Here is a 144,179-nt window from a genome sequence, read left to right on the forward strand (position 1 = left end):
TGAGGAGGAATTGGTCCCCTAAAATAATGCTTGCCTGTTTCAAAGGAGCCACGTTGCTGAAAAATCCATTGAGACTGTTGTGTCACTGGCTTTTCATAATAAGCTGTCAGGTTGGCCAAATACAAAGGTTTGTGTGTATGTTAATGAGGTTTCTGTCCTTAGTTGATAAGGTAAAAATCCTTGATTGTGTACTTCAAATAAGGAGGTAGACTTCAAAGTATTTAAGTATTTAAATATCCTGCTATTTTGCCTTCACAAGCATCCAAAGTCGTTGCATCCTGAATAATACATCTTTAGAGCTTGAAAGTGAAAATCTTCCATTTATTACCAGTTCATCTGTACATCAGTTATTGCCCTATCCAACAAAAAGCTGAGTGCCTGGTATTTTCAGTGATTGTTTAGAAAATCCTGTTGTGACAAATGATAAATGCACAGCATACTTGCTAGTTTAAGTGTCACTGTAGATGATAAAAGCAGATAATAAACATTCCCTTTGCTTTTTCTCCTCTGCTGTAAATTGTTTATCCCTGAATAGAAATACAAAAAACTTGACTGTTTGCCCAGATTTGCAGCTGGTATCTAAAGAGAGAAACCCTGTTAAGTTCAGCAGTGAATTTGGAAGTTGGTCTATTGGCACCATCTGTCTGATGGTGCAGTACAGTGTTCTGCAGTGCAGTAGTTCAGCTGTGGCTTCAGTGAACTGGGATCCCAGTAGAGGAATATTTTTTTTTCTTACTTGACTTGGAGCAAAAGCACATATTGATAGTGACTTGCTACCTGTGAAGTTAATTCCCTCTGTGGAACTGCAAGTGGTATTGTGAGTCAGGGAGAAGTAGGAGAGAAATAAGAATTGCTGAAGGAGGTAATAGGGGCAAGATGCTTGCTTGAGATGATCCTAAGGCTGGACCTGGGGCTGCCAAACAGTGTTTAGGACTATTCTGAAAGGGTAGCTGGTGGTGAATGTTGTAAGCATTCTATAGGCTAGAAAACTTGTGGCTGTGGACACAGCCTATGTACCACCAGGAAGCTCTTCTTGGAGGAACAATATTGACTGTTGAGACCTGAATACCAACCCCATTTTTCATCACCAGTGAAAATCAGCCAAAATAAGATCAAGGAGCCATGAAGAAATGATGGACATTGGCTAGCTAAGGAAAACACGGTGGGTGAGGTCTGACAGTGAGAAGACTTGTGTATCCAGCTAGATCAATGCTCTAGACAGAGCCAGCAGAATTTGACTTATTAAAACTTTGATTTACCAGATGCTGTAAAGACTATTTAAAAAATAAACTGTAGAAAAAAATCCTTTGAACTCCTGGTTCTCTCTTCCAATGATGTGGAGACTTTGGGTGTCTCTCTTTTCTGAACTTGAGATAGGAAGGGCTACAGAGTCTTGTGTGTCTGGGATGGGAAACACTAACTTCATCTGGAGTTTACTTGTACTGTAAAGCTTGTGAGGTTAGGAAATGAGAATAACTGATGTGCTGCCTTTCCCTTTGGTTGTCATTTCAGCCTTTACCGGGTGGCTGTGGATAGACAAGCTGACCTAATGCAAAACTTCTCTTGATGATCCGCTTGGTACCTGCCAAGTGTTCTGAGACCTTAATGCTGCTAGGATACGAAGAGAAAGGTTCTGATGTTCTTGCTTTCTCATTGTTCAATGGAATATTGGATTCTTACACTTGAATGCTGTTTCAATTTTTGTGTTTCTGCAGTGCACCAACGATTGCAGCTTGTTACCAGAGTATAATGATTGACCCATGTTTTTCAATTTTTTAAGGTTGCCTTGCACAGTTAGGATGAGTGTTGCTCAGTCTACCTAAGTATCCAATCTACTTAGGTGTTTAACACAAGGTAAGTAAGGAGAAGCTTTGGTGACAAAAAAAGTATCTATTGTGGATTTTTCTTTATTCCTCAGCATGCACAAGGTGTTGAGCTATGTAGGCGCTCTTATTGCTTGTGATAGTTAAGGGCTTCTTTGTTGTGCCTTCTTTGTTGTGCTGCACTTTGGCCACAACAACCCCATGCAGAGATACAAGCTGGGGTCGGAGTGGCTGGAGAGCAGCCAAACAGAGAGGGATCTGGGGGTGCTGATTGATACCTGCCTGAACATGAGCCAGCAGTGTGCCCAGGTGGCCAAGAGAGCCAGTGGCATACTGGCCTGCATCAGGAATGGTGTGGTCAGCAGGAGCAGGGAGGTCATTCTGCCCCTGTGCTCTGCACTGGTTAGACCACACCTTGAGTACTGTGTTCAGTTCTGGGCCCCCCAGTTTAGGAGGGACATTGAGATGCTTGAGCGTGTCCAGAGAAGGGCGACGAGGCTGGTGAGAGGCCTTGAGCACAGCCCTACGAGGAGAGGCTGAGGGAGCTGGGATTGTTTAGCCTGGAGAAGAGGAGGCTCAGGGGTGACCTTATTGCTGTCTACAACTACCTGAAGGGTGGTTGTGGCCAGGAGGAGGTTGCTCTCTTCTCTTGGGTGGCCAGCGCCAGAACGAGAGGACACAGCCTCAGGCTGCGCCAGGGGAGATTTAGGCTGGAGGTGAGGAGAAAGTTCTTCACTGAGAGAGTCATTGGACACTGGAATGGGCTGCCTGGGGAGGTGGTGGAGTCGCCGTCCCTGGAGCTGTTCAAGGCAAGATTGGACGTGGCACTTGGTGCCATGGTCTAGCCTTGAGCTCTGTGGTAAAGGGTTGGACTTGATGATCTGTGAGGTCTCTTCCAACCCTGATGATACTGTGATACTGTGAAAAGAGCAATCTGTCCTTCATCAGTGCAGACAGTACTTTTAAATGATATCTGGTCAGTCTTTTAAAAAAATGTTTTCATATTTGGTACTGGGTGCTCTACGTTGTAGCCTCTACCAGAGCACTAATATGGGTGTTAGGAAACTGAATTTGACATGGGAGTTATCAGTTAAACAAGCCCTGATGTTGGTAAACTGTCACGGGGTGTGGAGGCAGAATGAGAATGTCTATACAGGGAACGCTACTGTTATAAAACATGACCTAAGTGAACTAAAGAGGACTGGTATGTCCCTGTAGGCTAAATGTCCCAGTGGAAGGCCAGACATCATAGAACATACATAACACAGTCATCTATTGAGTACTTGGGATTTCTGCTGTGTTGCCAGGGGCCCAAAAAGAGATGTGCAGGAGCTGTGCTGTGACAGCAGGGACAGCATTCTTTGTGCATAATTTTCATATTTTATTTAAAACAGAAAACAGGAGAATCCACCTTGTCATAGGGAGGCAACACTTAAACACTGAATTACAAGTAAATATGTCTCTCTGTGGTTTCTCTGGGTACTGTATTTGTGTTCTAACTTTCCATTTGTGGCTTGAGCTGCATTCCAGCCCATGCTATTGTTCTAAGCTGTTTGGAGGGTGCCTATGCTGGCTTTACTGCCAGCTTTACTGCAGTGGACATTCTGTAACCATGGGTAGTGAGCTCATGGCAATGCATGATGGACATGCTAGTCAGTCTAAGCTTCTGCACCATTTCTTTCGGTCATCATTTGAGAAGGCCTTGGGTGCAAACCTAATGTGATTAGGACTGCTCAAGATTTGTTCTTGGATTTCAGGTGATGTTTTAAAGGGCAAAGAGTGTTTAAGATCATTGTGGGTATAAATGAAAGACTGACATTCATATCCAGTAATGGTACTGTCTAGTATCTCTAGTAGTCTCACTCTGCTGTACAATGCTGCACTGCAGCTGGTTTTTTTTTTATACACTGATTTTGATAGTACTACGTTAGCACTGCATCTTATTTACTTTCATGTATATAATAATTTTACAAATCGAGTGAGGAAGAGGATAGTAATAAGGAAAATAGATTTAAATGCCAAATGTTTATTCAATTCTATGGAGCGATAAGTAACTCGCTGTGCTTGTAAAATAGCCAAGTATTTTCATCTGGCCTGGTTTTTAGTCCCTTCTGTATAGGAAGTGTTAATAAAAATGTTCTACAGTATTATCTTTGTTAATACCTCAATTCATGTACTTCTGGAGAAAGAAAGAAAGAAAGAGAGAGAGAGAGAGAGAGAGAGAGAGAGAGAGAGAGAAAGAGAGAGAGAGAGAGAGAGAAAGAGAGAGAGGGATATGTCACCAACATGGTAGTGTAAGCAGTTTGAAACATAGCAACCAAGGGGCACTGCTTTCTAAAGGTTTGATGTCTGAGCTGCACTGTTAAGAGAATCCTTACCATGGGGAATATCCACTTTAAACAAAATAACCCTCTTGGTGTGGGGTAAGACGAATAAATGTCACTTAATAGATTTTTGCATGCTTCCCGATAAAAGCCTCAGCACTTGGCAAATCCTAATGTGACTATTTACCTCTCTGGCCATGTATCAGCATACTTAAGCACACAGCATAGCATGGATCCAAATCCCAGAGTAACCAAGGGAGTGATGCTTTATCTTCCTAACACTGAATAAGACTCATAACCCAAAAATAACTTTTAAATCAAAATTCAAGGATGTCCTTTATATATATTTTATATATTCACAGATTTATTAATAGATTTGTGTGCATATAAAATATACATGAAAATGGAGCAGCCTTTGCTTCTGAGGTTAACATGAATTCAAACATTGCAACTGTGAGTGTTTGCATTGATTGCTGGGAAGCTACCATTACTGTCTGGTGTTGATCAAAGTGTTCTTTGGATTTAGAAAAACACAAAGCTAAGACAAACTAAATAATGGACAGGTAGAGAGGATACAGCACCAAGGTTACTGTAAGCTGCTTAGTTCTGTTCCCTTAGATGTACAGTTTTTATCCTTTCAGTTAACTGTATTTTCCTTCTGGAAAATGTGAAGATTTTAGAAAAAAAGAGCACTTAACACTTTATTTATTTTGTATTTAATAAACTTAATACAGCAAGGTAACTGCACCGTAAGTGCTTTAAGATAGAATGTTAGGAATTTAGGAATATTCAAATATTTCTAACCTTTAAGTGTTCATGAATCATAAATACTTTAACTTGAGTGATTTAGGGTTGGGTTATATGACCTGTAAAGGTCCTTTCCAATCCAAACCATTCTATGATTATGTGTTGACAATTCCCTTAGAACCTTTTTTTAAAATTATTTCTATTGCTTTAACCAAGGAATGTTTTGAATAAGAAAATCAGCCAGTAGGATTATGACATAAACCATTTAGTGTAGGTGCACATCACTAATCGAAAGTAGCGAGGAGTTGAACATTAATTTTAAAGTAAATATGGAATTAGATTGCATAAAATTTCTGATTTCTGAGTGCAGTTAATAAATGCACTTGTAAAAGTAAAAAGATAGCAAAGCAAGGAGGCAGTCCAGATTACAAAAAAATAAGTCAGTGAGGTTTGACTGGTTCGTGTATATATAATCAAAGGAACAGAATGTCATTTTTAAGTAGAGATTCTGCCAAATCATGTATCATTTATATAACTGAATGCTAATAAGATGTGCATGGATTATGCAGACGCTTTATGCTTTCAGCACTGGTAGAATGTTTTAAAAATAGCACTTGCATTATTAGTATGCCACGTACTTGTTATTAATGTCTGACAGTAATCCAAACCATTTTTTCACTAGAAAATATCCCAAGCACTTCAAAGACTGTTCAACTTTTGATTTATTAAAAAAAAAAACCAAATCTAAGAAACCAATATAATATCAGTATCTTCTGTACAGCCATTCAATTTCTCTTTTTCATTAACTTAATACTGCAGTTAGGGCTGAGCACTCTGAAAAGATAACTAACTTACACTCTGCAGGTTACAGTAGCCATGCTGTGAAAGAGCATGTAATAAAACATCTTTAAAAAGTGTGTATGCATGTTACTGTGCCTATGCATGTACAAATTCTCCAGTTCTATGTGTGTTTGTTTTTTTTTTTAAACAAACAAGTAGATGTTGTTTTTCTCCACTGTCACAAAGGCAACAAGTGCCAGAAACTGAGCACTATAGCATGACTATAACTACCCTTAGAATAAATGTGCTGTTATCAATATATTACTATATAAACTGTAACTCTACAGAAGTCTGTTAGTAAAAAATATTTTGTGAATTAAAAACTTCAAAAGTGTCTTCACATGTAAGCTGCAAAAATTGTTGAATAGAATATACAAATCAGCAGGCTGAGTGACTAACAGGTCAAATTGCTCCTTTCTCTTCAAGAAATGTCTCACAGATGATATATACAAAACTATGGAAATGATTATTTTGAAGAAAAATGATTGGCTGTGCTTGACTAAGATGTATTATGTGTATTCTGGAAATTGAGGGCCAACAAAGGGAACTTGTTTATTTATTAGGTGACCATAAGATTCACTTGTGAATATGATGAAAATAAGGCAGTTGTGTAAAGGACTACAAGAGGAAAGAAAGAAGTAATGCTTGAAAGACTGCCAGAACATTTTACTAGAGGGATATCATAAAACAAAATAATAGATTTCTTTCAGTTGGAAAAAGACCTTTAAGGTCAAGTTCAGCCATTTTCTGACTGCCAAGTCTGGTGCTAAACCATGCCCTGTGGCATCACATCTGTGCATCTTTTAAACATCTCCAGGGACGAGGATTCAACCACTTCCCTGGGGAGATGATTCACCTTTCAGTGAATGATTTTCTTCTAATATTCAATATAATCCTTCACTGGTGCAATTGGAGGCTGTTTCCTCATGTCCTGTCACTTGTTACTATGGGGATGAGACCAACACCCACCCCAGTACAACCTCCTTTCAAATAGTTGTAGGGAGCAATAAGGTCTCCCTGTAGCCTCTTTTTAGTCCAGACTAAGAAGTCCAGTCCCTTCACTTGTTTCTCATGAGACCTGTTCTCCAGACCCTTCACCAGTTTCACTGACCTTCTCTGGACCCAATCCAGGACCTCTTTAGTAATGAGAGCCCCAACACTAAACACAGTACTCGAGTGTAATGTCACTAATTCTGAGGGCACGAGAGCAATCCGTTTCCTGGTCCTTCCTGTTGCACTGTTCCTGATACAGGCCAGGATGCTGTTGGCCTTCTTGGCCACCTGAGTACACTGCTGGCTTGTATTCAGCTGGCTGCCAATCAAAATCGCCAGGTTGTTCTCTACTGGGCAGCTTTTCAGCCACTCTTCACAAAGACTGTAATGTTTTGTGGTGCTGTTGTGACCAAAATGCGAGACCCAGCACTTGGCATTGCTGGATGTCATACAGCTGGCCTCAGCCTATGGATCCAGCCTGTCCAGGTCCCTCTGTGGAGCCCTCCTATCCACAAGCTGATCCACAGTCCCTCCCAACTTAGTGTCATCTGCAAAGTTACCAAGGGTGCACTCGATCCCCTCATCCAGATCATTGATAAAGATATTAAGGAGAACTGACTCCAAATGGAGCCCTGGTGAATACCACTTGTGACTGGCCACCTACTAGATTTAACTCCATTCACCACCACTCTGTGTGTTCAGCCATCCATCCAGTTTTTCATCCAGCAAAGCATTCACCCATCTAAGCCATGAGCAGCCTATTTCACCAGGAGAATTCAAACCATAAAACAAGACTACATTTTGTGATGTTTGCTATAGAAAGTATGTTCTGCAAAGTGGTGTAACTACTCTATTGTTTAGATTAACTTATAAGCTAAGAACTACTTATACAAGAAAGAGATATATGCTTCTCAGAACATTAAAAAAATAGAGTAATTTAGCATTTGACAGTGACTGTCATTAATGAGCTCCTGGTAAACTTTTCCAATGTGATAAGCTTCTTTTAATTCTTTACAGTTCATGGATGATTGCTTTTATAAAAGTTCCTGCCCTTTGAACACAGGCTAGATTCAGGGATCTGTGGATAAAAAATGGATTATTTTGCAAGAGATTTTAGCAGTGTCGTAGTAAAGTCCATGTGTTGCTTGGCTCCAACTGGGTGGGCCCAGAAAATGAAAAGCTAAAATAATGAGTACCTTAGGAAAATGCTTATAAATATATTTTGACAGCTTGTCTGGATTTACCTGGGCTATGCAAATATCCATTCTGTAGACGATTCAAGCTGAGGCAAAAGAAATGTGAAATATCTGCCTCTTTTGAAATTTACCCCATCTGTAAATCTAATGTCTGAGCCAAGCTTTGGCATACAGATAGGGTTACCAATAAGCTTTACATACAGTTTGTTGGTTTTGAGGGTTGGCTGGGATTTCTTTTCTTGCTTTTTGGTAAGAAAACCAAGTTTATGTTATACATCTGGACATTGGGTGGCACCATTGCCTCATGTAAGCCACCATATAAATGCCTTCTAGTTTATTTTACAATGTTGACTCAGCTCCCTTTTTTCTTTTATCATAACTATATAAGGCAAGTCAAAAAGCAGAACTTGTACCCTTTTTTTTTTTTTACACTTAAAATTAAGTAATCATCTATTCTGAATGTCTCCAGGAAAGGCATGGAGATTCTTCAGCCTCTCAGGGCAAACTTGTCTCAGAGTGTAACTTCTGTAACTTTTTTTAAAAATATTTGTTTAGAATTTCCCTTACTGCAACCTGTGAATGCTTATTGTCTTGCTGTTAGCTTACTAAGGAGAAGCTCTAGCTTTCCCTTTCTAGGTACTATCTGGCAGCATTTAAGTTCCATGTTGGTCTCTTTTTTTCCATCTATCTTGAGCAATTTATTACCATAAATCTGACTGGTACACCAGTCCTTAACCAACTTGGTGCTGTCCAGTGGATTTTCTCTCTTGTGCTGGTGGGCCCTGAATTGTAGAATAGTCCAGGTGATGCCTCCAAATAACAAGTAGAGGGTATTAATAGCTTCTTTTGACTGTGCTGTTACTAATGAAGTCTGTTGTATAGCTGGCATTATCACAAAAGGGCCCTGTTTTATCACATGTATCTTGACCAGACCTCTTCCAGCAAATCTGCTTCCTAGGCATAGCCTGTTAGTGTTATATGAGGTCATTCTGAGCCAGGTGTAGAATTTTACATTTGTTTTTGTTGATCAATGTAAGGTTTTTATCAGCCCATTTTAAAAGCTTATTAAGGGTGTTTTTAACTCTGTCCTCCAGGGTTTTGATTGTTGCACCATAACTTGGTGGCATTTGAAAACATGTTGAAGGTGCACCACCAGGAACTGTTCAGGCCAGCAATAAATAAAAGCCAGCAGCTTCCTGCGTAATCAAGCCCTGTTGGTCTGAAGGCACTTGCTGTATCTTGTCACTCTGCATCAGGTAGCCCCATATATCGAGGCAGAATGTAACACTATGACACCACTGTCAGAGGCTTTTCTGGTGTCTGTGAGGTTTATTTTCCTATTCTATACCAGAAAATGCTCCTGGCTGATGATGGTCATGAGACAATGATTTACCAACATACTGGCCTTGTGTTAATCAGTCCAGGCAACTTACTGGCTTTTGGTACCCTGCACACTACATAGCTACAAAGGTTTATGGAGGCACAGATGACAAAGTGAGAAAACTCTGTCTCATCAATCTAGTTACAGTGAAATAAAATACAGAGACTACCAGCCAGGGAGAGTTTTCCAGCCACACTTGTTCAGGGGTGTGATTATTGTACACACCCAAGTTGGTTCACAAGAGACCTACTTCAGCTAGAGAAACTTCCTGCTATTGCTTAGAGTGTTCTTAAATAAGTGTAACCCCCCCCCATGCACTTATTGAGATTGCTGTCATTAAAAGCTGTAAAAGAGACATACCCCAAAGTCTGTAGTATCACCATCTTACAGGATGGATTCTTCCACAGTTTAAAACCCAGTAGAGATGCTGCACACTGAACATCTCTAGACGTTACCATGACTCTCTGTGACTATGTGTTTTCTACTCTCAAGGAATTTTAAATGTATTTTAACTTTTTTTCCTGCCAAATTGGGATGTCTTAACAACTTTTGAATTGCTTCCTGAACTGTCATAGTTTACAGTGCAGTGGTAATAAGGTAAAACAAAATATATGGCAGCCAGTCATGAGATATGGGACATCTGGAGGTAATAATCGTGACAATTAATGCAGGTTAGCCAGTGATTGAGTGATCATGTTATTTATGGCACATCCACTCCAGTGTTCCTTGAGCAGTGGAGGAGGGTAGGTGATCCTTTCGACCAATATTTCTTTTCTTGTAGGAATAAAAGCAGGGGAAACTTGTCAATATAGACAATAAGCTCTTCAAAATACAGGGAAGCATTCTCTTCCTGTGTGGCTTTGCTTAGTTAATCCTTTTGACATCCCATCTATACTTTGACTCTCAGCAGGCAAGATAATATTTTCATATATTGGTAAAGGACACTATTAGGCAGTTTAGGAATAATGTTTTGTATATTCAAATAGCTGCAATTCGACAGGAAGGGTGTAAAGAGCTCAGTTACACTTGGTAGAGGCAATTCTGTATCAGATGGAGGCAACGGGAGGCAAACCAGAAAAAAGTACCAAGTCTGACAGTTCTTTTAGGCAAGCTGTTCGTTTGACCAAAGGAGTGGGCAATAGGCCCATGCCTTATAATCCAGATTGAAAAGCTTCAGTCTTCTACATCTTATCTGTAGAGGTATTACTCTTGCTTCTCCTTGACTGTGTGCAGTACAAAGACAAGAGCATAAATCATCCTCCTCTCATCACTCAACAGTTACAAGAAATCAAAATAAAGCATTTTCCCACCAGCTTTAACCTGGCAGCTGTTTGTCTGCAGACGCTGAGTCTGAAAAGAGTTTATACTGTCATTTTTCAGGAATGTTGCACTAAACATAACACATAGCTAAATCCTCCTGTCGATAGCATATATGAGATCGAATAATTTCAGTCAGTTTTGAACCTCTTAAAACTGGAGACAACACTGAGATTCTAAAAGGAAGAAAGGAAAACTGTAATTGCAAATAGCTGAATGTTAAAAAAGATTAATACTAATTTAGGGATAATTCCTAAGTCCTTTCCAGAGGAGTCTGAATTCCTTTTCTGTTATGATAGGTTAGTACAGTAATTTTCAGTCAGACTGGAAAATGTTGACATTTTTTTATCAGATTAGATATTCTATAGTTAGAACAAAGCCAAAGTTTAGGAGAGCAGAATGACTAAAGCAAACATGGTGACTTTGCAGAGTGAATAAAGAACTATAGAGAACACGTGAGGATGTTCTAAGGTCTCATCAGTGAAATCTGACATCTGAACCAATATGGCAAGAAAGCAGAAGAATCAGATTCTGCAACTAAACTATGATGCTAAGTGAAGGAGGATAGTCAAATTATTCACTGAAGTGGAGGAAGAGGAGTGGGAAAGGTTTCAAGTAGGGTAGCCAGGAGGGGAGGGTGCAAGAAAATTTAGTTCTAGGTTCACCTTCCAAAGGATTCAAGCTTGTATTCCTCCCACAGACCTGATGAAAAACTGCTGCTGTGTGTTCAATGCCACAAATTTAAGAAATATGACCTTGATAAATCTGCATCTCTAAGTTGTATTCATTATGCTACCTGAATAATAAGCATATCCATTTTAGGTTTCCTTTGCAGTTTCTGTGAGATGATGAACTTCAGAAGGTGAGCGACACCTGAAATCTAGCAGCCCAGAGGCAACAGATTTTTAGTAATGCCTGTAAGTAAGATCTGATCAGAAATTTCAAGGTGTGATCTATAAGGGAGATTGAAGCACTGACATCTGAGTGCCTGTTTTAATGCACTCTGGGGATCCATGTCAAGTTCCACAGTTTGGTAGATCTCTTTTTTTCTCATCTGTGGCTTAGGCTGCAATAGTTCAAAGATCCTGTCCTTCTCGCTCCCCCAAGTGCCTCTTGGACAATCCTGTCATGAGCTCCAGAAAATATGCTACAGTAGGGATTTTCCGTGTTTCTGTGCCAGCTACCACAGAGGAGGTGTTAAGCAAACATAATTTTCTCTATAGGAGAGGAGCTGGTTTTGATCCATGTTTATAATCTTCTAAGTATCTTTGATCACTTCACGCCCAGTGGTTTTCCAGATTCTAAAGAGTGTGTAATCTAATAAGAGCAGGCCAAGTGCCACTGATGAAGTCACTCAGGGCTTTCCCTGCTCTTGCAGATTTCTCCTGGAGAATACTATTTAAAGGGGTCCAAATGGAACAAGGGAGTATAGTTAAGAGCTCTCTCCCATGCTCAACCTTGCTGCCTAGCATTTGAAAAAAGCAGATGTACTCCTAGGGCATTAGCTGGACATTATGATTTTGATGGAATGACCTATCATTGAATTAGTGTCTTCAGTAGTTGAAAGATGAGAAACTCTGCTTCCACATGTATGTTATGTTTTAAAAAGTACTCATGATTCTGAGCTAATTTGGATTGCTTTTGCTGACTCCTGCAGATTTAGTCATAGCTTAAGATTGTGCCCCTGCTTACCTAACTTGCTGAGTAGGAAAGACAGATCAAACTGCAGCAGTCTGAAGAAGAGCTAGAACAGAACTCATGTGATTAACAGACCTGTCTCTGCTTGAAAGTCTTTTCCACCCCATCCATTGCAAGAAATTGTCATTCCTAGATTAAACTAAGTATGCGTGTGTACATATATAATGAAGTCATTCCAGTCAGGTTCTCTAACTCAGTAACAACCATTGTGTCTGGATGTAGAAAAGTATTAATATTAATAACCAGATGAAAATATTAATAAAACAATGGGAAATATTTATTAATATTACATCTCACCAGAAAACTTATTTGTAATGCATGGTTGTGGGTATTTACACAGGGAACAGGCAAATTAAACAGTTAAGCAAAACCAGAAATGCAAACATTAATTTGAGCTTTTGGGAAGAGATTCTTGCAGTGCTCTCCAGTTAGGAGCAGCTTATCACTTTCAATTCACACTGAGGCTGGCCATAGGTTTCAGGCAGCTTTCAGCAATGACTCTTGCCTACAGCGTAAAGACACTTAATGCCTTTCCCTGGTAAACTGAGGCACAGCAAAGTTTCTAGGTAGACAAGCTTGAAGCATCAAAGCTTGTTACACAGCAAAGCTGTTTTTAAGCATGGCAGCATGGCAAGGCAGAGCAAGGCAAAATGGGGTGTTGGTGGGTTTGGCAAATAGGGTGTTGGTGGGTTTGGCTTTTTTCCCCCTGTCTTTATGAGGAGGAAGACATTTGAACATGAATTTATCTTAATGATTTGAAAGTGAAAAGTCTTATATATATCCAGCTGTTACAGACATGAATACTTATGAAAACCAGCACAAAACACAGAAATAGGAGAAAGGGCAGGAAACACTGCTGAAACTTGCAAGGAAAATTAAGAACATCCATATATATATATTCCTTAAGCAGAAAGCTTCACACCTTCTACATTGTAAGTGTAGAAACAGAGTGATAAAACTTCCTCCCTCAACCCCCACCCTGCATGCACATATAATCAGTGAGAGAAATGTAATATGAAAGTTTCTGTTTGATTTGCCTCAGTTATTATTCTTGAGGCCAGTAACTTAGTGAACCAGAATGTCAGCCACAAGCAGTCGTTCTGTAAGGCAAATAACAAGCTGTGGCTAATCATACTTAGGTTCCATTTTCCCTCTTCTCAAACCACTGTAGTATAAGGGGGAGTGGGTAACAAATAACCCAAGTAAATCTAGCTAACGTATTTATTTTGAGATAGTTTTAAAGGAAAGCATGAAGTCTACTACCAACTTGCAATGATACAGATGTGCTTGCCTGAACTTGCAGTGAGCGTGTTCTATCATTGTGAAAAGATTTCATCTTTAAAATGAGCTCCTTGTCATACTTAAGGTACTCTATTGTAACCACTTCATCTGTCCGTAAAAGAATGCAGCAAATCTAAAAGCTGCAGAGTTTTGAGGAAAGGTCCACCATGAATCACATGTTGTTGGACTCAGTGGATTAAAAAATCCAAGTCTATGGCTGATGTAGACATTGCACCATTTGTCTCTAGTGAGGTCAAAGCATAGTGAATGGCTGGGCTGGTAGAAGAGGTCTGTGTGGGAAGTACTTGCTGGGGAAATTTGTACATAGAAATCTGGCTGGAATTCACATCTACACATACGCAGCATGTAAAGAATTGTTACCTAGAGGTAACAGATATTATACTTAAAATTGTGTTCAAGAGAGAAAAGGAAGCACACCTTATTTGCAAACAAAGCCCAGAATTTCTTGTTAATATAGTTAAAATGTGAAGAATCTAATAATTATTAATACAGATCTAACTGCCATGAAAAAGCAATGATAGCACAGTCAAAATTTTATACACGCTACTGGATTTCTGCTCCCTTTCCTGCTCATCCCGGATAGGAAGGTTGGCGGCATCACTCTGGTGTTTTTGAGGAGTGCCGTAGCAAACTGTCAGCATGTGGAGAGCTTCCATGGAGCAAATCGGATAGTGGCGTGGCTGGTTTCTTCTTCCTTGCTCCAGGATCCACATGGGGCCTTTTTTTGTTTGTTTGTTTGTTAACAAGGTGTGATGGTTTGGGCTCTTACCTGCCCCCCCCCCCCCCCCCCCACTTTTGGAATTGCCCCAGCTAACTCAGAAGGCCTCCAGGAATATAAATGAAGCTATTTATTTTACAGCAGCAAATATACAAGCAGATATATACAGTATATACAGTTATATATAGAAATATACAAAGGATAAACAATACAGAAGCACAACTCCCCTCCCAGAAACCTGAGTCCCCAGGAGGGGCTCTCAAACCACCCCAACACCTTCCCCGGCCCCTCTCAACCTTACCCCAGTTCCCAGGAAGAAGAGAGGTGCAGCCAAGAGGTTAAGAAGGAAGGTTAGTGGCAGTGGGGTTAAGGAGATGTGGCTAGGTCTGAAGCTCAAAGCAGAGTGAGAGACAAAATGGAGAATATTAACAAATGTTTTCCTTCTTCTTCCCAGAACTCTCAGCGAGACTGATGAGGGAAGGAGACACAACCATGTTTACCTTCCATAGCCAATTATCTAGTTCTTTTACCAAAACATTCCAGATTGCTTCAAACTAGCACACAAGGTTTTACATTAATGTTTCTTCACTGGTCTGCAACTCTTACGTCCGAATTTATTGTCTATATTGTGACATTTCTTTATGTTAGATATGACTTTTTTCTCTGTGTTTTCCCTAAGCCCAGTTTTGTGCAGCTCCAGGTCTGCCTTTCTTTGATTGTAGGCAAGTTGTTCATAGCTGTGGAGTCTCAAGTGCCAAGATTGCACCATGTTTGTGTTGCATGCCTGTACTCTTGTGCTGTATCCCATGTCTCTGCTCCAAGTTGCACAGTTGGTTATGAAATGGCTGTCTGGAGTAATGCTCTTATGGAGTAATGGTTTGTGAGGGTCATTTTAGAGATGAACTAGGCCACTTGTTATTACAGGACTGGTTTCTGTCAGTGGTGGATGTTATTTGACTGACAATACTTGTTTGTGAGAGGAGAAAGATTAAGTTAATAACCAAACAACTCTCTTTTGTCTAAAATGAACAACATGGAAGCCTCATGTGAAGACCTTCCATGGTGTTAATAATTTAGTGGTAAGACTTAATGCCATTATTGGTTTTGGTAACATGATGGATTATCAACCATGACTACAAAGAGCTGTGCTTACTTGGATTTTCTTAGGTTGGCCATTTAGATTATAGAATCACTTCAGCTGGAAAGCATCTTTATTGAGTCCAACCATTATCCATCAAGTTTGGTGCTAAAACCATGTCCTTTAGCACCACATCTATGCATCTTTTAAACACCTTTAGGGATGATGATTCCATCACTTCCCTGAGGAGCAAATTCTAGTGTTTGATAACCCTTTGAAAGAGGAAGTTTCTTCTGATATCCAGTCTAAACCTCCCCTGGTGCAACGTCCTCAAGTTTCACTTGTTACTAGGAAGAAGAGACCAACACCCACTTCAACACAACCTCCTTCCAGGTAGTTGTAGAGAGCAAGAAGGTGTCTCCACAGCCTCCTTTTCTCCAGGCTAAATTCCCTCAGCCACTTCTCATAAGATCTGTTCTCCAGAACCCTCACCTGCTTTGCTGCCCTTCTCTGCCTCCAGCACCTCAATGTCTTGTAGTGAGGGCGCCAAAACTGAACATGAACGTTATGTAAGGCTGTAGGCATTCCAGAAACGCCTGAGGAGCCGAGTGCCTGAGGCTGGCGTGAGACTGCTGGCAGCCCGCGGAGCGGCTGCCGGCTGCCACCTCCAGGCCGCAGCGGCCGCGGGAGGCCGGAGCCTGCTGAAGACGCGGGGCTGCAGGGCGCAGTCTTTCCCGGTGCTTCCCGCCAGAGGGCGCCGCGGGCCCCGCGCCGCCACCTCCTCCCGGCGCTAGCGTCCGGTCTTGACGGGCCCGGGGAAGGGGAGGAGGAGAGGAGAGGGGAGGAGAAGAGAGGAGGGCGGGCTGGCGGCCGCTCGGCCGTGCTTCTGCGGCAGAAGCGGACAGTTGGGCGTACCGTGCCTGTGTCCTCGTTTTCCTGCCGTACGGCTCGGCGGCCCTTGCCAAGATGTCTCGGGATCCCGGCTGCAGTCGCTGTCTCCTTTTCGCTACGTGCGCCCACCTTTTCTTCCTTCTCCCGCCGCTCCGCACCCCGGGTGAGTGGCCGGCAGCCGGGCCGGGCCGCCATGGCGAAGTGAAGGGAGGAAACCCGGGACGTTCGGCCCCTCCGCGGAGGTGATGAGAGGGAGGAGGGCACGGGACAAAGCTGGAGAGCATGGGGTGGCAGCAGCCGCCACTGGCGTTTCCTCCCCCGCCTGTTCTGTCCCGGGAGAGGAAGCGTACGCGGAGGTGCCCCTTCCCCTGAAGTTTGTAACTGAGCGGGGCTGGAGCGGACTGGGCAGCCACGGGCTCCCCTCGGCGGCCCCGGCGTCGTTCGCCCCTGGCGCTCTCTGCTCCGCGGCGGTCTGTGGGGTCCAGAGGCCAGCCCTTTTCCTCGGGCCGCTGCCAGGCGGGGGAAGCTCTGGCCATGGAAACTGGTCATCTCGGGGCTAGCCGCCCAGCCCAAGAAAACCTTCATTAAACTAGCTAAAACCCACCAGGAAGCCACTTGTGCTCTTGTTCGAAATAGTTAGTGCCTTACCGGGTGATGCCGAAGGGAGATAGAAAGGTAAAACCGCCTAATTAAAATGTCACCGTAGAGTAAAACAAAACTATATTTTAGACATGTTTTTAATGTCTCTTAGTCAGATGGGAGCAGTTGAGAAGCTACAGGCTCTTGGAGTTAGGAGCCGTTGCTCTGAGTTTGAGAGAAGAAAATAAATGTTTAGACCTATTTCTCTTAATGTTGTGCCTGAATGCTTCCGCCTTTGTAGGATAAGCTTGTCAGTGTGTTCCGAAGCTTTGGATTTCATTGCCTTCCGTCACTATGGCTTGTGGAAAAAAATCCTGCAAGGGAAACGTGGTACAAATAAATCCTGTTTTCAGCAAACTAGAACTGTGATATTTTGATTTTTCTGTTGTAGAACACTTTTCACCTATGCATTTGGGTTTTGAAGGAGTCCTATTACTTTACTGCTCCTCCTAATTTCATTCTTTCCACAGCAAGTGGTTTGGCTCCAGTGCTTCTGCAATGTACTGTAGCACTTCTCAAACAGATTGTAATCACAAAGAATAGCAACTTCATTTTTGTTTTGCTTATTTGTACATATGTGTGGGTAGAAGGCAGAAATGGAGAGACTTGAGTTCTTGCTTCTTGCAATTCCATCTTGTTCAGTAAGTCTCAGTGAATGCTTGCATAGAAATTGTTTCTCTGAAGCTTACTGCAGTGTCATGGCTTTCTTAGAGTTTTTAAAATATCCCTTTGTAGTAAAGCTCATTTTTTTGTGAAATACCACATGCTTTTGAGATAGCCGGGGTAGTAAGTTTGCAAATCAGCTTTGCTCTTGCAGAGCAGAAATAATTTGGATTGCATTTCACAAAAAAACCCCAGCTTGTCTGTTGGTAGTTAAGCCATTTCATAAATTGCAGCTTGCAGGTGGCAACTTGCAGAATGGGGGAATTTATTCAGATGATTTTGTTTGGACAATCAGAGGAAATAATGATGATGCTTTTTCTTCTACTGCTTGATTGCCTTTTATAAAGACACTGGTGCACACAACACTCATTTAGACATTGCAGTGGTTCACAGTGGTGGTTTCAGCTGCCTTGTTCCCCTATGTGCAATTAGCTTAAAGAAATGTAGTGAAGAAATTAAATTAGTTACTGTCATGAAAAGCTTCTGCCACTGGAAATCTGCTTGCATCACTCCCTCCTCCTTCCGTTCCCCCAGCTCTCTTCCCATTTTGGGTTGATAAATCTGTAAGTCTCTATTCTTACCTGGCTAGACCAGGGGTTGTGACGCTGATGGAATAGCGACAATAAAAGCTTTCACACAAATACATGAAAGTAGTTTATTTTGCTTACTACGGCTCCAAGGCTGTCTCATGAAAGGCTCTGTTACTCAGACTGACAGCATCAGTGCAGATTTCCTTTGGAATCACGTCAATCCATGTAATTTTACGTTCTTTGAAAAAGTTGCAAGAGGGAGGAAGCCCAGCCAAACCGCAAGTAAACCAAAAATAGTCCTTTTGTTATAATTAGAAGTACAAAGAAATGGCATTTTAAATGTTTTGCTTACTGCATACCACATAATCAGTAGCTTTCATTACTCAAAGTGGTTATTTTTAGTCTTGGTTTTGCCATATGTAAGTCATAGAATCATAACTTCTTTTGTAGCTCAGTTAAACTGACCCACAGCCAGGTGAGGTGATTGAAATGACTCTGGGGTCAGACAGCCTTGGATCAGACCACAAGAGGAAGATAGCAGCAGTGTTGCCTTCCTGCCCCAAATGGATTTTGTCTACGAAAGCAATAGAATTAACTCCTCAGTTTTTAACGTTCTTGAAACTTAAAGGACATAAAATTGTAAACACTTGGAAATTCCATGCACTCAAAAGGGTAGTACTGAACCAAAAATAATGTCTGTATTTATATTGTGGTATATATGTGTTTATAGAGTATATTGTATTTTAATACTAGAGTAGTTCCATCAATTTTCCTAATAATTTGTTTGCATATGTTCCTGCAGTTCAGCTGCTTAACAATAAATTACCGAGGTTTACTTTCTAGCGTTTCAAGCAAAATTATTTACCCACTTAAATTGTAGTGAAAATAAAGGAGCACTTGAGAAAAAAAAAAATGTTCTTTGGTTAAAATTCAGGGTTTGAATAGATCTAAAATTTCATTTAGCTTGTTTTAGTGGATTTTAGTTCAAAGTAATAAAAATAAAGTACTCTGAAGTATTTCTTAACTGTCTTTCCTTTTCTTACTTATTCTCAGTTCTTGAGGATTTAGCAAAAGGAGGAGAGGACTTGCAATTGATCCTTCCACTACTGTCTGCTTGTGCCAGTTATGCAAATAGCTACGTGACTTAACAAACTTCAAAGCACACAAAACCTTAAATAATGAAATGACAAACAGAAAATGAGGTGGTGCACTTAAGACAGTGCCTTGCTGGTTTTGTCTGCCTTAAGTAGCTTTGTTTGCAAGAAATCATGCAGTTAATTGCCCTAGCCTTTTTGCTTACTGTGGTGCCTACACACTTTGTATTTTTATCAACTAATCTCTTTCTTCTTGCAACATATTTTCTCTCTGCTTTTTATGGTAAGTCAGTGGTCTACCTGAGGCATACTTGGATCAAAAATCTCAAAGGGGCTAGAGGAAATTCTGGATTTAGTAAAGGTACCTCTAACTCCAGGGATTGAGTGTGTCTTAGGCAGTTCTATACTGAAATAAATATGTTGGCAGTTTTCTGAATTAATAATAGTGTTTGAACATGAGAAGTTTACTTCTGTGTTACAGTAGAATTATCAAATGCTAGTGGTTGGAAGGGACCTCCAGAGATCATCAAGTTCAGCTGCCCTACAAAGCAGGACCACTTAGGGCAGGTCACACAGTAAGGCGTTCAGGGCAGATTTTGAAAATCTCAAAGGGAAGGAGACTCCATAACCTCTTCTGGGCAGCCTGTTCCACTGCTCTGTCACCCTTGCAGTAAAAAAGTGTTTTTTCATGTTGAGATGGGATTTCATGTGATTGAGATAGTAGCATCTGTGCTAGTTCTCAAAAACACAAGTTCTCCTACTTTGCGCATGTGTAACTTAGACACAACAGAAAAATATCCTTGCCACAGTTTACAGTTTCTACCTGCATTGTACAACTGATCTGGTCGTGAGTTGCATGTGTAGTTAGAATTTTTCTACCTGCAGTTCAGTCCTGGGCATACCTTTTTCAGAAACTTCTTGATAATAAATTGTTGGATCAGTGAATCTTAGAGATGTCCACTTGCACCCAGGCACTGTATTTTCTACCTACCCTGTGGCCCCTTTGTTGGTAGGTCTATGCCAGCTAGATTTTCCATGTTCTCATGCTGCCCTTTTCACAGTAAATCCTCGGAAGAAGATGCTTGTTTTCGGGCAGGGAGACCAGGTTGCTGAGCCAGAACACCCTTGGCTATATGTTAGGTAGATTTGAATTTACCCCACAAGTGCATTGCAGTTCACCTCTGAATACTGCTTTGTTTGTGTCAAATTATGTGTGCATAATAGATTTGTTAATGAGGGGCTAGAGGGGCCATGGCATATTTGTTGATTGAATAAATTTCACGTGACTCTGAGTGAAAAGCATTGGGTGAAAACTCTTGAGGCTTTTTTGAGATGTGATCGAGGGTCTGCTAGTCTGTTTAGTCAGTGGTCCTTCAGTAGTTTAAAAATAGCCTGAACAGTTCTTGTCTCATTAAAATGTATTAGCTGGAAAGTTTTCCTGGAATATTTAATGCAAAAGATCCTGATTCATTTTAGTACACATACTTATTGGAAAAGGAAGCTGCATGTCTGAAATCAGTGGGAATAAGAATAATGGTATATAGAGAGTCTTTAGTGTTCTTCACAGATACTAGTTTGCTTCATAAATGGTCTGTATGAATGTTAAAGTTGCACTGTGAGAGGGCAGTTACAGCAAAATGAACTGTTAGCCAAGCATGTTCAATCCACCACTGCCCTCAACAATATGGAAAGATCAATAAAAGAGGCAGTCATTTTCAAGGTTCACCTCTTAGAAGCTTGAGTGGTCCATCCCCGCATGCAGGAAGGCAAGCAGAGGTCACAGGAGACCCACATACATTAGCAAGTTGCTCCTGGTAAAACAGACATAAAAAGGAAGCACTCGGGAGATGGAAAGAGGTCAGGTCACTGCAAGAGTTATATGGAGACACTAAGAGAGCAGATACGCTATTAGGGGGGACCTACCTACAATTATCTCAGGCCCCTGAATAGTAAAAGCCTGGAGCAAAGAAGAATGGCTCTCACTGGAGGAGGACCAGTTTAGGCCCTAGACAAAGAGAAGCCCAATGGACCTGATAGGAGGCACCCACAAGTGCTCAGGGGCTTAATTATGTCAGTCCTACTGTTGGTAATCTTCAAAGCATCATGCTGACTGGGGGAGATTCCTGAAGACTAGGAAAGAGCAAATGTCACCTTGTGTCATCAGGGAGGGCAAGGAAGAGATTCTGGGGAGGCTATGGGTTAGTCAGTGTCATCATAGTCCCTGGAAAGGTGGTAGAGCAGTCTGGAACACTGTTGCCAAACAAGGAAGGACAAGAAGGTAAGCAGGAAAAGTCATGCCTGGCAAACCTAAAAGACTTCTGTGATGAGGTGAGAGCCTTTGTGAGTGTGGGGAAAACAGTGGATGTTATCTCCACTTCAGCAAGGAGGTCAGTGCTGTTTCCTGTAGTGTCATACACAAATGTGATGGAGTGTGGGTTAGATGTGTGGACAGTGAGGTGGATAGAAAACTGATTTGTTGGATTCACAGTGTCGTGGAGCACACCAGGCATTGATAATGGCTCAAGTTGTGTTTAGCCTCTTTATTGATGACCTAGACAGTGGGATAAACTGTGCCCTCAGCAAGTTTGCAGAGGATACAAGATGGGCAGGAGAGGTTAATGCATCAGCTGGTTGTGCTGCCATTCAGAGGAACTTCAGCAGGCTGAACAAAATGGCAATCCACAAACTTGGAAAACTAAGTTCAATGAAATAAAATGCCAAGTCCAGCCTCTGGTGAGGCATCACCTTGTACAGCAGTGCACATTAGGAGCACATTGCAAAGCAAGTTTGTAGACAGTATCCTGGTGGGCAACAAACTGTCCATGAACCAGCAGTAGACTGATATGGCAAAGATTGCCAGCTGCCTCTGGGGCTGCGTTAGGAGGAGTGTTTGCAACAGTTAGTGGGAGGTGGTCTTATGCTCTTTGCTCAGCTCTCGTGAGACACACCTGCTGTACTGGGTCTGGGCACCTCAGTAGAAGAGAAACACAGCTATATTGGAGAGAGTACAGCAAAGGACCATGAAGATTGTTACTTGATTGGAGCTGAATGAGCTGGAGCCACGCAGCTTGGAGATGATGCTATTCAGGGAGGATCTTACCAACGTGTAAATACCTGATGAGGGGCAGTGAAGAAGACTGAGCCAGATGCTGTGGTGCCTAGCAGGATGTGAAGTAGCTGGCACAAAATGAAATACAGGACATTTAGGCATAAGAATATTGTGTTTTTTTTACTCTAAGAGTGATTGGAAAGTAGCAGAGGTTGCTTGGAAAATTTGTTGAGTCTCTGTCCTAGGAAATACTCAGAACTTGACTGGTCCTGAGCATCCTGCTCTAAGGGGGGCTGAACTAGGTGATTTTCAGTGATCCTTTTCAACCTCAACAATTCCATAGTACAAAGATGAAGGAGATCATTAAAATAATTTCCAAAGCACCTTTCTGTGCTATCAGAGACATAGTATGGAACAGTGTGTTTGTTTTTTTCCCCAGGTTATCTGTGCACTTCAAGGATCATGTGCATTAACATTTCATAAATGTTAGAAACAGTGTGTCAGGGGTTATTCAATGTTATGCTGAGAGAGGCAGCATCTCTTGTCAATCATGACTGTTTCAGGTCTCATGTTGCTCAGCTGCATATTAAAAACTGAAAGTCATGAAAATTTTAATTGTATTCCATTGTGCAAATAAGCTGAATTTATTAAGTTCAGGGTAATATTTTGTAATCAATAAATTTCCTGGAGTAAGAGTGTTTTGTGTTGATATTGTAGAGTTGTGCAAGTAGAAGATGTGGATCAGATTTGTATAGGAGAAGATACTCCTTATTTGGAGCTCTGAGTGTTGGAAGAGGAGGAAAATGATCAAAACATACTGTTGACAAGCAATACAATTGCAAATTGAAGTATTCTCTGCATTTTGGAACTAGAAGCACAGAACGTTTCCTTGACAGCAGTGATGAGGGGCACATGCTCCTAGTTGTACAGTTCTCTTCATCCTGTTTAAAGGCCATATTGAAGTGTGACTGTAGTCAACGTGAGTCAAGTGCTTTAGAATGATTTTAGAATACCTGGATCTTAGTGCTGAGATTTGAGATTAAAGTTCACAGGACCTGAGACGTTATTGTGAAAGTCCTAAACATTTAATGAAATTTCATCTCCACTTGAAAGAGCATAGGGATATAGGAAATAAGAGGTGGAGCACCACATGCTTTACACAGCCTTGTCTCCCTACTTTCCTATATTCCAGGTTTCTAGTGCGTCAGAGGAGTTGACAGTTATTTGCAATTCAGTTTGAAATGAATTTCAAGCAGTAAATAATTTAAGCTTGCAATAAGACACTCCACATGAATCTCTATTTTTTTTCCTGCCCTGGTTTAGAAAACACACATTTGTTTGACCATGATGAGTGGTATCTTGAGTTCCTCCAACTTAACCAAATTTACTTTCATTTCCATCTTAATACCTGTACGAAAAAGGCTTCTTACGAAGAGGAGTGTATGCGTAGGGTGCTGTCAGTGTAAAAGGTTTAAGATACCAATAGGCCTGTGCAACTTAGCTCTTTAGCATCTCTGTCCTTTTTCTGAATGTTTGGGTCTTTTATACATAAACAAGTTTAAGTGTTGTTCAGAGATGGCATCCAATGTATGTGACAGCCATCTTCAAGTTTGGTAGAAATTTCCATCAGCTGCTGTCAGTTCTGTTGTTCCAAGTGAAGCTTTGCTAATCCTTATTTTAATGCAAGGAGTGGAGTGCAAGTCTCCCACATGATAGCACATTATGCTGCTGCCAAGTGAGCCACTGGACTCTTTTTAAAATACAGGATTTATTTACCTTGAAGCCAAGATAAATAAGCTTCACATCAAGGCGTGATCTTGTCAGTGATACATGAGAGTAGAATTGTCAGGCAGCAAATGTATTAGCTCTGTAAGAACAGACTGTTCTATGCTCATAAAGATGATTAATAACAGAGTATCATTTAATGTGAAAATCTGCCTAAATGAGTGGGTTTTTTGTCTTTTGCTGTAGAACTTTGTCAGGTGTGAAAATTAGCACCTATAATATGAAAAAAATTCTGCTTTTTCTTGCAGCTTTTGCTGTAAGTGTAGTTCCTGAAAGTGCAGAAGATGAGACTGAACTACCTATGCTGCAGGTAATAAATTTTAATTGTCAGAGCAGGAACATTTTAGAGACCTGATAAAATCATCCAGAAGATTAACAGAGCAGAAAGCTTGACATCTGTGACATGGATTATTTTGATCATTGACTTTAATGATACTAAATGTCACATGATGCATCTTTCTGTTCCATGTGGCATATGAGAGACCTTTAATGGGACATAAGTTGTGTGTAGCACTACCCTTGTAGTGTTACTGAGATCTCAACTGGATCTATGGATTCTTAGAATAATCAGAATAACCATAATTTTTATTTCTTTCTTAACACTGGGTTTTCTGACTTATGTTGGCATTATTATTAAAAGAATTAGAGTTTCAGGGTCCTGTTGTGGAACAAAATTATAATTTGAAAAACAATTTATTTTCTTTTTTTCCAAGGTCAGCTGAAGAGTACATGAGAAGCAGTTAAAAAAAAGGGGCAATTTTACTTAGCTCCCACAAGCTGATATTGTTACTGCTCTTGAGAACAGTTTCTAAGTACATAACTTTCATTAGCTCAGGGACAGACTTTTCTTTTTTTCTTGGCTTTGTTAAATGTATAATATCTTGAGAGGGAAATGGCTACTAATGTCTGCTAAATTAGCATAATGGTTAAGTGTGGATATACACAGACTTCTGTCTACCAATTTATTTGCATCTACATATTTGTAGCAGATATTTGTGTATGTATAAAAGAGATTAAAGGAAGGAAAATCAAAAGTACTACACTGAATCAGGAGTTAGAATCTATAATGCCATTTGGATCTAGTGATCTCATGTCAAGTGCAGTGGAAGTATGGTCAGAGATACATATTTTTTGGGGGGGTTGATGATGATTGCTATGTCTACAGTAATTTTCATAAATAAAGATCTCTGCAAAATGGTCACCTGTGGAGTGTGTCTGGGAGACTACATAATGCCATTCTGTTTTCATTAGTTTTAAGTTGCTATTAGTCAAATTCTACTATTGTCTCCAATTCCATTATTGTCTCAATCCATCTGTTAAATGTTATCATTCTTATTTGAGAGGTATCCTTGCCCATGGCAGAGAGGTTGGAGTAGACAGTCTCTAACATCCCTTTCAGCCTAAGCCATTCTATGATAATTTAGTAGGAAAGCCTCATATTTTAAAGTTTCAAAACTTTCACTCACATTAAGTCAGATGTGCCTCCTAGAACTCTTTAGGCCAAAATACTATTTATTTTTCTTTTGTATTAATAGGAATGTGAGAGGCAACAATTGTTCTGTATTTTAATAAAGGTAATTGTAAAACTTGATAAAACACATACTTTTTTGTTTGCCTAGAAATTAATCTTCCTATATTGTTTATGATACAGATTAATTTATAATGTGCTGACTTTAATTCTCTAAGGAGTCTGTACTGTGTATAGTCATCCAAATGGCTGAGATTTATATAATTTTTAAAGTTTTATTCACCCAGTCAGCAAGAAAATTTCATAAACATGGATGCAACACAGTCATTCCTGAAAAGGTTTTACAGATGGCTACCAAAAATGTTGCAGCTTGTGCATTTCAGTGTAGAAGTCAGGCCCAGACAGCAAGAGAGATCATCTGATGCTAGTAGGACTAAAAAAGATTACATGAAAATTATATTTATTTATATATATATATATATATATATATATATATATATATATATATATATATATATTCATATATTCTAATGGGAGAAAAAAAACCCAAAACTGTTTATAGATAGGAATTAAGTCACAAAGGCACAGAAAACCCAAAACTGTTTATAGATAGGAATTAAGTCACAAAGGCACAGAAACTGTATACAAAATGAGTGCCTTATATGGCATTTCTGTCCGAAGGTCTTAAAACATTGGTACGAAGATAAATCCTACAACAGCTTTTTGCAATTAGTAAAGATGATTTTACTTGATTTTATATGCGAGAAACCAAAGCAATGAGGTGCTATTCCCAGGAAGAAATTGTGCAATAAGTTAAGGCTCCCTTTTCCTTCACTACCATTTTTGTGGGAAGCATGGTATTATTTCTCTAGCCCTATTTCTCTGAAAGTCAGCACTCCTTGAAACACCTTTCCGCCCAGCCCCTATTATTTACAAGCAATTGAGTATGCTCCTAAGATACTTTTGTTTCTCTTGGTCTCTGATTAATGATGCAGATGCAATGTCACTATTGTCTGTTCCTCAGCACTGTTAAAATTCTATTGCAAGTGTCTGTGTTACATATATCCCAGAGAAGTCGTGTTATGTATGACAACCTGTTCAATTTTACCTGTCTTCATATAAATTAGCTTTGAGTCTTTCTTCAATAGATAGTTGACAGTGGATCAAATGAGTAAGAGTGTGCTGGGATTTTTCTCCATGCTCAGCAGGTGTGTTTGTATTGTAGATTTCCATATTCCATTTATAAAAAGAAAAAAGACAAAAAACAGTAGTTAAAGATCTCTGCTATAAACTGAGTCATGGAAAAGCATTGTCTCTTTGTTTGTTTTAATTTTTATACTTTTACAGTATTGCCCAGTTAATAGTATACACACATGTAGATTATGTTTCAATTCTTGATGATGGAAACCTGTTTACTTTGGTTTTCTTATTAGTGCTCAAGTAAAAACCTTTATGTATGCACTTAGAGTCTGTCTGATGAATGTTTAACATCCTGTGTTTCATTACAGAAGTATTTGAGTTTTCATGTGTATGCTTATTTTGTTTTTTCTCCTTTTTTCTAGAAGTCTAAAAAAAGTGGAACAATTAGTAAAATGAGTGGAGGTGAGTGCTATGTAGTCTCTTTTTGTTTTCATTTTGACTGCCTTTCTAGTAAAGGCAAATAAATAAGTAAAATACAGTTAGGCTTCGCAAAGTGACCGAACAGTGCTGAAGTGCTCAACAACGTTATTAGTTAATTGCTAATTCTGTAATAGCTTGTCTAACCAAACAGAAGCTTCTTGATCTTTGTATTTGCAGTTCTTGCAGCTAAGCATTTTTCCAAAAATGTGCACTTGCTCTATGAAACGAATGCATCAGTTTCTGTAATACACTATGAAAGCAAATTTCATAACACTTTGTAGTTGTTACAGTAAAAATTTAGCATGAAACTGAATTTTTCCACTTTGCCAGGCTCTCATGGTATTCTTAATAAATTATTATTATATTTGTTATTATAAATTACCTGTAACAGCTTGTAGTAACTTTGTAATATCTAGAAGCAAACATTTAAGAAAGATGTCACACATTAATAGGGTACTAAAATAATTTTTTACTGGACACAAGAGATAAGTTAAGAGAATAAAATTCTGCAGGCCACTGACTTTTCTGCAAACAAGTCTGGTGTTTTTCCAGCAAATAGTTCACAGGCCTCAGATTAGGACTTGCAATCTCTGCTCTGTAACCTAGCACTGCCTCTGCTATTCGACAGCAATTTAATTCTTAAAGTAACTGAGACTGTTATGGTGCATTTCACTCTTCTAAACCTTGTGCACTTACGTCTGCTTGTTCTGCAAAGAGCCAGCCTGATCTTGTCTCTGTTGTGCCTGTTTCTGGGTAGTTATGAGTTCATTCTGATATCAAAGGTCAACACTGGGAGAACCTAGCATGCTTTTAATGGAGTTGCTGACAGAACTTAGAATAGTGTTGAGAAGGTATGGGTTTTGTTTGCTGGTTGGCTTTTTTTTCGGATGTGATTGCAGACTGTGTCCCTGAAACAGATAACTGCTTTTGTGGAGAATAATTAAGTCCTTTAGCCCATCATCTCCCATTGTCCCATTGAAAGGTTTGAACTTTTCCGTAGAAGCTGTTTCCCTGGTCCCTCTTCCTTATCTGGTGTCAAACAAAGTCCATTTCCTCTTTGTGTCCTTTCATCTCTTCCCGTGGAATATCATAGCACAGCCAGGTGCTGGTTGCTGCTTTTATCACTCCCAGCAGACCTGCTGTGTTTCACTTCATAAAACACCCAGGGAGGTATTGACAGTACTTTTTTTCTCCTTTTGACAGTGTTCAGTTTTCACAAGTTTGAATATAATCTTAGTACTTAGGAAAGTTACGTTAAGGAATGCTACAGTGACATAACTGCCATCTGTCATCTATTGTTTCAAGCAAACAAAAGTATTTTTTGCAGCAGATAGCAAAATTTAGAAACTTGCTGCCAAAGGAGGCTGTAGAAGCAGACTATACCAACAGTTTCAAGTGGGGACAAGTCCTTAAATGTATGGGCTGGAGATTGCAACGTGTCTTCTGGCACTTCCTAATACAATAGTTGTCGCTGCTGTTAAGAGTGTGAAGAGCACTGGAGAAAGTGGTATTGTGTTGTCTCTAGTGTTTCCTATTGCTGCTGTTAAAGACAGTATGCTAGACTAGATGGATGAGGGGTCTTGGTCTCAGGTAATACGTATTCTTTTTTTTTATTACATTCTGTCTCTCATAGAATCATAGAGTCAACCAGGTTGGAAGAGACCTCCAAGATCATCCAGTCCAACCTAGCACCCAGCCCTATCCAATCAACTAGACCATGGCACTAAGTGCCTCATCCAGCCTTTTCTTGAAGACCCCCAGGGACGGTGCCTCCACCACCTCCCTGGGCAGCCCATTCCAATGGGAAATCACTGTCTCTGTGAAGAACTTCTTCCTAATATCCAGCCTATACCTCCCCTGGCACAACTTGAGACTGTGTCCCCTTGTTCTGTTGCTGGTTGTCTGGGAGAAGAGACCAACCCCCACCTGGCTACAACCTCCCTTCAGGTAGTTGTAGACAGCAATGAGGTCCCCCCTGAGCCTCCTCTTCTCCAGGCTAAACAGCCCCAGCTCCCTCAACCTCTCCTCATAGGATTTGTGCTCCAGGCCCCTCACCAGCTTTGTTGCCCTTCTCTGGACATGTTCCAGCACCTCAACATCCTTCTTGAATTGAGGGGCCCAGAACTGGACACAGTACTCAAGGTGTGGTCTGACCAGTGCTGAGTACAGGGCAAGAATAACCTCCCTTGTCCTACTGGCCACACTGTTCCTGATGCAGGCCTGGATGGCATTGGCTCTCTTGGCCACCTGGGCACACTGCTGGCTCATCTTCAGCTTACTGTCTATCAGTACCCCCAGGTCCCTTTCCTCCTGGCTGCTCTCCAGCCACTCAGTCCCCAGCCTATAGCACTGCTTGGGGTTGTTGTGGCCAAAGTGTAGAACCCTGCACTTGGCCTTGTTCAATCTCATCCCATTGGCCTCTGCCCACCTATCCAGCCTGTCCAGGTCCCTCTGCAGTGCTCTCCTACCTTTGAACAGATCAACACTTGCTCTTAGCTTTGTGTCATCTGCAGGCTTTCTGATGATGGACTCAATCCCCTCGTCCAGATCATCAATAAAGATGTTGAACAGGACTGGGCCCAGCACTGATCCCTGGGGAACACCACTAGTGACTGGCTGCCAACTGGATGTGGCACCATTCACCACCACTCTCTGGGCTCTGCCATTCAGCCAGTTCTTGACCCACATCAGAGTGAGTCTGTCCAAGTCATGAGCTGCCAGCTTGGCTAGGAGCTTGTTGTGGCAGACAGTGTCAAAGGCTTTGCTGAAGTCCAGGTAGACTACATCCACAGCCTGCCCCACATTCACCAGGCAGGTAACCTGATCATAAAAGGAGATCAGGTTGGTGAGGCAGGACCTGCCCTTCCTAAACCCATGCTGGCTGGGCCTGATTCGTTTGCCATCCTGTAGGTGCTTTGTGATTTGTCCTCCCGACTCTGACTCCCCAGCACAAGCGCAATAAAACCCACCACCAGTTCCCGTGCTAATTCTCCATGCTAGGGAGGAACTCCTCCCTCTTCTTTGTTTCCTCCCAACACGAGTCATGCTCCTGTTTATCACAGTATGAGAGCAAATGTCTAGGTGATGAATTTTTTTTTTAAGCAAGTGCTAACACACGCTGAATTCTGAAGAAGTAAGAGGTGTGCAGTTTGAGAACAGCTGGATACTTGCAGTTCTCATTTCAACAAGTACTGAACAACCAGCTACTTACAATTCTGATTTCAAGAAGTACTAAAAATGTGGCACATTTGAAATGTATTTTAAACCTTCCTTATTTTAATCTTACTAAGTTTGGTAAAATTTGGAAAGCAGAAATGCTGAAAGTGTTGGAACTGTGCTGATAGAGAGTGAAGTTAGGATGACTTTGAGTTCTCAGACTGCAGGCTGTATAGAAGGCAGTCATTACAATGTAATATGGCATATATGATAAGTAAGCATGGGCACACAGATGAGATTTTGTGTCTGGCTGGTCCTCTATCAGTCTGTCTAAGGAGAGTGATAGATATAAATATAGATACACATAGGGAGAAAAGCCTCACGTTGTGCCAGAGGAAGTTTAGGTTGAACATGAGGAAAAAATTCTTCACTGAAATGGTTTTCAAGCACTGCAGCAGACTGTCCAGGGAAGGTGTTGGATCATCATCCCTGGAGATATTTATGAGACTTGCAGACATGGTGGTTAGGGGCATGGTTTAGCAGTGGAATTTGTAGTGTTAATGGTTGGGCTTAATCATCCTAAAGGTCTTTTCCAGCTGGAACAGTTCTATGATTCAATAGGTGTACACTGCCTTTCATTTGGAAAGACCTCAATAACTGTATAAACACATTTGGCAAATTATTGTTCTTTGCATGAGAACAGACTTGCCTCAACTTTTAACCACAGAAGCATTATAATAGGTTGCAATAATCTGTTCATAATGTCAGAACTAAAAGATCCTAATTTGGAGTTTCACTTTGATTTTGGAGTTGGTATAAAAGGAAAGCCTACAAAATACACAAGCAGTTCATTTTTTTTAAACTCAAATTGAAAGCTGCTTTTTTCTTACCTACTAAGTGGAGTCTCTCATTTGTGAATTAAAGCACCAGTGCTTCTGGAGTTTAGTTTTTGTCAGAATAAATAATGAGACAGTTTGTACTTTCTCCATGGGATTTCATTGTAAAAATACTCCATTTAGCTTTAAACCTTCTTAGGAAAGAAAAAATCAAAGAAATTAGAATGGCATTCTCTCTGCCCTGTTGATAGCTGTTCTACGTTTTGATGATGTGTTTAAACATTCAGCAAGTTGAAGAGGTGTTCTTAGAAGCCCGCTGTTTCAGGAGACATAGGTAATTAGGATGTTCAGGAGTACTTTGCACTTTTCCCCATTTCTAGAAGAAGACAATGGGGAAAGTGCATCTCAGAATATACTTGCTGTCTGGAAATTAAAGGAGTTACTTGAAGTGCCAAAGATCTGCATTCTGGCCCAGACCGTCTCAGAGACAAAAATTTGGGGGTGTGCTAGTTTGAAGCAGGGTAGAATGTTTTGGTGAGAAGAACTAGATCATAGGCTGTGAAAGGAAAACAAGGGTGATGTCTACTCCCCTCAGAGTCTTGCTGAAGAAGAAACAAAAACATTAGATAACACTCTTGCCATTTTGTGGCACTCTGCTGTGGGCTTCTGACTGAGCTGCAGCTCCCTAACCTCACTTTCCACTCACCTTTGCTTCTTAACCTCTTGGCTGAACCTCTATTCTTCCTTAGGACTGGGGTAAGGTTGAGGGGGGCAGGGGGAAGGTGCAGGGGTGGTTGAGAGCCCCTCCTGGGGACTCAGGTTTCTGGGAGGGGAGTTGTGTTTCTGTATTACCTTTTACCTTGTATATTTCTGTCTGTAACTGTATATACTGTAAATATCTGCTTGTACATTGTGCTAGCTGTAAATAAATAGCTTCATTTATATTCCCAGAGCTGCCTGAGTCTAGTCTGGGTAACTTCTAAAGTGTGGGGGGGTGGGTAGCACCCAAACCATCACAGGGGGGTTTGCAGCCAGATGAACACATTATCCTCTGAGTAGTAGAGAAAGGCTAGCAGGCAACATCATCATGTGTTCTTCTAGGAGCTTTTTGCCTTGTGTGGTGGGGTGGGGAGGATTGCCTTAAATGCTTGTTTTAAAAATTTCAATATTTTTCAGTTGACTAAGCAAGTGTTCTGTGGCAAATAAACTTCACCTCCTCCCCCCAAAAAATCATACGAGTAGTTTATTTATGGCAGTCATTAAATATACTGCAATGCTTATTTTTCCAGTGGCATTATTTCCCTGTTGCCATCTTTTGAACTGATTTGGTAATAACTCCTAAGGATGGGTATTCTGGATAGGGTCGTTGTGTACTCGTTAAAACACAAGTTACTGTTCATAGCTTTTCAAAAGTTGATTAAGGTTCCATCCTGTTTAGTGATGAGCCATGGCTGTGGTAAGGCTCAGAATGTTTTAAGATTCCCGTTTTTTCAATATCTTTTGGACTTGATGATCTGTGAGGTCTCTTCCAACCCTGATGATACTGTGATCTTTCCAGTGTCTTTCCAATCAATCAGGATTTGAGTTTTAAAGTATCCACATTTCAGTAACTGTTTTGGATATTAATCTTCCAAAAGAGTCCATTTTCTTTTTCCTGCTTGGTTGACTGTTATATCAACTTGAAAAACAATTTAGGTGTTTAAAATTATTCTTATTTTCTATTAACATTTGAATACAGCAAATATTTGGTTTTATGAACTACTTTTAAGTGCCTATAGCAGAGAAAATTATTTACATTGAATTAATGTAATAATACTACAGTAGGTGTTAGGTTACTCCTGGAAAATATTCTGTTGTGGGATATCACAGTTGCTGTTAAATGTACCACAAATGAAACTGAATGTGATCAGATACTTGCATATCTGTAAATGCACTGATACTAAACCAGTAATTATATCAAGCAATGTAGTTTTTGCTTTTTATCTCTGGAGATATTTTCAGTGTTGTATATGTAGATTTAGTTCTCTGAATGTAGATTTGGTTCTTTGATCTCACTAGCATCAATGAAGTGCCGTTTTATTTTTTCACCATTTAATGTTTTGCACAGGAAATCTACTAAGTATGCTGCTAGACAGCAATAACTGCTCTTCAGAACATTTTTTTATTGTGCATACTTGTTTTTAGCAGTTTATTTGGAGCACTGTGTGGGAAGATGTGAAGTCAAAACTGATCTTTATTAGCAATGCTCCACTATGACTAGAAATCTCACAAAATTGGACATTTTCAGAGTTTGTCTTAGTGAACAAGCTAATAAGTGAAGGGGAAATTATATCGAGGAAAAGTAGAGAAAATTTAAGTGCAGCTGTGAGCTGTCATTGGTCTGAATTTCCAAGTGGCTGTTCAGAGGAACAAATGCAGTTGATGCTCAGGTCTTGGATGTGGTGGTCTCATAATTTTAGAGAAGATGTTTGAGATTAATGCTTTTTTGTTGTTGTTGTTGTTGTTGCCACTGCTTTTCTTATGATCCTACTTCCTGTGCTAAATTTTACTCTCTATCCTTCATACTATTTCTCTTATTCTTTGGACATTTATTCTCCATCTTTGTTCCACTGTTCTTGAACCATTCTACTTTATTTGTCAAGTTAGTATTTTTAATCCGGAGGTCAGGATCTTGATATGATACTAGGACCTTGTAGGTTAACTAATCTTGATTTACTATGCAAGAAATACACTATAAAAACAGATATTGCATGATTTAAAACTTGAATTTATACTGCATTGAAACTGCAGATGAAAAGTGTTACAATACTCTGCTGCCTGACAAAAAGCTTCAAGTGATTTTGTAAGGTGCTCAGTTCTTGGGATGCTCGTTTTCACAGATAAGTGCTTGTACTAAAATTTGGCAACTTTCAGTCAGCCATGACTGAAGTTCTCCACTGAACTTTCAGCCTGAACCTGTTATATCTCAAAAAACCATTATTTCAATGCAATGCCTGAAAGTATTGTCAGAAAGCTCTCCTAGAGGTGTTCTGCCTTTATTTTCCCTGTTAGCTTTCATATGTTGCTAGTGATGGTGGTCTTAAAGGTTCTGCTTTTCTGAAGTCTGACTCTTATGGGGTTTTTTTTGTTTATGTGTACATTTTTTTGATCTGCACTTCGTTCCTTCTCCACATTTTTTGACATTGTGTATAGATCCCTTGGGATTTACATTTCTTTCCTTTTCATACGGTCTTGTCTTGGAGTGATGTCACCTGTAAACATTAATTCAGCAGCCTTTTCTGTGTTGCCTCCTCATTTAAATAACTAGAATCTATTATTTCTTATGCTTGATCTCATTGTCATCTCAAGTGATGGAATTTAAACACAATTCTCAGTCCCCTCCTTCCCCATGAGTTTTTTGCTTATCTCCTTGATCGCTGGACAACAACATTACTAACTTCTCTTGTTCCTTATGTGGTAAGTGGTCAGTCATTGTCTTGGACCTCTTAAACTGTTACATTCTAAACTTCCTCATCTGTACACATTCTGCACAGTGTCCATAAAATCCAGGCTTTTCTGCCAGAAACTCACTGTCATGCAGTTCTCCTCATCTTACACCTTGATTTCCACTTAGTTATAGTCTTGGGTGGGCTTTACAGCATAGGTCAAACATGTTAAGAATTTTGGAAAGGACATCTCTCATCTTTATTTCACCTTCTCGTCCTCTGCTGTGTTCTGCTTCTGAATGGGGTCGAATCTGCCTGGTTTTCCTCAGCTTTCAGAATGTTTTAAAATGTTGCTTTATCACCTACTTGTGGTTTTTAATAAGCATTTCTTTCTAGCCATACATGTTTGCAAAGCTGCTTTGTAATTTTCTTTTAAATTTCTTGGTCTCCTCCTCCTTGAAGTTCTTAAACACTGTGAAGACGCTCAGGAGATATTGATGTTGTCCTATTTGATAAGAGAGTATTGCCTCATTGTTCTTGTCTGTATCCCTCTCCACCTGGGTAGGATTTTGAGCTCTTTATTGAGTGATGATGCATCTTTTCCATTTATTGTTCATGTGTTGCCTAGTGAGGGGAGATGCTGGTCTATGAGTAAGGCCTTGTAACTCTGGTAATGAGGAGTGCTGGTGTAAAAAAAGGCAACTTCATGAATGTGGCTGCTGTTAACTGTGAGTGTAAATTTCTTTGTTGCTGCAAATCTCCTAGTCATGCTGTGATTTTTATATGTTAGAAGGATTTCTTGTGTGTATTAAATTATACTTTTTTACTATTTACTGAAAAGTTTGTATAACTGAATGACTTGTGTAATAGATTCCCCTCCCACACACCTGCCTTCTCACTGACTTTGCGGCAAAACCGGAAATCAGCTCTTCTGTCTTTAAATCTATTTCTTTTCTGGTTCACAGAATTAAAAGAAATTGTATTTGTCATCCAGAGCCAAAGTAATTCTTTTCATTCCAAGAGAGCAGAAGATCTAAAAAGAGATATTTTAAAACAGTCTGCAGATCTTGGAAAGGTATGTTTAGATAATACAGACTACACGTTGTTGTGTATCCTTTTACTGCCTTTTACTAAAAATACCATTTTCTATTGTGCCTTTTTTTTTCAAATCCATTTTGTTCCTTTTGTTAATTGCCTTCTGCGTGCTTATACCCACTGAATTTGTTATCATATTTACTGATTGCATGCTGCGGTTTATCACAGAGTAATTTTAATTGGGACTATATACCACCTTCTTTGTGCAACAGCTGGTTTTCTTTAGACAGCATTTAATGCAAATACAGTAATAAGTGGTTTTGAAGAATGCAGTGTGGGAGTGGTGTGGGTTTTTTTTTAAATAATTTAAAAGTAAGATACTTTATAATGTGAAAAATGTAATTATTTCAGTAATAATTTTAGGTGAGTATTTTATTGGAGCTGATGATGGTGCTGTAATGTTGATCTTTGTCAGAATTCCATTGCACAGTTGTAGAAATGTAGCAGTAGAGCAGAAAAGTGTGTGGGCATTAAAATCCTAATGGGATTCTCTACTTCCTACAGCAATAATCTTCCGCGCTCCTCTTGCCCACGTCAATATTGATTTCCTTCCTGCTGCTGTACACTCCCCTCAACTACTCCTTGTTATTCTGCCACTTGCCTGCACACTCAGTACTCTGCCTCTTACCTGCTGATGGGCCATGCTCACTTGAGAGCTCAGTGTTTTACAGCTCTGGTTTTGACTTAACACTCCAATACGAAATTTTACTTGAAAGGCTTTAGTCTAGAGAGATGTGTTTTTTAAAAGAGACTTACATTGAAAGTGTATATAACTTTATTTTCTTTGTATTTAATGAAAACAAGAATGGCATACATCCCATGATATGAAATAGTTTGCTGTGAGATTCTTTGACCTGTTTTCATTTCCGGGTTCTTTGTTGTAAAGCAAAAAAAAAGTCGAATTTCAGTTGTCTTGGATGTCTTGGCCTTGGAGTGCCTAAATCGGATTCCTGGATGATTTAGACTTCATTTATCCAAGCTTATCAAACCTGTTGTAATCAAATCCATTCTAAATGCAATTTAAAATCCTTTCATGAAATCAGTCATGTGAACAGCCTTTGTTCTGTGGAGTTCTGCCCTTTCAGAGTCCTGTTTTGGATTGAAGCAAATGTTCAGATAAGATGCTTGCAGAGAGGATTATTGTGCTGGTTTGAGGCTAAGTAGAATATTTTAATGAGAGAAATTAGATCTTTGGTTGTGAAAAATAAATGATCAAGTCTATATTGTTCATGGGTGTGCTGAGAGGAATAAAAAGCCCAAAAGTAATCAATTTCTCCCACTCAGCTCTGCGATGGTGCTCCTGGTATCTTTTTCACCCTGCTCTAATCTCTTCGAACAAATAACAAGGCATGCTTTGCTAGTTGTTTTTGTTTGTATGTCTGGGAAAGTTAAGGGGGAAAGAGAGGGTAGCTTTGAGCCCCTTCTGGGCAGTTTTCTTTATCTGGGAGAAAGTTTGGGTTTCTGGATTATTTCTTATTTGTACACAATTGTCAGTATTTGTAAACATATTGTATATATGTATGCTTGTAAGTTTTGCTTTGCTGTAAATATAGTTTCATCTCACTTCCAAGTTGTTTGAGCTAGTCTGGTAAATTTCAATGGTGGGAGGAGGGGGCAGAAGGTTTCTTAACCACCATATTCTTTATTTGGCAGGCCAGTGTGTGGCCAGCTCGAGTTGATTTATTGCTAATTAATTTTGGAAGCTAAGATGAAGCTTCTTTGGGTCATGTGGTATTTCTATAAATGGTTGATATCAAACGTTTATCCAAAAATTGGCTGGTTTTTTATTAATCTGATATGGAAAAAAACTCAAATCTCTGTTTGCCAGCTTTGGTAATTATTGTTTTGGTTGGACGGGCTATAATTCTACTGCTTATAAGAATGCTACTGTGAGCATTTCATATGATTTAATGGAGTTGGTTCTCCCTGTGAGTGCAGGAGAGTTTGTAGAACAACTGGGAGATCAGGTTTATAAAAACAATACTGTTGTATGCATTTTATATTTAAATCTGATCTTTGTAATTTTAATAATTGGTTTATTTTAGCCTTGTGTGTAGAAAAATCATGTAATGCCATTTTAATGCCCTCCTACTGCAGACATTGGAGAAGCAGAACTGAGAGAAGACTCAAAACTGAAGATCAGCAGCAACAACAACAAGCACTTTCTAAGAGCATCTGTGAAAGTCCTGTTGGGGGAGACAGGGTGGAGTCAGCCATTAAAGAGACACAGTCTGCCATTACTAACAAGGCACAGGCACTTCCACCTGGAGATACTGGAATGGAAATGGCAGAAGCTAGGAAGTGTTCCAAGACCTCACTCACTCCTGATAAGGAGGAGGCCGACAGCCAAGCAGCCACATCTGATTCTGTCAGTCCAGCTGCACCTGTGGATAAGGCTCCTGACTCTTCCAGTCTGGCTGCTACCTGAGTGCCTCCTATTGCTAACATTCTTCCTATTCCACTTCTCAGGAAAATGACATAAAACACAGACAAGCCTTTGTTAGATGACCCCTTGGAGCAGGGCAAGGAGTAAAACTGGGATAAGCACTGATTCTAAAGAGGATATAGGAGAAGGTACATCTAGCAAACAGGATGAGACAGAGGAGAAGGAGGAGAAAATTAGCCTTAAGGACATTGGTAGGGTATTGAAGCCACAGTATAATGATAATGGCAATGGGAAAGGCTATTTGAAAGTACATGTTAAGAAGAATGAAGACTCTGAGTTTTGGGAATGTCTTTAGGAGACTTTTATTTCCAGATCAAAGAGAGGAGGATGCAGATGATCATATCCAGAGTTCTAACAAGCCCAGGTCAGACAGATAAGAGTACCAGAAGGAGACAGGAGAACCAATTTAGAGCTGGCTAGGGAGATGCTGTGATACAGGTGCCAGTGTTCTAGAAATAGGAGACAGGTCTGCAAAACAAATAGGGCCACTTACAAAAGAAAGTTGAATTGACAAATACGTAGCAAGCCCTCTAAGTAAGGTTACCCTATGGACACTCCTATTCTTGGTTGTACTACTGAGGTACCCTTCCAGAGATGACTTACCATGGGTGTCTAGGAGGTGGATCATGATTGAGCAGGGAATTAAGCTTCTGTGGAAGTTCGCTGTGAAGGAAGTACTTTATGGAGGTCATGGTACACAGAATCCTGATGAAATTCCTGTTGGAACAGGTCTTTCAAAGAAGCTTATTAAACTTGCTCCTCCATCTTATGCTAATATCTTAGCAAGCAGATTTGTAGAAAAGAACAATGATGGAAGGCTTCCTACTGTTGGTGAATTCACTGGCCAGATGAGGCAATTAGAGGGCAGTTTGTTGCACACTTCTGTAGTCTCTGCCATAAAAACTATCTACAGAGATAAAATATGGCATAAAGGATAGCATGAAAGAGCTGAAGGACGATATTAATACCTCCATATCAACCTCCATATTCAAGTTGGCAAGGGAAAAAGATACCTTTCCTTCACCTTCTGAATGGGATGGGTAAATGTTTCTGCCATTAGAAACAGATGTTCACCTCCCAGAAGATCATTTCAGCCTAGGAGGCAAATTCCACCTAGACATCAGCAATCAGGCGTGTCTCTTGGGATAATCTTGCATGACCAATTTGGTGAGAACATGAATAAGTGGGATGGTCAACCTACCCCAGTTCTTTTGAAAAGAGTCAGGGAACTGCAGAGTGGCAGAACCAGAGGTAACAATGCCAGAAAGGTACCTGTCGCTTCCTCAGTTTCCCAAAACAACTGCAGTTATTCCGGCAATTGTAATTATTCCCACCATAACACTACTCACTGTGTGCACCCTGTATGCTATGCTTAGCATTAGGGGGACCCTGCCTCCAGCCAGGAGGAGGAGAGGAATGACACAGAAGACAATCTATTGGAATTGATTTGTTAGGTGGCCTGGCAGTTCAAAAGTTCAGAAATACAGGGCTTTAGTTGACACAGGTGCTCAGTGTACCATCACACTGTAAAGGGACAGAGTCTGTAAGTATTTCAGGAATCACTGGTGGATCTCAAGAGTTGATTAAGTTGCAAGCTGAAATAAGTCTAGCTGCTATAGAGTGGAAGGAACATACTGTTGTAACTTATACTCATGCACCTTGCATTCTGGGAATTGAATTTTTGAGGCAAGTTTGTTTCAGAGATCCCAAAGGTCACAAATGGGCTTTTGGAATAGTATCTGTAGAAACTTAGGATGGTAAATTGAAGTTGTCCATTGGACCTGAACTTTCAGATGAATCTGCAGTTGTGGGACATCATGGCATAGAGGATCTGAAGCTGCCAACTGCTTCTTTAACTGTGCATCACAGGCAATACAGAACTAACCGTGACTCTTTGTTGCCCATTCATCAGCTGATTCATCAATTGGAAAATCAGGATGCTTTCAGCAAAGCTCATTCACCTTTCAGCAGTCCTGTTTGGCCCATGCAAAAAACAAATGGAGATTGACATTTACCAGTAGACTTTTGTGCCTTCAACAAGGTGACTCTACCCATGAGTGCTGCTGTACTGGGCATTCTGGAACTCCAGTACGAGCTGGAATCAAAGGAGGCTAAATGGTATGATACCATAGACATTGCTAATGCTTCCTTTATTCCCATAGCAAAGGAGTGCAGGCCTCAGTTTGCATTCACCTGGAGAGGAATCCAGTACCGATTTAAACGTTTACCTAGAGGCTGGAAACACAGTGTGACGATTTGTCACTCAGTGATCCACAGTGCGTTGGAGAAAGGTTCTGCAGTTTGTCAGTGACATTATTGTGTGGGGCAATACTGCTGAATAAGTTTTTGAGAAAGGTAACAAAATCATTGACATTCTGTTGCAAGCAGGTTTTGCCATTAAGAGAAACAAAGTCAAAGGACCTTCAATTTCTGGGAGTGCAGTGGCAGGATGGTCACCGTCACATTCCACAGGATGTGGTAAAAAAAGTCTCTACCATGGCAATTCCCACAAATAAAAAGGACGCTCTGCCTTTCTTGGGTGCAGTGGGATTTTGGAGACTACGTATTCCTGGATTCATCAGATTGTTAAACCTTTGCATGAAGTGACTCATAAGAGAAGCAATTTCGAGTGGGGACCTGAACAACAAGCAGCCTTTGATCAGATAAAATGAGAAGCAGTCCATGCAATGGGCTTAGGACCTGTCTGAACTGGTCCAGACATTAAAAACTTTCTGTATATGGCTGTGAGTGACAATAGCGCACCTTGGAGTCTGTGGCAGAGAGCTCCAAGCGAGGCATGTGGTCGTCCACTCTGTTTCTGGAGTCATGGGTGCAGAGATTTGGAGGCAAATTACACTCCAACAGAGAAAGAAATATTAGCAGTCTGTGAAGGAGTAAAAGCAGCTTCTGAAATGACTGGAACTGAATGACAACTTCTTTTAGCTCCTAGATTGCCAGTTTTGAACTGGATGTTTAAAAGCAAAGGTTCATCACCGTGTCATGCCACAGATGAAAAGCCTGTTTGGTGTGCTGATCTATGGCAGGACATTGATGCACGGCTGGAGAGAACTCCAGTGAAGGTGCGGCACGTAGATGCACACATGGCCAAGAGCAGAGCCACTGAGGAACACCAACACAACCAGCAGGCAGACCAAGCCGCTAAGATTTCTCAAGTTGATGCAAACTCTGATCTTGACCTTGATTGGAAACACCGAGGTGAGCTGTTCTTAGCTCGGTGGGCCCATGACTCATAGAATCATGGAATCATATAATCAGCCAGGTTGGAAGAGACCTCCAAGATCATCCAGTCCAACCTAGCACCCATCCCTATCCAATCAACTAGACCGTGGCACTAAGTGCCTCATCCAGTCTTTGCTTGAAGACCCTCAGGGACGGTGCCTCCACCACCTCCCTGGGCAGCCCATTCCAATAGGAAATCACTCTCTCTGTGAAGAACTTCTTCCTAATATCCAGCCTATACCTACCCTGGCACAACTTGAGACTGTGTCCCCTTGTTCTGTTGCTGGTTGTCTGGGAGAGGAGGCCACCCCCCACCTGGCTACAACCTCCCTTCAGGTAGTTGTAGACAGTAATAAGATCACCCCTGAGCCTCCTTTTCTCCAGGCTAAACAGGCCCAGCTCCCTCAACCTCTCCTCATAGGATTTGTGCTCCAGGCCCCTCACCAGCTTTGTTGCCCTTCTCTGGACATGTTCCAGCACCTCAACATCTCTCTTGTATTGAGGGGCCCAGAACTGGACACAGTACTCAAGGTGTGGCCTAACCAGTGCTGAGTACAGGGCAAGAATAACCTCCCTTGACCTACTGGCCACACTGTTCCTGATACAGGCCAGGATGGCATTGGCTCTCTTGGCCACCTGGGCACACTGCTGGCTCATCTTCAGCTTACTGTCTATCAGTACCCCCAGGCAGAGATGGAACATACCGATGGGCTCGCGATAGGTCAATTGACTTGTCCATGGACGCTATCACCCAAGTCATCTATGACTGTGACATTTGTGCTGCTATTAAGCAGGCTAAGCAAATCAAGCTCTTATGGTATGGTGAGAGATGGTCAAAGTACAAGTATGGTGAAGCCTGGCAGATTGACTACATCACTTTATCTCCATCTCGTTCTGGCAAGCAGTATGTGCTGACAATGGTAGAGGCCAGCACCAGATGGCTGGAAACCTATCCAGTTCCACATGCTACTGCACGTAACACCATTCTTGGCTTGGAGAGACAAATCATGTGGAGACATGGAACTCCAGAGAGAATCGAGTCAGACAATGGTACTCATTTCAAGAACAATCTTGTGAAAAACTGGTCCCAAGAGCATGGTATTGAGTGGATCTACCACTTACCTTACTATGCACCAGCTTCAGAAAAGATGATTTGCTGAAAACTATCCTAAAATCCATGGGTAGTGGAACTTTGAACACTGGGACAAACATTTAGCAGAAGCTACCTGGTTGGTAAATAGTGGAGATTCTATAAACAGAGCAGGACTTTTACAGTCAGATTTGTTATAAACAGTAGATGGTGATGAAGTTAGAACATAGCAATGAAAAAAAAAACCTCTTAAGATGTTTACTCATTCTCAATTTTTTGAGGTTTATGAGCATTTGAGAAGTTCTGTAAATTAAGCTTTCCTAAGAAAGACTAGATAAGAGTAAGGAAGCTGTGAATTGGTAATATTTGAGAATGTTTCCTGCCTGTCTCCTTAAAAAAAATGAATACCAGTATTACTTTTTTTACAATTTTTTTACAGTTTTGCAATTGTTTAAGACTAAAAACAGGTAAAAATTAGAGATTTTGTCTGAAATAGTGTTTTAGAGGCAGTTAATGCTATGCAATTGCCTAGTATTGTAATGTTGTTTTGTAGACAAAGGTCTGTGTATTTTTCTGTGAAAACTTCTCTAGCAGAGTAAATTGATGTTTGTTTTGTTTTCCTTGAGGGTCCTTATATTGAACACCCTCAGGCAGTTTATTACATTTTTTTTTCTTGAAAAGCCTAGAGAGTAAATGGTGTCCTATGGGTATTAACCAGAAGAAATACAGCAAATTAGTACTATTCATTATGGAGTTGAAACCACAGCAAACAAAGCTTGTAAGAATAAGACTTTAAGACTACTGTTAAAGAGTATTGGCAAACGAAAATTAATATCAGATACTTCCATGCCAGTAATAGATTATGTGAAGTATGACCTCTCTTTTACAGAAATACTGCAACTATATTTTGCATTATTTTTAGTACTAGAATCACTTAGTTTTGAGCAAAATAATATATTTCATGACATCCCTTTGAAATGAAGTTTCACAGATATAGCCTGTCCCTATTATTAAGGGACATTGCTCATTTGTGAATTCAAGGGCTATTACTGTTGTGATTATTAACATCAGTGTAAAAGACACAAGTATAGCCAATAGTATGGAACTGTACATAAAAAACATCCATGTCATGGTTAATACTTGCTTTGGTTAACATTTTCATTGAGTTATCATTATAGGGTTTCTTTTTCAGTCTCCCAGTTTGGCTACCATGAAAACAGATGACAAATGTTAGGAACTGTTCTATAGCTGTGTTGTTTATTTAAAACAATTCTACAAAATCCTGTTTCCTGAAATGCAGCAAGAATAAAAATGGACAGAAACCCAGCTGACCTATGCCAGTGGTCAGTGATTTAGAAGGTCAGTCTATTTGTTACCTCATAGGATCATGTCTACAGAAGAGTCGTCTTCTTTCTCCTTCTGCCACAACTTGAATGTAACTCAGTATTCTAGCTGCTCCATCTGTGAGATTGAAAAGCCCCTTGGTGCCTATCGTAGCTTTGCTTTATTATGTCATTAGATTCATGGCCACAATATCTGTTGCTGAAGTGCCATTCTTTTTTGAGCATGGAACATGTGCTTTAAAAACCTGTTCTTTTTAATTGCCCAGGCTATACTGATGGCAGCATTGTGCTGTTTCAGTAAGATGGAAGATTTCTTTGTTAAAGCATTAGAGAGGGGAAACAAAATATAGCTAGATTGCATGAATTTTAATGTATGTATGTTAAGCCATCACTATATTCCTGTCTGAAATGATCTGTTCTCAGATTGTTCCTGCTCATGTTTTGGCCATCTGTGAGAGACTACTTTCAGAGAATTTGTAAACCATGTCTTTCTTTTCTTAATTTGCCAATGGGACATGCATTCCTTTTCTGGATGAATTAATGTTTGCTGAAGTTCTTCCTATTTCTACTTTCACATCTGATTTCAGATGCTGGAGTGAGAGTAGCCACAATTTTATTATCCAAATAAATATTCCTCTGTTCATTGTGGGAACAGTTTCCAACAGTAATTCTAACATCCATATCTCACTTCAAAGAGGTTTTTAAATAGAATCATAGAATGGTTTAGATTGGAAGGGACCTCAAAGATCATCCAGTTCCAACCCCCTGCCATAGGCAGGGACACCTGTCACTAGAACAGGTCACTCAAGGCATCATCCAACCTGACCTTGAACACCTCCAGGGAGGGAGCAGCCACAACCTCCCTGCACAACTCGTTCCAGAGGCTCACCACACTCACTGTAAAAAAAATCTTCCTAACATCTAGTTTAAATCTCCCCTCTTCAGTTTAAACCCATTACTCCTTATCCTGTTATTACAAGACCTTGTAAGTAGTCCCTCCCTAGCCTTCTTGTAGGCCTCCTTCAGATACAGGAAGGCTTCCCTCAAAGCCATCTCTTCTCCAGGCTGAGGAGCCCCAACCCTCATATCCTGTCCTCAGGAGATGTGCTTCAGCCCCCTGATCATCTTCAGACCCCCCTCTGGACTCGCTCCAGACTATGATGGAAACACTTATGAAAATGTGTCTGGGTGTTTCTTGGGCTGTATAATACTTCTCTGTTTGTTTTATTCCTTATTAGATGTAATAGTAATGCTGTAGTTGTAAAGTTACAGTGGAAGGATTGCTCATTCACTGCAAATGTCTGGGTTTTAAGGTTGTGTATGTTTAGATGAAATATGCAGAATGTTAGGGGTTGGAAGGGACCTCCAGAGATCGAGTGCAACCCCCTGCCAAACCAAGATTGTAATCTAGTGCAGGTCACACAGGAATGCATCTAGATGGGTCTTGAAAGTCTCCAGAGGAGAACTTCATTTGCTTCAAGTCTTTCAAAAGTAATACCATAAATGGAGTTCAGTCCATAATGTGTCTGTTGCTTCAAATTTCAGGCTACTTGCTCAAATTCTAGATTCTAGTTCGAAAACCCTGTTTCCTCCTCTTCCTCCTGTCATGACTTCTAAACTGTGGAAGCTGCTTTCCAGTTTGGGGCTGATGAGATGACTCGGGTTTTGGTCTTGCCATTTTAACAAGGTTTAACTGATTATATTTAAGTGATGTTGGACTATATCCTGTTGTGCCCTTCTGTTTCCATGTCTCCAACAATTCACGTTTATGGCAGGGTTTTCCACAGTACCAAGATCAATCTTGTATTTTTAATTACAAAATGTGTGTTCTATGCTTAACTTTATGTCTTTTTCTAGTGTTATTAGATCTAATATCCTTTTTTTGGTGTATATTCAAAATGTTACTGTGCAACCTGTTGCCTTCCTAGCAAAATGTTTTTCTACTGCAAGGATTTATGCATGTCAAATAAATCCTCTACCCTCATGAAATGTGCTTATCAGCTTAGCTCCTTAAATGCTTGTTCCTTAGAATGTAGGAGTTTTACTTTGTTGAGTTTTTTTCTGTGTAGTATATAGTGTTTGTTGATTTTATTTATGAAAACAAAAGCTCTTTGGCGTACTTTCTTCATTAGCTCAGCATCAATTTTTCCTCTCTAGAACAAAGATCAGATGCTAGTCTGTACCAGAGCTGTTGGGGAAGACATTGTCCCATTATCTGTGGTATTAATTTTGTCCTCCACTCTACTTGGACAAGGTCTTGCTAGTCTTTGCTCAGCAGGTCTCTTTCTACAGAAAAAGGATAAATCTGATGTGTAACTGTGAATGGATTATGTGAAGCTATCTTGCTGAGGTGACAAGTCTGCACTTCTCTGTGATGAAGGCAGAGATACTGATGAGGTAACTGCAGCATCTACCACTTTCTCTAAATTAAGTCCCCACAGGAGGACTCAAAAAAATTGGGCAACACGGTACTGCAGTGAAAGAGAGGAAGAAGTTTCAGCCATTTTTGGTGGCCTCCTGAAATCACACTAATCCTTATCCAAAAGCTTTGAATATTGTAGCTCCCAGTATATGTTGCTCTTGATGCTTCTTTATGCTTGTATTGCTTCAGTCAGATGATACCAGTAAATACTAAATGCTGTGTATCATCTCTGGTTTGCTAACAGAAAATTTTGGATACAGAACTTTTTTGTTCTTTTCTTCCCCCTGCCCCTCCCCATTTAAAACAATATTTTGCATTTAGAGAATAAGCACTTAAATATTACCATACCAGTTGAATTTTCTCCTAGACTTGCATATTGTTTCTCATTTAAAAGACAGGAATCAAATTGATGCATTACTTCAGTATATCAGACTTGTACTCATTTTCAGATTCCTCTATAGACGTTACTCAGACCTTCATTTTATCTAACTATTCTCTCTCTCCTTTTGCTTTTGTTTTGCCTGATTTCTGTGTGTAATTTTCATACTTATGTTCCATGTCTGTTGGTGAAACTTCAACTCTCTTGCACGGGCAGAACTTGCAGTGTTAAAACTTTCTCATAAGTGTGCATTCAAGTGGTCAGTGTATTTGTTTGTAATGTTTGTATTTCCCCTTACTTACACATATTAACATCTGCATTTGCTTGTTTTCTGATTTGCTACTTTCTCTGCTTACAGGATTGGTTTGATATCAGCATATTCTTGGTCTTTTGATTTCCTCTTGAGTCCATCATTGGCCTTCATAATGCTTAAGTTAGCATTTGTGTTTTAAAATGTAAATTTAAAATGGTAATTTTGGGGCCTCATTGTTTGGGTCCTCAGCATCTGAACTCTGAAATGTTGAAGGGTGAAGTGCCTCTAAGTTCTGAAAATCAAACCTTTCAAAAGTGTTTCAGGAAAAGTGTGCAAAATAACTATATGGTTTTGAAATTATTTCAGGGTTGTCTTGAATCTCCTGAAAGTCATCTTGAAAGACTCCACAGACGTAACTGACTTCTGTTTTATCTTAGCTTTCCTCCAGCTGTTTCCTTGCCTTTTTGTTTTAATTGTTTGATCTCTGACTTTCTGATATGCCCTTACTTTTCATTCTGCAAAGGTACCAGAGTCCTTTTGGATTATTTATTAGGCTTTATTATCAGCAAAATTGATTTCATCCCATTAACTATTGAAACTGTAAGAGTTGCCTATACTGTAATGCAAGGAGGTGAATAGAATCATCTTCCAATAATAGATACTCAGTACATTTGAAGGAATTTGTAGAAGTTTGGCAAGTATGCATTAGTGAAGTCTTTCAAATGTTTTAGTAGTGATGGATTGACTCCTCTGGAGCCTTGACTTGCATATCATACACTGCTTTTATAAAGGTGCTTTCTCAATCAAATGTGTGATAACTGCAGTGGCTTTTTTTTTGCAGAAAATGAGACCTGTCACCTCAGAGGGATGACTTCTCTATGTCAGGGCAAAGTATATACCAAGAAATTAGGAAGTTTAAAGTGTATTAGGCAAAAATGCCTCTCTCAGTCACTTCTGTAGCAACCTCTGCATATATAAAAGGATTTGAATGGAACTATTTCACTAAGTGAATTAGTTGGGGCAATTAATGAGGCAGGAATTATATAAGTATGTAGTTATTTTTATTTCCAAAAAGCCCCACCCACAAACTGTATGCAAACTGGTTAAATTTGGGTTCTAATTCAGTCAGGAAAATCATAGAATCAACCAGCTTGGAAGAGACTTCCAAGGTCATCCAGTCCAACCTAGCACCCAACCCTATCCAGTCACCTAGGCCATAGCACCGAGTGCTTCATCCAGGCTTTTCTTGAACACCTCCAGGGATGGTGCCCCCACCACCTCCCTGGGCAGCCCATTCCAATGGGAAATCACTCTCTCTGTGAAAAATTTCCTCCTAACATCCAGCCTATACCTCCCCTGGCACCACTTGAGACTGTGTCCCCTTGTTCTATTGCTGGTTGCCTGGGAGAAGAGGCCAACCCCCACCTGGCTACAACCTCCCTTCAGGTAGTTGTAGACAGCAATGAGGTCCCCCCTGAGCCTTCTCTTCTCCAGGCTAAACAGGCCCAGCTCCCTCAACCTCTCCTCATAGGGTTTGTGCTCCAGGCCCCTCACCAGCTTTGTTGCCCTTCTCTGGGCATGTTCCAGCACCTCAACATCTCTCTTGAATTGAGGGGCCCAGAACTGGACACAGTACTCAAGGTGTGGCCTGACCAGTGCTGAGTACAGGGCAAGAATAACCTCCCTCGTCCTACTGGCCACACTGTTCACAAACCTCCACAAGGATGCTTACGGGCAGTGTTAGTAATTTAGGAGAATCAGAAAGTTGGAAAAGGTTAAGCCACAAAATAGCCTTGCCCCACTTATAAATAAAGGCAGCCTAGAGCCCTAGGGAAAGGCTGATGTACTCGTGATGGTGCAGTAGAATTTGGAGATAGTCCCTTGGCTCCTTGGCGGCAGTGTCAGGAACTGCACATTATAACCCAGTCATGGATCAACGCAGCACTGAGCCTCATGGCGACAAACCTGCCCGAGTCAAAGTGCCTGCAGACATCTTCCTCAGAGGAACTCTTGTGAAGCAGCACTGCCTTAGCAGTGCTGGGAAAAGTTGAACTGCTCCACTTATTGCTATGAACAGAGGCAGTTTATGGCAGAGGAAGGTCCTTCCAGCAGGAAGGCAGGATGCAGTGCTCCGAAAGCAGGACCTGCTTGCTTTCTCAGCAGCCTTCTTCAAGGTCTGCCCAGTGTGGCAACTCGGCACCCAGTGTGTCCAGTTGCCATGTATATAGAATCATAGAAGGGTTTCGATTAGAAGGGACCTCAAAGATCATCCAGTTCCAACCCCCTGCCATAGGCTGAGACACCTGCTACTAGAACAGGTTGCTCAAGGCCTCATCCAACCTGGCCTTCAACACCTCCAGGGAGGGAACATCCACAGCCTCCCTGCACAACCCATTCCAGCGTCTCACCACCCTCACTGTAAAGAACCCTTTCTTAACATCTAGTTTCAATCTCCACTCTTACAGTTTAATCCTATTACTCCTCATTCTGCCTTTACAAGGCCTTGTAGATAGTCCCTCCCCAGCCTTCTCGTAGGCCCCCTTCAGACACAGGAAGGCCACTATAAGGTCTCCTCGAAGCCTTCTCCTCTCCAGGCTGAAGAGCTCCATCTCTTGTATGCTGGGGCAATTCGCTTTTCTCCATTCAAGCCTGCATGGGTGGGGGAAGCAGCTTCTCGCCTACTTCTCCTCCCATTCCAAGCCTCAGGAGTAGGGAAAACAGTTTGGTGCCTCATTCAAACCTCTGGAGATGGGGGTGGGGAGTGCCCTGCCACACTAAAGTCTGTCTTCATTAATAAGAACAGCAAAAGGACATACAAATATGTGGAAATGTTTTCCTTTGTAGGACACTTCTTTGATTTTTAAGGAAGAAAAATGCTACTCATCATTTTGATTTTTGTGTAAACCCATAGGGTTTTGATGTGATGTTAGTGTGATGGGTCAGAGCTGTGCTCAGCAAGATACAGTGTTAGAACTCTTACATAAGCTCTGTGTAATGTGATGGAAAACTCTTTACAATACTCTACATTGTTTATGTCTTTGTTTACAGCATGGGATTTTATGATATGGAAATTAGTATGATTTATTGCTTCATTGATTACATAGGATCAATACAAAACATTTATCTGGAAGTGTATTACCTTTATATCTAATAGAGAATATAGACAGTATGAATTGGAAGAAGCACATTTCTCTAATTTGCAGGTCACCTTGATTTGTGTCACCCTAAATAAATCTATTCTACAGGGCTACTTGCAGGTAAAAAGCAGTGAAGAACTTTGTAGTCATTTCCAGAGTATTTTTTGTTTAAGATTCTTTGGTGTTTAGAAAAAAAAAAGATGTGCATATAATCTAAGTTTAATGTGAATATTTTTATTTTTCTTAAAGGAATTGCCTACAGTTCTACTTATTCATCAGATAGCTGGGCATGAAGGTGCATGGACAATATTACCATTAATGAGAGAGTAAGTGTAATGAATGGCAGTTATTTTCAGAGTTTTTGTAACCAGGAATGTGAATCATAATTACTCAGACTGCTTTTTTTTCAGAAGCAAAGTTTTTGAATGAAAGTTGCAACCTTTTCACTTTCTTAGTCTACCTTTTTTGGAGGTGGGGCAGGGGCACGGAGAGTTGTTCCAAAGTAATTATCTGTTAAATTTTTAAATCAGAGAAACTACTCTAAATCAGATAAAGTTATTTTAAACAGAAAAACAATAATAATGTAATACAACTGAACAAAGCACTTCTTCAAATTGTTGTGGGTTTAAAAATTATTAGTGAAGTAGATTAGTCAAAAACCAAAACCCAACCAATTTTAAAGTGTACATTTTCCTATTGAGTCCCCACTTCTCACAGTGTAGGATATTTCAAAACTTCTGACCTTTCAAATTGCTTGACTGAATGAAGTGCATAAATAATATTGCAAAAATAGATAATGATGCCTGTTTGAGGCTCCTGTCTCTTGTTTACAGTGTTTCTAAAAGGTAGAATCATAGAATCAACCAGGTCGGAAGAGACCTCCAAGATCATCCAGTCCAACCTAGCACCCAGCCCTAGCCAGTCAACTAGACCATGGCACTAAGTGCCTCATCCAGTCTTTTCTTGAAGACCCCCATGGACGGTGACTCCACCACCTCCCTGGGCAGCCCATTCCAATGGCAAATCACTCTCTCTGTGAAGAACTTCTTCCTAATATCCACCCTATACCTACCTTGACACAACTTGAGACTGTGTCCCCTTGTTCTATTGCTGGTTACCTGGGAGAAGAGGCCACCCCCCACCTGGCTACAATGTCCCTTCAGGTAGTTGTAGACAGTAATAAGATCACCCCTGAGCCTCCTCTTCTCCAGGCTAAACAGGCCCAGCTCCCTCAGCCTCTCCTCATAGGATTTGTGCTCCAGGCCCCTCACCAGCTTCGTTGCCCTTCTCTGGACACGTTCCAGCACCTCAATATCTTTCTTGAATTGAGGGGCCCAGAACTGGACACAGCACTCAAGGTGTGGTCTGACCAGTGCTGAGTACAGGGGAAGAATAACCTTCCTTGTCCTGCTGGCCACACTGTTCCTGATGCAGGCCAGGATGGCATTGGCTCTCTTGGCCACCTGGCCACACTGCTGGCTCATCTTCAGCCTACTATCCACCAGTACCCCCAGGTCCCTTTCCTCCTGGCTGCTCTCCAGCCACTCAGTCCCCAGCCTATAGCGCTGCTTGGGGTTGTTGTGGCCAAAGTGCAGAACCCTGCACTTGGCCTTGTTAAATCTCATCCCATTGGCCTCTGCCCACCCATCCAGCCTGTCCAGGTCCCTCTGCAGGGCTCTCCTACCTTCCAACAGATCAACACCTGCTCCTAGCTTGGTGTCATCTGCAAACTTACTGATGCCTCTTAATGAAAAGGTGTACATTTCTACATCTTTTTAGAAGTTTATATGGCCAGTTTTCATCTTGGTATGGTCAGAGAAGACAGGTAGTCATATATCTCTTCTTGGCTGATGCAGGTAGCTCCAAGGAAGACATTCCACATTTACATGGCAGTTGGTTGCAAACTGTCAGGAAGCCGTAATTCTTGTTTCAAACGGTGGTGCTGAAGGCTTTCCATGCCTAAGTCTTGCATTTGAAATTGATGCCAGAGGCTCTGCAGCCTCTTGAGGTCTAATTTAATATAATTTATTAGGGTTGGTCAGAAGGGTATTGTTTTGGTTTGAGGTTTTTGCATCAGAGTGGATGCAGGAGAGGGTGCATTTCCTTCTGCTTTCTGCACGAGAAAACAGTACTTGTATAGTAGCTGCCTTTGAGATGCATGTGGACTGTGAAAAGAAGCAAAAGGAGAATTTAAATTGAAAAGAACAGTCAGCTTTGGCTTTACTTCTTGACTCTTCTTTTAGTGACCTCTTCTGGATCTTCTTTCAATGTCCTAGTGGTTCCTCTTCTGAATTTTATGTGTCTCAGTGACACAGTTTGCAGATATAGCTCTTAAAAGACAGCAAAGCTGAGAAGCAAAAATACAAGTGCTCATTTGTGTGATAAAGAGGAAGAAAATTCTTCAGAAATCTGAAAGGGGATCTTAAGTAGAGGATTTCCATCTTGAGAATTCTGGAATGTGGATTTCCTTGTGTTTTCTGTTTCACTTGCCACTTTTGGTAGAAAAAAAAGGGTAGTTTAGAAATACAATGTTGTGAGGCTTGTACTGTTCAGTTTTCTGAATGGACAGAAGAGGAGGAAGGGAGATCAGCCAATTCTGCAGCAGCTGATGATGCCTGGCATAGTGATAAAAGATGCATTCTTATCTGAAAATTGCTTTCCTCCATTCTGTGGTTGTCAGCATTTTAAAGGAGGCCTCTAAACTGATCTTGGGCAAAGGTTACTTTGGAGAAAGATACTTCCTTTCAGAAGATGTAAGACATTAATGGATGACTTATGACAGTAACTTTACTGTCTCCAGAAGGCCCAATACATGTCTTCTTAGTAACCATGTTAATTAAGCAGTGATTAAATCTCTTTATAAAATTATTACCCTGAAAATGGATGTTATCTGAGTATCTCCAATGGCTCTGTGCAATCTGAACTCCAAATTTGTGTGCTATGAGGTCTACATAAGACTCTCTGCAAGCCTTAAATACTTAGCCTCAAAATTTCATTCTGTTTGTCCATCAAAAACTAGATGAATAGGGCATTCTTTTTGTCAACTGCATATGCTGTAATCACAAGATGCACTAATTCTTTTAGTGGGGGTCATTCTAATGTTTTCCTCTTGTCCTTCACCCACTTCCCCTGCTTTTGTGTAAATCCACGTATTTCTCCCTTAAAATTATAACTAAATCCTAAAGCATGAGAGAAAAGCCTTTGTTTTTCACAGGACATTGAATACCCTACATACTAAAAAATGTGAGGTTATCTGATACCCATGTTTGATAAGTTTTGAAAGAAACAGCTAGGAAGTGTCTTTCCCAGCTGATTGTATCTTTTCTTGCTTGCCTGACTGGCAAACATGTGCCCAGATCCAAGTAGCCAACAAGTATATGCATTTATGACATAAAAGAATCAATGACTTGGGAGTGCTTCTGTTTTTTATAATTTAGCAGATTAAATATCATAAACAGGATGCACTGAATAAGCATACACCATTGCAAGATGCAGAGGAAAGGTAGTTTTATATGAGGATGACTGTTGTGGTTTAACGCCAGCCAGCAGCTAAGCCCCACACAGCCACTTGCTCGCTCCTTGCTGGTGGCAGGGGGGAGAGAGTCAGAAGGATAAAAAAGAAAACTGTTTCATTATGATAAAGACAGTTTAATAGATAAAGCAAAAGCCACAAGCAAAGCAAAACAAGGAATTAATTCATGAGTTCCTGTTGGCAGGCAGGTGAGTTTTGCCATCTCCAGGAAAGCAGGGCTTCATCATGCATGACCATTACTTGGGAAGACAAACACCAACATCTCCCCTTCTTCCCTCTTTTCACCACTTTTTATGCTGAGCATGACGCCATATGATATGAAATACCACTTTGGTCAGCTGGCATCAGCTGTCCCAGCTGTGTCCCCTCCCAACTTCTTGTATACCCTCAGACCACTCATTGGTGGAGTGGAGTGAGAAGCAGAAAAGGCCTTGAGTCTGCATAAGCCCTGCTCAGTAATAATGAAAACATCCCTGTGTGTTATCATCATAGTTCCCAGCACAAATCCAAGAGGTAGCCCCATGCCATCTACTCTGAAAAAAGCTATCTCAGCCAAAACCAGGACAATGACTTGTCCCAGATGGGAAAAGACTGAAGTACTTTAGTCCCTGGCAACCACCTAATGCTTCTAGCATCTGATTAAAAGACCTGCAGAGACATGTATCATGTGTTCTAGCATAAGTATTTGTCATATGATGGGTTTGATTTTTTTTATTTGATTTGTTTCAGGCTTTTTTGTTTGTTGGGGATTTTTTTGTTTGTTTTGTTTTGCATGTTTGATGGTGGTGTTTTTTGATGTTGTTCTTTAGGGTTTGTTTAGCTCTGTTTTGCTTTTTCATTTTTGTTCCTTTTTTTAGGCAAATGCAGTTCCCTAAAACATGAACAATTTTACTACCCAATTTTGTTGTTTATTTTAATTTCTAATTTTACCAGTAGACAGTGCTGAAGAGGAATAAATCTGTGATGTTTATAGGTGCTAGTTTTCTTACCCCTCTCTTCTGATGACTTAATTAAATCAGGTAGAAGTTCTGCAAAGGAAACTGAACAAATAAAGATTGTTGTTTTGTTTTTTCTGTTACAATGTCATGAATTAATATGTCTTTGTTTTGTTAAGTAGTGAAATAATTAAACTGGGAGTAGTAGAAAAGTAAGGAATCTTGCATTGAGATTAGTGTCAGCTAATTAGCATCAGGAAGGCAGAGGAGTCCTTTCATTTTGTGTAGTTTCACAGTACTGGAATAGCTGATGAAGTTTTTAGGTTGGGGATGATCAGTGTCAAACAGCTGTGAGAAAACCTGTCATTAGGCATTGTCATGATTGTCAGTGGTGTTAGATGCTCCACAGTGGGGCTCCTTGGAAGAAAGTTAAGATACAGAGGGGAAGGTAACTGCTTTCTAGAAACTTCTGAATTCATAGGTGGCTAGTAGACCTGTAGTACCTCAGCATTTCTGAGTGAATATTATATGTATGTATCTCTATTCCCTTTTTCTGGAATAACTGGTGGTATATAAACAGATAGCAGCAGAAGCATTATCCTTTATCCATCTTCTGTCAACCTTTGATGCATAATTCAAGTTACTAGTAAAAGTTTCAGTTTCTGTGTCTGTGTAAATGAATAATGGATGACAAAGTACCTGTATGTGGCAAATGTGGATTGTAGCTCTTGTTCTGTTCATAAGCTAGTTTATTAGTGAAATGTTAATTTCTTTTGTTAGATTCTCTGTTACCTATAGTGGGAACTCCTCATGGATTTTCTTCTGTGAAGAAGATACAAGAGTACAAGTTGTAAAGCTGCTAGAAGCACTTGGAAGATTTGACGTGTCTAAGGTGAAATAAAAATTTAGATGTTTAACTCTCCATTAAATGTGCTTGAATAGATTTTTATATGAAATGTGGAATCATTTTAAGTATAAAATTATATACACAGACTTTTAGAATTCCCAGTTGCAGAATAGTTTCTGCAGCCTAAAACTTAATTTTATAACACTGCCTAGGTTACTTAGAGCTCCAAACACTGGAAAAGATGTATCCAAATAGCTTAAAATAGCGGGCTAGATTGCTGTTGCTGAGGCTGACTTGAGTGTAAGCAAGTATTTAACAAGAAGCAGTATGAGTGCCTCTCTAGCTGCTGAAGAACTGTTAGAATTGAGCAGAGGAAAGATTCCTTCTGTGGATAGCCTGAAAATGATGTAGCATTAGTAAAAAGAGGAATGTAGTGTGTCGTATGGTCCTCCCTCCCCATTTTCCTGGCTGTAATCCGTTTCGATTATCATCACTGATGTTAGTTTGACTGGCTGTCTCTGATCTAACACAGGAGGTTATTTTATTTTCATTCTGTTTCTAAACTGTCTTGGAGATAGGACAGGGCTTTTTTTATCTGCGGGAAAAGAAACACCATCCAAAGACTGGCGGGACAAAAGAAAATAGTCACCAAGGAACAAAATAAATTTGGCAATGCAACTAACACAAAATGTGTTAGTATTTAGAATTGTCAGTGTTCAGAAAAATGTCCAGCTTGATGTTCTTACATTGTCTGGAATAAAAGAAACAAAAACCTCCTGTATGAACTATGTTTTGTACCTTTATTGTTACTTTGACCACATATTGAACTCAGCTTCAGGTCTCACTTTAGTCTGTTTAGTCCTTTTGCAAGCACATGGCCGTGTCATGATTGGTAATAAAGATTATTCAAATAGTAATAAAGATAATTCAAAGATCTAACATTTTTAAACACTCAGCCTTCAAAACGTCTGAATGAATATAGTCATGCCTTAGCAATATCCATTTATTTCTGTTTCAGAAACACCTACTCCTAATTGATGCTCTCAGAGACATAATTTTTTTTTCTAGGTGCCACTCTTAGGCCAGTTTGAACCTCTTCTTTTGCATTACATGTAAAGTCTATTACAATAACAAATTGTCTTCCAACCTGCATTAAAAGGAAAAGAAGTTTTGCTTTTCTACATAGTAATCACCATCTTAGTGTAAGAGTCCATAACTGATTCCTTCATATACAGTAGTCATCAGGCACAGAATTTGAGTGAGGTCATTCATTATTCATTTTAAAATGCCAGCAGTCTGCATATTGAAAAGCTGGTATACATTAATCATAATGAAAGGCATGCAAGGGGCATGTGAATGGTGAGTGAATCTGCATCTTTTTAATCTGGGTTTGTAGAGATTCGTAATAGAATTGTTGAGAGTGATGTGAATGTAATATTGAGTGAGAACTGAAGTGTGAAAGCATCCTACAGGACTGTGGAGAAAGTTTTAAGAGAATGACCTGCACTGAAAACTGGGGACATTGGCTGCAGTAAAACTCAAAACCAGTCAGGAATATCTCATTTATGTAAAAGACCTCAAAACAAGCACTGAGGTCTGAATTGTATCTGAACATCAAGAAATACATAACTTTTTACTGTTGTTGTGGTTTGAGGAGGGCCCAGGGTTCTAAAAAACTACTGAGACCAATATCTGTCTTAAAGTCCTGGACCATCGACTAGACAGGTGGCCCTGCTGGAGCAGGGGTATTTAGAGCAGGTGATCCCAAAAAGTCCCTTCCAACCTGAACTCATCTGTATTTCAACAGCATATTGATTCAACCTGTGCTCCCATGACGGGAGGCAGAAGCAAGGTTAAACCAAATGGTGTGTGCCCCTCCTCTTCCAGTCATTCTAACAGGATGATAGACTGCAGCCCCAAAGAATCCAGATGCCTATGCTGAAGTTTGAAAATACAGTGTGTATTTGAATGCAGAGAACTGCCTTTAGTTTGATTTCTTATGGAATGCCATTTTTGTCTGGATTAGTGTGAACAATACACTTCCCTTGTTTTTGTTTTCAGGTTTGCTTTATGCAGCGTGAATGCAGTTATCATCTTCACTAAAGTGATGCTGTAGATGAACAACATTGTTTCCTATATTCCTTTACAGGAGTGGTTTTTAGGTAAAGCATTATATGATGAAGAATCTACAATAATCCACCATTATGCCTTTGCTGAAAATCCTACAGCCTTTAAATTTCCAGATTTTGCTGCTGGTTGGGCACTCAGCATTCCACTTGTTAACAAGTAAGAATTTAATTTTTGATCACTTGTATTTGTTGTAATTAAGCCTGTTTAATTCATACCATTTTTTCCAGATGCTATAAGTATTATTTAAACAAGTTGTGCTTGTCATATGGTTTTATCTTTTGTTTTTTATAGAAGGTGTTCCTGCAGTACTGTTAAAGGTCTTGTTGCAGATTCTGTAGATACACAAACTCAAATTCTAATTTTGAACTGTGTTTGAACTGAAGCTGCTGATTGCAGCTTAGCTGTGGCACAAACAGCTGAGAAAGTACTGATGGATTTGACTGCAGAGCCTATACTGAGCTTTTGCGGCTGCCACTTATGTTATCAGCATTCATGCCAATACTTTACTTTGAGAATCTAAAATGATGAGCAAGACATTCAGCCAGGCAGAGCTAGCTCTGTGGATGCCTATGCAGACTTGTGCTCCCACTGTAAACCAACCCAGAAAATAGTGCTTTGATTAAATTACATTTATTCCTTATTCTACGTGTTCCAAACAAAATCACTGTAAGCAGCACATAAGAATTCATTAGTAAGCAAGGGCATGGAAAGAGATTTGTGTGTATATGATTTCTTCTGCTTCTCTTTTCCTATGTGAAAGTTAATGTCATGCAAGCTATTTAATAGTTACCCAATACTAGTCATTTAACTAGCTCAGTGCCAAGGGACATTGTAGCCAGGTGGGGGTTGGCCTCTTCTCCCAGGCAACCAGCAATAGAACAAGGGGACACAGTCTCAAGTTGTGCCGGGGAAAGTATAGGCTGGATGTTAGGAGGAAGCTCTTCACAGAGAGAGTGATTTGCTATTGGAATGGGCTGCCCAGGGAGGTGGTGGAGGCACCATCCCTTGAGGTGTTGAAGAAAAGCCTGGATGAGGCACGTGGTGCCATGGTCTAGGTGACTGGATAGGGTTGAGTGCTAGGCTGGACTGGATGATCTTGGAGGTCTCTTCCAACCTGGTTGATTCTATGATGATTCTATTCTCCCCTATACAGCAATTTTACTCCTGCATCTTAGAGTGGTTGCATTTCCCTCTAGAAGTCTTGCCTATCCTATAGAGAGATTTATTTCAGATTAGAGGCTTAATTTTTAAATTATATTTGAAAAGTTCTTAGATTTCTGAAGTTGAAGGCAGCTCATTGTAGCAAGGACTGACATTTTCATAAATTGAAAGTACTGTGCTTTGGAATGCACAATAAGAGGCCATTGTCTGAAGCATCTCTGTTTGAGATGCTGATCAATATTCTGTTTGAGATGCTGATCAATATTAAGCTTCAAACTGCTGCATTTAATCTGGAGAAAATGTTTTGCCAGACTCCATCTACTTCAGATGAGAGTTTTCTGGAAGAAGCTACTGAAAAGTAATGCTAACATCATCACACTGTGCTCAGTTGGAAAAAAAAGGTGTGATAAAGGCATGTAAGTTTCTTCTTGGGGCAACAAATAGAGAAGTGTCATTTACTTATTTTTTCTTCCTCTTTTAAGATGATCAGTAATGTCAGCCACACTTTGCTGCAGACACTATTGACTGATTTTGATTTTAAGACACTATTGACTGATTTTGGTTTTAAGTAATTTGTGGTTTTGAGTAAATTTCTTCATCTCTAATTATATAGGCTTGCAAAGAAGTTGAAAAGTGAACCACTCAAGTCAGACTTTACAATAGATTTAAAACATGAGGTAAGCAGTCATGTGATGAAAGAGGAAATTGTCTCAAGTCTGTCTTTTTGGATGGTTATAAATGATAATGGAAGTAGATCTTTCACAGACATGGCTAAAAAGTTTGATGGCAATAATATGTTTGATTTCTTTCCCTTTGTTTAGAGTATTGTACTACTTTATTAATTCATTCTGTGCTTGAAATATAAAATTGTATGTTTACTATATACATGGTTGTGTACATTAAGGTGTCTTCTAAGGCTTGGTCTTTAAAGAAGGAGAAAGACTTCCAATTCATGAAACATAAGCTGACACAGCTAGTAGCTCAGATGTAGTCAGCATCACTTACTTTTTAAGTCAAAACCTTATCAGCTGAATATGATGGAGTTTGCATTAAATAGTCTGAGGAATCTGACTGTTGTGTGAACAGTCAACCCTGCAGCTTGCAGCATGGCAGTCTGGATTCTTTTTTTATCTCTAGTTTGCAACTGTTTTAGAAGGTAGTTATGAGTTCTTTCAGTGTATGAGTCAGTCCAGTGAAAGGAGCATGAGAGCAATGTGATGATCTGAAAGAATATTCATGCTACTTTTTCTGAAGCTTTTTTTTCCCCCTGCCTTTAGAATATTTATACTGTCACCAAAGAAAACTACTGAACTAGGGTGGAAGGGGAGGACTAATCTGGAATAAGTTTACTGATTTGAGCCTGAAATTATGAGTGATGTTGAATTTGTTTTAATTTTTTAAAACTAGAGAAAGTCAGCTATAAATTGTAGTACTGGATCAGAGGGGAAAAAACCCACAAAACAAAGAAAAAAAACCCCACCACAAATACCTTTTTAAAGCTACTGCTGCTGTTCCAGATCTGTATTCTGTAATGGTTATAAACTTCCTCATTTCCAACATAAGTCTACAGGATATTTATAGAGTATACATTGGTAGCATATTTAAATGAATATGGGTTTGTGCCATCACTGTTCTTTCACATAGTTTCCCATTATTTCTCAAACACAATTGGACCCCTTTCAGCTTTCCCTGTTGCTACATGAAGCAAGTCAACTGCTGTTCCTTTCCCCTTGTTATTTTTTCTAAATACAAGACCTTGGGCTTCACACTGTTGACTCTTCTTCTAGTAAATTACCTCAAAATCATTCTCAGTATTCAGCTCTGGGACCTCAGCAGTGACAAAGCCTCTGAATGTAGTGTCATAAAAACAATAATAAATCATTAGCAGACATTCCTTTTATGTGCCACAGATTGCTTAATGAAAACCAGTTGATCACTCAACAGGCAAAATTGCTTCCATCTACTTCTTATTCTGTTAGTGGTTCTTTGCATATGTTTCATTTCAGATTTATTGCCATTGATAACCTACTTCAGCCCTGTAGTCATTCTTTCTGCACAGCCTGGTGTCTCCCTAGAGACAGTTCCATTCCTCCACATTTATTTTATGAATTACCATCCTCTCCTTTTTATCTCTACATCGTTTTTGTGAGAGTCAAGATTGACACAAATCAAGGGATATAACCTGTAGTCCTTAATGGTTGTGTGCAATGTCTAAATTCATGAAGGATGATAAAAATTTTAAGAAATGTTTTAATGTTACAGAGTTCTACTAAAACATGTTGTGATGGTTTGGGGGTTACCCCGCCCCCCCACACTTTGTATTTGCCCCAGCTAACTCAGACGGACCCTGGGAATATAGATGAAGCAATTTATTTACAGCTAGCAGAATTTACAAGCAGCTATTTACAATATATACAGTTATATACAGTTATATACAGAAATATACAAAGGATAAACAATACAAAAGCACAACTCCCCTCCCAGAAACCTGAGTCCCCAGGAGGGGCTCTCAAACCACCCCAACACCTCCCCCGGCCCTCTCAACCTTACCCCAGTTCTCAGGAAGAAGAGAGGTGCAGCCAAGAGGTTAGGGAGCAAGGTTAGTGGGAGCAGGGTTAATGAGATGTGACCAGGTCTGAAGGCAAAGGCAGAAAAGAAAGACAAAATGGAGAAAGTTTACTTCTTCTTCCCAGAGTTCTCAGCGTAACTGTGAGAGAAGTTGACATCAATTGTTTTCATTTCACTGCCTGTTATCTAGTTCTTTTACCAAAACATTCCAGCTTGCTTCAAACTAGCACACATGTCTCTAGTATTTGGTATTTTAATGTGCTCTTTATCAGTTTTTTTCACCCTAATACTCACCAGATCTCTATGCTACATCCATATGTCTTCAATGTTACATCCATTAACATTTATATCACTTTCCATCTGGAAGGCCTGTCTTCCCGTACCGGTATGGTAAGAGGTTTTTGTCATGCTGCTGCTCATTGTTTTTTAGGCTTCTGTAATTGAACAATGCACAGCACGGTCCCTGATGCTTATTCATAACTGGAAGTGACTAACAGAGTTTTTGTATATCTAACATTAGATTCAAACTAGAAGCTAAGAGCATTTTCCATCTTTTAGTTGTAAATCCATTTCCATCGTTTTAGGAACAGTCTGTCATCTAAACAACTGAAAATGACATTCTGACCTCACTTCTGAAATACGTTTGGCTTCACACCATTCTAAGGCTTTCTGTTGAAGATTTCATTATCTATTGGGAAATTAGGAACTGTCATAAATAATTCATGTTAAGTTATGGTTGTTAGATATTCTTTGTGCTGCAGGAGCATTGCTTCTTTGTTGATTCCTGTGGCAGACGTTCGTTCAGAGTTACTGAATTCTAAACAAATACAATCTTGCCAAAATGTATTGAAAGCTCTTTAGAAATCCCATCCCTTCCTCTTCTACAAGGCGGGGTTAAGAACCACTTACGTGCTGTACTGTGAATGTGGTGACAAGGCAAAAAGCTAACCTTGGAGATCTGTATGTGTTTGTATTCTATTCATTATCACAAGTGTGTTTGTGTTAAATGTCACACATACTTTCTTCCCTAGAGAGTGGTCCTTCCCTTTAGTACTTTGTTGAACTCATCTGCAATGCAAAGATGATGTGTGTTTTCACAGCAGTTGCACAGTGCAGTTGCTCACAAAAGGCTGACTGATGCCCGAGCAGCAATCTGCCCTTCCCACCCAACTTTCCACAGTTTATATACTGAGCATGATGTTCTGTGATGTGGAATATCCCTTTGGCTAGTTCAGGTCAGCTGTCCTGGCCGTGTTGCCACCCAACTTGTGCACCTGCTTACTTGCAGTGTTGGAAAATGGAAAGCCCTTAACTTAGGATAAGCACTGCTTATCAACAACCAAACCATCAATGTATTAGCAACATTATTCTCATAGTAAATCCAAATCACAGCACTGTACCAGCTACGAGGGAGAAAATTACCTCTATCTCAACTGAAAACACAACAAGGAGCATTACTAAACCAGCAAATAAATTGACCACTTAATAATGAATAGGCTACAAGAAAGTAGAAAGCAAGCTACAAAACTTGCAATGAAAGAACCTTCAGCTGAGTTCAAGTGGTTTAGCAAGTCACTGTCAGCAGTATTGGTGAGCATGTTGGTACTCACAGCTCCCACTTACATACATTTGCTCAATTACAAGGAAAAATACATTAATGCAAAATTGTTAGTGCAAACTAGATGTTTTTACTTTGCAGCTGAAGCAGACTGAGAGTGCATGTGTAGTTAGGACAGCCCAGCTACAGCCAGTAACTTGATTTAAAAGTCATCAATTAATTGTGTTTTGATATGCAGCTATGCCTTCATTGAAATTCAAATCTGGAAGCTTAGGTTTCAAAAATATGCTTGTGTTCTCAAGCCTGTCCCCTTGGTCTGTAATACACTGACACTTCTGTTTTGTTCTGAGTTCCAGAAGTTGCTGTCTGCAGGTTGTTGGGGTTTTCTGAAGATGTTGAAACATGAGTGTGTTGGGCAGGAAAATAATAAGCTTACAAGTCTTTCACTGGTTTGATGACTTGGGCTTGTCCACACCATACTTAATGCTCTGGGTTTATGCTGAGTTCTTGCTGAACACTGGGCAGAAGGAACTACTGTGCCCTCTTAATAGCTTAACAATCGCATTATTTGCTAAAAGAGGAGCTGCATTCTGACCCTGGAAGGTTTTAAAGCTGATAGTACCTAAGTTGGCATAAAAAGTGAGAAAAAGGCAAATTTTCATTGCCTTTAGTGTGTGTTGAGTCTCATCCTATATTCCAAGCACTTAACTTCCCTTTTCTATGCACAAGTTATTGGAATATGTGTAAATAACATGGTAAAGAGCAGCTAGAACCCAAGACATATTTTCCTCCTGTGGAGGAGTTTGTTTGCCTTTGTGCAGTAGTTCCCTGCACTACATCTTTTTGTTGGTTCCATGAATCTTACTTTTTGTACAACAACTCAGTTTCTTGAGGTAACATGGAGTGTCTCTTTCCCAGTACAGGTATGGTTCATTGATGTAGGCACTCTTGAAAACCAGAAGCTTTAACTTTTGAGTTAGGCAGAGGCAAACTTAGATTTGAGATCTCCTAAATCATGAGTATATGCTCAAACAAACAGTTCTTGTTCAAAGGTGCTTTCATATCTTTGGCCTGTCCTCAAGAGAGACTAAGGAGTATTTGGAATTGGAAATACATAGTAGGGCAGCTGGGAAGGGATGGGTCCACATATTACTGAGATACTGTTTTCTCCTTTTTTTTTGTTAAGAACTTTGTTTCTATGAGTTTCCAAATAGTTTTATGTGAAATGATGTTAATTTTTTAGCAGTTCTGAGGTAGGAACCCAGCATATAACTTAAATGTCCTGAGTACTTAGTCTAGTGAAATTATAAGCATTGTAGAAGTATTGCAGTAGAAATGTTGGGCAAGTCTAAGCGTTCTTGATATGCAGTACAGATGATTTTGGTTTTTGTAATATGAATTTACTGTAGATACAAAGGGGTGGGGTATTTTTTTTCCATACAGCACCATTTTGCTTCTACCCTTTTTTTCACTAAATTTTGTCTGGCTTCTTTTTCAATGTTGCATTTAAAATGGACAAGACTCTACTGTAAGATACCATTTTCTGTTATATTATTCTTCATGGTATTTTATAGCTTCTCAGAGTTTCATGACTGAGTTTGAGCATTTAAAATTGGACCTATTTTGAAAGGCTGAAAATTTCCACACAGAATGAAGCAAGCCTAGCTATTTCAAATTATCAACATAATTTGGAAAGAGAATGCAGTAAGGACTTCTGTTTATTTTAAAAGATGTGAATAATCATTCTACCATTTCTTATTGAAGTTAAAGATGAGCTATTTTGATGTGCTTAAATATATGAAACTAATTGTAGCTCTGTGAAATTTCTATGTCTGTAGAATTTTTTTTGCAGCAAAAAACCCCTTCATCTTCGCTCTAGAAATGTGAGCAAGAAATAAAGTGTGCAGCTCGTTAATCAGCTCAGAGACAAATCTACAACATCTCAGTTTTCCCCTTAAGTTTGTCTTGTGATACAATTTTTGTGTATGCCCTGAGAATTCACTACAGATATGATTTTTCTGTTTTGATAGATTGCCCTCTATATTTGGCAGAAAGGGGAAGGACCACATCTTACTCCAGTGCCTGAGTTCTGCACAGACGATGTAAACTCATACAAGACTGACCATTGTGCAACAACATTCAGGAATTTTCTACCACTTTGTGTAAGTACCATACTTTAAATACCTGTTTCTGTAGATACAGGGACATTCACAGCCTAGTAAGTGTTAACAGGCAGAGCCTGTAATTTAAACATCAATTTTTGTTCTGCTCATACAGGGCGAGCCAGTGAAAAAGGAAGATGTTTATGTTGCTGTAAAAACATGTCGGAAATTTCATGGTGACAGAAGTAAGTTGTTTGGTCAAGGTAGTGCTATGCAATATAGTTTATGAAATAAATGTTTAAAAGTCAAGCTGATACATGTCCTCTGTGTAGCTCTTGGGATTAAATGTTTGCACTGTCAAACATGAAAGCTTCAGAACTGTAAGCAGCTTATTCTTCAGGTAGTATTTTTTTGCTATTCAGAGTTCTTCAGGAGTTTGCAAAACATTTAACATTGTGGTCAGTTGTTCATTTCTAGTAACTGCCTGGCAAAAACCTTGAACTTGAATGTCTGAATTTAAAATATACATGAGGTTAGCTTATATTGTTATCATTTGGAGCTATTTTAGTGTTAATAGTACAACAACTCTTAATGTCCTTCAGCGTGATTCCTTCTGCTAATCAGTTCACTTCTGTTCCCTGTACTGGCAATGACAGTTATGGAGCTATATGGTGGCTGAGAAATCTGAACAAGAGGAGGGGGTCTCTTCCCTCCTTCCTTTTACCCTGCCCTCTCCTCCAGTGAAAGGTTGAGCAGCTTGTGTTGTCATACTGCTGTTGTCATCACCCTGTGCACACGTGTTTCATAATGCTTGAAATGGGAGATTCTGTCTCTTGGAAAAAATCTGATCCTCTGTACTACATTATCGAAGCCATGGCCCAGATCAAGAGTCTCCCACATGTGCAGCACTCTTGTGTGTTTCATCTGGAAATATGTAGTGTTCCATAAATAGCAGTAGTCACCATGAAAATATGACTGTGATGTCCCTGGTGAAAAATACAAACAAAAAGACCTAGCATAGCCCAACAAGATACATCCAGTGAGTGTTAACTTCTTTCTCAGAGGCACAGAAAGTAAAGACGGAGCAATAGTCAGCATCAGCTAATACACTGTCAGGCTCAGCTAACTTGAGAGTGATCCAGTGTGTATAGAACTTGGAAAGAAAAATTGCACTGATAGAGCAGAAGACACTCTTCCTACTTGATGCCACCTACCAGTCCATTTGAGTTTAGTTTTAGACAGTCTGCCAATAAGGAAATGCAGGAATGAATTTATTTCCAGGAATGTACTTGACTTCTGTGTGCCCGTGAATACTTCAGGTACATAATATTGTCAGCATTCAGCTTAATTTAATCATAAACATAACTTGAAGTGATGGTTATAGGCAAAAAAAAATAATGGCTAATAATTGTAACAATTTTTGCAGTGTTTTGCCACAGCTGATGAGAAGATGTAGATAACATCTGTTTTCTTAATTAAATCTCTCTTTACTGAGGCACTGAAAACTGTAGGTTCTATCATTTCTAAATTTGGACTATTTTCCAGTTGGTGGGAGTTTTTTCTTCAAAATAAGATTAATGGATTTATTTTTCCTTAAAGTTACTGCACATTTTTATCACCTAATTCGGCTATCTTTAAAGTAGCTTTTGACAAAACAAAATTGACTGTCCTGTAATTTGAGTTCACTGAAGAGTTCTTCTTTCTGGATCCATATCTATTTTCTTACATCAAAATTAAAACTAAAATCCAAACAAACATAGAAAGATAAGAATATATGGCTTCAAAAAGGTAACATAAACATCCTTCAAGAAACACCTGTTGAAGATTGAGGAAAATTCTTGAACTTTCCTCACAGCTTCCAGTGTTATGCAATAGAGGAAAATCTTACTCAAGATTTTGAAAGATTAATGGATGCCAGCTTCAGAGAGCTCTTTTTACCTGGTAAGTCATTTTTTATTGTATGCCAAAAACTACATTAATGCAACGTTAAAGCTTAGAATTCGATGTGTAAAAGGAGCTAAATTTTACTTCAGAATTCACTTCTCCTTATACATACCTTATAGGTGTAATATGTATATGTATAATGAATAAATGTAAAGACTGCAAACATGCATCAAGATACTAGAAGTAGCAGAAATTAAATAGACCTAAGCTTAGAGGTGACCTTCTGTAGGTGCAGTATTAAAGCTTCTGTGTGATCATAAGCATTAATATGTGGATGAATCAACTCATAGTCCACAATTTCATGCAGGTGTTCTTTGGCACATTACAATTTGTTAGGAATTATAAAGTGTTGTGGGATTCAATTTACAGTAGACATCAATCTGGATGGTGACATTTCCATCAAAACAACCAAGGGAAAGAGAGACTCTTTGCTAATAGCCCCATTTTTAGACCATTTTAGTGAGATGAGACTCAGGTCCTTGCTTCAGTGAACTCTTTTTTTGGTTATACAAATGCATATTGCACCAAAGCAATTGAGAGGCTTAGTCTGTAATAGCAAATAGTTCTTTGTGTTCTGAAGCACTATTGAAATTGAAGTCCTTGACTGGAGAAAGGTAAAACAGCATTTTATATGTTCATCTCTTCTGCTGGGGGAAGCTGGAGGCATTGTGTGTGTCTGATGCTTCCGTAGTGGGGCCTCATTTTCTGACAGCTTTCTGGTTTTGGTCTTTTGAGAGGCATTTTATTAAGTAGAACATTTCCACAAAATGAGAAAATAATTTGCTGCCTACTTGTTTTCTTATTCTAGTTGGAAAAAAATAATGTTTACATGGCTTTGTCTGCCAGTTAATGCCTGATTATGCAACGTTACGTGATGTAATGTGACTTTTTATTACATTGGAGGTAGAGTTAATGCACTATGAAATTCCTGTCTTTGCATTTCAAAACTCCACCATGATGTTATGTGAATACTGTTTTTAACATAATTCCCCTTGGATACTTTATGCAAAAATTGAGGGTAGTTTTATATTTCTTTAAAACCATTTAAGAGCAGCATTGGCCATTGCACAACACTGAAGAAGTGAAATTATATTTATTTCAGGTAACAAAACCTTTACCACTCATGCACTGAGTTTTTATTACTCTGTGTTAACAGTTAACCTTTAGTTTGTTTTAGTGTTGTCAGACTGACTGTTGGTCAATCAAGAATAATAAATCCTTCAAATCCCTTTGTGATCAGAGCAGAAAAAGATGAACAAGTAGGCAGGCAGCAAACATCAGATTAGGTGGTGGATGATTCCAGCAAGGGCATGAGCAAGCATCAGAATTATCTAGTAACAAAGGGAAGTTCTGTAAATATTTCCTCCATGTAAAGAACAGGTGGGTTGAGTCTAGCAGGATGTAAAGTGCCCACCAAAGCCACCCTGTCACTCCTCAGATAGACAGGGGAGAGAAAATACAATAAAAGGCTCATGGGTTGAGATAAGGACGGGGTGTCTTTCATCAAAAACAAACTCGACTTGGGGAAATTAGTCTAATTTATGATTAATCAAATCAGAGTAGGGTAATGAGAAATAAATCCCAGACCGTAAGCTATCTCCCACACACACCCCTCCCTTTGTCTTAGCCTTAACTTTACTTCCAATTTCTCCACCTCCTCCTCTGCAGCAGCACAGTGGGATGAGGAATGGGGGTTGCAATCAGTTCATCACACAATTGTCTTGGCTACTTCTTCCTCTGCAGGGGCAGGACTCCTCACAGTCTTTCCTTGCTCCATTGTCAGGTCCCTTTCATGGGAGGCAGTCCTCCATGAGCTTCTCCAACACAAGTTCTTCCCTTGAGCTGCAGTTCTTCTTTAGCTACTCCAGCATGAGTCCCTCCCACAGGGTGTAGTCCTTCAGGACAGACTGCTTCAGTGTGGACTCCCCTCTACAGGAGTCCACAGATCCTACCAGAAGCCTGCTCCAGTGCAGGCTTCCCAGAGTCACAGTCTCCTTTGGGCATCCACTTGCTCTGACATCAAGTCCTCTATAGATTGCAGGGGGACAGCCAGCCTCACCATGGTCTTCACCAGGGACTGCAGGGAAATCTCTGCTCCAGCACTTGGAGCACCTCCAACTCTTCACGAACCTTGGTGTGTGCAGAGTTGTTTCTTTTATATATTCTCACTCCCCTCTCTGGCTAAAATTGCTGTTGTTAGCAACTTTTTTCCCTTCTGAGATATGTTAGCCCAGATACACTGTGGCTGTCACTGATGGGTTTGGCCTTGGCCAGCAGCAGGTCCATCTTGGAGCTGGCTGGCATTCACTCTTTTGGGCACAGGTGAAGCTTCTGCCGGTTTCTCAGAGAAGCTACCCCTGTAGCCCACTCACTACCAAAACCTTGCCATGCAAACCCAATACAGCAGCAAACATCAAATTAGGTGATTGATGATTCCATCAAGGGGCAAAATGAGTTGTTCACAAGCATCAGAGTTATATAGCAGCAAAGAGAACTTACATAAATACTTCCTCCATTTAAAGAACTATCTGCTACCAGTGAGACCTACTGGATCATGTCAAAGAACATAAATCAGGCAAACAATGACAGCAGAATGCACAGATTTTCAGACCATTTAATTTTTACTTAATTTTTTAAATTAAAAAAAATCATTATTTCAATCTGATAGTTCTCATCCAAACACCTTGCAAGCATTTGGCTTTTCTTTGTGTCACTCATAGGTTATTCTCTTTGGGATTTAATTTAAACATTCGTAGCATCACTATTAGGATTTTGTATGATCAGTGTCTAGGTTCTAATTTAAATGTCCAGAGACTCAGATAAATTTGATAGAACCATTAACAATTTTATAAAGTGCCCTTCCCTCCTCCCCTTCTTTCCCAAAGAAAGGAATCGGATGGAGAGAGAGAGAGAGAGAGAAGTAAGCGCACCCAAATAAATCAATCTCACTTGATTTGGAAGTTAAAAAGTTTAACAATAACTTAAAAGAGGTATCTGAGGTAAGGAAGTTACAGTGGATATAGGGAAGGGAAAAGCAAAATACAAAAGGTATAAATACAACCCGAGATTGTGATGGTGGCTTTGTCTGCCTCGTGGGTGATGGCCACGTGGTATGGTGGTATGCAGGGAGCGGAGTGATGCAGATTGGTGCAGAGAGAGAGAAGAACAGGAAGTCCCCCTGCCTTTATGGGACAGGAAGGGGGGAGTGGGCTAACCATCACCTGGTAGCGTTCAGACCCACCCCTGGGGAGTGGTCAAGACAAGGGTCAGGTTCAGGGTTACTCCCCCTGGAGCGTTAACCCTATGCAATCAGTTTTAAATGAATGGCAAACTAATAAAAAAGGGATTGCTTCTGCAGAGAAGCATTAAGCAGCCTTCCTTTGCACAGAATCTCCATGGGATCAAAGCTGGTTGTATGATATAAACATCCCTCTATGGAGTGTGTTTCCAATGACAGGTACATCACTGCTGTCAGATATGATGTACATTACACACCTGTGGTATTTGAAAAGATTAATTTGGGCATTGTTTGATTCAGAATATTTTATACTCTCTGCAGTTGGTTGTGTTGCCTTTAAAATGAAACAGTTACAATACTGGAAAGGTGATTGGCCTCTAGTAGTGTTCATGCTGATGTGCTAGAATGTCTGCCATATCAAGTGTAAAAGTAATGGATTCCATACTTTGGTTAGTATAAAAGTAAATACCAGAGTTTTAAATGTAGTACGAATGGAACTATAGTCATATTCAAAAGAAGTTACTCTGTAAATGAAATTGCCTTGACTGGCTTTCATAAAAATGTACAATTGTTTCTCTCTCTAAATATTATAGGAAAGGGAAAAAAATGAACACTTAGGACCATGATGGTGCATTTGAAGCAAGCTTTTGGTTACCATGTAAATAAATATGGCAGTTAACAGGATGTATACATGTTTTGATCAAGTATTTATTTTAACCGAGTTACTTTGTTTCAATGTCCACCATTGTTTTGCAGTACCAGTGGTAAAGCAGACTTGGGAAAGAGAAACTGCCCTTATTGAATACTACAGTGACTATGCAGACCTCTCCATTCCTACTATAGATTTAGGCATACCTAACACTGACAGAGGTGAGCTATTAACTGCTGTTGTGTAAATAGCTGTCTGAAGTTGGTAAATGTGTGTGGCATTATGGCATGTATGTTTCATATGTAGTACATAACTTCTGAATTTTGAATTTCTGTGGCACAGTTGTGCAGCCTAAACTAAAGGAGATCTTTTGCCACAGAGGAAATGGGTGGAGAGTGCAGCTCATCTGTTGTTAACAGTCTTAAAGATTAGTGTATTAACTGTAAGTAAAATTTGCAAGAGAATTCAAAAGTCCATCCCAAAAGGGGACAGGACAGCTGCCTCACAACTAGACTCAGCTGCTCAAGGCCTCATCCAACCTGGCCTTGAACACCCTCAGGGAGGAGACATTCACAACCTTCCTGGGTAACTTATTCCGGAGTCTCATTACCCTCATATTGAGTAGCTTCTTCTTTAGATCCAGTCTAAGCTTACTCTCCCTCAGCTTGAAGCCATTCTCCCTTGTACTATTGCTGGACACCCTTATGAAAAGTTCCTCTCCAGCCTTCCTGTGGGATCCCTTCAGATGTTGGAAGGCAGCTACAAGGTGGCCCCAGGGTCTTCTCTTCTCCGGGCTGAACAACCCCAGCTCACTCAGCGTGTTCTCATAGCAGAGGTGTTCCAGCCCTTGGACCATCTTTGTGGCCCTTGCTCCAACAAATAAGTGTTGGAGCAGAGTGAAAGATTTGATTAAACTTGCACCTCAGATGTTTTGCCAAGTCATTTCCAAAATGCTTTGCGTAGTGCAGTAAAATATTTACTTAAGAATTCTTTATTACAAAATCTCATTTTATTTACAGCTGTATTCTGTTATTTCTCTTCATTTAGGTCACTGTGGGAAAACTTTTGCCATTTTGGAAAGGTTTTTGAATCATAGCTCTCCCAGAATTCCTTGGCTAGTCATAGTGGATGATGACACACTGATAAGGTATACATCACAGCACCTCAGGAATCACCACAGTTCACGTCAGTAGGAGTTTTAGCAGCATTCACCTCTTCTGTATTTAAGAGATACAGATGGCTTATTATTTATATAGCTTTATATTGCCATAAGGAAAAAAAAAAGTTACTTTTGGCATTTCTTGACTAATATTAAGAACAATGTAATCTTGTGAGTTGATAGATGTTCTTCTGTAATCCTGTAGCCTGAATGTGATCTCCTGTTGTGATTCTTCAGCATAGGTTTCTTTGATGTTATTGGTTGTAGGCACTTGATAATACACTTTCCAAGATGTGTTCCTCACATACTTGTGTTGTAAGACAGGTTCCATAAGCTAAGTTGTTGGAGCCACCTAGAACAGTTGTCCATGGACTTACCTTTATTAGAAAGTAAGTTCCCATTCACATGAAAACTATGCAGTGTGAGCAAAATAAGGCACAGTGATCAACCAGCAGGTGATGAATACGAGAAGTAATAGTTCAGGACAATACATTAAATCATGTGCAGAAGAATTTGGAAGAGGCTACAATTGTACATAAAGCCATACTTGTATAATGAAATCCACCTTTTTAGTTTTCAATTCATGGGGAGAAAAGATAGTTTGCAAAAATTGTACCATTGCTCAGAAGAAATAACCATGAGGTGTGACAGTTTTGCTGAGAAACATTGCCTGCTGCAGAAAGAACTTTTAAGCTTGTTCATTGTTTAGCAGTCCTCTCTCACAGCAAAGTTCAGTTCAACAGTTTGTATGTCTGTTTTTTGTAGACTTTCTGAATTGCTCGTCTAATTTTTATGCTTTGTACTGGACTGTCACTTAAGCTAGCACTGTCTGCTTCAGAAGGAGCCTCCCTGTGATTTGTAAACTTTTCTTTTTTGATGGATTTTCATACTGTAGTATCTCCAGACTCCGAAAATTACTCAGCTGCTATGACCCAAACGAAGCAGTGTTTCTTGGAGAACGTTATGGCTATGGCTTGGGAACAGGAGGATACAGTTACATCACTGGTGGAGGAGGGTAATTTATTTCAACTCCTACTGAGATCTACATCAGTCCCTGCTTTGAGTGAAAATGGTTTGAATGACAGCGCTGTCGTGAAGGAGGCACACAAAACTGGAGGCTAACAGCCGCTGATTTGTTGCAGTTAAATCTGCTCTCCTTCCAGCACAATCAAATTACAGATTTGGGCTTTGGTTGGGAAAATGCTGGTGCAAAATGTGCGCACAACTCTCTCATGAAAGGAAAATCTCCCACGGATGCATATATTTATCCGTACTCACCAAGGACTGGGGAGGTGTGAGGTTCCTTGGGATCTGTTTTAAAGGGGCAAAGCTGTGAGCTGTAGAAGCTGCTTCTGTGGAGCAAGAGCCAGAGAGTTCTTCTCCATGCAGAACTCCATTTATACCCATGTTGGTTTGACTGTGGTCTGTTCTCAATGAGTTCGTTCTCCAAGCAAACAGAAGGACCTTAGACTTGGGGGCACCAGAAATAAAAAACTGGTAAAAATGGTCTCCTTACAAGCCTCACCTCAAGGTCCTGCCTGGGTAGGGGTGGTTGCAACTGCCACAAGCATAGATTATTTTCAATAGAAAGAGTGGTGTTTCCTAGTACAATTAAAATGTAATGGTGCTCAAGGGCCTAAATGTCCTAACTAGTAAGAGGTTGTGCTGCCTATCAGGAATGGATTTGTAGAGCCAACAGTTGAGGGTGGCATGTGTTTCAGGAGGAGTCCTTTTGGCTTGACTGGTTCTGTAAACTGGATGCCTATTACCAGTTATCTGCATCACTGTTCTCCTTTTGGCTTGCCTGGTTCTGTGTGCTGGGTGCCTATTATCAGTTATCTGCAGCACATGTTCTTCTGACACAGAATCACAGAATATGTGCCTGAAAGAGACCTCAAAAATCATCCAGTCCAACTTTTGAGCCAGCACTGAAGGGTCAAGACTAAACTATGCTCCTAGGCACCAGGTCTACACACTGTTTGAGCACATCCAGGGTTGGTGACTGCAGCATTTCCCTCAGCAGACCATTCTGTTGTTTGATAATCCTTTCAGTGAAGAAATATGTCCTAATATCCAGCCTAACCCTCCCCTGGTGCAGCTTGTAACCATTTCTTCTAGTCCTGTTGCTTGCCACCAAGGAGAAGAGGCTGCCCCCTCCTTGCTCCAACCCTCCTTCAGGTAGCTGTAGAAAGCAGTGAGGTCTCCCCTCAGTCTTCTTTCCTCCAGACTGAACAACCCCAGCTCCTTTAGATGCTCCTTATAAACCATGTGCTTCAGGCCCTTCATGAGCCTTGGTGCCCTTCTCTGGACACAGGATAACACAAAGGATTACAGGATATTAGGGGTTGGAAGGGACCCAAAGAGGTCATTGAGTCCAACTCCCCTGCCAGAGCAGGACTGTACATACAATCTAGCTCAGGTCACAGAGGAACATATACAGACAGGCCTTGAAAGTCTCCAGAGGAGACTCCACAACCTCTCTGGGGAGCCTGTTCCAGTGCTCTGTGACCCTTACAGTAAAGAAGTTCCCCCTTTTGTTGAGGTGGAACCTCCTTTGCTGCAGTTTATATCCCTATATCCTTGTCCTGTCACATAAAGCGAGTGAGCAGAGCCTGTCCCACTTCTCCTGACACCCAGCCCTCAGATATTTATAAACATTTATTAAATCCCCTCTCAGTCTTCTCCAGACTAAAAAGCCCCAGGTCCTGCAGCCTCTCCTCCTAAGGCAGTGTTCCAGTCCCCTAATCATCCTCGCCCTCCACTGGACTCAGGCAGTTCCCTGTCCCTCTTAAACTGGGGAGCCCAAAACTGAATGCAGTACTCAAGATGGGATCTCACCAGGGCAGAGTAGAGGGGGAGGAGAACCTCCCTTGATCTACTGGACACGCTCCTCTTAATGCAGCCCAGGATCCCATTGGCCTTTTTGGCCACACTCCAGAACCTCAATACTCTTTCTATAGTGAGGGGCCCAGAACTGAACGCAGTACTTGAGGTGTGGCCTCACCAGTACTGAGTACAGGTGGATGGTCACCTCTGTTTCTGCTGGCCACAGTGTTTCTAATACAATCCAGGATGCCATTGGCTTTCTTGGCAACATGGGCACACATCATGCAGCCTTTTTTCATCTGATAGAATTCATTCTGTGTGCTTGGAGACCATCTTACTGTGTGATTTAAAGTGTAGTAAACAGAGACAGTTGGGACAACTGCTTTAAAAATGCCCTTGCGATCCAAACTGTTAAGGAGTTTGCAGGAGAGCGAGAAGCAGCACACCTGGTGACACAAATTGTCACAATGGAAATGTCTGTTCCAGTTTTCTTCCTGTGTCTGAGCATGGACAAAAATGGCCTTGATTGTCCTTTTGGTTTTGAACTTCATGTGATGATCTATGGAGATTTAAGGAATAAGTATTTAAGGAATGACAGTTCAGGTTTAGAGTTCTTTTCATTGAATTGCTACATGATAACTAACTGGACAGTAGATCTGAGTAAAATAGATGAGAATAGCCATTTGAAGTCCTAGCCAAATTTAGGAGGAATTGTAAGCTGCAGTAAAAATGGTGGGTAGCTAACTATTTGTTTGGAATAACAGCAATTGGCATAATTGGTGTAATTAATATTCATTATATAAAGTAATTACCTTACAGAAAACACTTCTTGCACTACTTGTCAATACTGAAAGTTTAACATTTCAGGTATTTTGTACCAGAGGACTACATTTTTTTTCTTTCTGTTTTATATAATTTAGTAATGTGTACTAATTCCAGCCATTTGTCTTCTCTAGTAGTTGTTGTCTTTTGTATTTTAATTTGCTGTTTGTTTATCCAGGATGGTTTTCAGCAGAAGAGCTGTTCAGAAGCTGCTTGCTAGCAAATGCCGATGTTACAGCATGGACGCGCCTGATGATATGGTCCTTGGGATGTGTTTCAGTGGCTTAGGAATCCCCATAACACATAGTCCACTTTTCCATCAGGTCAGACAGTTATTTTTTTACTCATATTTAAAATATGTTTCATTCTTTTAAGTATGGCCATAAACCAGAACTCATAAATACTGCAAACTCATGGATATTGCAGACTTGGTCGATATCTAATAGCAGTAACCAAGATGCTGCTGTTGTACCTATTTCTCTCCAGAACAGGTTTGATCAAGTAATGTGCTAGTTTGAAGCAAGCTGGAATGTTTTGGTAAAAGAACTAGATAATGGGCAGTGAAAAAGTAAACATGGTTGTCTCTTCTCTCACAGTCACGCTGAGACCTCTGGGGAGAAGAAGTAAACACTCTCCATTTTGTCTTTCATTCTGCCTTTGCCTTCAGACCTAGTCACATCTCCTTAACCCCACTGCCACTAACCTTCCTTCTTAACCTCTTGGCTGCACCTCTATTCTTCCTGGGAACTGGGGTAAGGTTGAGAGGGGCCGGGGAAGGTGTTGGGGTGGTTTGAGAGCCCCTCCTGGGCACTCAGGTTTCTGGGAGGGGAGTTGTGCTTCTGTATTGTTTATCCTTTGTATGTTTCTGTATATAACTGTATATATTGTAAATAGCTGCTTGTATATTTGCTGCTGTAAAATAAATAGCTTCATTTGTATTCCTGGAGGCCTTTCTGAGTTAGATGGGGCAATTCCAAAAAAGTGGGGGGGGCGGGTAAGAGCCCAAACCATCACAAGTAAGAAAGAATATTCCCAAGCATGGCTTACTACAATGCTTTAATAGTTTGTAAGATACTGCTTGAATAGTTTGTAAGATATTTCAGTTACCTTTGTGACTACACTTCATGAAAAATGCAGAGGTGGGAACTTTAAAAAACAAATAACATTTAGAGCCACATACTTTGAATATTTGTGGTATGTCATCTAAAAAAAGAAGAAGAACCCCCAAAACACAATGAAACAAAACAAACAAAGCCCCACACCACAATACTTTTTTACTTCAGATAATGGAGACTGAAATTTTTCAGTATGTTTTCTCTACTTTGCCATTTTTCTATGGATTCAGTGTTTACTATTCTGAAATACCTCATTAGTGAAGACAAAAAAAGTACAATTATTTCCAGAACTGTTGCTTTTGCAGTGGATTCTGAAGAATAGTGCAAGTATGATGAAATTACCCTCTGCTGATCTTCGGAGGCCTGTTCCAACCTAAACCATTCTATGATTCTGTGCTAGCACAAGGGGGAAAAAATGTTGTTGTATATTCTCTCATTTGGGAGAAGTGGATTGGAATAGATTTGAATCTTCTTTCTGCCTTCCAGACTATTTAGTGGTCCAAGTGTAGTGTCACAGTGGAAAATGTGATATATTTGGTCCCAGAGAGATTTGCTGCTTCATAAACTAAAACATTTTTACCTTCCTCCCATGGCATTAAAGAGAAGAAGCACTTAGGATTTTTCCCAAACATTGCACATCTTTTTCTTTTAAGTCAGCATTTAAATTAATGTAATGTTCAGTGTTTTTCAAATGCTAACATAGTTTAAAATCTGTGAGACCTGTGTATCTAAATATAAGCTCAGATTAAGATAGCAGACTGCTTGAGAATTAGTAAATTGCCATGGAATTTGAAGTTGCTGTTGGGCAGTGGGGGGGATGTTTGGTATGTAAATTATCAGCTTCTCCTATATTAAAATTATCTTCCTGATTGCATGTACTATTTAGAGAAATGGGAATCATAGAATCATAGAATCAACCAGGTTGGAAGAGACCTCCAAGATCATCCAGTCCAACCTAGCACCCAGCCCTAGCCAGTCAACTAGACCATGGCACCAAGTCTTTTCTTGAACACCTCCAGGGACGGTGACTCCACCACCTCCCTGGGCAGCCCATTCCAATAGCAAATCACTCTCTGGCAACAACTTCCTCCTAACATCCAGCCTAGACCTCCCCTGGCACCACTTGAGACTGTGTCCCCTTGTTCTGTTGCTGGTTGCCTGGGAGAAGAGACCAACCCCCACCTGGCTACAACCTCCCTTCAGGTAGTTGTAGACAGCTATGAGGTCACCCCTGAGCCTTCTCTTCTCCAGGCTAAACAACCCCAGCTCCCTCAGACTCTCCTCATAGGGTTTGTGTTCCAGGCCCCTCACCAGCTTTGTTGCCCTTCTCTGGACACCTTCCAGCACCTCAACATCTCTCCTGAATTGAGGAGCCCAGAACTGGACACAGGACTCAAGGTGTGGCCTGACCAGTGCCGAGTACAGGGGAAGAATAACCTCCCTTGTCCTACTGACCAAGAATGCATTATCCAACATTTAATTCCTTGTCCATACAAAAAAATCCTATGTTTCCTGCTTTGTTAGTCATCACTACCTCCTTTAAGTACAGAAAGCAAGTAACACATCCTATAAAATCAACAGAGATATTGAATGATTTGTACTTCCACAAGTGTTTAAAAACAACACAAACCCACCTAACTAAAGGAGACTCAGGAAGGACAGAACAGAACTCATTTTACAGGTGCGTAGGAACAGCCCTTATACAACAAAACCAAGCAATTCCTTGTAATCCTTGATGGTGTGCATTTGATACTGAATCACTCTGAAAGTGAAACCCCAGCGGTTTGATTTTGCACGCAGAAAATGACACTGGAATTGTGATTCATCTTCTCTATTTCTTGTAACAAATTCTATTGTCACTTGCCTCAAACAGAAATTAATCCTAAAGAGCAAACTTGTGTGTGTTTATTCTACAGATTCCACTGCTATGCAGCAAACAGTTTTACAAATGACAGGAACAAAATTTGGATTTTCTGTCAACCAGAAAATTATTTTCCAAAGACTTAGCTGAAATGTTATGGTGGACAATCTTCCTTGAAGTACATAAATCCAAGACTGTACTGTGTATATATTATGAAACAGAAGTAAATGCATCTTTATGCTTAGAATGTCTGCTTGCTCACTCTTCCACTGCTTTCCTGTTTGCTTACATGCCAGGTATGTCACAGAATGTTAGGAGTTGGTTGGACCTCAAAAGATCATCAAGTCCAACCCCCCTGCCAGAGCATGATCAGTTAGAGTTGGTCACAGAGGAATGCGTCCAGGCAGGTTTTGAATGTCTCCAGAGAAGGAGACTCCACAACCTCTCTGGGCAGCCTTTTCCAGCATTCTGCCACTCTCACAATGGAAAAGTTTTTCCTTATGTTCACATCGAACCTCCTCTGCTCCAGCTTGTGGTGGTTTGGGTGTTCCCCGCCCCCTACACACTTTAGAAGTACCCAGACTAGACTCAGACGGCTCTGGGAATATAAATGAAGCTATTTATTTACAGCAGCACAATGTACAAGCAGATATTTACAGTATATACAGTTATAGACAGAAATATACAAGGTAAAGGTAATACAGAAACACAACTCCCCTCCCAGAAATCTGAGTCCCCAGGAGGGGCTCTCAACCACCCCTGCACCTTCCCCCTGCCCCCCTCAACCTTACCCCAGTCCTAAGGAAGAATAGAGGTTCAGCCAAGAGGTTAAGAAGCGAAGGTGAGGTTAAGGAGATGCAGCTCAGTCAAAGCCCAGCCCGAGAATGCCGACAAAAACGGTGAGAGTGTTATCTAATGTTTACCTTCTTCTTGTTCAGCAAGACTCTGAGGGAAGGAGACATCACCATTGTTTTCCTCTCACAGCCTATGATCTAGTTTTTCTCACCAAAACATTCTAGCCTGCTTCAAACTAGCACACAGCTTCACCCACTGCCCCCTGTCCTGTCATTGGACATCACTGAGAAGAGCCTGACTCTCCTCTCCCAACACTTGTCCTTCATATTTGTAACCTTTACTGAGGTCACCCCACAGTCTCCTCTAAGCAAAGAGCCACAGCTCCCTCAGCCTTTCCTCATAAGGGAGATGTTCCACTCCCTTAATCATCATTGTGGTTCTGCACTGGACTCTTTCAAGCAGCTCCATGTCCTTGAACTGAGTGGCCCAGAACTGGATACACTATTCCAGATGCAGCCTCACCAGGTTACATGTTCTGTAACCTTTTCTAGAAGATTTTGGCTCATTAAAAACAGGAACCTTCCCATGTTGAGTGTCAGCCAGAGTTGTAGTCTTAAAAATATAAAATCTGCAAAAGCAACATAGTTGGATTTTGTAGAATTCCAAATACAAATTCTCACACAAAAGAAGAAAAAAGATAATGAGAATCCATTTCATAAAAGGTAAGGAAAAAGAAATTCAAGGATTCTGTATCTTAAGGTCAACTGCCTATAAGTGGCACAATTCTTAGAAAGCAATGCAAAAGAAATTACAGTTACTGGAGCAGGTCTCACTCTCAGAGAGTTATGAAAACAGCAACATTTTGTCTGTAGCTCAATAAAGAGCTGATTGATTTTCAAACAGCAAAAATCTTTCAGCTCAGATATCTGAAAACAGTTTCTATTCAAACTAAATTCTTCAGATTTTTGAAACCTGCATGTTCATTAAAGTTGGTTTCATTCGAAAGTCTTGAGGGAGGTAGGCTCCCTCTTGGATTTCTCCAGTGGAATTTTTAAAAATAACCACTCTGTGCTTAAATGTCAAAGAGGAAAACAACAGCACATACTCACATTTCTTAGTTGTGCTGCCTGATTTATCATCAGGAGTGCGTGCAGAACTGCATGAAGAACATGGTGTGCAGAACTGATTAATACCACCATGGGTAGGCAAAGTCCACAGTCACAGAATCACAGAATTAACCAGTTTAGAAAAGAACTTGAGATCATCAAGTCCTACCTTTAACCAGCACCTTCTAATTAACGAAACCATGGCACTATGTGTCTTATCCACTCTCCTTTAAAACACCTCCAGGGACAGTGACCCCACCATCTCCATGGGTAGTCCATTCCAATGGCAAATCACTCTTCCTGTGGAGAACTTCTTAGCATCCAGCCTAAAGCTGCTCTGGCACAGTTTGAGACTGTGTGCTCTTGTTCTGTCACTAGATAGCGGGGAGAAGAGACCAACCCCCACCTGGCTACAATCTCCTTTCAGGTAGTCTTAGCAAACAATAATGTCTCCCCTGAGCCTCCTCTGGCCTGAACAACCTCAGCTCCCTCAGCCTCTCCTAGTAGGGCTTCTGCTCCAGCCCCTCATCAGCCTTGGACGTGTTCAAGCACCTCAACACCTTTTTTAAACTGAGGGTCCCAGAACTGGACACAGTACTCAAGATGTGGCCTAACCAGTGCTAGGCCACATTAACAATGTTAAGTCAGTTACTAGCTTAGGCATCAAATCTCATTCAGTCTCCACTCAGTTTTCTTCTTGTGTTTTACATCTAGAAAAAAAAACCCAGTGTGTTTTCCTTCAATCAATTTCTTTTTTACAAAGACTCTGTTTACAGTGGAAATACCTAGTTATTTTACCAGGGACCACTACAGCTCTTTGTATAATGATGCACTTACGTGCCATTAAACTGTCAGAGGAAATGAAACATGCCTGGTGCATTAAGAAGTCAACTCTATTGTGTAACTGTGTTGTAATTCTGCTTTTTTTTAATGTATATATATAACCTGGTAAAGAGTAACACTGCAGTTCCCTGGCACTGCAACACCTGCACTTGGTAACCTTTCTCCATCAGAGAACTTCATATATTTCAGCTGCTTACAGCCTTATTAGGATCCGACAATCACATTGGCTGTGCTGGCAACTTGTTAAAAGGAGGAGCAAGACAATATTTCTAAAAGGCATTTTCTCATTATTGAACCAAACCAGTGTCTTTTAAAAGATACAATACAAACTCAGCAGTGTTCATCTTCCACTTCCTTTCATAGGTTATGACCATTTCATCCTGAGAAATAGGGCAAGTTTGACATTTGCATAATGACTGCAGCCTGAGTCAAAGATGTGGGCAGATGTGGCTGGGTTGGAGGGCAGAAGGGCTCTGCAGCAGGACCTTGACCGCCTGCACAGATGGGCAGAGTCCAGTGGGATGGCATTCAATAGCTCCAAGTGCAGGGTGCTGCACTTTGGCCACAACAACCCCATGCAGAGATACAGGCTGGGGTCGGAGTGGCTGGAGAGCAGCCAGACAGAGAGGGATCTGGGGGTGCTGATTGATACCCGCCTGAACATGAGCCAGCAGTGTGCCCAGGTGGCCAAGAGAGCCAGTGGCATCCTAGCCTGCATCAGGAATGGTGTGGTCAGCAGGAGCAGGGAGGTCATTCTGCCCCTGTATTCTGCACTGGTTAGACCACACCTTGAGTACTGCGTCCAGTTCTGGGTTCTGGGCCCCTCAGTTTAGGAGGGACATTGAGATGCTTGAGCGTGTCCAGAGAAGGGCGACGAGGCTGGGGAGAGGCCTTGAGCACAAGCCCTACGAGGAGAGGCTGAGGGAGCTGGGATTGGTTAGCCTGGAGAAGAGGAGGCTCAGGGGTGACCTTATTGCTGTCTACAACTACCTGAGGGGTGGCTGTGGCCAGGAGGAGGTTGCTCTCTTCTCTCAGGTGGCCAGCACCGGAACAAGAGGACACAGCCTCAAGCTGCGCCAGGGGAAATTCAGGCTGGAGGTGAGGAGAAAATTCTTCACTGAGAGAGTCATTGGACACTGGAATGGGCTGCCCGGGGAGGTGGTGGAGTCACCGTCCCTGGAGCTGTTCAAGGCAGGATTGGACGTGGCACTTGGTGCCATGGTCTAGCCTTGAGCTCTGTGGTAAAGGGTTGGACTTGGTAATCTGTGAGGTCTCTTCCAACCTTGGTGATACTGTGATACTGTGATAATGCCATAATGCCTATCAATTAATTTAATAGAATGATGTCAAAAGCCCTTTGCTGCCATCTTGTATATACATTTTCTCAGTGCTAAGGTGATTTATTCTTTCTTAGGCAAGGCCAGTGGACTACCCAAAAGACTACCTTTCTCACCAAATTCCAGTATCATTTCACAAGCATTGGAACATTGATCCAGTGAAGGTGTATTTCACATGGCTGGCACCAAACACAGAAGAGCCACATAAAGGAGAGCAAGTTGGACATAACAGAGAGGATTTATAAGCAATAGAAGAATGCGATCTGAATGATTAATGTACTGCAGATGAGGGACAGTCACTACTGTGATTTTTGTGGTGTTATTTTGTTCCTGTTTGTCACATTGCTTCAGAGCAATGGAAGAAGGTGCCCAATTGATTTTTTGATTCTTTTGTTAAGCTTGGTTTCCTTCTAAAATGTTCTGGAGTTTTGTATACCAGTGAGTTTGACACACTTTTAAATTGTCTCATACAACTTTATCTCGTTTGAACTTTGAGTCAGCATCAATTTACATTTCCTTCCTTTGTTCTCCCAGAAAGCTGAACTCCTGGTTTTGGGAGCCTAATATTGAACATGTGTTAAACATCTATTGAACATCATCTCTCGCTGACAGAAAACAGCTCTCTAAATTGTTACAGAACAGATTCTTGATAGAGAGCAGACATGAATTTGTTTCTCTGACCAGCCTCTAGATTGTATGAAGACTTTATACTAATTAAAAATAGAAATGTTGTAATTTCTTAAGACAGGTGGACCAAGCACGAACCACTGTTGCACCTTTGATGTGAGGAGTATCATGTTCAAAATGGAAAGGAAAAAAAAAAGTTGAGGACGAGGATTTCTTAAGTGGCCACGGGAGGTCACTGTGGCTCCTTTAGAAACCTGAGTCGCTGTGATCTATTTGGCAAGTATAAATTCGACTCTTAAGGACTTTTGCACACGCCAGTATTTCTGATGTGTGTGTTTCAATAGGACATCGATGCCAGCTTTAAAACGTCAGTAGTATTTCTAATTTATATCATCAAATAATTTTATGTAAAGAGTGATTAATATTTAAAATGTTCTTGGTTTATTTTTTTTTTTTTCTTTGAGTAATTCAGTTTCGTAAAAATGTTTGTACAAAACCTGGCTTTAGAATGTTCTAAACTAATTTTATATTGTACCACTGCTCCTTTTAAGATGACAGCATATGCCTGCTGCATGCTGTCACTTACCTCTGCTCTCTCCATTGTAACCAAATACAGGTTCTTGAAGCCATACTGCTGAAATCATTTATGTTTTGTTTTCTGATGGTAGGTTAAAAAATTGACTCCACTCCAAAGTAATGCAGTACTTGTTCTTAAATCAAAGTAGGGGAACCACTGATTCTTGTTTCAGTAATTACTGAACTTGTGTAAACATTTGTTTGTGAATGTAGCTTGTGGAATGTTAGGCATTTGAATAGCAAGCACATACTCATAATAGATTGAAATTCTCATTAAACAGGAGCAACCCATGTTAATGTCTTTTTACTTCCCACTACCAGTGCCTTAAACAGTAGACATTTTACTGATACCAGGACTGTGTTCTCCAGTATCATGGATAAATTGTTAGTTATGTTGACTGTTTAGAACTGTGAGATCTGAAAGCCGAATAAAAGCATTTTTCTTTTAACCTTTCGTGTCTTCTGCCTCTTTGCAAACCAAGAACAGGATTATTTAAACATTTTGTCACCTGAATAGTACTCTCTGGCCAGTTGTACTGAACTGCAGCTCAAACATTTTTTAAATGTTTTTGGGTTTTTTTGTTGTTGTTGTAATCTGTCCTGACATGCTTTCCTAGAGTAGGTTCATTTTCAGGTCTCTAGTTATGTCCAAATGAAAGATGCTTTTCAAGTGGACACCTCATGTCACTGAGATTCTTCATGCTGTCACAAAAAATATGTCATTATCAAATTCTTCAGAGGTCTTACAACGTAGTCCGATCACTTCCAGCTTCAGACTGGCCCTGGGGAGGCAGAATAGATCAGGCAAAGATGAAGTGGTTTGGGTTCATGCTGTGCTCTACTTGGAGCTTCTATCTTGTTTAGAGATTTGGAACCATATACTCTTTTATTGCTTGCTTTTACTCAGACTTTTACTTCCAGTCTGATAGGTGTAATAGCAACTAGCTTAAAGCCCATATTTTCTCTTGCCATTAGCCCTGAGTTTTACTGCAGGGATTCTGAAGGTATTAGTAAGCCTTACAATTCTGATTTCCCATCTTCATAGTTTTGAAAGCAATGAAGCAGTAATGTGTGCAGGTATTCTGCCCCCAAAAACCTCTGACTTTTGAGACATAACTAATGCTATGCAACCCTAGCATCAGCCTGACAAACAGTGACGTTCTATAAACTAAAAAATTAATGATTTTTTTTTTCCAAGCAGAGAATCCCAGGGGGTTTTTGAAAATGAAGCCTTCTATGTTGAATGTAGCTTTAGGAGACTTAGCAAGACTGTTACTATCTGAAACATAATGACAAAACTACATGTTAATAAACCCACTTGATTTCTAATTAAAATCAAGGGGGTTAGAAATGGTGTCACAGCAAAGCTCACAACTCGCTTTTGTGACAGTCAGATCAAAACAGGACTGTGAAGCTGATAGATTGCTTGAAATCCCCTTTTCTGGGATGTTCCAGAATTGTGGTGTGAATGAAATAATCTGGGAATCATTACTGACTCTTGGTTTTAATGTTTGTAGCATAGAAAACTACTGTGTATTAAGATATGTGTTTCTGGAGTTGTCTTGGTATAATTTGCTTGGTTGGTTAATCTGCTTTCATGGGCCAGAATGTCTTGAAAGACTGGTCCTTCGATACAGCAGAATATGTAAATGGTGAGTGATGAAGTGTTTGAATCCCACATTTGACCACAAATGTGAATGAAGACTGTGAATCTGCATCTGCAGATGGTCCAGGCATGGAGAGACCTGAAAGAAACTGACCTTTGTCTCTTCTTCTGAGAGAAGAAAAAAAGGGCACAAGTCTCAGGCAGCTTGCCAGCTAGGTGACTTTGTTCAGGAAAACTTTGCCCTAACACCAGCTCTAATGAGTCCTGACTTGAACAAGGAGTCCAAATTAATTAATTTTCAGTACCTCAGTTTCTGATGATTTAGCATTTTTGTTACCATGGCTGGAACTAGAATATGTCTCAGCCAGAGACCCAAGACACCATTCCATTTGATTGCTAGAAACCAAGATCAGCACTGGGTAAGGGCTACTAATAGGAATCTGTGAAGTACTTCCAAAGCCAGTAATGCCACTTGATTACCAAAAGAAGTGGAAAAGTAACAGGTTTGCTTTTCAGAACACTGTAAAACCCTGAAGGCTTTGTTCATTGGACCCTCTGATAATAAATAAATTTGAGTTTGCTGTAATGGAATTGCTTCTGGTTAATGTTGATATAAAAGTAAAGGTGAAATTTCAAATAATGAGTGAAACACTCCCTGATGATGCCACCTCATCATACTAAGGAAAACAGGAGCACTTGAGTCTCTCCCATCAGTGCTGCCTGGCACAGCTCTGCTTCTCCGATTGTAGGTCACAGCAGCATGGTTGCTTCACCCTTCTCACTGCCCAGATGCAGGTATCTCATTTGTCAGTACAGAAGTCAGTACAGTACAGTCCAGTCACATTGAGGAGGATACCCTGGACTGCTTTATTTGTACCCCTGTTAGTCGGGAATCAGCAGTGCTTCTGCTGAAATCAGCAGGAATAATCTGATGAGATTAACTAGGGCCTGCATTTGGAAGGCGAGAATGAAACAGCTTTGGCAGAGAATGAAGCAGCTTTGGCTGTGTCTGTGTGCTGGTTAATTTTGAACACTACAATAGAATTATTTCAATATGAAAAGATAGACATTCTGCAGATGCATACAGAAACCAAAAGGATTCACAGTCAAAGAAAGGAAGAACTGATCTGGAAGGCAGACTACAGACAGGGGTGATGGGAAATTGCTACCATGAAACATTTTTATATGGAAAAGCTCTAGGCATGCTGGTTTTGCAAGCTAAAAACAGAGCAAAGCAAAACAACACTTAAGATTTCCTGTGAGAAATACATTTTTAAAGCAATGTTTTTCTGAGTCTGCAAGCTTTAGAGCCTAGCTCCGACACAGAACGGCTCAACAAATAATCAAATAGAAAGTAAGAAGCAGGAAGTTAATATTGTACAAATTAGACTTCAAAAAAAAAAAAAGGGGGGGGGGGGGGGGAAGGAAGAACAATAAAGTGTGGGCAATTTGCTAATTGTCATGATAAGAAGCCAATATAGAAAAAATTGTGATGGGAAAATTACCATGCATCACCAACTAGTTTGTGTCTACTTCTCTTGTATGTATTTACAACAGCTGTAGCGTTGTAGGAACATCTGTTGGTGTTTGTGGGTATGCTTCAATTCCTGTGCCTGTAGAGTGTGAGAGTATCCTGTGATTGTTAAGTCCAAAGCCACCTCACAGACAATGGTTCAAATCAGTGGATCTATCAAACCTCTGCTTTGCTCTGCTGCGACAAATACACCAGGACCCCAGACAAGAAAATGGTTGCCAAGGTTTGGATGCTGAGCCATGCATGCTCATGGACTGGTTTGCCACAACTTCTGGGCCAAGAAACAGCCCACAGACAAAGACCCCAACACTGGGCTCTGCAGGGCAGAGCAGGCAGCCAAGCTCTCTTTGCTGGATATGGTTTGAGGATCCCAGAGAAACAGCAATATTGTATGAGGGAGTGAAGAAGCTGTGGAGCTGATATGTCGATCAACCATCTGTTAATAGTCTCCTTATCATGAGGGCTGTTCACACTGGGGGATGGTCTTAACCACTTTCAATCCCTGCATTACAAATGGGAGTTAGGGACAGGTCTAAAGTCTGACTGAAAATGCAGTAAATTTGGTGGCAGACTGAGCTGAACCTGTGTGCTTTCCAAATCATGTGTTTCAGAGCTGTGCACCTAGAGCTGGGTTTGAGTATCCCAGGTGACTGTTTCATTGACTCTCAGCAGTATTAATTGCAGTTGCCGAGAGGTTTGGAGCCAATACTGTACTGATGGCATCTGGGTGAGCAGATCCCTCATACTTTACTTCCCTTGGGGAATTACAGAATAACCCAGCTGCCTCTGGAGGTCATCTGGTCCAAAGCCCCTGCTCAGCTGGACCAACTACAGCTGGATGCCCATACCCAGATGGCTTTTGAATATCTTCAAGGATGGAGACCTCACCACCTCTCTAGGTGACCTGTAGTGGTATTGGACCATCCTCACAGCATAAAAAGGGTTTCTTATGTTTAATTTGACTTCCTTGTGTGTCAGGGTGTGCCCATTGCCCTTTGGTGTGTGACTCAGAAGACTTGATCTGCATCTAACATACACCCTCCTATCAGATACTTAATGATGAGATCCTTCCTGAGTCTCTGCCTCTGAGCATTCCTTGAAGCTGCCTAGCAGAGGTTCAGATCCATCATAACAGCAACCTGCCAGTACCTGAAGGGAGCCTGCAAGAGGACTGTTTACAAAGGCCTGTAGTGTTAGGATGAGGGGCAATGGCCTTAAGTTAGAGAAGAGTAGATTTAGGCTGGACATTAGGAGGGAGTTTTTTAACATGAAGGTAGTGGAACCCTGGAAGAGGTTGCCCAGGGAGGTAGCTGAGGCCCCATCCTTGGAGGTATTCAAAGTCAGGCTTGACAGGGATCTGAGCAATCTGATCTAATGGAAGATGTCCCTGTTTACTGCAGCAGAATTGCACTAGATGACCTTTGGAGATCCCTGCTGACCCAAACCATTCCGTGATTCTATTTTTACTTGCTTATAGGTTCTCTTTAACCTGGCAAGGTAGCTCCAGACACTTTCCTCTAGAGGCTTGTCTTGGGTTCAAATGCAAGTTCCCAGAGACTCTTATAAATTTGGTAGACCCAATGACAATTTATAGAATTTATAGAGTTTATAGAGTGCCCTCCCCTCCTCCCCCTCCTTTCCCCAAAAGACAGGGAGAGAGATAAAAGGTAGGGACACCCCAATAAATCAATCTCACTCTATTTGGAAGTTAAAAAGGAAAAGTTTAACAATAACTTAGAAAAAAGGGATTGGAGGTAGGGGAGTTTACAAAGGATAAGGAAGGGAAAACAGCAAAATACAAAACAGGGATGGATACAACACGAGTAGTGTGATGGTGTCTCTGCCTCGTGGCTGGTATGCAGTATCAGTGTGTGTGTGCGGTCATGAACGCAGGTAGGGAGAAAGAGGGCGAAAAGAGAGTGAGGAGCAGGAAGTGCTCCTCTTTTATACCGCAGGAAGTGGGGGGAGTGGGCTAACCATCACCTGGAGTGTGGCCCACCCCTGAGGAGGGGCCAAGACCCCTAGGGTCAGGTTCAGGGTCACTCCCCCAGGAGTGTTAACCCTATACAAGGCTGTTTACAGATTTTTAATAACTGACACAAGTGCCAGGCAGTTGCTGCAGGATGAGAAACTGCTGGGAGCAATTAGTACTGAGGGGAAATGTCAGAGAGATTCAAGTGTAACACAAAATGCTGCTGCCTTTTTTAAAGTTCTGTCGGTGGCAGCACAAAACCTCTGCAAGTCTCCAGCCCCTGGGGTTCAGCCACCTACACAGCTATGCAGAGCAAGTCCTCCACCCACGGCCCCACTTCACTTCCCTGCAAGGCTGTCGCTGGCAGCACTGGGAGCTGGAGAGCCACATGAGCTTCCTCCGTGTCCTGGCATCCTGCACATGGCAGCTTTCTTCAGGATGGGTCATCTGCAGCTCACACCTCTGTGGGAAGCTACTCTGGCTGTCTGCATCACTTTACATCACTGCTCAGCCTGTCTCTCCTGTTACATCACTTTGCTGCTTGGTTTTGCCTCCAGCCACCCCATCACCTAGCTCTCCAGACTGCACTCCAGTCCTGCAGTACCAGCACTGAGTTACCCAGCACAGCCCTCCTGCTGCACTCACCCCATTTGGCACTTAATTGGGCAGTTACCACTGTGAGCTGCAGGTTTAAAATCTGCTGCTTGTGAAGGAAAGTGTTTTCTGTTAACATTTGGGCCCCTTGCAGGGCTCATCACCAGTATCTAGCTCAAGGCTTTTATTGCAGCCATCCTAGGCACTGTGTTGCTTGCATGGCAAAGGTGTAATGCTGGAGGCACTGGAGAAGGGATCAGTGATTTCCTCCAACTCCTAACTTGCTGTGTGGCTTCCCTGACACACTGATGTAGAAGTGCCCCCTTCCTGGGCACAGAGGTGATCTGCTTGTAAAAGTGAATGCTTCATTGTGCCAGTTATTTATAGGCCAGGTTGAGGCTTCTTCACACCAAGTCCTCTCTAATCACTGTGAAGAATGAAAGAAAAGTGTTTGCTGCTGAGGCTGGGCAATGCAGGGCAGGACAAGGGGCAATGAGTGTAAGTTGAGGCATAGGAAGCTCCATGTAAACATGAGGAGGAATTTTTTCACTGCGAGGGTGACAGAAGACTGGAACAGGCTGCCCAGGGCGGGTTGTGGAGTCTCCCTCCCTGGAGATATTCAAAACCCACCTGGATGTGTTCCTGTGTGATCTGTGTGCTCTTCAAGGGGGGTTGGACTAGGTGATCTTTTGAGGTCACTTCCAGCCCCTGTGATTCCGTGACCTAAGGGACTGGTGCAGGCAGATAACTCCCATCATGTTCTTATGAAACTGCTTCCCTGCTGAGAAAAAAAATAACATATTTGCAGATTCACAGATTGTTGGAAGGGACCCTCAAAGGTCATTTTGTCCAACTGCCCTGCAATCAGCAGGGACACCCCCAACTAGATCAGGGTGCCTAGGGCCACATCTGGAATGTCACTGGGGACAGGGCCCCAACCACCTACCTGTGCAGCCTGATCTAGTGTTTTACCACTTTGACTGTAAAGAACTTCCTCCTTACATCCGACCTAAATCTACCTTGGTCCAATGTAAAACTGTTGCACCTCATCCTATCACTACAAGTCCTTTGAACAGTCCTTTCCTGGCCTTCCTAGAGATCCCTTTCAGTTACTGAAACACCTGGAGGGAACCTATGGGAAGGTGGGGCCCACAGGAATGTTGGGGCACTCATCAATGCCCCAGTATCACAGTATCATCAGGGTTGGAAGAGACCTCACAGATCATCAAGTCCAACCCTCTACCACAGAGCTCAAGGCCAGACCATGGCACCAAGTGCCACGTCCAACCTTGCCTTGAACAGCCCCAGGGACAGCGACTCCACCACCTCCCCGGGCAGCCCATTCCAGTGTCCAATGACTCTCTCAGTGAAGAACTTTCTCCTCACCTCCAGCCTGAATTTCCCCTGGCGCAGCCTGAGGCTGTGTCCTCTTGTTCTGGTGCTGGCCACCTGAGAGAAGAGAGCAACCTCCTCCTGGCCACAACCTCCCCTCAGATAGTTGTAGACAGCAATAAGGTCACCCCTGAGCCTCCTCTTCTCCAGGCTAAACAATCCCAGCTCCCTCAGCCTCTCCTCGTAGGGCTGTGCTCAAGGCCTCTCCCCAGCCTCGTCGCCCTTCTCTGGACATGCTCAAGCATCTCAATGTCCCTCCTAAACTGGGGGGCCCAGCACTGAACACAGTACTCAAGGTGTGGTCTAACCAGTGCAGAGTACAGGGGCAGAATCAGTTTGTTTTTTCAAAGCACTTCAGGAGCTGCCAGTTCACTCAACAGCAACCCACCACTAAGTGTGAAGAATACCAGGACCAGCAAGCAAGCTCTCTGTTGCTGCCCTCTTGCAAGGAGCTGCTTGCACATGCCAGCATCCTGTGCCTCTGTGTCAGCCTTCAGAGGCATTACTGATTGCTGAGTGCAAAGGCTGGGTTGGGCTGAGCAGAGCAAAGCAGAGCAGAGCAGAGCAAAGTTTTCCACTGGAATCATTTGAAAAGGCACTAGAATTGTAGTTTTTCAGCTCTCAGGGATCTAACCTGTGGGAGAAATCTTGGAGAAGGCAATGGTAAGCTGTCTACACGTGCATGATGTCAATATGGTTTTCTGTATTGTTCCTGAGCCTCCAAAAAGTGTTCTCTTCTCCATTAAGTCCTTCTGAATAATGAAAAAAATAGTTACTAATTGCAGTTTTCTGTGTTACAGTGATGTGTTCTCTTCCTCCATCTGCAAATAACTAACTACATAAATAAGATACTCAGCAGCACTCTCTGCAGAGTGTGTGCTCAAGGGGACTTTATAGATCTTTGTTATGCATTACATATGTGCACTTATAAGAACTATTTCAAAGATCTAAGATTCTGCCAAACCTCAGTGTTCATAGGTCCAGGGAACTTATTTTGCACATTCACTACTGCTGAGAGCCTTTATTTACATCTCACTATCACTGGGCTGGGTAATAACAGTACAATATAAGGGAGCATTTATACTGTCTTGTCTAATTTTCTCAGGTGTTCCTGAGGAATACTTTTGCTGGCTGAATCTCTTTCTGAAGTGCTCTCTTCACCTGTGTTGAAATACTTCTAAGGGCTCCAAGTGTTAACTTTCAAGCCTTTATACTCCATAACTGCAGCTGATTCTCTCTAAGCACTTCAGATACTCAAGTACCTATAGAGAGAACAGCCAGAACATCCTCAATCATGCACCTGGGGCAAGGCAAGCTCTGTTACCAATAGAGGCTGAGAGATGAAGGGATTGAGGACAGCCCTGTGGAGGAGGCCTGTGGGGGTACTGGTGGATGAAAAGCCAGACACGAGGTAACAATGTGCACTGGCAGCCCAGAAGGCCAACCACATCCTGGGATGCATCAAAAGGGAGGGCGTTCTGTGCCTCTGCTCTGGTGAGACCCCCACCTGGAGTACTGTTCCTTCTGGAGTCCTTGGCGCAAGAAAGACATAGACCTGTTGGAGCATGTCCAGAGGAGGGCCACAAAAAAAAGCTCAGAGGGCTGGAACAGCTCTCCTATGAAGAAAGGCTGAGAGAGTTAAGGTTGTTCAGCCTGGAGAAGGAACACTTTATTGCAGTGTTTCAGTATTTAAAGGGGGCCTGTAGGAAAGCTGGGAACAATCTTTACAGCAGGGCCTGTTGTTACAGAACAAGGGGTAATGGTAATGATTCAGAGTAGATGTAAGGAAGACTTGTTTTTTTGAGTGAGGGTGTTGAAATGCTAGAACAGGTTGCCCAGAGAGGTGATAGAAGCCCCATCCTTGAAAAAAAGATCAGTATCAGGTTGGACAGGGCCTGAGCAACCTGATGTGGTTAAAGATGTCCCTGCTCATTACAGGGAGGCTGGACTAGATGACCTGTAAAGGTTCCTTTCAACCCAAAGCATTCTATCTATGATGCCAAGTGGCAGTGCTAAATTTCCCCCTGGGTTTTACAGACGAGACGTTTCTGTACCTACTTCTGGTAGTAGGATATGTTCTTTTCCCCCTCTACTCTGCTCTTAGTGAATGGAATACTGTGTCCAGTTTTGGGCTCCCCAGTTCAGGAGGGACAGAGATCTACTTGAGAAGAATCCAGTGGAGAGCCACGAGAATGACTGGAGGCCTTGAGCATCTCCCCTACAAAGAGAGACCAAGAAACCTGGAGTTGTTCAGTCTGGAGAAGAGAGGACTGAGGAGATCTGATCAATGTATACAAATATCTGAGGGGTGGGTGTCAAGTGGATGAGGCCAAACTCTTTTCAGTGGTGTGCAGTAATAAGGAGCAACAGCTACAACGTAGAACACAGAAGGTTTCACCTCAACTTCAGGAGAAACTTCCGTAGAGTGATGGTGACAGAGCACTGGAACAGGCTGCCCAGAGGGGTTATGGAGTCTCCTTCTCTGGAGACTTTCAAAACCTGCCTGCATGCATTCCTGTGAGAACTGCCCTAGGGGATCCTGCTTTGGCAGGGAGGTTGGACTCGATTATTTCTGGAGGTCCCTTCCAACCTCTAAGCTTCTGTGATTCTCTGATTCATCCCATCCAGAACACAAAGCTTTGCATCACCCAAGCACATGGTAGTAATACTTGTAAGACAGGAAGTCATCTAAGATTGAGCCTGAATTCCCATCTCTGCTGAGATGTAAGTAGAAACCCTCCCTGCTGCCCAAAGCCACCAGAGCAGCAGTGGTCGACAGGTTGCTGTGGGAGATGTTTCATTTTATGTGGAGTACTTACACACCCAGAGGTGCAGTACATAGATCCCAGAGCAGACTCCCTGCTGGCTGGGTAGCTGCTGGATATCTTGAGGCAGATGTAAGAGGCCCAGATGTAGATTTCAAGGCTGCAGTTGCCTGCCTTTCCTTCTCAGAGATGTTTAGCACAGTTCTGGCTGTATCACTTTGGGCAGAGAGTAAAGCTCTCTGCAGCAGAGGCTCATTTATGTCCTGTTGCAGCAGCTGTGAGACCAAAGGTACAAAATCACACATGGTGTTCATTAGTGCACATTGGGCTCTTACATCTCAGGCACCCTGAGTAATTTGGGAAGACAGTCTTCACCCTGCCTTTTTAGACTGTGTTTTTGAATGTATTCTTTGCAATATAGCTCATGGAATAACTCCTGCACAGACAGGAATCACTGGCATTAGACAAGCAGAGATCACGTTGGAGTTGACCGAGTCATCTCCCACAGGGTATAATTAATTATTCCAGAAGTACACATCCAAATGTTGCATAAGAGCTCTCTCCCTGCTGAAATTATCAAGTACATTTAAAAATGTGTTGAGGAGAAAACAATAGCTTAAAATGCCCTTGTGGACTTCTCATTATTTCCAAGCTGGGTTCAAAGGCAGCACAGCCCATCCATGCATAACTCAGCATGCTTCTACACGCTGTGTGCTCGCAGGTGTGTGGAGCTCCCCAGAACCATATAATCCCCCAATCCTTTATCACTGCCTTCACAGCAACCAGTGAGCTTGCACTGCTGACTTCTCTGAGAGTTCAACTGCCCCTGAGATCAGCGATGGTCACAGCAAGACACCTTCACTCGCTGCCTGCAGTACCCCTTTCTAGAGCCAACCTCATGCCTCACACCTCTCTGCTCCACCTCTATTTCTGAGCAGCAGCAGCAGCAGTCTGGTCTCATCTAAAACCATTGTCTGCTTTCAGAAAGAAACACCATAAAGCCAAGCTTGTGTCACTTAGGAGAAGTGCTTGTTGGGTATAAAATTGAGATAGTTTGTTTTTTCCTAGCACCAGGAAGATTAAACAATAACACTTCACTCTGCTCTGATGAGACCTCACCTGGAGTACTGTGTCCAGGTCTGGAGCCCTCAATATAGGAAGGACATGGGCCTGATGGAGTTGGTCCAGAGAAGGGTCATGAAAATGATCAGGGGGTTGGAGGACTTCTGCTACAAAGACAGGCTGAGGGAGCTGGGGTTATTCAACCTGGAGAAGAGGAGGCTCCTGGCAGACATAACAGCAGTCTTCCAATACCTGAACAGGACCTATAAGAAGGCTGGAGAGAGACTGTTTACAAAGGCTTGTGATGACAGGATGAGGGGCAATGGCTCCAAACTAGAGAAGAACAGATTTAGCTTGGATGTTAGGAACAGGTTCTTTGCTATAAGGGTGGTGGAACACTGGAACAGCTTGCTCAGGGAAATGAGGCTCAACAGGGCTCTGGGCAACCTGATCTAGTCGAGGATGTCCCTTCTTACTGCAGGGTGTGTTGGACTAGATGACCTTCAAAGAGCCCTTCCAACCATTCCATGATTCTATGATTTTATAAGCTATTGAGTAACAAATATTATCATCTTCACTGGGCAAGTGTCTCAAGTAATTTATCAGTAAGGGAGATTAAAAAGGAGATTTACTCAGAGGCTGAAGAACATATCAGGTTTTTATTTCTCTAATTATTTCTCAAGGGTTGTAGATCAGCCCTGTCAGACAGGCATGGGGAAACACTCTGTAAAAACAAGGAGGTGGATTCACATGGTGGGGCTTCTTCAGAGGTGCACTGCAAAGCTCTAGACATTCCATCAGTCCTGCAAGGCTCTTGGGTCCTACTAAAACACCTTAAATTTTCACACCACTTGGCTCTTAAGGGCTGATACTGCTTATCAAACCTCATGACATACAAAACTCTTATTCATGCAGTCTTAAATTTTACTTCCTTGCACTTCTCTATTTCCTCATTCCTTTCTCAGTGCTTTTTGCCACCCTGCATCTTTTTTTTTTCAGCCTATTGAACCAGAGATTAAGCAGGGATGCTGAGGGGTCCTTAGCCATCTCTCATCCCAACTAGGCTGGCTTGATATCAACACAGCTGTCATCTTTAAGCCAAGCCTACCTGTGAAGTAGAAAATGCCCAGAGCAGCTCAGATTTATTCTCCCTCTCCTCCTGCTTGCCATTTCTGCCACATTTCCCTATGCATTCACATAGCAGTGTCTTTTACTATGTTTTGCTCCCGGAGAAGAGAGAGTTATGCTATCATCTGACAGGGATGATGCAAGCAAGCACCCCCCAGTTCACTGCGTGCCAGCAGTTTCACCAGTCCCTGCTGCAAAGAATACTCTGAAAAACATCCAAACCTGATATTTTCTTGCTCAGCAGCACCAAGGCTGCCACTGTGGGCACTGACAGCACCTTCACAAATCTGCTTTGGTATTTTTATCAGCCACTCCCTTACCTGATGTTAAGGTCTCTATGTTGTTTAGCCTGGAGAAGAGGAGGCTCAGGACAGACCTCATTGCTGTCTACAACTACTTGAAGGGAGGTTGTAGCCAGGTGGGGGTTGGTCTCTTCTCCCAGGCAACCAGCAACAGAACAAGGGGACACAGTCTCAAGTTGTGCCAGAGGAAGTACAGGCTGGATGTTAGGAGGAAGTTCTTGCCAGAGAGAGTGATTGGCATTGGAATGGGCTGCCCAAGGAGGTGCTGGAGTCACTGTTCCTGGAGGTCATCAAGCAAAGCCTGGATGAGGCACTTAGTGTCATGGTCTAGTTGACTGGATAGGGCTGGGTGCTAGGTTGGCCTGGATGATCTTGGAGGTCTCTTCCAACCTGGTTGATTCTATAATTCTCTGATTTAGGATTTTGCTTAAGTGTTACCATGAAGGAGGAATTTTACATGCCTGGTGAAGACACTCAAAGCTGAACAGCTCTTACAGGGGAGAGCAGAGATCAGCACTATAAAAACCCAGTGAAAAGTGAGTTTTGCAGCCTGCTAAAAACCAGAGCAGGGTTACCATTTTGTCTTTAACCAATTCATCTGCACCCAGTACCTGTGAATCCTGCAGTGGTAACATTTCTCTGCAAAATTACAAGCAATATCCTCCATGCCAGGGGGATTTCTTTTAACATCCTTTTCTTTCGCCAGGAAATCAGGCTGGTTTGCTCTCTGCTATGACTAAGAGTCTCCAAATGGGTGCACCTAGTGGCTGTCTTAATTCAGGAGTGCTGAGAGAACTAGACAACCTCATGGTAATTCTACTCATACTCAAGCTTCTGTCAGCCTAGCTTTGAGGTAAGTAAAATGGTGTTTCTCTAGAGGAGGCATGGCAGTGTCCCTGAGAGGTGACAAATGGTACACATGGACTTAGAGGGGCTGAGTTGTCATGGAAAGTAGGTAGTGGAGGGAATATGTGATGTGGGAGTGGGAGGAGCTGTAGGACTTGCAGAGGAAAGTAAAGAAAACCCAGGCAAAGAGTGTGAGACCATCTGCTCCACTGTCAGAGTAAGATCTCTTTGGGAGCTGACTGAAAAAAACAATACAGCACTGAAGGGACCCATGTATTTCATTTCTTAAAGGCTAAAGCAATTCTCTGCATGTCTCAGAGTGCATGGCCTTCACTGCCTAGCAGTTTAAGGCTTCTTGGGGTGTTCTGATAAGAGAAATTAGACATTGGTTATAAAGGAATAAAAATGCCAAAGTCTGTATCGTTCATTGGTTTGCTAAAAGGGATTAAAAAGCCAATGTGTGAACAATTTGTTCTTGGTTTGCTCTGGGGCACTGTTGCAGAGGGGCACTCTGCCGCCTACGCCAATTTTGGCAGAGGGGAGAAATTAATTGGGGCAAGATAATATTCTATAAAAATATATATTTATTAAACTCAGTATTCTGAACTCTCACCAGCCCCAGCCACTGTATATTAATATTAAAAAGATTCTACACGGTTATGAAAACATTCTAGGGTAAATATCTACAGTAACTTGTTAATAACTAGCAAACATTCAAACTATAAACAGAGAGAGGAGTTTTCCCCGCAGCTTAGTGCCGCTTGGGGTCTATACACTATTCGCCCAGCAGTGGCCTGAAACTGTTTCTGCTCTATGGCAGAGACAATGGACATTACAGAGGCATCAAAGCATCTACTTACAACTCTTATTAACCAATTATCAGTCACCCTCCAGGGCTACGTCACAGCCTATTACTAGTGTCCAGACTTCAGGGGATTTCTGCCTGTGGACTTTGAGGCTGGAATCCTCTGGCTTGAGGGGAAAGGAGAATCTTCCCAGTTTCTGGGGAAATGACTGATCTCTGACCAGGTTCTCCAGGTGAAGGATGCAATCTTTGCCTTTGTGCTGCTGGCTTCTTCTGGGTGCTCTGTCCAGGGATTCTTAGGCAGGATCTCAGGTACAGGAGTAGGATGTCATGCAGTCTCAGCACAGTCCTCATGCAGCTAGCAGGCTGCTCGTGTGCAGACAATTCAGAGTCTGCTTCTTAGCAACTCAGCAACAGTGGCGCTTACTGAGCAATGATAGGCAGCAGGCATGCAAGGTGTGCATGGCTGCTTAGAGACTATGAGCTCCACATATATATATAGGCAGGCTTAAGTGAGCTCTGCAACTAAGTAGCGTGAGCAGAGGCGTCCGAGCTGCCAGTGGGTCAGAGCATGAAGGTCTGTTTACCTGTGCACCCCTATTTATTGAATGTGGGCTGTCCCAGGTTGAGGCTATAGGGTTAAAAAAAAATCTCCTGGGACTAGAAGATTGTTATTCAATCCCATAATTCTGCTATCTCTTTATAGACTGACAACAAGGTCAGTTCCTTCTCCTTTCCTCCTCCTCCTGCCCTGAGTGTGTGGTGGGAGCCAATGTATCAGGAACATGTAAGCAGTAGGCCTCTTGGATGGCAGAGGCGCTGGGGGGGGGGAGGATTGGAGCACTGGGGAGTGTAGATTTAGTTTTTTGGGGATGGGGGAAACTTCAAGGGGGTTTGCCATTGTAATTGCTCTGTAATGTCTATTGCTGTATTCTCTCTCCAAATAGAGTCCTGTATTTTCTCTCCAGTTGGATTGGAGAGTTTCATTTCTGTCATGCTCTCTTTTTAAAAAAACCAACCTACAACATGGGCCAAGATTAATGGCTCCTTTGGCCACTAGAATGACCAATCAGGTTGGCAGGCAGCCAAACCTTACCATAATAGGCAAAAGCCACAGACCTGGACTTTCCCCAAATATGGGGATCACCTGGGCTTACACCAGGGAAGCACGAGCTGGGCGTGTGGGGGCTTACACAACCTATTTACAAACACCTTATACAACATAGACCCTAGGCAGGCCAGACTCCATGGCACCAGGTCTGTTGTCCCCCTTTGTGCTTGTTATGTGTTTACCTTATTGCTGTCTACAACTACCCGAGGGGTGGCTGTGGCCAGGAGGAGGTTGCTCTCTTCTCTCAGGTGGCCAGCACCAGAACGAGAGGACACAGCCTCAAGCTACACCAGGGGAGATTTAGGCTGGAGGTGAGGAGAAAGTTCTTCACTGAGAGAGTCATTGGACACTGGAATGGGCTGCCCGGGGAGGTGGTGGAGTCGCCGTCCCTGGAGCTGTTCAAGGCAGGATTGGACGTGGCACTTGGTGCCATGGTCTAGCCTTGAGCTCTGTGGTAAAGGGTTGGACTTGATGATCTGTGAGGTCTCTTCCAACCCTGATGATACTGTGTGATACTGTGTGATACCTCTGGTTTACGGAGAAAAACATGTCCAGGCAAGGCAAGGCATAAATAAGCCTGGTTTTTGGCCTATGGGCCCTCCACAACAGGCACTGGCTCTCTTAGCTTCTCTAATCTCTTCCATTAACCTTGGCTGACATGGATAACATGTAAGCCTTGCTGGTTGTTTTCTGTCTGGAGAGAGAGAGAGACACATTGGCATGGGTCCCTTCTGGGCTTCCTTTGTCCGGGGGAGAAGTTTGGATTTCTGTGTTACTTATGAAGTGTATGTAAGTGTAAATACATGCAAATATATTGTGTATGTATGCTTGCACATTTAACTTTGCCATAAATACAGCTTCATCTTACTTCCAAGCTGCCTGAGCTGCTCTGGTAAATTTCAGCTTGGGGATGGGGGTTGGGGTGTGGGAATGGGCTGCCCAGGGAGGTGGTGGAGGCACCGTCCCTGGAGGTCATCAAGAAAAGCCTGGATGAGGCACTTCGTGCCATGGTCTAGTTGACTGGATAGGGCTGGGTGCTAGTTTGGACTGGATGATCTTGGAGGTCTCTTCCAACCTGGTTGATTTTATGATTCTGTGATAACCGACCACAGACTGACATTTATAAACCAAAATATTACCCTGTAGATAAACACAACTCTTGACATTGAATCATGCTTGACTATTAGAAAAGAACTGTATAATCTCAAGCATTCAGAAGCTGGTGGCATCTCGATTACATATTATTATTGTGTCAGTTTCCACTGATATGCTCAATTTATGATGATTTAGTTATGGCTCTAAGCAAAATTCAATTTAAACCCAGGCTCCAGTAATGATTTATCTTTGATCAAAGGCTTTTTATCAGTGGTCATAGGAGCATAGGATGTTAGGGGTTGGAAGGGACCCAAAGAGATGATTGAGTCCAAACCACCCTGCCAAGCAGTACAATGCAATCTAACACAGATCACAGAGGAACACATCCAGACAGGCCTTGAAAGGCTCCAGAGAAGGAGACTCCATGACCTCCCTGGGGAGCCTGTTCCAGTGCTCTGTGACCCTTACAGTAAAGAAGCTCTTTCTTGTGTTGGGGCAGAACCTTTTCTTCTGCAGTGGTCAGACATGAAGGTTTATTTTCCTTCCCACCTGCAGATTTTCAGGTAGCCTCCATCTTTGTCTCGTTCCCAGATGATTTTCAAGGCCTGTGGCAATTTTTCCTGCTTTTACCTATTGCTCATGGATATTTCATCTCCTCCTTCCAGAGCATTGCTCTCTGTTGTAGTCCTCACAGAAGTGATGAATCTCCACAGGGGCTAAGAGAACAGAAATTAATCCTCCCAGGGGTCTGTGTGGAGCCTCTGTAGGACTGGTAGAAAAGTCAGCTCTGTCTGCCAGCTCCTGGGACATTCCTCCATGGAGAGCAGCATTGGTAGGGTACATGAAGAAGAAGCTGAAGCAGCAGCACTGCAGAAGTGGCAGAAATCTACCAGCAAGCCAACAGGTGTAGGACATGTAGTGGTTGAAGTGATCGAGACAGGACAGGAAAAATAAGTTTGGGGTTTTTTTTTTCCCCAAAACCTCTGCATGACCTCAGAGAAGTTACTTTGTGCAGAGAGAGAGGCAATAGATTCAGATGCCAGCCAGTACCACAGTTTCATGGCTGTTAAATGTAGGCAAGTCCACGGAAATGTACGGACTGCAGCACGTTTGAAAGCAAAACCATAGATAGCTAAAGCTAGACATGTGATACCTACAAAAAAAATAAGGTCCCCATTTCATTTAACCTTAGTTCTAGACACTGGAATCATCTGGAACTTTGGGAAAATTATATATTTGATTAAAGTTTCTTTTTATTTCCACCCATGTATAGTCACAGGTATGATGATCACAGGTATATTGCATCGGGTTGGAAGGGGCCTTCAAAGGTCATCTTCTCCAATCCCCCTTCAGTAAGCAGGGACACCTTCAACTAGATCAGGCTGCCCAGGGCCACAGCAAGTCTGTTCTTGAATGTTTCCAGGGACAGAGCCTCAACAACATCCCTGGGCAACAAGTTGCAGTATTTTACCACTCTCATTGTGAAGAACTTGCATCCAACCTAAATCTACCCTACTCTAGTTTAAAATCGTTTCCCATCATCCTATCACTGCAGGCCCTTCTAAACAGTCCTTCCCCAGCCTTCCTGTAGATCCCTTTCAGATATTAAAATGTAGTTATAAGCTCTCCCTGGAGCCCTCTATTCTCCAGGATAAACAGCCCCAATTCTTTCAGCCTGTCTTCATAGGAGAGGTGCTCAAGCCCTCTGATCATCTTTGTGACCCTCCTCGGGACCTGCTCCACCAGGTCAATGTCTCTCTTGTCCCAGGGCTGTACACAGTACTCCAGGTGAAGCCTCACTGGAGCAGAGCAGAGAGGCAGATGCATCCTCAGTACTCGTTTGGTGCATATACAAACGCATGTGAAGGGTTTTGAAGCCCACAATGAGGCACTTTATAGCACACATTTATTTTGGCTGACAGCTATATTTTAAATACTGCTCCTTGTGTCAGCTCTGCCAGCTCTTCTTTGCTAACAAATCTGAGGCTTGGGAGCTGAGATGAACAGAATGTTCATAAATGAAAACTTGCATGATATAAACAGCGTCAGCCACCAAGGCATAAAACGTTATTTATTGAAAGCCATTAGTGGCAGTTCTGGCTGTATCAGGCCATCAGAAAGGAGTAGATTAAAATATTTTAAAAGGCAAAGAAAAGACAAATATTTCTCTTGATTTAATCTCAAGACTCAAGGTGAATTGTTTGCCTTCCAAGGGAAAAGGAAGATGAATGGAAGTCACAGCATGGGCTACCCTCGGTCTTATCTACACGATTAGTGCAATGCTGTTTGCCACTGTAAATGCTGCAACTGCCTTGTGGCTGACAGCAAATTAAAAGCAGAGCTGGGGAGGTGGTTTTGTTTTGAGGAGGTGGTGGGTAGGGTTCCACCACAAATGCAACAAGCTCAAACCCATTTCCAGGGCTCATATTTGCAGTCAAAGAGAGGAGGCATCTTCTTTTTGGTTCATCTCTTAGAGGCCATACAAACCAAGCTTTTGCCCAAACAGAAATTCCTGTGAATGTGTGGTGGGTTAGGAACTTGCCCTTACCCCCCACCCCACCACCACCCCCCATTGGAATTTACCATACTGGCTCTGATGGCTCAGAAATAAGATGAAGCTATATTTACAGCATGGCAAAATTTTCAAGCATATATATATATATACACACATATATATATATATATATATAATATACACACACAGACAGAGTCTTTACAAGTATTTACACTTATATAACAAAAAAAAAAAAAATGCAGAAATCCACATCCCCTCCTGCACCAAGGAACTGCCAAGAAGCCTCTCTCTCTCCCAGACAGACAAGACAATCAGCAAAGCTTACTTGTTATCTGTTAGTGGAAGATATTAGAGTGGAGCAAAGGTCAAAGAGAAGGGAGAAGCCTCCCAAAGCAAAGAGGGATAAATTACTTCCATTTTGGCTTTTTATCCCTCTGAGCAAACCAACAAATGGTATAGACTTCATCATTATATTATTTTTACAACCAGTGATCTAATTTCTCTCATTAAAATATTCCAATTAGCCATCACCCAGCACGGAATGCCATGCTTGAATAACCTTCTTTCACTCGTGGTGAAGTAATGGGAGCAAACACTGGGTCAGAACTCCTTGAAGAAGTCCTCTTGAAATGCCCTCCATGCCCATGAGTACCTCTGCAAACCAGCTTTATTAAAATCCCTTGGAGTTATTTTGAAATGTCCCTTTTATCAAGTAATGGAGAGTAGAATACTTATGAGCTAGTGGATTTGGAGTCTCTTTTTCTCTGAATGCTCAGAGAGTGTGTTATGCTGTTCCTCTTACGTTTAGCATTCTGGGGTAGTGTTTCATGGAAATGAAGTGGCTCCCAGAACAGTTCTTCAGGTTTCATGCTTGTTTCAACCAATCTGAAAAACAGCAAGAGATTTCTGCTGGTATTCTGTTGTTAGGAAAAGTTTCCTACCTTATTTTACAGTCCAAGCTGGTAAAGCTAAAAAGATCTCTTCAAAACATTAAAGTTATGGGGGTTTTGTTGGTTTGTTTTTGAAAAGCATGTAAGGGGATTAAAAAAAAACAAACAACAACAAAAAACAAAACCCAACCAAACACACAAAATACAAACAAAAAAAAACCCCGTAGTGGGGGTCTTTTTCCCATGGGTCCCAAGTGGTTCACAGACTTAGAATCACAGAATCAACCAGGTTGGAAGAGACCTCCAAGATCATCCAGTCCAACCTAGCACCCAGCCCTATCCAGTCAACTAGACCATGGCATTAAGTGCCTCATCCAGTCTTTTCTTGAACACCTCCAGGGACGGTGACTCCACCACCTCCCTGGGCAGCCCATTCCAATGCCAATCACTCTCTCTGGCAAGAACTTCCTCCTAACATCCAGCCTAGACCTGCCCTGGCACAACTTGAGACTGTGTCCCCTTGTTCTGTTGCTGGTTGCCTGGGAGAAGAGGCCAACCCCCACCTGGCTACAGTGCCCCTTCAGGCAGTTGTAGACAGCAGTGAGGTCTGCCCTGAGCCTCCTCTTCTCCAGGCTGAACACCCCCAGCTCCCTCAGCCTTTTCTCATAGGGTTTGTGTTCCAGGCCTCTTACCAGCTTTGTTGGCCTTCTCTGGACACATTCCAGCACCTCAACATCTCTCTTGAGTTGAGGAGCCCAGAACTGGACTTCTGTGAACTGTCATGATTCATCTTGATTCTGCAGGGTTTGAGGAGTCCTGGCTGCTTTTCACTTTCCTTTCATGGGACAGGATACGTAGAAAATGGAATGCCCCATCAGACAGCAGAAGCTTCCGTCTGGACAGTGTGTTGTGAAGCTCATCTCACTAGGAATTTGTTCCAGACTCCTGCTAAGAGAGCTCAATCAGGTAAGCACCAACCCCAAGCTGAAATTCCTGTGAAGCAGTGGCAAGATCAGTGTATCACAACAGAGCACCCTGACTTGGAAAATGCTGAAGTGATTTCTTTTTATAGTCCTCAAAATCATAGGGCTCAACTTTTACCCTGGCACGGGACAGAAAGCAAGGGCTTAAGGCCAGCATTTGCTGCAGTCAGGATCTTATGGGCTCAGCTCAACTCGGAGGAGCAGAGCATGGGGGAATGTTGCTGCAACATCTTTCCTCACCTTTGGAGCGCAGACTGGAGTGAATCCAAACCTTGAAAGGTTTGCTGAGCTTTTCTCTGTGACAGTTATCAAACCACCTGTAACTTCCGTGGTTTTGTAGAGTGCACCCTCAGCAAGCCTGCTAATGATACAAAACTGGGAGAATAGGCTGATACAGCTGAAGGCTGTGCAGCCTTTCAGCAAGATCTGGATGGACTGGAGAGCTGGGGCAGAAGACAACCTAATGAGGTTCAACAAGAGTAAGTGTAGAGTCTTGCATCTGGAGATGGACAACACCATGCACCAGTATAGATTAGTAAATGACCTACTGGAAAGCAGCTCCGTGGAGAAGGACCTTGGGGACCTGGTGGACAACAAGCTATCTGTGGGATAGCAATGTGCCCTTGTGGCCGAGAAGGCCAATGGGATCCTGGGCTGCATTAAGAAGAGTGTGATGGGCAGGCCAAGGGAGGGTCTCCTCACCTTCTGCTCTGCCCTGGTGAGACTTCATATAGCCTATTATGTCCATCACTGGGCTTTCCAGTTCAAGAGGCACAGAGATATACCAGAGAGTGTCCAATGGAGCGCCACAAGGGTGATTAAGGGACTGGAAAATTTGTCTCATGAGGAAAGCCTGAGATGACTGAGAGGAGATCTTACTAATGTTTATAAAGGTGGTTGTCAAGAAGAAGGGGCCAGTCTCTTTTCAGAGGTGTCCTGTGACAGGACAAGGGGCAGTGGATACCAACTGGAACACAGGAAGTCCCACCTCAACATGAGGAAAAACTTTACTGTGAGGGTGATGGAGCTCTGGAACAGGCTGCCCAGAAAGGCTGTGAAGTCTCCTTCCCTAGAGATTTTCAAGACCCATTTGGATGTGTTCTTGTGTGACCTGCTCTATATGATTCTGCTTTGACAAGGTGGCTGGACTCAGTGATCTCTAGAGGCCCTTTCCAGCCTCTACCATTCTGTGTTTCTGTGGTTCATAGCAATAAGTCAGCTAACGACGTGCCTGTGCCTGGGGAGGGGATAAATGTGCAATGGGCATCCAAGAATTTGTCTCCACTAAAACCTCATCTGGGAACAACCATTCTTCTGCTCACTTGAGGGACTATTTGGCCCCAGTGCTCATCCACAAAATGCAACAGAAACAGTTAACAGGTTTGCAGTGAGCAGTGCCTTGGTCAGGGAAAACTGCATAGATTTGAGCCTTTCTTTCTTTAAAACAGCACCCAAAGCTCTCCCTTCTGCAGCTTTCCTCAAAATCATGCAAGTGGCACTTCTAGAGCTTTGCCTAGTGGTTTTCTGCTATTTTCTGTCTCTTGGTGGTGTGTATCTGATGTGTATTTTGCTCTGATATGCTGCTGAGAGCCACTCAGCATGCTGTCTCTGCATAATCATTAGAGCTGCAGTGGGAAACCCCGTGACTGAATGCATCAATGTCACATATGGCCTAATTCTAGGGAGGGAAATGCAGCTGGTAGAAGCCATCACTGATACTGCAGTTCTCAACTGTTAAGCCAAATGCATCCAAACTTGTCACTGACTGCTGACTGAGATTGTGTGCCTGTGCTAACAGTTGCATTGAGTTTGTGTAGCAAGGTTTTGGCTAGGGGTGCGGTGCTACAGAGGTGGCTTCTGTGAGGTGCTCCTGTATGGCCAACAGAGCCAAAACTCAGGAGGCTACAAGACAGACCCACCACTGGCCAAGACTAAGTCCATCAGTGGTGGTGGTAGATCCTTCACAATAGCATATTTAAGAAAGTGTTTAAAATACTGCACCACTGCAGCCAGAGAGAAGCAAGAACATGTGGGAGCAACAACTCTGCAGGCACCAAGGTCATTGAAGAAGGGGAGGAAGTGCTCCAGGCACCAGAGCAGAGATTCCCCTGCAGCCCATGGTGAAGACCACAATGAGTCAGGCTGCCCTTCTTCAGCCCATACCAGTTAATGGCAGAGCAGATATCAACCTGCAGTCCGTGCTGGAGCAGGTGGATGCCTGAAGGAGGCTGTGACCCAGTATGAAGCCAGTGCTGGAGGAGGGCAAGAGTGTGAGGAGTCCTCCCTGTGCAGAGGAAGGAGAGGCAAAGGCAACATGTGATAAACTGGCCACAGTCCCCATTCACATCCCCCTGTGCCACTGGATGGGAGAAGGTAGAGAAACTGGGGCTGAAGTTGAGTCTGGGAAGAATGAAGGGAAGGTGGTTTAAGATTTGGGTTTATTTCTCTTTTTCTTGCTGTGATCTGGTTGGTAGTTAGTTAAATTAATTTTCCCAAGCTGAGCTTGTTTTGTCCTTGACAGTAATCAGTGAGTGATCTTCCTGCTCTTATCTCAAGTGCCTTTTGCCGTATTTTCTCTCCTCTGCCAAGCTGAGGGGAATGATAGAATGGCTTTGGTGGTCATTTGGCACCCAGCCAGAACCAACTCAACCCAATGCTTTTTTCAAACACCCATAAAACTGAGCTGATCCAACTATTGTGAGCCAGTTTGGCTCAATGGCAAAATTCCAGGGGCTGGACAAAACAGATGTAAGTAAGAGGGAAAACAGTTTTGTACTGCAAAATGTGGAAGCTATTGGCTTGTGTCAGCATGATGCTTAGCTGTACTTAGGCCCATTAAGCTAATGAGGTCTTAGGGTTACATCTGCATAGACTTCCTAGCAGCAGGATGTGCTGCTTAGCATTTGTGACTCTGCTGTTCTTTGCACATAGTCATTAAGGCAACAGCTGCTTTTCAATAATGCATGTCCATCTGCTTGCTTCATGGGCTTCTTCTGAAGATGTGGATCTCTCTTAAAGTACTGAGTGGAGGTATGCAAAACACTTTGACTCTGTTGGCATCTAAGAAAAACCAAGGCAAATTGAGGCTCTTTGAGACCTGCAAAGCCAGTGTTTACTCCCTCGAGGTGAACTGAGCAAGGCAAGAGAACACCAGAGAAAATCCTGATGTAGAAGGCATGCTGTCCTTCACCTGAATCAGAGCAATACCAAACACTGGCCCTAACTTAAGCCCCCCACGTTCCTGGTGTCAGCACCATTGGCACAAATGGGTTTTCACCAAGACCAGGTGGGAAGAACTTTCTGAAAAATCTCTTCTTGGGAACACTGCCTGACAGAGGATTGTTTTAATGTGTTCATTCCATTGTAACAGCATCTATCCGGTCTCTCAGGAAGGATTCCAATGGGGTGGAAGGTGGTGTTCAGTGTAGAGAGGTCAGAATCAGGGGCTGATGGGAGGGCAAAAGTGTGCCTTTAGTCTTTGACAAGCAATTTGGCCTTGCGCCCTGGCCACACTAGGCATGCAGACAGGTGACACAGCTGGCCAGACCCCTGGGAAGCCCTGTCCCTCCCACGCCCTCAACCAAGCAGATGGATCTGACAGGGGAGTGTAACAAAATAAGAAGAAAGGAGACCTTGAGATGAGAGCAGACCAGTGCACAAGGCTGGCACTGGCTAATGCATGCACCCTCCCTTGGGAGGTGCACCCAGAGACCAGAGTCTCTTGTCACATGTGAGTCTTGGGAAGTGTCAGGTGGCACTCTGAAAGACCCCTCCAAAACATGCTCTGCAGCCCCCACTACGAGGCTATTGCTCTGTGCAGATGCCACGGGCCAGCACAGCACAGCAAACCCAGGGCAAGCAGACCAAGTGCCTGAGTGGAGATGAGCAGTACAAAAGCCAGGTACGAAGGTTTCATTTGGGAAGAGACACATCACCATCACACGGTCCTGCTGCAAACAGGATCCCACAGGGAATTCATGTATTAATCAACTCCAGCATCCAGCTGCACTGTCTAATCAACCAGCCATGGTGCCTCTTGGCCCACATTCCCAGAGGAGCAGTAAAATACATGGAGTGAAATTACCTGGAAGAGTCTCACAAGGAGTTAATGTGCAAGAGCAGAGGCTATAAACCAACCCAAGAAACTTCCACGTCCAGGGAGCCAAATGGCCCTAAAATTTACAGTCTACAGCAAAGTGCGGTGCACCTCTTCATCTCTGGTATGCAGAGCAGACATCTCACCCAAAAGGCACAGGATGAGTGGGGAGAAAGTGAAGGTAGGAAAGCAACTAGATCAAAACATTTCCTGAGCAGCAAAAGGAGGAAATTAGTTTCCTGAATTGTGCTAAAAGATTATTCATGGAAGCTCAGGACCTTCATAACATGTGAAGCAGGAACAGCTTCTAGAATTTGTTGTTCTCTTTTAGAGAGGTCTAAAATTGGCTAATTGATTCTTATCTGTGCTGCCTTAAAAAAAATTCCACAGATTAGTCATATTTGACTTGATTTGAATAAGTACTATCGCTGCCATGATTGCTAATTATCCTCCTCCTCAGTGACTCTCATTAGGATCCTATGACTTGATCAAAGCAGATAAGCTGTATCAAGGAAAAGATGCTTATTTGCCTACACTTGTGGTCTTACTTACATGCAGATAACAGCATATAGCTAGAACTTGACCTTTGACAGGGTGAGTTTGAAGCTGTTTCAGAGTAATTAGTCCTTTTCCTGCCTTGTGATGAAGGGGGTGAGGCTGCCTTCTCTCCCTTCCCAGCAGATGACAAAGGGAACTGATGGTATCATGGTCTAAAGGACCTGACTGTGGAATGGGTGATAGACACATTTATCTGCTCAAAGGTCTTGTGCTCCTCTTCATATTTTTGTGTCATTGCTTAATCTCATTTATCACCTTGCCTTCCTAATCCTGAAACAGCAGGAAAAGAAGTTACAGAATTACACAGAATGTCAGGAGCTGGAAGGGACCTTGAAAGGTCATCCAGTTCACCCCCCCTGCCAGAGCAGGATCACCCATAGCAGATCACACAGGAACATGTGCAGGCAGGTTTTGAGCAGCTCCAGAGAGGAAGACTCCACGACCTCCCTGGGCAGCCTGTTCCTGTGTTCTGTCACTCTCACCGTGAAAAAAACTGTATTCCTTCTCATGTTTAAATGAAACTTCCTGTGCCTCAGCTTCCACTCACTGCCCTTTGTTCTGTCACTGGGCATCACTGAGAAGATCCTGGCTCCATCCTCCTGGCACACAGCCTGATGCAATTCAGAAAGGAAAAGAACCTTGGAGGTGGCTTCCCTTTTCCTAAGAAAGGCAGAGTCTCCTTAGCAACATGAAATATAGAAATGTGCTGAGACAAGATAGGAAAAGAAAAAGAGGGAGAAAAAAATGAGTGGAAAAGTTATGTTTGGGCAATGTTAGTAGAAAAGGTGAAGACAGATGCAGCTGGTGTGGCAATGAAAGGGAATCTACATGTTTTGAGGTGGAAGTAACCAACGAGAGGAGAAGAAGCTGAGGCAGGGAGCCAGGAGTGAAGGCACTTCAATTTCATGGTCCTGGGAACATCACAGCCCCTCATACGACCCAGCAGATTTGTCTCCTGTGTGCCCTATTTACTTGGTGGGATCACCAAGGCATTTATCTGTGGGTGTTTTTCCCCCCTGCTCTGAATATAGAAGCAGAGCTCATTTAACAGGTGTGAGTTTTACGGGGCTTTGCCCACAGGAATACAATCTCACAAGACATCTATTCACAGTTAAATGAAATCATGAGTCAATGCTTGAAAGCAAGAATTTAAACATAAGGAAAACTTTTATGTCCCTCAAGAAAGAGCAGTTAAGTCTTACCAACTCAAACAGTCTCATGGCAAAGCAAGCTACTGCTTGCATCTTCCAGCATGGCAGTGGAAGCTGCTTGTATTTGATATCATTGAAGGTCAGATCTTTAATGGTATCAGATCAAAATTGTTCCTACAAGTCTTTATAATTGGTTCTTCACTGGGGTTTTTGCTTTTTTTTTTTTCTTATGTAAGCTACTATAAATGAGAAGTTGTCTTGGGCTTCTTAAAATAGAATTCAAATAAAGACTAATGTTTGATATTAAATGGGACCCAAATCAGCTCACTTTCCCAGAAGAGCTTGACTACGTACTATCAAAAGAATTATCACTCACTGCTAATTAGGCAAAGGGGACAGGTCATGCAAATGCTTTTTAAGCAGTCTCTGTTAAAGCACTTCCAGCGGCCATGCTGTAAAGGCACAGTGTCAGGTAAAACAGACTGATCTGGTTGGGCAATTAATTGATGAGGCAGGAATTGTAAAAATATAGTTATTTTTATTTTCCCCCAAAGCCCAACCCCCAGCTATATACATGTGCTAGTTTGAAGCTAGCTAGAATGTTTTGGTGAGAAAAACTAGACTACAGGCTGTGAGAAGGAAAACAGAATGATGCCTACTTCACCCATAGGCTTACTGAGAGATACAGGAACAAGAATCCAAACATAATAGGGCACTTCTGCTGGGGAGCTCGAAGCTGCATTTTTTTCTCTATCAAGCCTCTCTGCCATTTCTCTGACTAATCCACTTTGCTTCCTAACCCCCTGGCCGAATCTCCATTCTTCCTTGGGACTGGGGTAAGGTGGGGGGCGGGGGGGGGGGGGGGGGGGGGGGGGGCGGGAAGAGAAGATGGAAGGGCAGTTGGCAGCCCCTCCTGGGGACTCAGGTTTCTGGGAGGGGAGTTGTGTTTCTGTATTACTTTTTACCTTGTATATTTCTGTCTATAACTGTATATACTGTAAATATCTGCTTGTATATTGTGCTAGCTGTAAATAATAAGCCTCATTCATATTTCCAGAGCCAGCTGAGTTTAGTCTCAGTGATTTCCAAAGTGGGAGGGTGGGTAACGCCCAAAACGTCACAATACAGAACTAGTTACTTCTTATTTACAGGTTCTAATGCAGTCAGGAATTTCCACAGTGGGCAAAGCATTTTTGGCCAAGCAATTTATGGGCAAGCATTTTCTGACTTTGGGGAAGTCAGAAAATGGAAAAGGCTAAGCCACAAGTTAGCTTTACCCCACTTAGAAATCAGAGGCAGAGCAGAAAGCCTAGGGAAATGCTAATTCGCTCACAAGGGTGGAGGACTTTAGAGCCAGTCCCTGGATTTCCTTTGCAGCAGGACTGAAACTGCAAGTTATAATCCATGTAGCATCAATAAAATGCAAATGTGTCTCAGACAGAGCTTCCACGAGGCAGATCTCTTGAAGCAGCACTGCCTTAGCAGCACAGGGGAAAATCACACTGCCTGGACATGTTCCTGTGTGATCTGCTATGGGTGATCCTGTTCTGGCAGGGAGGTTGAACTGGATGACCTCTCAAGGTCCCTTCCAGCTCCTGACATTCTGTGTAATTCTGTAATTTCTTTTCCCTTTTCCTGGAATGCTGTTTCAGGATCAGGAAGGCAAGGTGATAAATGAGATTAAGCAATGACACAAAAATATGAAGAGGAGCACAAGACCTTTGAGCAGATAAATGTGTCTATCACCCATTTCCCAGTCAGGTCCAGTTGTTTAAAGAGTAATAAATCAACCTCTTCTTCCTGGTTGGGTGGTCTATAACAGACTCCAACCAGGATATCAGTCTTGTTAGCCTTCCCCTTAATTCTCATCCATAAAGACTCAACTTGATCATCCTTAATTTCTACCCCCATGACATCCAGAGCATCCTTAATATACAGAGCCACTCCTCCACCTCTTCTCCCTTGCCTGTCTCTCCTGAAGAGTCTGTAGCCATTGATTACAGCACTCCAATCATGTGAGCCATCTCACCACGTTTCTGTGATGGCGACAAAGTCATAGTTTTCCTCCAGCACCAGAGCTTCCAGTTCCTCTTGTTTGTGACCCATACTGCATGCATTAGTGTACATGCACTTCAGCTGGGCTGCTGCTTTTGCCCCTGTCTCTAGCCTACCATCCTCAATTCCCTTTGATTTATCTCTAGTGCTCTCGTGTTTAACCCCCTCCCCTTTCCACTCTAGTTAAGATCAATTGTCTTCCACACCATCAAAAGCCATCAAATCTGGTCATAGGACTACACGAAATTCTTGCAGACAGACATAATCTGAGGTATATTGAGGCTATTGTTCTGTTATGTATTCTTGCCTTTAGTATTAAATGCAAAACCAGGTAAGGCATGATTATCCCTTCCATTTGATTTAGCTCAGCTAAAGTATAAGACTCCCCCAAACTGTTTTCCAGTAGCTGAGTTGTTCAATTTCATGTAGATCTAATAATAAGGAGAAGTCAGTGAAAATAAATTTAATATAGAGCAATGTTTGCTAATAATCTTTTTAGCCTAGTGCTGGCTTGACTCTAAGTGTCCCACAGAGCTGCAAACAGACATATCCCAAAGGCTGGGGAATCCACCCAGCTGAAGCCCCCCATCAGTGCAGTCCCATCCACTGCAAGGAAAGTGGACTTTGAGCTTGTTTCCTTAAACTTCCTTACTGCAGGTAGGGCAGCTGGGATCTTTCCTTCCCTCTACTTTCATCCTCTCTTGCCTTTAAAAATCACTGATTGTACTTAGCAATATTTTCCAGTAGATATCTTAAAATACATCACAAAAAAAAAAATCTAATAGAATAATTCCCTCAACCCTTCTACATCCTGAGATGCTCCACTAGCTGAGAGGAGAAGCTGACATCCTCTGCTAATCGATGCATCTCCTGTGTTATGTAAACAGGAGATTTGAAGCATAGCACCATGAAGGGATTGTTTATAATCCCTTAGCTCAATCTTTTGCTTTATCCAATTAAATTTTCTCATCCTGCCAAAGCTTGTAAAACCTTTTGTTTGAGCTACCCTTAGCTCAAGTCTAAATTATCCTGTTTTATGAGCTGTGTAATCCTTGAGTATGATAATGGCATTTCAACCACACTGTGGCATACACCAGTGTCAAAGATGACTCCCCATTCCTACACATAAATCAGAACAAGCATAAACCTGCACCCAACTCTTAGAAATTGCTATAAGCCCCCAGACCTCCCTACCATTTAACATTCACAGTTAGTGTCCATTACCCTTTCCTTAAAAGTAAAACAATCAATTAAATTAATTCCATTATTGGGAGTGTGTTTGTTAAGTGATGTGATAAATAAGAGCTGCAAGCAGCTTCTCTCTTCAGTCACCTCCACTTTGGTGTTGCCAGTGTGACAGCTGCCAAACATGAGGGCCATCACCCCAGGGGAGCTGTGAAGGGTTTGGTAGTGATACTCAGAGTCACTGTGCTCCTCCCTGGCTTCTCACCGTCTGTACTTTCAGACTAATCTTTGCTTTCATGCTTCGCTGCTCCTGGCTGGGTTTGTCAGACACAAACAAGCTCAGCAGATTTTGCTCCTTTCTTTCTTTCCTTCCTTCCCATTAGCAGGCTTGAGGCAAAGGTTCAGCTCATACAGGATTTTACTTCTGTTAAGAGTTGTTCTGCATCTGCCTTCAGGAAGCAGAAACCTTTTATCTCAAAGCAAGGTAACTGAGCAATCAGGCTAAAAAAGCCCCTTTCAGTGGGTATATGCCATAGCTTTAATTGAATCCCCATCATTTCAACAGGATCTTTCAACAGCTTTAAAGACTCAGTGCGCTGATGAAAATTCGAGCTGGAAAAAGAGCTTACCATGGCTGCTGGCCAGGACTGCCCCTCAAGATATACGTCTCGTTGTTGTGTTAGACAGGATTAACTGAAACAGCAGCAGCATCCCATTGGCAGGAGTGTGGCTGCTGCGTAAAAAGCTACACAAGCCCTACGAGGAGAGGCTGAGGGAGCTGGGATTGGTTAGCCTGGAGAAGAGGAGGCTCAGGGGTGACCTTATTGCTGTCTACAACTACCTGAAGGGTGGTTGTGGCCAGGAGGAGGTTGCTCTCTTCTCTCAGGTGGCCAGCACCAGAACAAGAGGACACAGCCTCAAGCTGCGCCAGGGGAAATTTAGGCTGGAGGTGAGGAGAAAGTTCTTCACTGAGAGAGTCATTGGACACTGGAATGGGCTGCCCGGGGAGGTGGTGGAGTCGCTGTCCCTGGAGCTGTTCAAGGCAAGGTTGGACGTGGCACTTGGTGCCATGGTCTAGACTTGAGCTCTGTGGTAAAGGGTTGGACTTGATGATCTGTGAGGTCTCTTCCAACCCTGATGATACTGTGATACTGTGATGCTGTGATACCGTAATACAACCTCATTCAAGCACAAGCGCCTGTTTGTATCTTCCGTAAGATACAGTTCCGAGTCATAGAGCAAAGCTTGTTTGCACAAAGTCCAGTTAATGCTACATGTGTGTAATCTATCAGGTAGAACTCCAAAGATCACAGCAAGGCTTCAGGTTGCTTAGTGCCTGAAACTGTGAAGGGACAGGAAGAACCACCTCAGAACCTAAACCAGGGTTTATGCGCTCAAAAATCTTCTTTCAATTCTGCTAGCTACCCTTTCCTACAAAAATGTGTCTCTTCTATGCTCCTAGATAGTGAGCTCTAGAGCAGTACTGGGTATGGGTGATTGATTTATGCCTCACCCTGCATGTGCACCCCACGGAGGTTTTTGTTCTGGCTGCCTCATACAGTAAGGTTCCCTCAAAAGACTGTTAAGTTTTTCAACCCAGAAAAGGCAAGTATCATCCAAACTTAAAAAAAAATGATTCTTTTAAAACAAAAATCCATGGCCAGGCCAGATAGACTGAAATGAAAATAGTTCTGTCTGTTTGTTTGTTTGTTTGTATGTACCTATGTGAATCCCACCTGCCTGTGTTCAAAGGTGTGCTCAAGGGCACGTTCTTGTTTCTAGTGAACTCTGTTTCTGAAAGGCTGCAGCATAGTCTGCACAATCTTCTCTGGTCTCATGTGTGATGGGTTAGGAATTTTACCCCCTCCCACTGTTGAAATTTACCAGACCAGCTCAGATGGCTTGGAAGTACAACGGTGAAGCTATATTTACAGCAAAGCTAAATTTACAAGCATATATACACAATATATTTACAAGTATTTACAATTATATACAAATCAGAAGTAATACAGAAATCCAAACTCCCTCCTGGACCAAGAAACTGCCCAGACAGGGCTCAAATCCTCTTTCTCTCCCTCTTTCTTCCCAGACAGACAAACAAAACAACCATCAAAGCTTACATTGTTTTCTCTTAGCCAAGGTTAGTGGAAGATATTAGAGCAGAGCGAAGGCGATGTGAAAGGGAGAAGCATCCCAGAGCAAAGTGGGACAAGTTATTTACATTTTGGCTTTTTATCCTCTCAGCTAACCAGTGAATGATATAGACTTGATCACTATTTTCTTTTTACAAACAATGATCTTATTTATCTCATTAAAATGCTTCAATTGGCTTCAAACCAGCACACCATGGTAAGCCTTCTCTCCCTGGGAAGCCTGTCTGCACGATCTTTTGGACAGAGATCTTCAGCCTTATGCTGCAATCTGCTTTCATGTCACCCAGAAGGTCTTTGAAACCTTCTTTCCTGGAGCACCTTCTTTCCACGTCCCTGGAGGAACACATCTCCAAGAGAAAGGCACTATCTCCCCTCAGTCTGAAGCAGATGCTTCCCCCCCAACCAGACATCCCACAGAAATGTCAATCAATTAATTTGTCCATCAAATCTGCCTGACGGCAGCTGAGAAGGTTATAGATCCAAATAAAGTTGAAACCAGAAATACTGACATTTATTTTTACCTGGAAAAGAGACCCAGTTTCTGAAATTTGATAGCTGAGGACTACCTTTGTGCACCAGCTATCTCTAGTAGCTACGAAGCTGGAAGAGTCTGTTTCAGAACGGCTGCGTTCCCTTCCTGAGAATCCAAGTGGGAAAGGGCACTCCTTTTACACTGAGATTTGCCATTGGAATGGGCTGCCCAGGGAGGTAGTGGAGGTACCATCCCTGGGGGTGTTCAAGAAAACACTGGATGAGGCACTTGGTGCCATGGTCTAGTTGACTGGGTAGGGCTGGGAGATAGATTGGACTGGGTGATCTTGGAGGTCTCTTCCAACCTGGTTGATTCTATGATTCTATGACACGGTCCAGGGATTTCCTATAAACCTTGCCTTACTACAGAGCCCACAAATTTCTTCTTCTTCCATTTACATGGTCAAAAATCCACTCACATTTTACTTAACTATCCACTGCAAGGCCTGATTTTACTCCATTTTTAATATTTTTTACTTTATGCTGATACTTTCTGAATTCCAAGGTGCACTTGTTGTTCTTCACAGGCTTACTTCATGTTCTATTCTTTTTCAAGTGAATATTCACTTTTTTTTTTTTTTTTTTTTAAAGAAAGGTCTTTCATAAGCCAAAAATTAAAGATATGGGAGTAGTGATTGTAAATCCAGCCTTCATATTTGTGGGTCTCCAGACAAAGGGTTACAAAGCCAAAGACTTATTGTCCCTCTTGCTCTCACGATCAGTGGTGTGTTCTAGAGGTTGCAGAAGCTCTGAGATTCCCCAAAAGAGCAGGGGATCCTAAATACTGCTTTATCATGTGAAGGACTAAAAACCCAAAAGAATCCTTAAATCTGAGATATACTCCAGCTCCTTAAATGACAATACCGAGCTCTCTTTTTAAGATGAGAGCATATAGAGACTTGTTTCTGTACTATTCACCTACAGTCAACAGCTGCAGCTCTGTCCTTAACAGAATTTATCCCTTGCTTGAATTGCATGTTCCAAATGTCATTTACACTTTTGACCAGAAGAGATGTCAAATCTCCTCCACATTCAAGACCTTGAACCCATTTGCAGACTTGGCTGAACTAAACAAGATCTTTCATGTTGTCTGTTGGGTCAGTCCTGGTGGGGAGTGGGAAGAGGCATTTCCAACATGTCAGGTTACTGAATTGCAGACATGTAAGAGCTCAGCATTCAGCCTGCCTCTGAATGCATGAGTAGCAAAGGAGGAAGGTAGGGAAGAACAGGGGCACAGGAGTTGTTCTTTGTTTCTTTGCTGCTTCATCTCCATGGGCTAGATTACTTCATCTGGAACAGAATATAAACAGTAGGTGTTTGTGAGGAAGTATCAAAGGCATGCTCATGTTAGCCAAACAGATTATAGAAACTTCTTAATACAGTAGTTTTCCTGGGTAACAGAGTAGATATGGTAAATTAAATGAGGTTTCCAGAACAGCTGGAAATTTGATGAACTAAGAGATCTATACTAGAGATTGATACAGGAAAAATTGTCCAGGACCTTATGAACTGGGACAAATTTCTCACCTTCTCGTCCACAGAAAGGCAGAATGAGGAACTGTATCAGAAATTATTAATAATTATTAATTATTAATATTAATTTCTGCACAAATATTAAATTGCATTATCCATATTTTAAAATCAGGAAAATTCCCTGAAGTTCTTTGGATTTTTGGTCAACAGGAAGCAATTGCACAGAATTAAACAGTTTAAACAGTCAGAACTTGGAAAACAGTAGCACGGAAACAGGAAACATCCTAACTATGCTTATGGAGTCTTGGCATTCACTCCAACATATGTACTCACAGCGCTGTTGGCCCCTGAGTAAGTCTCCTGTATCAAAGACACTTTCAAACTCGTGATGATGATCCCAGGGTAGCATAGGAATATTCCAGGCAGAGGTGAGAGGTGCTGCTAAGCTGGCGGGTGTGAGCTGCATACATGTGGCCGCCTTTAAGGAGCCATAAATGATGAGAGGCAGAATGGCTGGTGCAGACAGGCTGAGTACAGAAAGGCTACAGCAGAAAGGCAGGGTTTATAAATCATCCCCCTCTATAGACTTCATTTTGAAATCAAAGTGGCCAGTAGGCACTAGCACCATCCTTCTGGCCAATGAATCCAAAGCTTCCTGCCTCCTTTGACCAGCAGGCACGGTGAGGGCAGCACAAGACACATGACATGTGGTGCTCAGCCCTTAGCCCTCAAGGCTTTGCTGGGGCCAAACCCTTACTGTTTGCTCATCTGACTTTCTCCTGGACCCCCGCACAACAGGAGGAGGAGAGCCAGGGTTAAACCAGCCTGGCAGGATTTATGGCCTACCAGGACAGGGATGCTGCTTTCCTAAGTTCAGATGTTCACCCAAAACACTCATGAGCTAAGATAGTTCCTCCCTCTCTTCCCACTATGCCCATTTCTCAGGGCTGGCTGAATAAAACCTGCTTTTGAGGTAAAATGCCTCTTGCCTGTCTGCCCCAGTCTAGTGGTTTCCAGCCACCCCAGAAATTTGGTGTTCACTGTCACACATTGCATGTACCAGCATGAAACACTGCAGTAACAGGACCTTACGTATCAAGAGTTCTGCATGGCCTTTCTGCAAGATGGACTCCATTATACACCCAAAGTTACCTTTGACATTTAGCCACGTATAGAGTATAGTCACTGTTTGCTACGTTAAATTTTAATCACTGAATATGATAAGGCAGAAGAATGTGTGGAGAAGGTTCTCCTCTCATTAAAAACCAGAAAGGCTTCTCTGAAACTACTGCTGCAATTCCTGCATGCTCAGTCAGATACCTGAGTACTTGCCTAGTACTCTTTCTCTGAGCACTCTTAACTTCCTCCTGAATGGGTGCTGTCCATCCTCGTTCAGAATACCCAAGTGCAGTTTCCTTCAAGTAGACCATGATAAATGCACTGACCAAAGCAGGGTGGGGATGGAAGTTAGGGAACTTAAAACTGTCATGCTGAGGAAAGCCCTCTGATCAGCTAATGGAAGAGGCTATGAGCACCAAGTACTCTATCAGAGCCAGGACTATCCCCAGGAGCAGAAGTGCCCAGGAGTTCTCGGTAGGTTGTTTCCCCATGTCTCGGTTCTAATTTAAATTCTCAGAGACTCAAATATATTTGATAGAACCAATAACAACTTTTTAGAGTGCCCTTCCCTCTTCCCCACTCCTTCCCAAAAGAAAGGAATTAGATGTAGAGAGAGGAAAAGGTAAGCACAGCCAAATAAATGAATCTCACTCTGATTTGGCAGTTAAAAAGAAGAAAAGTTTAACAATAAATTAAAAAGGTCTCTGAGGTAGGGAAGTTACAAAGGCATAGGGAAGGGAAAGCAAACACAAAATGTGTAAATACAACCAGATTTTGATGGCAGTGGCTTTGTCCACCTCGTGGGTGGTGGTCATGTAGTAAGAACAAGGAGAACCAGGAGCAGGATGGTGATGCTGGGAAGCAGGGAGGCAGGGAGAACAAGAGAGAACAGAAATCCCCCTGCTTTTATAGACCTTCGGAGAGGAAGGGGGAGTGGGCTAACCATGAATCACCTGGTGGTGTTCAGACCCACCCTGGGGAGGGGTCAAGACCACCTAGATCAGGTTCAAAGTCACTCCCCCTGGAGGGTTAGCCCTGTACACCCCAGAATATAGGTATGGACACACTGTCACAGATGTGCTCTTTGTCCCAGGCCCTGCTTAAGTTTGTGGGTTTAAGTTAATGGGTAATGTACCTATCTCACTCTAATATATGCACCAGCAGATGCTTTGCAATTACTGGTGAGCAACTTCTTTTTCTCTCATGATATTCCAAATACCCTTGGAGGGGGGAGGGAGGAGACCACAAACTACCCACAGTCTGTGAGTGCTGCTGGGAGGCCAGGGCTCAGTGGCCAGGTCCACACGTGTCTGTTCTGAGAATGGAGATTTGCTTACAGCCCCTGGGTTATTCTCTGGGGCAGAGGCTGGAATGCCTTATATACCTGAACAGGGAGCTGTGTCCCATTATGCTGATGTATGACATACTGAGAGCTCATAGCTGTAAACTTACAGCTGTTTTTCCAAGCACAGATCTTCCTCTGTGGTAAAAGGCAGTGGCAGGCTGGCTCTGCTCATTCACTGTGGCCTCTAGGGCTGGGTGCATAATGCAGTTTTACAGCAATTCACTACCCCGGGAGTAATAATGCAACTGAAACACCACAAACAAGATGTCTTGCCTGGAGAAGCACTGACAAGAAACACAGATGAGAAGTCTCCCTTTGAGAGAAAAAATTCTTATGGGAGTAGATCTTTTTCTGGCTCTAGTTGGCAGAGATGTTCTTTATTGTGTGAACATGCCAAAAAATTTCCCTGTTGCTCTTAGACAGCTGTCATAGTGTTCAGATTTTGGATATGACAGCATAATATGAGTTTCATTTTCATCTGTGCAAAATGGCTGGGTAGCATTCTGCAGTAGTACAACATAATAAATAATTCAGCTGCTGAGAGAGCTTTAGAAATAAAAATAGAAATTATTTAAGATCACTTTTTAATTTTAAAGGCCAGCTACTCACTTTTAGAATTCTTGACTGACCTAATAGGAAAAAGTTCTTCATCATGACAGCGATGAGACACTGGAACAGGTTACTCAGGGGCCGTGGTGGAAGCCCCATCCCTGGAGGTCTTTAAGGCCGGGCTAGATGGGGCTCTTAGCAACCTGATCTAGTGTGAGGTGCTCCTGGATGAGGCACTTGGTGCCACGGTCTCGTTCATTGGATAGGGCCAGGTGATAGGTTGGACTGGATGAGCTTGGAGGTCTCTTCCAACCTGGCTGATTCTATGATTCTGTGTGTTCCTGCCAATGGCAGAGGGGATTGGAACTGGATGATCTTTGAGGTCACTTCCACCCCTGACAATTCAGCAATTCAGTGTGGAGGGATTTCTTGCTAACAGAGGACATGAACTGATAAGAACGAGAAACCCCGTGCGGCAGAGTGTCCTACAATCCATCTCGGAGGCAGGAAACCAGGCGGTGGATAACACCCCCCACATGCAGCTGCATGTGGGCAGAGTCAGCCAGCCACAGGGGGCTGACCCTATAGGTTGTTTATATAAGTTAACCTATCTGTACCTCATGCATAACTGTGATGGTTTGGGGGTTACCCCGCCCCCCCACACTTTTGTATTTGCCCCAGCTAACTCAGACGGACCCTGGGAATATAGATGAAGCAATTTATTTACAGCTAGCAGAATTTACAAGCAGCTATTTACACTATATACAGTTATATACAATTATATACAATTATATACAAAGGATAAACAATACAAAAGCACAACTCCCCTCCCAGAAACCAAGGTCCCCAGGAGGGGCTTTCAAACCACCCCAACACCTCCCCCCCGGCCCTCTCAACCTTACCCCAGTTCTCAGGAAGAAGAGAGGTGCAGCCAAGAGGTTAGGGAGCAAGGTTAGTAGGAGCAGGGTTAATGAGATGTGACCAGGTCTAAGGCAAAAGCAAGAGAGAGAAACAAAAATGGAGAAAAAGTCTTTCTTCTTCCCAGAGTTCTCAGCGTAACTGTGAGAGAAGTTGACATCAATTGTTTTTCATTTCACTGCCCGTTATCTAGTTCTGTTACCAAAACATCCCAGCTTGCTTCAAACTAGCACAATCCACCCCTTGTCTACTTCGCTCAAAGTATCGCTGAGAATTATCCAATCTAATCTAAACCAATATTTACACTAAAACAATATATACAAGTTCATTTCACACTTCAATCAGATGTAGGTGATTCAAAAGCTCAGAACAGGGATTCCCAGGTGATGTTGGGTTCATGCTCACATACTGTAGATTCTATCGTAGATTCTCTCAATGTTGGGCGCCGATGTTACCTAGAACAGAAAACTCCTAACAGCTTGAATTTAAACTCTCTCAGCTAAAGTTAGATTTCTCTGTGGAATACACTGAATTTCACCATTCTCCTGCATTACCCAGTATGTATGACCAGGACCTTCAGCAGAAACCACCCCTCGGACAGGTTTCCCTTCGCCCGAAGGAGAAAATACCCAAACAGTTTTCCCTAACAGATTCTTCTCATGTATAACAGGAACTTTATCACCGTCTACTGTTTGGACCAAATCTGATTGTGCAGGTCCTGCTCTGTTTACTGAACCTCTACTATTTACCAACCAGGTAGCTTCTGCTAAATGTTTGTCCCAGTTTTTCAGAGTTCCACCCCCCATGGCTTTTAGGGTGGTTTTCAGCAAACCATTGTAGCGTTCAATCTTCCCTGAAGCTGGTGCATAGTAGGGTATGTGATAGATCCATTCAATACCATGCTCTTTGGCCCAGTTTTTCACAAGATTGTTCTTGAAATGAGTACCATTGTCTGACTCGATTCTCTCTGGAGTTCCATGTCTCCACAAGATTTGTCTCTCCAAACCAACAATAGTGTTACGTGCAGTAGCATGTGGAACTGGATAGGTTTCCAACCATCCAGTGCTGGCTTCTACCATCGTCAGCACATACTGCTTGCCAGAACGAGATCGAGGTAAAGTGATGTAGTCAATCTGCCAGGCTTCACCATACTTGTACTTTGACCATCTATCCCCATACCATAAGGGCTTGATTCGCTTAGCCTGCTTAATAGCAGCACAAATGTCACAGTCATAGATGACTTGGGTGATAGCGTCCATGGACAAGTCAATTGACCTATCACGAGCCCATCGGTATGTTCCATCTCTGCCTTGATGTCCAGATGAGTCATGGGCCCACCGAGCTAAGAACAGCTCACCTCGGTGTTTCCAATCAAGGTCAATGTCAAGTTCAGAGTTGGTATCAACTTGAGCAATCTTAGCAGCTTGATCTGCCTTCTGATTATGTTGATGTTCCTCAGTGGCTCTGCTCTTAGGCATGTGTGCATCTACGTGCCGCACCTTCACTGGAGTTTTCTCCAGCCGTGCATCAATGTCCTGCCATAGATCAGCACACCAAATAGGCTTTCCTTTCCTCTGCCAACCATTCTTCTTCCAGTCCTTCAGCCAACCCCACAGAGCATTGGCTACCATCCACGAGTCGGTGTAGAGGTAAAGGATAGGCCAATTCTCACGTTCAGCCACATCAAGAGCAAGTTGAACAGCTTTTACCTCAGCGAACTGACTGGATTCTCCTTCGCCATCTTTCGTTTCGGTAACTCTCCTGGTTGGACTCCAAACTGCTGACTTCCATATTCGCTTGTTCCCAACAAGACGACAGGAACCGTCTGTGAACAAAGCATAGTTCTTTTCCTGATCAGAGAGATCACCATAGGGAGGAGCTTCCTCAGCACGAGATATTTTCTCCTCTGGAGGTTTGGAACAGTCTGTGCCTTCCGGCCAGTTGGTGATCACCTCCACCAAACCAGGTCGGTCAAGATTACCCATTCGTGCTCGTTGGGTTATCAAAGCCATCCATTTAGACCAGGTTGCATCTGTGGCATGATGTGGTGATGAACCTTTGCCCTTGAACATCCAGTTAAGAACTGGCAGTCTAGGAGCTAAAAGCAATTGTGACTCAGTTCCAATCACTTCAGAAGCTGCTTTCACTCCCTCATAGGCTGCTAGTATCTCTTTTTCAGTTGCAGTGTAATTTGTCTCTGAACCTCTGTAACAACGTCCCCAGAAACCAAGAGGACGACCACGTGTCTCATTTGGAGCTCTCTGCCAAAGACTCCAAGTTGGACCATTGTCACTGGCAGCCGTGTACAGAATGTTTTTAATGTCTGGACCAGATCTCACAGGTCCTAAGCCCACTGCATGGACTACTTCTCGTTTGATCTGATCAAAGGCTGCTTGTTGTTCAGGTCCCCACTCAAAATTGTTTCTCTTACGAGTCACATCATGCAGAGGTTTGACAATCTGACTGAAACCAGGAATGTGTAGTCTCCAAAATCCCACCACACCAAGGAAAGAAAGTGTGTCCTTCTTACTGGTGGGAACTGCCATGGTAGAGACTTTGTTGATCACATCCTGAGGAATGTAACGGCGACCATCCTGCCACCGCACTCCCAGAAACTGAATTTCTCTGGCAGGTCCTTTGACCTTGTCTCTCTTAATGGCAAAACCTGCTTGCAACAGAATGTCAATGATTTTGTTACCTTTCTCGAAGACTTCCTCAGCAGTTTGGCCCCACACAATGATGTCGTCGATGTACTGGATGTGCTCTGGAGCTTTACCTTTCTCCAGTGCATTTTGGATGACTGAGTGACAGATGGTTGAGCTGTGTTTCCACCCCTGAGGCAAACGATTGAACTGGTACTGGATTCCTCTCCAGGTGAATGCAAACTGAGGCCTGCACTCCTTTGCTATGGGAATAGAGAAGAAAGCATTAGCAATGTCTATTGTTGCATACCATTTAGCCTCCTTCGATTCCAGTTCGTACTGGAGCTCCAGCATGTCTGGCACAGCTGCACTCATGGGTGGCGTCACCTCGTTGAGGGCACGAAAGTCAACTGTCAGTCTCCAGTCTCCTGTAGGTTTGCGCACAGGCCAGATGGGACTGTTGAAAGGTGAATGAGCTTTCTCGATGACAGCCTGACTCTCCAGTTGACGAATCAGCTGATGAATGGGCAACAAAGAGTCACGGTTAGTTCTGTACTGCCTATGATGAACAGTTTGAGTTGCAATTGGCACTTCCAGGTCCTCTATGTCATGATGTCCCACAACTGCAGATTCATCAGAAAGTTCAGGTCTAACAGACAATTTCAATTTATCATCCTCAATCTCTACAGATGCTATTCCAAAAGCCCATTTGTGACCCTTAGGATCTTTGAAACAACCTTGTCTCAAAAAGTCAATTCCCAAAATGCAAGGCGCATCAGGACCAGTTACAATAGTATGTGTCTTCCACTCTTTACCAGTTAAACTGATCTCAGCCTGTACCTTAGTTAACTCTTGAGATCCACCAGTGATTCCAAAGATAGAAATGGACTCTGTCCCTTTGCAATTAGATGGCAATAAAGTACACTGAGCACCTGTGTCAACTAAAGCCCTGTATTTCCGAACTCTTGAACTGCCAGGCCACCTAATGAATACATTCCAATAGATTCGGTTCTCTCCACTATCCCTTTCCTCCTCCTGGCTGGAGGCAGGGCACCCCTAATGCTGAACATGGCATGTGGGGTGTACACAATGATTGGTGTTGTTGTGAGAGGAACTGCAACTGTTGGAACAATTGCAGTTGCTCTCAGGAGCTGAAGAAGTGACAGCTACTTTTCTGGCATTGCTGCCTCTGTTTCTGCCACTCTGCAGTTCCCTGACCCTCTTTGAAAGAGCTGAAGTAGGTTTACCATCCCATTTGTTCATGTTCTCACCGTATGTGTCACGCAGAAGTATCCACAGTGACGCACGTGATTGCTGCTGTCTGGGTGGAATTTGTCTCCTCCTAGGCTGGAATTGCCTTGCAGGAGGTGGGCGTCTGTTCCTGACTGCAGAAACATGCACCCATTCAGATGATGCAGGAACGGTATCTTTTACCAGATTTTTGAGATCCTCCTTCAGTTCTTTCATGGTATTCTCAAAACCATCTTTCATGCTCTTTATTTCAGAAGTCATAGTTTTTATGGCACAGATTATACCAGAATGTGACAAGCTGTCCTCAATCTGTCTGAGCTGGTCAGTGAATTCACCAACAGTGAAAGATCTTCCATTATCACTCCTTGCTAGAAATTTACTGGCCAAGATGTTAGCATAGGATGAAGGAGCAAGCTTAATAAGCTTCTTCATGAGACCTGTTCCCAAAGGAATATCATCAGGCTCATGAGTGCCATGATCTCCATAAAGCACTTCCTTCACAGCAAACTCCTTCAGAAGCTTAATTCCCTGCTCAACGGTGTTCCACTTCTTGGCAGCCCATGGCAAATCATCTCGGGAAGGATATCTCATAGCCACAGCCAACAGAAGGCGTGTCCACAAGCTAACCCTACCAAGAGGACTTGCTAGGTGTTTGTCCACTCCACTCTCCTTAGTGAGTGGTCCCAGCTGCTTGGCAGACTTGTCTCCTACCTGCAGAGCATTAGCACCAATGCCACGGCATCTCACTAACCAGCTTAAGATTGGCTCACCTGATTCCCTTGTGTATTCCTTCCTAACTTCCCTGACCTCTCTGAGTGGATCCTTTGAGCCTTGGATGTCATCTTCCTCCTCCTCTTCCTGTTGTTCTGGTGGTGCCGAGCCTAACAGAACCTTCCTCATAGCATTCCTAAACTCATGGGAACCATCCTCTCTCCTGGCAGCTAACCTCACAGCACTCCTCTCACTTGAGTATTGTTGTCTCAGCACATCTACAAGGTCTCGCAGACTAACTATCTCCTCTTCCTCCTCTTGCTGCTGATCACCAGATGTCCCCTGTCTTACATCCTCCTGCGAACCACTCTTTGTCTTAGCTTTTGCCTTAGCAGGTGCCAGAAGGGCCTGAGCAGCAACAGACTTGGATGTGTCTGCTGGAGGATTTGAATCTTTAGGAGTCTGACTTGGAGCATTTGAATTATTGGAGGTCTGACTTGGAGCATTTGTATCCTTAGGGGTCTGAACTGGAGCTTGTGAGTTCAAATCTGCCTTGCTTTTAACAGGAGGATTTTGGTTCTGGTCTGCTGGCTGGGGGTTTGAATTGGCTGCGCTGGTGTCATTAGGATTTGGACTGACTGGGCTAGCGTTACCAGCACTAGTAGTATTATTAACATTAGTGGGATTATTTGCCTGTCCTCCTGGGATGCCTGCCAACCCTGACTTGTTTTCATTTTTGCTAGGAACATTCTGATTTTGGGTACCTGCCTGTCCTCCTAGGGCTCCTGCCGAACTCTGCCCGTTATCATTGTTTACATTAGTGGCAGGAACACTGGCTGTGTTCCCAGAACCTATAGAGGAGGGTGGAGAGGCTGGCAAGGGGGAAGCCGATAACTGTGTTCCCTTGTTTTGCTGTGAATGAGACTGCTTCTGAGACACAGAATTTTTCCTAGCTCTTACAGAAGCTGGTTTTGAATTTTTTACCAATAATGCCAAAATTAATATGAATATTAAAATCATGAGGCAAATATTAAAAACTGTGAGAAGAAAAACAGTTTTACAAGAGCATGTGCCTATACAAACAGTTGGAATTCCTGTCTTAGGCTGAATAACTCTCATTAGAGCCATATTTAAAGCAGAATTTCCATTGATTGTCACATTATTGACCAGAGCTCCTGTAATGTCCTTGGTAATATTCTCAGAGATATTAAAACCAGCATAACCAAGAATAAAATCACCCCAGCTCCAGAACATATCTGAAACCTTAGCTTTAGCCTTATTATAAGCCAGATCAATAAAATAAGCAACAATTTGACCTTTTAACCAACTAAATGCCAAGAAAACAAAACCAGACCAGAGCAATGCACCAACCAAATACAATAGCTGCTTGATTAGCTTCATCTTAATTCCCAGAGCTAATTTCCACTCACTGAAATATCTAGCCCCACGTTGGGCGCCAATTAAAAAATGTGATGGTTTGGGGGTTACCCCGCCCCCCCACACTTTTGTATTTGCCCCAGCTAACTCAGACGGACCCTGGGAATATAGATGAAGCAATTTATTTACAGCTAGCAGAATTTACAAGCAGCTATTTACACTATATACAGTTATATACAATTATATACAATTATATACAAAGGATAAACAATACAAAAGCACAACTCCCCTCCCAGAAACCAAGGTCCCCAGGAGGGGCTTTCAAACCACCCCAACACCTCCCCCCCGGCCCTCTCAACCTTACCCCAGTTCTCAGGAAGAAGAGAGGTGCAGCCAAGAGGTTAGGGAGCAAGGTTAGTAGGAGCAGGGTTAATGAGATGTGACCAGGTCTAAGGCAAAAGCAAGAGAGAGAAACAAAAATGGAGAAAAAGTCTTTCTTCTTCCCAGAGTTCTCAGCGTAACTGTGAGAGAAGTTGACATCAATTGTTTTTCATTTCACTGCCCGTTATCTAGTTCTGTTACCAAAACATCCCAGCTTGCTTCAAACTAGCACAATAACCTTAAGCCATTCTGTACTTTCCACATGAACTAGGTTATCTATGCACGCCTCTTCCAAGTGAGCATGTAACTCGCTGTAACATGAACATAAACGGAGAATGATTATCACAGTATCACAGTATCACAGTATCAACAAGGTTGGAAAAGACCTCACAGATCATCAAGTCCATACCTTTACCACAATTCTCAAGGCTAGACCATGGCACCAAGTGCCATTATCTAACCATGTTATCATCATAGTAGTATCATAGTATCATCAGGGTTGGAAGAGACCTCACAGATCATCAAGTCCAACCCTTTACCACAGAGCTCAAGGCTAGACCATGGCACCAAGTGCCCTGTCAACCTTGCCTTGAACAGCTCCAGGGACAGAGACTCCACCACCTCCCCAGGCAGCCCATTCCAGTGTCCAATGACTCTCTCAGTGAAGAACTTTCTCCTCACCTCCAGCCTAAATCTCCCCTGGCGCAGCCTGAGGCTGTGTCCTCTCGTTCTGGCGCTGGCCACCTGAGAGAAGAGAGCAACCTCCTCCTGGCCACAACCACCCTTCAGGTAGTTGTAGACAGCAATAAGGTCACCCCTGAGCCTCCTCTTCTCCAGGCTAACCAATCCCAGCTCCCTCAGCCTCTCCTTGTAGGGCTTGTGCCCTTACATAGCCAACTACAAGAAAAAGGCTTTCATATTCAGTTCACTTTCTGTCCCATTTCCAGGACCACAGTGCAAGCACAGGTCTTGTTAAGGAAGGTGAAAAGTGTTCAGCAACTCTGTGGCCCCATTTCATCAAAGCACAGGCAGCTGCCAAGATCTGAGCTTCATGGGAGATGTGCAAATCTGCTTCCTTGCTTTGATGAAGTGCAAGTCTCTGAAATTTGCTTTGCTGCCAAAGAAGCTGATTTCTATTTTATTGGGGGGTAGTTTTTAACCTTCCACAAATGAGCATTTTTCACTTGTACCACTTCATAAATGAAAAATACAGGATTCTTCCTCTGGGAGATATTGTGTTTGTATTGACACTGCTATAACTTTTTTGGGGGGGTTGTTTGGTTTTCATTTATATCAGCAGAATGTGTCCTTCTGTCTCCTTTATTGCTGCAACTTCCTCCAGCATTCACTGAATGATATTAGAAGAAGAAAACCAATTCTGTGGTAGAAATATAGGATGATGATTATCAGAAGATCCCAGCTATCTTTGTGCTTTTTACAGTTTTCATTACACTTCAGAAATGCAGACATTTACAGAATTTATGAACATGACAAGGTAGTTTGAGTTCCAATTTTTACTGCTTGGATTTTTAGACCCTAAAATAGTGGGCACTCTATCCAGGTAAGGTACTGCTTCCCATCTGGTTTTGCAGCATGCCAGTCTGGCCATAGTCCTCCATAGTCATTAAAGGCTGGGAGACGTTAGCTGGTGTTAGCAATCGTGCCCACGCTGCTCCACCAAAAGTGATTAAAATGGTTATTGTCACCTGGAGGCCATTTCCTCCAGTGCTGAAAACATGGCAAGTGATTGTGTGAGCATTCCAGGCTCCTTCACAGCAAAGCAGCGGTAAATTAATTCAGATCATCTGAATTAGGTCTCAGAGGTCAGGAAGCACCAGGGTAAGGTGAAAACTGCCAAAAGGCAGCTAAATTATACCCTGCAATTACTTTGCATTTTCTTTCAATTACATTGAGTAGAAAGCACTTCTCAAGTCATACCAACTGAAAGGCAAAAATGAAGGATTCTGGGTCACCAGCAAGGGAAGAGAGGGGCAGTTTGAAAACATCCCAGGCATGATTCCTTTCTAAATCTTAAGGTGACTTTGTTTTTAGTGGGATAGATATGAATTATGTTGGTAAAGCCAGGATGAATAATCAGGAGCAGGCCACAGAAAAAGAAATCTGAAGAAGGAATGAAAATCAGCTTGATGAGCAGGGTCATAATTCCAGCTCATGGAACAAACTGGCTTCAGAAATGTCAGTTGATAGTGAGAACTTCAAATGAATCTCTTGAGCTGGGAGAGGTGATTGAGAAAGCGAGCCAGGCAATTGAAAACGCAGCTGAATATCCATTTCGGATTCTAAGTGGCTGCAGACATTATTTATTTGCAGACTGCCAGTTTGTCTTGCTCAGCTGCACTGAAGGCGAGACAGAGTGTCTGACACATGCATCCTCGCCTTTGCACCAGCTCAGAGAAAGGCACAGAGTGTCCTGAGTGCACAGGCTCCCCATGAGAGTCCTGCTGTTGTGTCAAAGGACACAGTGGCATGAAGCAAAAGGCCATGGAAGCGTACGGCAGCTGTGGTGCCACGCAGCAGATTGAATTTGCTGCTAGAGAAAAATGCAATGAGGAGGAAATGAGGACAGCTGCTGAATCTACTTACTAGGGTCAGCACAGAAAAATACACCTACAAATGTCTCTTATGCTGTTGATAATGTTCTGCTCTATAAGTTTTTACAATTCTATTGCAAAACCATCAAATATCAATTTATGTGTACAATGCACTCAGTGAGGTACACCATAAATCTCCTGCTGAAGATTATCATGCTGCAGTCCACAAACCTCTTCATGACAGTGAGTAACCGATGGTAGAATTTCCTGCCAGACCCCCAGTCCGGTCTGTAGGATGTCTGGGAGTAGGAATAAGCCCCTGCACATTTGCATCATCTTATTTACAGTCATACACCCAGTCTGATGCCTGTCTGATTTACTCAGAAATAGCTCAGAAACATCTTGTTTCTGCATCAAACTGTGCCTGTCATTCCCCCAAACGAAGATGCTCCTCCCTCTTCCTTCTTGTCGACTCAGCTGCAAAGGGAGTTTTCTGGCTTGCACATCCATGCCCAAAAGGTGAGAAATGGTATATGTTCAGTTTGTGCTCTCCTAAGTGTGCTCGTCCCTTCTCTTTGCATGACATACACAAGCCCTCTGCAAACTCTTGCCAGTAATCCACACCCAAGCAGAAACCTTCCTCCTCTCCTCAGACTCTGTTTCAGCCCATTTTCTCCCATGAATAACTCTCTCATTAATGGCAGAGCATTCCCATCCCCATAAAAGAGCAGATGGTTGGAGTTTATAAGTACGTGATTAAAGCAATCTCTATTTATGACAATGTGCAGCTTCGATGCCTAATTTAGGGCATCTTCTAAGTGCATTTTCCATGTACAGCTCTGTGTTTACTTCCACATCCAATTCTAAATTGGTTCTACCATCAGCATTAAAATGTCATCAACTGGATTCAAGATTCCCATTTTTTTTGTGGTTGTCATGGACCCATATTGTGTTTTAAATTTATGAGCAAAATTACCCTAGCAATGCTTTGTTTAACTGGCATTGTAATGACATGTAGGAAATAGGAATAGTAGTACAGTCTCTTTGACCATAAGGAATTAATTACTTAGAGCAAGACTGAGAGATTGAGACCACATAACCCACTGCTGATTTCCATTCTCTTTCTTCCTTCTGCTGTTTTTCATGAGCAGTGAGTATGGCTGCAGCCAAACTCCAGCTGTCATGAGACCTTTTGTGCTACTCATAGGAGTAACCTGATTTTCAGGTCAAAGAAGATTGATCACTGCTGAGTCTGTGTGTGGGACTGACACACCAAAATTACTTTTAAGGGGATTTCAGGCAACCTGCAATATGATTCTTTAGTTATTAGTGAAAATACAATGTTTGCTTGTATTATTCAGGTAATCACTTGTATGTATCACAAAGTTTGGGTAAATTCATTGTGTTCCCAAGAGTATAGAATGATAGAATCAACCAGGTTAGAAGAGACCTCCAAGATCATCCAGTCCAACCTAGCACCCAGCCCTAGCCAGTCAACCAGACCATGGTACTAAGTGCCTCAGTCAGGCTTTGCTTGAACACCTCCAGGGACAGTGACTCCACCACCTCCCTGGGCAGTCCATTCCAATGGCAAATCACTCTCTCTGGCAAGAACTTCCTCCTAACATTCAGCCTATACTTCCCCTGGCACAACTTGAGACTGTGTCCCCTTGTTCTATTGCTGGTTGCCTGGGAGAAGAGACCAACCCCCACCTGGCTACAACCTCCTTTCAGGTAGTTGTAGACAGCAATGAGGTCCCCCCTGATCCTCCTCTTCTCCAGGCTAAACATCCCCAGCTCCCTCAGCCTCTCTTCATAGGGTTTGTGTTCCAGGCCCTTCACCAGCCTTGTCGCCCTTCTCTGGACACGTTCCAGCACCTCAACATCTCTCTTGAATTGAGGGGCCCAGAACTGGACACAGTACTCAAGGTGTGGCCTGACCAGTGCTGAGTACAGGGGAAGAATAACCTCCCTTGTCCTACTGGCCACACTGTTCCTGATGCAGGCCAGGATGCCATTGGCTCTCTTGGCCACCTGGGCACACTGCTGCCTCATCTTCAGCCTATTCTGTACCAGTACCCCCAGTTCCCTTCCTGGCTGCTCTCCAGCCACTCTGTCCCCAGCCTATAGCACTGCTTGGGGTTGTGGCCAAAGTGCAGAACCCTGCACTTGGCTCTGTTAAATCTCATCCTATTGGCCTCTGCCCACCCATCCAGCCTGTCCAGGTCCCTCCGCAGGGCTCTCCTACCTTCCAACAGATCAACACCTGCTCCTAGCTTGGTGTCATCTGCAAACTTACTGATGCTGGACTCAATGCCCTCATCCAGATCATCAATAAAGATATTGAACAGGACTGGGCCCAGCACTGATCCTTGGGGCACACCACTAGTGACAGCTGCCAACTGGATGTGGCACCATTCACCACCACTCTCTGGGCTCTGCCATCCAGCCAGTTCTTGACCCATATCAGAGTGAATTTGCCCAAGCCACAAGCTGCCAGCTTTGATAGGAGCTTGTTGTGGCAGATGGTGTCAAAGGCTTTGCTGAAGTCCAGGTAGACTACATCCACAGCCTTCCCCACATTCACCAGGCAGGTAACCTGATCATAAAAGGAGATCAGGTTGGTGAGACAGGACCTGCCCTTCCTAAACTCATGCTGGCAGCTTCCAGTCTTCGGGGACCTCTCCAGTGAGCCAGGACTGCTGATAAATGATGGAGAGTGGCTTGGCCAGCTCAGCTGCCAGCTCCCTCAGCACCCTAAATTTAGAATTGTATTTAGCCTGTTATGCTGGCTGATATATTTGTGTGTATGTATATATTAACATCTCTCTGTGTGTGTATGTATGCATATGGTTTTTTACATATATCTATACACACACAATGCTTTTCTCCCAATAACTCCAAGAAATTAATGCATGTACTTTGTAGTTGGAACAAGAGCTTGAAGAAATTTCTAGAACAGTCTCCATTTAAAACTTCAGTGGTTTCAAAAATGGTTTTCATTCTTTTGCCAAGAAACATTTTGATGACTTCTCAAAAGTCAACCTTTTCCTTTTCAAATTTTGTTAATGGCAAAATGAACATGTACACATTTTGGTTTATCTAAATTACAGTCAAATGCTATTTTAAAAATAGTATTTTCCACCCTGCCTGTAACATTTTAATGGAAGCTAAATACAGGATAGCCTACATGATCAAAATCACCGAGGTAATTGTTAATCGTAGGATCACAGAATCATTTGATTCTATGCTATATGATTTAGGTTGGAAAAGACCATGAAGTCCAACTGTAAAGCTAGCATAGCTAAGTCTACCACTAAACGATGTCACTAAGTAACACATCTCCATGTCTTTTCAATACCTCCACAGATGGTGACTCCACCACTCCTCTGGGCAGCCTGTTCCAATGCCTCACAACCCTTTAACTGAAGTAATTTTGCCCAATATCCAACCTAAACCTCACCTGGCATAGCATGAGGCAATTTTCTCTTGCCCTGGAGCTTGTTACTAGGGAGAAGAGACTGACACTCACCTTTCTACAGTCTCCTTTCAGGTAGTTGTAGAGGTTTCAGAATTAAGCCTTTTTTGTTGTTGTTTGTTTGTTTGGGGTTTTTTTTGTATGTGTGTGCCAAACAGTAGTGTTTGCAAAAGCATCAAGAAACCTGTGAAAACCATCAGCAAAGAAAAGAGATGGGAATAGAGCAGCAGAGTCAGCAGCTATGGCACGTCAGAGCCTCTTGGAAATGCAGGCTGGGGCAGGAAGCCCAGAGCCAGGTTTTCCATTTCCCATCCAGCCAAGCTGCCTGTGCTTCTCGAGAGCATGAGATCTTTCTAAGAGATCTTTCCTGAGACTGGATAGTGACCTAGGAGCAGAGATCAGCTATAAGATGGGGGGAGAAGCTTGCATCCAAGCCAGCCCTGCTTGCTGAAAGAGATGGAAGCAGAACTGTTCTATGGATCTCCAGGGACTGCAGCTTTTTCAAGAGTTGCTTGCACAGGACTCCCAACTTGATCACTTATTGTGGTTTTCTCTTCTTCCTGCAGTAAAACTCTGATAACACAAAGTCTTTTGCATAAACTCCTTCCTGACATATGTGGAAATGCAACTGCTCTTTTTGGACTACTTTCCCAAAACCCTACAGGCATTGTTTTTAAATTTGTCTCTCTGAGGGACTGGTAGATGTCAGGGTAAAGGTCTAGAATATTGTAATGACATGACTGCAGGCATAGAAGGTCTCCAGTAAAAGGCTACAGTGTCCAAATCATTAGCCAGCGTTAACCATGCCTGTAACTTCCAGCATTTGGGGTCACAGGCTTACAGGAAAATTCAGGCTGGAAGGCACCCCAGAAGGTTGAACCTCATTCTCCAAGCAGGGCAAACTGCGAGGTCAGATTGGGTTACCCAGGTACCACCTTCAGTCTTGTCTGTCTTGTACTTTTCCTCCAGATATTGCTTGTTTCTAAACTCCCCTCCCCCTCCCCCCCCCCCCATTTTTACAGACCTACTATGTTCATTGTTTCCAGGGCTCTCCATTCCTCTGGACTACCAGAGGAATGCTCTGTGCTCATGTTGACAACACCTTTCCTCTTACATGAAGTACCAGAGCTGTAAAACTGCTGTGGTCTGGACTCTGCCTGGAGATTTCAACCCCTAACATCCTGTAATCTCTCTGAGAATCCTTCATCCATCTGCCACATCGACTGGATTACTGAAATTCAGAATCTGGTCAACTTTTCTGTGCTTCCCCAATGATGTTGGCTCAAAAAAAAAAAAAAAGGATGTCAAAAGTAGTAATTTTTAGGGAGCAGATATTCAGTGCAGCCCATGCAACCTTCCAATCTTGGGACATAGGTTCAGATACCACTGTCAGGGGAAAGTATGGTGTTTTCATGGTAGCCTGGGTAATGAGCCAGCCCACCTAACTCACTTCCTATTGTCCATTCCTGATGTGCTACGCATCACATGCCATGCACCGTGCTCCACCACAGCCAGATATGGGACGTGTCTGCTCCTGCTCCCTATGCATGCATGACTGAGAAGGGAGACAGAAATAAAATAACTGTTTCCTTAACTGTTTTCTTAATCTCATGTATTGTATCTTTAGCAATATTTTTGTTCTACTATGTTGAATCCAGGCTCCTTATTTTCCCCCCACAACTTTGGAGAGGATTACATATGAGGCTTTAAACACTAGATGCTGTCAACATACTGTCACAAAAACAGGCGTCAAAGTTGTAGTACAAAATACTCCCACGAGGATTTTTTTTAATGTAGATAAAACCTTACTTTTGAATGCCAAATATGCTTTTGATAGCACTAAAACAAAGGGAGATCACAGGTCCCAGATAAAATATAACCTTTAAAAAGCACAAAAACAAGTGGAAGGTTGCCAGCAAGTGTCCTCAAAACGTCTGCTTGCAATTAGACATGTAAAGAGGACCTACATGTGGAAATCAGTGATTTATAGGCCTCTCTCCAGTGCAAGCTACTCTCCTATTGCCAATAGAATAAGCACATCCACTTTAAAAGTTTTGTGCTTAACTTTATACAAGTGTAAGTTGATCCTATTTCGATCCAACTTTCTGAAAGTGAAAAGTTACAGCAGCGAGGGGAAAGATTATTTTCTTTCCAGGGAAAGACAGAAAGTTCAGCTTGGCATCCACATATGGAAGAAAACCTGGTAAAAATCAACCAAGAAGAAAACTGGCATTTTACATGCAAGTTTCTGATTAGTTCTAGTAATATTCTGCAAGACGATGCAGTATGAAAAGGTGTACATTTCTCAGCTATGCCACCAGCAGCATAGCTCTGCAGATTGTCTTAGCAGCACAAATTGCCCTGATTCTTCCAGTTCAGCTGCCACTTACTGTCACCATTTGAGGACCTGCTTCTTCCATCCTTGCTCCTGGGGACAGTAGTTTCCTATATTGTCATAGAATCATAGAGTCAGAGGGTTGAAAGGGACCTCCAAAGACCATCTATCCCAACTCCTCTGCAGTAAGCAGGGACACCCCAACTAGATCAAGTAGTTCAGAGCCCCATCAAGCCTGACCATGAATGTCTCCAGGCACGAGGACTCCAGCACCTCTCTGGGCAACCTGTTCCAATGTTCCACCATCCTCATACTAAAGAACATCTTCCTAACGCCCAATATAGTTCTACCCTTCTCTAGACTGAAGCAATATAAACTCAAAAATAGATGAACATTGTGCAAAGCACAGCAGATGAGTAAGTTAGAAGCATGTGTTCTTTTTCAAAGAAGGCATGAACTTTTTTTCTTTCCAATTGATTTTACTCTGTTATTCATCGCAAAGCTTGCACATGAAATTTGCCATCAGAAATTTAGGTGATTCAGCCGCTCAATTCGCCCTCAAACTCATTCACTCACAAAGCCTTCAGGACCAGAATCTTGAAAAGACCTCTTGAAGATAAAAGCTCAAGATACAATGAGCGTGTCCTGCTGCTTAACTACACGAACTTCTGAAGAAAGAAGAATTCATGAGCAGCTCATGAAACTACTTCTGCAGAGAAGCATTTCTTAGAGGATCACAGGTAGAGTCTGTCAAAGCTACCTTTTCTAAATGCTTTTCTTTTTGAGATAGTAACTTGCACTCTGTGCAAGAAAAAGGAATTGGTATCAATCAAAATGAGTAATACACAAATTTGATCCTAGGTTCAAAGGATACCAGTAAAGACACAGTGAGCTTCTAGTATTAATGCTATGACAGTGAGTCCTAAGGTTTTGTAATGATGTAATAATTTAGGCTATTTCTTGCAAAACAAGAAAGCACTGCTGAAATTAAAGCAGTTGGCTATACCTGGTATTGAACTTGCTACTCTTCAACATTCCCTGGCCAAAGTATTGCCGTGTCATTAATCATTCCATGGTTGACTTCTCTTAATGTTAGTGAAAAGAATTGTAGCTTTCCAGGAGCTGAGTCCTTAACTGGTGTGTTCCTAATTTTGTTATAATTAAAGAAACAGTTGCAAGCTACTATATACTGGACCTGACCCTGAAAACATCCTGTATGAACTTTAGAGTATATTAGGCAGTCAGTTGTATTCCTCTGCTTTCATCATATGAATTTTCTTCATGATAAGAATTTTCATTTTTACTTCCTTGCATTGCTCCCAGTGAAGAGTTTTGCTGACCTTTGTTTATGTAGAGCTATTTTGATGTGTACCTAAGTGATGGTTTATAAACATAGGATGTCCTTTATGGACTTTGGGAATCAACTGAGTAGGAAGGAGCAGCTGGTTTGTGTGTACATACAGCTTTGTGAAAGCCAGCCCAGGCACTGGATAATTACAAGGGTCAGGGAGGACAGGCAAGAGCTTGGAGCAGTTATAAAATGGTGATCTTGCAGGATCCAGGAAGGTCCTCTGAATCTCTGAAAAGAGTTTAGGCATAAAACTCAAAAGGGAAACACACAGACTATCTGACCAACTCTCACACACTATCTGACCAGCTTCTTACTGAATTTGTTACTGAAATTACTTGCTGCACAAGCTTCCCATACCCTTCCTTAGCCAGAGCAATGCACTCTGTATTCATGACACATATTGAGGCATCAAGTCTAAAACTGGCATCAGAGTAGTGCAGAGAGACATCTTGGGAGGCAATTTATGCTATCTGTGGCCTCAACTAGCCTTCCACTTTTTACTGAACTCAAATCTTACTCAACAACCTGTTCAGTACTGAGTTCTTATAACCCAGTTACCTACAAAATGAAGTACAGAAATTGTGTTGACAAAAAGGTTTTACTGTAGCAACCAGGATTTCCCAGTCAATACCCACTCTGCAACACGACAATGGTCACTTTTATCCAGGTCCTCAGTGACTACTGGGAGGTATCAGTTATATCAGACTGCATATCTCTGACCTCAGAGGTGGGACAGAGAAGCCACAGCAGCTCCTAAAATCATGCTTTTTTAATCTGGATGTATCAAACTTGAAGCTTTTGTCTCAGCCAGCAGTGAAATCATTTTCTCTAAGGGATTTTACTCTCACCTCAGTGGTACGTTTAGCGCTAATATGAAATTGCCATGTTACCTGCCACGTGTGTGCCAGCGTTGCACCTGGGATCAAACAACCCTTGAGTCACCAATATGGTTAGATGGCCGTTCATGTTACAGGGACTTATATGCTTACTTGGAAGAGGCGTGCACAGTTAACTTAGTTCAAGATTGGTACGTGTGGAAAGTACACATTGGTCCAGGGTTATGTATGTGATACAGATAGGTTAACATTATACCAACAACCTGTAGGGTCAGCCCCTGCAGCGGGCACTCGACCTCCTGCAGCTGCACGTGGGGGGCTGGCACCCACCGCCTGGCTATCCTGACTCCAAGGGCACTTCACAGCACGGGTGCTCATGTTTATCAGTTCATGTCCTGTTTGCTTGGTGGCAAAGACAAACAGATGAACTTCTGCCCTCTTAAAGTGGATTTCTTTTGTTGTTGCAAGTCTCCCTCTGCCAGTTCACAGCGAGCTCTACAGGATGAGACCAAAGCAAATCACACCTTTCTGCCTGTTCAGTGCAGTCACAGCTTGAGTGCAAGAGGAGACCTGAGCCAAAGCAGCTGCACAGTGCCATTGAGTCTCCGTTGGTGTCAGCCAAGATTGGTGCCTGCCTAATAGTGAAGCTCAAAGCACAATATTACATTATGTGCTATGATGGCCATTTCCAGTGGCTCTCCACTGTCAGACAGTATTTATGGGTGTATCCTATCTCAGCAACCTTTCTTCTACTGGGACCCATAGCCCAGATTCTATCCAATCATCTCTCTTTCTCCCAGATATGTGTCATGGAGGGCCTGTAGGCCCGAAAAGAGGCTTGCTTATGCCCTGCCTTGCCTGGACATGTTTTTCTGCCAGGACCCCTGGTTGTAAACAGGTTGTGTAAGCCCACACACACCCAGCTCGTGTCTCCCTGGGGTAAGCCCATGTGATCCCCGTATTTGGGAAAGTCCAGGCAAGTGCCTTCTGCCTATTATGGTAAGGTTTGGCTGACTGCCAACCTGATTGGTCATTCTAGTGGCCAAAGGAGCTGTAAATCTCGGCCCACAGTCAATAAATAGGGGTGCACAGGTAAACAACGTGCTCTGACCCTACCCTCAGCACCCTGCTGCTCTGACTCACCTGCATGGCTTTGATTCATTTACAGCTTACCTGCCTGCGTACCTTTCTTGCAGAGCTCATTTAAGCCTGCACATATATATATATATCTATAAGAAGCCTATAGCCTCCTAAGCCAGCTGTGCACATCTGCACGCCATCGTGCTACCAGGACCAGATTGTGCATTGCCTTTACCTATGGAGCTCAGACTCCCAGCAGCCGTGCACACTTTGCGTGCCTGCTGCTTATCATTGCCTGGTAAGCACCACTGCCGCTGAGAGAACCAGGAATCAGACTCTGGATTGTCTGCACACATGGCCTGAAGCTGTGAAGAACCGTGCCAGAGACAGCACGATATCACAGTATCACAGTACCATCAGGGTTGGAAGAGACCTCACAGATCATCAAGTCCAACCCTTTACCACAGAGCTCAAGGCTAGACCATGGCACCAAGTGCCACGTCCAACCTTGCCTTGAACTGCCCCAGGGATGGTGACTCCACCACCTCCCCAGGCAGCCCATTCCAGTGGCCAATGACTCTCTCAGTGAGGAACTTACTCCTCACCTCAAGCCTAAATCTCCCCTGGCGCAGCCTGAGGCTGTGTCCTCTTGTTCTGGTGCTGGACAAAGCATCCAGAAGAAGCCAGGAGCACCAAGGCAGGGACCACATCCTCACCAGGAGAAAAGGTTAGAGAAAACCAGTATTTCCCCAGAAACTGGGAAGATTCATCTTTTCCCCTCAAGCCAGGAAGATCCCAGCCTCCAAGTCTGTGGGTAGAGATCCCCTGAAGTCTGGACATTAGACACAGGCTGTGACACAGCCCCAGAGGGTGATTAATAACTGATAAGAATTGTGAGTAAAAGCTTTAATACCTCTGTAACATAAATTGCCTCTGCCATAGAACAGAAAGAGTTTCAGCCCACTCTGCTGGGCAAATAGCATAAAGATCCCAAGTGACATTAAGCCACAGGGAAAACTCCTCTCTCTGTTTATAGTTTGAATGTTTGCTAGTTAAATAACAAATCCCTGTACATATTTTATCCTAAATTGTTTTCATAACCGTGTACTGAACATTTAATACTAATATACAGTGGTTGGGGGTGGCGAGAGTTCAGAATATTTAATTTAATAGATCTATATTTTTATATAAAATTTATGTCACCCCAATTAATTTCTCCCCTCTGCCAAATAGGTGTAGGTACTGAGAACCCCCCTCTGCAAAAATATGTCTCTAGATCCTTTGAGTTTCCTGTACTTTCTGCACTACAAAAATGGGTTTAAAGGCATGTGAACAAAATGCAGCAACTACAAGAGTGCATGTTTCTTTTGAACCTCTTCTAAACCACCTTCAAGATATTAATGATCTTTTGGTATTGAACTCCTTCCAGGAATCCATCCACATTCCATTAAATTTTCTCCAATTCTTTCTTGGTTTTGCTTGCTAAAATGAAAACAATAGGGTGAAGACAGTCGTAAAAGTTTTGGTCAGTTACCAAAATTACTAACATATGTTCTCACCATGTATTTCTGAGTAAACAGCCCTTGTCTCTCCTGACTCTACCAACAGCACTGATCATACTCTCCCTCACTGCAAAAGCAATGTTAGGCTCCCTGTTCACACATAAAGTCTCTGCAGACACAAACATTTTGGTGGCATAGACAACAACTGAGTCCCCAACCAACTGGTTTAGGGAAAGCTAGGAATATCTTGGTCTAAGACTGGCAGTAGAAGCTGGATGCAGAAAAATCAGTGATACAGATTTGCAGACTGAATTGATGGACTTCAGAGGGAACTGAGTTACCAAGCTCTGAGTCCTGTCTAAATGGGTACCAGTTACTCCCTCTGCATGGTTTGCCAGATGGTTGTTTTTTCTGGAGGCAGATGTTGGGGCAAACCATGAGGGTTTTCAGAACATAATGGGAATTATTGATGACAGAGTGCTTTCTATTATGAAATGTATTCTTTGCTAAAAAGACCAGTTTTAAAATCAATAAGTTCAAACAGTTATCCAGTGAATTTTGATGGGTTTGTCTGTCTCTTCCTGAGCATGCCATATGATAAAAGTGTTTTTCAATTTTGGACTGAATTATTAAGGTCATACAGCCTGCTCCCAGTTACAGCAACCATTGCAATGAAAGGGTAATTTTATCAGTGGTATGTTCTCTAACGAGGATGGGACCTGCAGAGGAGGGGGAAGTGAGTTTCTTTTTAGAATTCCAGGCTGGATGAGGCTCTGGGCAGCCTGATCTAGGATAGGGTGTCCCTGCCCATGGCAGGGGGGTTGGAACAAGATGATCTTCGTGGTCCCTTCCAACCCTGACTGATTCTGTGATTATAATGTTTTATTATAAAACATCCTCTTTCACAGATCCAGCCCCTGGGAGCTGCCTCTTGGGGAGACTAAACACCAAATTTTGAGATTAGCAGTGTACATAAAACTCAGTGTCAAGGACCTAATGTCCCTGTCTATCAAATTACTTCCTTTAGCTATTCCAGAAAGTGGGGAGGCCTACACATAAACCAGATAGGTAAGGGAATGGTTGTTCACTTATCCTAACAATCAGATAGCTCTGACATGTGAGTGATCTTGGATAGAATGTGATAAGCACAGGCATTAATTGAAACTAACAAGAGTTTCAGGAAACCTGATGGAAGCAGGAATTGCTGCAGTTGCCACCTGTCACTTCCTTTCCTTCAAATCAGGCATGCGTAGAAACGGCTGCCAAAATAAGATTTAAGTACCTATAGAAAATCTAAACCTGACTGAGGTAAACAAGGTATCTACTGCTGTTTATTATTGAAATTGCCATCTGGGCAATTTGCCAAAACCAATTGGAACTGCTACAAATTTGTTTGCTAAATGTGTGAATAGCATCTCTGGCCTGATCTCTGCCAGGGAATCACCCAGGCATGAACTGGCTATCACAGGGGGATGCATCTTAAGTTTAGTTTCAATGAGGCCACTGGGAACAGCTATTTTCTTGTAATCACAGATACCTCAGCCACCTTCTCATGTGATGTCTGTCTTCTGATAATCATTCTATGTTGTGTTTTCCCACCAGGATAAGTCTTAATCGTGCTAAGTCTAACCTTCACCACTTTCACGGTAATGTCTCCAAATAGAAATGTCTACCTGCAGTGTAGATTTGCACCATTTTACATGAAAGGAGAATGAATCTTAGTAAAATCACTTTCTCTGCTGCACAACAGGTGTCTGTCTGTATATTTGTATTTCAAAGAAACACAGACCTTCAAGATCATCAAGTCCAATCTAGCACCCAGCATTGTCTAAACAAATAAGCCATGACACTAAGCACCACATGCAATCTTTTTTAAACACTTCCAGGGACAGCAACTCCAGCACCTCTCTGGGCAGTCCATTCCAATGGCCAGTCATGCTTTCTATGAAGAACTTCTTCCTAACACCCAGCCTAAACCTCCTCTGTTGAAGCTTGAGTCTGTGCACCCTCATTTTGTCACTAGTTGCCTGGGAGAAGAGACTAACCCCCACCTGGCTAAAACCTCCGGTCAGGTAGTTGTAGAGAGCAATAAGGTCCCCTCTGAGCCTCCTCTTCTCCAGGCTAAACAACCCCAGCTCCCTCAGCTACTCCTCATAGGGCTTGTGCTCCAGATAAATGCAACTTAACTCTGCTTTCCACATCATCATTTAGACTTGCAGGGAATTGGAGAATGGATATGTGGTGGTGAACAAATCCGGACTAGATCATACCTCACAAGTCCTGCTGGTGGACAGCCTTCTTGGTACCACAGTCACTCTGGCAAGCCTGCTGTATTGGAAAGTAACAATCTGTTATGAATTATGAACATTAAATTTGATATGAATACTAATTTTATTCTTAATATTGAAAAAATCAGGAAAAATTAAACAATCAGAACTTGGAAAATAGTAACACAAGAACAGGAAAAATTCTAACTATGCTTATTGAGTCTTGCCATTAACTCCATTATAGATACTCACAACATTTTTTGGTCTTGTCTTGGGGAAAGGCAAGAAAGCAGACAAGCACAGTTTCTAAATCACCCCCCTTTAAATGCTTCATTCTGAAAATCAAACTGGCCAATAGGCAGCGGCACCATTGCTCTGGCCAATGAATTCAAAGCTTCATGCCTCATTTGCCCACATGGGCACACTGAGGGCAGCATAAGCCACCTGACACGGGGTGCTAAGCCCCTAGCCCTCATGGCTTTGCTCATCTGACTCAGCTTCCTGGACCTGCAACAGGAGGAGGAGAGCAAGGGTTAAATCAGCCTGGCAGGATTTATGCCCTACCAGAACACTTGCCTTTTCCTTCGTCTCTACTGTGTAAATGTCATTCCCTCCTCCCCTCAGTGACTTCTCCACACTTGCTGCTGCAGGAAGGCAAGGGCAGGGCACTCATTCAGCCAGATCTCACTTTCCAGGGAATGGAGCTCATTTTGCCAGCAGCATCTCTGGGACTGCCTGGTAGACCATGCTGCTTTAGATGCATCAAGGCTTTTTGTCAAATATGACTAAGTAATTCTTGGACTGCAAATTCAGGGCACACTGTCAGAAAGTGTCCAATTTGCTGCTAGCACCAGCTGTAGGTGTTTTTATGTGACATTGACGGCAGAGGTTAATTTTAGAGAGAGGTGTTCCCCTCTGCTTGCTAGATATGAGTAGAGGACTTTCTGCCCCAGCACTTTTATAAGGTGGGAGTG

General features: G+C 42.3%; 1 protein-coding gene across 2 annotated transcripts; it reads left to right on the forward strand.

Annotated features, from left to right (window-relative positions):
- The first annotated feature begins 16,285 nt into the window (after positions 1 to 16,285).
- Positions 16,286 to 84,158, forward strand: B3GLCT (beta 3-glucosyltransferase). 2 transcript variants are annotated; one of them, XM_064172745.1, is made up of 15 exons: positions 16,286 to 16,471; positions 24,317 to 24,378; positions 27,099 to 27,138; positions 35,539 to 35,648; positions 50,228 to 50,304; positions 55,226 to 55,337; positions 57,442 to 57,578; positions 59,197 to 59,260; positions 64,740 to 64,871; positions 64,987 to 65,056; positions 70,750 to 70,863; positions 71,690 to 71,789; positions 72,697 to 72,816; positions 75,628 to 75,772; positions 82,584 to 84,158. In XM_064172745.1, exons 1-15 carry the CDS (start codon positions 16,384 to 16,386, stop codon positions 82,749 to 82,751), a joined length of 1,539 nt encoding a protein of 512 aa, XP_064028815.1. In that variant the 5' UTR covers positions 16,286 to 16,383; the 3' UTR covers positions 82,752 to 84,158. The 2 variants fall into 2 exon arrangements, with proteins under 2 accessions (XP_064028815.1, XP_064028824.1); XM_064172754.1 differs by having other exon boundaries at positions 16,387 to 16,983.
- The last annotated feature ends 60,021 nt before the right edge of the window (positions 84,159 to 144,179 follow it).

Source organism: Pogoniulus pusillus, chromosome 3 (genome assembly GCF_015220805.1).
Source record: "Pogoniulus pusillus isolate bPogPus1 chromosome 3, bPogPus1.pri, whole genome shotgun sequence".
Classification (NCBI taxonomy): domain Eukaryota; kingdom Metazoa; phylum Chordata; class Aves; order Piciformes; family Lybiidae; genus Pogoniulus; species Pogoniulus pusillus.

What these genes read in the sequence shown, in the direction of transcription:
- B3GLCT (XM_064172745.1), top strand. Translation starts at nt 16,384, where the DNA reads ATGTCTCGGGATCCCGGCTGCAGTCGCTGTCTCCTTTTCGCTACGTGC. An exon ending in GAAATTTCATGGTGACAGAA is followed by an intron (nt 65,057 to 70,749) that starts GTAAGTTGTTTG and finishes ATTGTTTTGCAG; the next exon opens with TACCAGTGGTAAAGCAGACT. An exon ending in CATACCTAACACTGACAGAG is followed by an intron (nt 70,864 to 71,689) that starts GTGAGCTATTAA and finishes CTCTTCATTTAG; the next exon opens with GTCACTGTGGGAAAACTTTT.